At 33.5% G+C, this 144,179-nt stretch overlaps 9 protein-coding genes, 3 non-coding genes and 1 pseudogene across 20 annotated transcripts in view; 5 read left to right on the forward strand and 8 right to left on the reverse strand.

Annotated features, from left to right (window-relative positions):
- Nucleotides 1-683: 683 nt before the first annotated feature.
- AIR9 (Outer arm dynein light chain 1 protein) lies at nucleotides 684-19,460 on the forward strand. Of its 3 annotated transcripts, none has more exons than XM_078306573.1 (38): nucleotides 684-891; nucleotides 1,472-2,367; nucleotides 2,845-2,910; nucleotides 3,106-3,171; nucleotides 3,498-3,569; nucleotides 3,901-3,966; nucleotides 4,055-4,117; nucleotides 4,211-4,276; nucleotides 4,697-4,796; nucleotides 5,239-5,340; nucleotides 5,777-6,003; nucleotides 6,300-6,414; nucleotides 6,849-6,969; nucleotides 8,054-8,226; nucleotides 8,686-8,818; nucleotides 8,988-9,088; nucleotides 9,184-9,231; nucleotides 9,567-9,751; nucleotides 10,046-10,163; nucleotides 10,533-10,660; nucleotides 10,915-11,083; nucleotides 11,501-11,619; nucleotides 12,270-12,438; nucleotides 12,816-12,900; nucleotides 13,006-13,079; nucleotides 13,156-13,275; nucleotides 13,804-13,996; nucleotides 14,321-14,442; nucleotides 14,817-15,024; nucleotides 15,183-15,256; nucleotides 15,359-15,497; nucleotides 15,742-15,926; nucleotides 16,217-16,372; nucleotides 16,920-17,051; nucleotides 17,259-17,317; nucleotides 17,527-17,559; nucleotides 18,058-18,189; nucleotides 18,980-19,460. In XM_078306573.1, exons 2-38 carry the CDS (start codon nucleotides 1,675-1,677, stop codon nucleotides 19,154-19,156), a joined length of 4,989 nt encoding a protein of 1,662 aa, XP_078162699.1. In that variant the 5' UTR covers nucleotides 684-891; nucleotides 1,472-1,674; the 3' UTR covers nucleotides 19,157-19,460. The 3 variants fall into 3 exon arrangements, with proteins under 3 accessions (XP_078162699.1, XP_078162701.1, XP_078162700.1); XM_078306574.1 differs by having other exon boundaries at nucleotides 725-904; XM_078306575.1 differs by lacking the exons at nucleotides 17,259-17,317; nucleotides 18,980-19,460 and having other exon boundaries at nucleotides 18,058-18,173.
- Nucleotides 19,461-21,037: 1,577 nt separating this feature from the next.
- Nucleotides 21,038-21,985, reverse strand: PSAK (photosystem I subunit K). The gene is made up of 3 exons (XM_078306576.1): nucleotides 21,704-21,985; nucleotides 21,507-21,581; nucleotides 21,038-21,329 (listed from the first exon to the last, which is right to left on the reverse strand). Exons 1-3 carry the CDS (start codon nucleotides 21,782-21,784, stop codon nucleotides 21,099-21,101), a joined length of 387 nt encoding a protein of 128 aa, XP_078162702.1. The 5' UTR covers nucleotides 21,785-21,985; the 3' UTR covers nucleotides 21,038-21,098.
- Nucleotides 21,986-29,035: 7,050 nt separating this feature from the next.
- On the forward strand, nucleotides 29,036-32,916 carry LOC144558420 (uncharacterized). 3 transcript variants are annotated; one of them, XM_078307271.1, is made up of 5 exons: nucleotides 29,062-29,189; nucleotides 29,914-29,990; nucleotides 30,793-31,623; nucleotides 31,886-31,969; nucleotides 32,582-32,916. In XM_078307271.1, the coding sequence occupies exons 3-5, from the start codon at nucleotides 30,819-30,821 to the stop codon at nucleotides 32,698-32,700; spliced, it is 1,008 nt and encodes a 335-aa protein (XP_078163397.1). In that variant the 5' UTR covers nucleotides 29,062-29,189; nucleotides 29,914-29,990; nucleotides 30,793-30,818; the 3' UTR covers nucleotides 32,701-32,916. The 3 variants fall into 3 exon arrangements, with proteins under 3 accessions (XP_078163396.1, XP_078163397.1, XP_078163395.1); XM_078307270.1 differs by lacking the exon at nucleotides 29,914-29,990 and having other exon boundaries at nucleotides 29,036-29,189; XM_078307269.1 differs by lacking the exons at nucleotides 29,062-29,189; nucleotides 29,914-29,990 and adding an exon at nucleotides 29,197-29,389.
- Nucleotides 32,917-37,043: 4,127 nt separating this feature from the next.
- Nucleotides 37,044-37,183, reverse strand: LOC144558884 (small nucleolar RNA F1/F2/snoR5a). Its single transcript, XR_013513041.1, has one exon. It is a non-coding gene; the product is annotated as a small nucleolar RNA F1/F2/snoR5a (small nucleolar RNA).
- A 53-nt stretch (nucleotides 37,184-37,236) lies between these two features.
- On the reverse strand, nucleotides 37,237-37,324 carry LOC144558874 (small nucleolar RNA Z196/R39/R59 family). Its single transcript, XR_013513031.1, has one exon. It is a non-coding gene; the product is annotated as a small nucleolar RNA Z196/R39/R59 family (small nucleolar RNA).
- Nucleotides 37,325-37,395: 71 nt separating this feature from the next.
- LOC144558891 (small nucleolar RNA U31b) lies at nucleotides 37,396-37,486 on the reverse strand. Its single transcript, XR_013513047.1, has one exon. It is a non-coding gene; the product is annotated as a small nucleolar RNA U31b (small nucleolar RNA).
- Nucleotides 37,487-38,025: 539 nt separating this feature from the next.
- Nucleotides 38,026-39,941, reverse strand: LOC144558515 (major pollen allergen Ole e 10-like). Its single transcript, XM_078307356.1, has 4 exons — nucleotides 39,866-39,941; nucleotides 39,056-39,388; nucleotides 38,581-38,611; nucleotides 38,026-38,316 (listed from the first exon to the last, which is right to left on the reverse strand). Exons 1-4 carry the CDS (start codon nucleotides 39,936-39,938, stop codon nucleotides 38,217-38,219), a joined length of 537 nt encoding a protein of 178 aa, XP_078163482.1. The 5' UTR covers nucleotides 39,939-39,941; the 3' UTR covers nucleotides 38,026-38,216.
- Nucleotides 39,942-52,983: 13,042 nt separating this feature from the next.
- On the forward strand, nucleotides 52,984-56,965 carry LOC144558286 (uncharacterized). Of its 5 annotated transcripts, none has more exons than XR_013512878.1 (7): nucleotides 52,984-53,116; nucleotides 53,581-53,649; nucleotides 53,892-54,181; nucleotides 55,356-55,604; nucleotides 56,047-56,140; nucleotides 56,229-56,361; nucleotides 56,698-56,965. XR_013512878.1 is itself a non-coding variant. In XM_078307096.1 (6 exons), the coding sequence occupies exons 1-6, from the start codon at nucleotides 52,999-53,001 to the stop codon at nucleotides 56,709-56,711; spliced, it is 834 nt and encodes a 277-aa protein (XP_078163222.1). In that variant the 5' UTR covers nucleotides 52,984-52,998; the 3' UTR covers nucleotides 56,712-56,965. The 5 variants fall into 5 exon arrangements, 3 of the variants coding, with proteins under 3 accessions (XP_078163222.1, XP_078163224.1, XP_078163223.1); XR_013512879.1 differs by having other exon boundaries at nucleotides 53,027-53,172; XM_078307096.1 differs by lacking the exon at nucleotides 56,229-56,361.
- A 21,937-nt stretch (nucleotides 56,966-78,902) lies between these two features.
- Nucleotides 78,903-80,816, forward strand: AAS (Pyridoxal phosphate (PLP)-dependent transferases superfamily protein). The gene is made up of 2 exons (XM_078307056.1): nucleotides 78,903-80,256; nucleotides 80,511-80,816. The coding sequence occupies exons 1-2, from the start codon at nucleotides 79,004-79,006 to the stop codon at nucleotides 80,785-80,787; spliced, it is 1,530 nt and encodes a 509-aa protein (XP_078163182.1). The 5' UTR covers nucleotides 78,903-79,003; the 3' UTR covers nucleotides 80,788-80,816.
- A 32,036-nt stretch (nucleotides 80,817-112,852) lies between these two features.
- On the forward strand, nucleotides 112,853-114,642 carry DLAH (alpha/beta-Hydrolases superfamily protein). The gene has a single exon (XM_078306346.1). The coding sequence runs from the start codon at nucleotides 112,990-112,992 to the stop codon at nucleotides 114,553-114,555; it is 1,566 nt and encodes a 521-aa protein (XP_078162472.1). The 5' UTR covers nucleotides 112,853-112,989; the 3' UTR covers nucleotides 114,556-114,642.
- A 120-nt stretch (nucleotides 114,643-114,762) lies between these two features.
- Nucleotides 114,763-120,625, reverse strand: ERD4 (Early-responsive to dehydration stress protein (ERD4)). Its single transcript, XM_078306345.1, has 7 exons — nucleotides 120,039-120,625; nucleotides 118,290-118,441; nucleotides 117,466-117,741; nucleotides 116,503-117,347; nucleotides 116,083-116,338; nucleotides 115,340-115,721; nucleotides 114,763-115,072 (listed from the first exon to the last, which is right to left on the reverse strand). Exons 1-6 carry the CDS (start codon nucleotides 120,307-120,309, stop codon nucleotides 115,341-115,343), a joined length of 2,181 nt encoding a protein of 726 aa, XP_078162471.1. The 5' UTR covers nucleotides 120,310-120,625; the 3' UTR covers nucleotides 114,763-115,072; nucleotide 115,340.
- A 17,892-nt stretch (nucleotides 120,626-138,517) lies between these two features.
- On the reverse strand, nucleotides 138,518-138,829 carry LOC144558055 (non-specific lipid-transfer protein 1 pseudogene; annotated as a pseudogene).
- A 4,352-nt stretch (nucleotides 138,830-143,181) lies between these two features.
- Nucleotides 143,182-144,179, reverse strand: part of LOC144558585 (myosin heavy chain-like protein) — a 1,874-nt gene continuing 876 nt past the window's right edge. The window contains exon 2 of the mRNA XM_078307429.1: nucleotides 143,182-144,179. This exon is cut by the window's right edge and continues 10 nt beyond it. Within this exon, the coding sequence (XP_078163555.1) occupies nucleotides 143,216-144,179 (964 nt within the window). The 3' untranslated portion in view covers nucleotides 143,182-143,215.

Below are 144,179 nucleotides of genomic sequence, written 5' to 3' on the forward strand. Positions count from 1 at the left end.
ATATACTGTAAAAATTTTAAATCTAAATATACATCCATCATATGTTCAACAAAACCAATATTCTCCACACATAGCATATGTTCAACACAAACAATAATATTCACCACAAAATAGCAAATGCAGAGCAAATCTGATCGGATTTGGAAATTTGGGAAATGAAATTCAAAAAAGGAAGGTTACATCATCGGCCAACATGTTTAAATAGGAGGATACGAGACCGTTCGAAGGTGGGGACTGAAGGCAGTTAAAGTCAGTTGAACCGGGAGTCGAATAAGGCTGTGGACAGACAGTGGACAAAACAGGATGAACAATAACCTTTTCTCATATTTTTTTACTTGAAAATATTTATTTTTGCTGTAAATAAATACATACTTAAACTCATCAAGCACAATTCCATCACTTTGATTATAGACATATTTTGTATCCCCTGTAAAACTTAAAACAATATAAAAAACAATATTTTCAGCTCCTCTGGAGCGTTAGCTCCATTGACTCTGTCTGTGATGGAGACATGGAGTTATATTAAATTAAGTATTTCTATTATTTAATTATTAAACTAAAAACTCCGGGGTGATAATGATACGTTTTAGATGATCTATAATGTAAACAACGGGGAGATGCGAAACATTTCATTGAAATTAGTAACGTTCTTATAAAAATTAATTGTGCATAAGAAGAGATGCGAAACATTTCCACTAACGGAATTAGTAAAGCAAAAATAATATTGGAGCATTCTTTCACTGGTTGTCCCTTGGATGCTTCTTAGTTTTTTTTTTTCTTCGGGTGGTGGTCTCTCTTTCTTCCCCACCCTGCTGTGCATTATCTCGGAGAGAGAGAAAGAGATAAGGGTTTGATTTCCTCAACGAAGTTATCTCTCATTTTTTAAAACAAGTAAGGTCAAATTGTAGGTGATTGTCTTCTGATTTTCGTGTTTGGTTGCTGTTCTTACCTACATTCTGTCGAAATCACCAAAGAATATCTTTCCATTGTCGAGTTCTTTGTTTTTTTTTTCCTCACTCTGGTTTTTTTGATAACTTTCAAACAAGGGTTTTAGGTTTTTAGCAACATTTAATTTTTGTTGGCGCAAACATGTATACAGAAGCCTACGCTTAAATTGGGTTCTTATTTGAATTAAGTTACAAAATGGATTTTAGACGACCTTTTTATAGCTTTAAATTCCCTGTTTTTTCCAAAGCAAAGTTATCTGACCCTGTTTGTGTAGTATTAGTGTCTTTTTTGGTATGAACAATTCAAAAACAAATAAGCTTGAAGATGTTCAACTCTTTCATAAATTCTCTTTTGATCAGTCAATTCTGAAAATTCCCTTTTACATGCAACAATTTTTAGCTTTGTCAATTATGTTTGAATTTCCCACCTTTCCATTACCAGCTCAAGCTTTAATAACAAAGCATTTATCCGTACTAAATTTCAAAGTTAAATCCTGAAGCTGGCCTTTTCTACTTTTTTCCAGATTATTAGAGAAATCAAGGCCCTAGACCTCCTCACAACCTCCAATTCTCTCCACTATGAAGCTTATACAAAGATGGCCAAACAAGTTTAAATTGATGAATTAATTTGTAAGATCTCAATCAAACTCTCTTCTCCTTGTCAATGGAGACTCAAGTGGAAAGAAAACTATCTAGCGACAGCACCTAGCTTCTAACAAAGTCACGCATGTCTTCCGCAATTGCAAAGTCACCAGCCATGGCCTCACAGCCCACCACCACAAAAATGAAGGCCGGCAACACCTCTTCCCGTAATCTCGCTGGGTCAGGATCAAGCAGTGCTGGGTCGAAATCCAACCTGAGCTCCAACTCCACCTCACTGCCACGTAAAAGAGGCATCAATGGTAATGGTACTTCTTCAAGTGCATCCATTGAAAACCCTATTCTGGAGAATGAAACCCATGAAACAGGTGAAAAAGAAGTTACAGTAAAAGATGCTGCTACTTCAGCCAAGTCTACTTCTTCTCAGAGTAGATTACAGAAAAAACCGCTGTCTCCTTCTGTGTACCGACCAGCTTCATCCCCGTACCACTCTCCAAAAACTCCATCTGTCAGACCAGCTAGTTCCCTATCTTCCAAGAAGGGTTCTGTGTCCTCTACTTCTTCGCGAGATGGTTCTAGCCATACCAGTACAGCTGCCAGTAGCAGTACTAGATTGAAACGGAACTCTTCTACCATGTCTACTGCTTCTTCTTCTTCCACTGCTGCTAATTATGCAGTGAAGACAACTATGTTGCACATGGCTAGGAGACGAGTTGGGTCAGAATCTGATTTAGTTACTAAGAAGAAAAGCTCAACTTCAAATGTAAAGGATTTGCAGGCTTTAATGTTGCCGAAGGTGGAGAATGCAAGTGATGACCGGGTTGGTAATTTTAATGTTTTATCTCTGGGTTTTAATTTTGAATATTGGCCAATGAATTGGTATCCAATTCCAAACTGGTTTGTAGGTTAGTGTCCTTGCTCCTCAATTGTGGAAATGAGCCCCACCTGTAATCAATTAAGCTTCCAGTTGGGCACAGATGCCTCAAAATTTGTATCCAATTGAGTATTAGTTAATTATGAGATTTGACAATTCAGTCTCCATTTAACTTTAATGGTCCTGGATCTAACCTAAAATAGCTTTAGCATACATCACAGAATTAAAAATTTGGAAGTACAGAATTTAAAAAAAAACCTGGAAATGAGGGGAGGAGCAATTTAGTCAATTACTCATCAGGGCATTGCAAGTACCAGAAGCACTAAATAAGATGCACAAAACCTGAGGATTTCATCCTTGGTGATACCTAACTGTGCTCTTGCTAATTATCTTAACTAAAAAAACTTTTCTAATTTTTGGCAGAGGTTGGATAGGAGAGGCCACCGAGTTTCTAATCTAAGACAATTGAGTTTGTCACCAAATTTGGAGGTCAGATACTAATTACAGTATGAATTAATTTTTGACATGTCCTTTGGTTATTCTACATAAAGTTTATTTATTCCATTAGCAAACTTTATGCTTGTCCTACTTATGCCATACATTACAAGGCATAAGAACTTTTCTTTGTGTAATTTTGTTCTTTGTTTTTCTTGTATCTAATATATTCCTCAATTTTCCCTATAGTTTGTTTATCTCAGAGATAATCGCTTGTCATCAGTTGAGGGTATTGAGGCTTTGCAGCGTGTCAAGGTTCTTATATTTACTTCTTAAGTATTTTCTCCAAGGAATTGGTCAGTACATACCAGCTGAAGTTCCATTCATGATATCAGCTTCTCTCCTGTTGTATGGATCTTAATTGAGGATAATGTAACTAGGCGTTGAAACATTACAGAAAACCCCTAAATTATACTGTACCTTACTTGTACCCTAAACTGATTCTGCAAAATAGATGCCTTTAAAAAGCCCAATATGATATAGTACCATAGCAGTGAGGTCTGTGGTGTTGTATACCTGTGGAATCTCAAATCATCACTGATGTGAAAAACTAACTTCATAATTCTTTCTCCACCATATAGGTTCTGGATTTAAGCTTTAATGAGTTCAAGGCCGCAGTTTTTGATCCTCTTGGGAATTGCAAAGGCCTACAAGTGAGTACATTACATTTTGCTATTTTCATATATCCTGTAGGGGGAAGTTCCATATCTAGCTAGCCCTGTGAATTCCCAGAGTATCCAATATACCTTGGCTTCCAGATCCACCTTGAAAGGATCCCTAATATGCCCTCTTGATGAAGCACCTTTCTCTATGGGTTTTAGAGGAAGGACATGTAGTCTGGGCGTTTTTTGAAATGAGAGGTATATTGGGTATTATATTTCTTAGATGCTTGAGGTTATTCAGGTCAATTCTTGTTCTGCAATACTGATTAATTCCTCTTAGCTCTATTACTGATATATTTTTTTCTTTAACTTATTGCTTTAGCAACTTTACCTTGCTGGTAACCAAATTACATCACTTGCTAGCTTGCCTGAACTCCCCAACTTGGAGGTACTTAGCCTTATCAATCCATCATTCTTTTATCTTATTTTGTTGAAATCACTAATCTCTCTCTCTCTCTCTCTCTCTCTCTCTCTAGTTCCTCTCTGTGGCACAAAATAAACTAAGATCCCTATCTATGGGTAGCCAGCCAAAATTACAGGCAAGTTTGTTTTTCAATGCACTTTTATTTATTTTATTTTTTATTTTTCTTCATTGTTGTCTTGTGAACCTTTCCTATCCCTACCTCTGTCAGGTGCTAGCGGCTAGTAAGAATAAAATATCTACACTGAAGGGTTTCCCACATTTACCCTCTCTTGAGGTAATGCAAGCTTTTATATATTTTTTCTTTTGACACTTGTCACTTTGTCAATTTTTGTAGCTGCATTTATTGTGACAAAGGATTACTGATACCTGGTCGGTACCAGACGGGATTGGTGCTAGTCAGGAATGTCTTTGTCCAATACGTAGTTCGTCCCCAAATTACAATATTATCAAGTTCTTTCTGACAAAATTATATAGTTTCATCAAAAGAATTGAACAGGCATGAATTTAGTCATATAATCCATATGATGGTTTCTTGCTAAATGGGAAAAACCAGTAGATATTATTTTCCATATGTTACGAAAAAAGAAGCTTTTCTTTTGTAAAATCTCTATCAATCCACTTCCATTTTATATTATGTTTAATATGGTAAGAATTTAGTATTGTATTTAAAATATTCGTTCTAAAATAAATGCAGCATTTGCGCCTGGAAGAGAACCCAATTTTAGAGATTCCTCATGTAGAAGCGGCTTCTTTATTACTCGTGGGCCCAACCTTGAGAAAGTTCAACAACCGAGGTACTGTTTCAATGGTTGTAGTGGGTTAGGGGTAGGATTTAGAGAGGTCGTTTGAGGGATTAGTTGGTTTGTTGAATTATGAAATCGTGTATAAGTTGGTTGTTATATAAACCTTGTATAAGTAATGAGCCAGGTGGCTGGTAAAGCGGTGCTTATTTATTTATTTAAAAAAAGAAGTTTGCAGCACGGTAACAGCAAGTCTTAACCACAACTTCTATACATATAATCTCATTTATATCATAATTTCCTAATATGAAACTTGGTAGCTAGCGTCTGGCCTTGTTTTGGGCCATGCTGATGATAATTTCCTAATATTGAAACTCATTGCAGTTAGCATCTGGCCTTGTTTCAGGCTATGGTGATGACTGGTTGTGTAATAATTTGGAATTGACTATACTAAGACTGGATCAACTGCAGTATCCTGACCTAATTAAAATTGCAGATCTTGTACCAAGTGAAGTGGAGGTAGCCAAAAAGTATCCTCCGCATACAGCTTTATGTGTTAGAAATGGATGGGCCTTCTGTTTTCCCGAGGCAGCTGCTGGTAGGGCCTAAAGCACTTTTTTATCATTTTTGTACTGTTTTTATCTGGCTCTTGCCGGTTGAATAACAGTTGGTAAGGTTTGACTACTTATTCTTTGCTTGGATTTCCATGCCTTATTTTGAGGGTTTATGTGATCAAGGTACAATTGGGATGAATTAATATCCCGAAATGATAATATACAGCTAGAACAATACTAGTTAGGTACCATGAACTTTTATTGGAGACCACAAGGAGCGAAGAAAAGAAAGCATACACATAAAAATAGAGGCAAGATAAAACAGAAAATAAATAAGAAAATTGGTTTGTATAAGTTTTTTGGTTATGAATAACATGATATAAACATCATTTAATCGTTTATTATATATTTCATTAAGACAACGTAGAATATTTATGTTCTTCTTATTTGTAATTTGCCTGAAAATCTTAAATGAGGTAGAATCAACCTTTTCCTTTCTCACTGAGCAATGGAAGGCCCGGGTACCGCCAGGCTACACTGTTGGAGAAGCATCTGTCGATCAGCCATTTGAAGATGATGCTTGCAGTTGTCATTTCACCTTCAACTATGCAAATGGCGAAAACCATGATTTGGCCCTCAAGTATAAGTGGTATGTTGGTGGTAGAACCCCTACCAATTTTTCGCATAATCATGGAGCGATAGATAAGGTACTTAAATTTTTTTTTTTCTGAAGATAATATTAATATCAAGATCTCTGGGCTCAACTTGCTTGCCCTTTGCAAACGAATTATACAAAATTTTGTACACTTCTTTTGTAAAATTTGAGACAAAAGTTGGATACAGAAACAGTAACTGCAGTGAAAATGCTATTTCCTAATTTAGTTTTTATAGATAATTTTTTTTATTTTGTAAAGGACTCTGCCTCCATGCTGGAATGAGAAACAGTCGGCTAGTTCTAAAATCATTATTCTTCTTCTATTAAGATATCACTTGCTTTTAAAAGGTTTATTGGCCAAAAAGAGAAGAAGTGGGAAGATTTTTAAAGGTCGAGTGCGTTGCAGTGTTAGATGGTGAAGAGTTTGGCCCAATTTTTGCAATAAGTAAAGCTGTTCTGTCAGGTATTACTTCCTCTCTCTTTGTTGTGCATGTGATTAGGGATTGTTTCAAAAGATATCCAATAGTTTGTAGAATATAATGCACATTAACTGAGTTTTTAGAAAATAAGAATGACCACCTGCCCTTAGTTAAGTGATCTTATCATACTTCTACTTATCATCCAATCAAATATCTTGTCCAAGTACTTTCCATTTTTCTTTTATCTAATTGTGTAAACCTTAACACTGAAATTATCAGTGGCTTTGTTCAAATATAATGAAGGTGTGAATTTGTCAACAACTAAGTAATTTCTAGGACAAGAGACTGATTAATTAGATTTTCCATGTCAAATACATGTCTCTTTTCTGCAAATAAGGAAAATAATGGGGCCCTTCTGCAGGCACCACTTAATTATTAAATTGCTCACGACTGCATCTTATTTCTTTTCATGCATCAGGCACTGGAATACCAAAGGTGGTAGAACTGACAGTAGATGGTGAGCTTGTAGAAGGAAATGTACTGCGAGGCTCTGCTAAGGTTGCTTGGTGTGGTGGTACACCTGGTAAAGGTGTTTCAAGGTTAGTAGCTTATTTTATTTCTTCTTGTTAATTGTTGTCATCACATTTACGACTAAAAACATGGGAGGCACCTTTGTGCTGTCAGCATGGGCAATTTGATATCACCTCTCTTTTTGGTCTGCTATGGTTTACAATTCTTTGTTATCCAAATGTCAAAGCTGAAATTGAGAAGGGTTTGACGTAGTCGATTATCATTAAATAAATGCCTGCTGGGACTAGGGGTGGCAACGAGCTAGCTCATCAGGAGCTAGACCCAGCTCGTGATCGGCCTGCTACAACAACCGAGTGAGTTGAGATTAAGGGACCAAGCTAGAATCTTAGCTCATAATCGGACCGAGCCAGTAGCGAGCTGAACCGAGCTGGCTCGTTTAGCACGCTGGGCTTTGTTTGGGCTAGTATCTTACAAATTTAAAAAAAGAAAGAAAAAGATAATGAAGCCCATCAAACAATGCATCAAATATTCATTTTTAAGTGCAGTTAATAGAATGAAACAAGCCCATCAAACAAAGCATCAAACATAGTAATTGGTAGAATGACAAAAATGCATGAATATTGAATAAAAAACAACAAATTGTAAACCCTAACCTTTCATCCAACGGGTCAGATCAAATCGTAAAAATCTATCTAACAAGCGACCTAGCTCGTGAGCGAGCTAGGCCCAGCTCAAACTCGTTTAATCTGGACCGAGCCATTAACGAGCTAGCTCATTAACAGTTCAGGCCAGAAATAAACAAGCTGTTAGCGATCGAGTCACGGACTGGTCCCCTCGTTAACAGTTCGGGCCAGCAACGAATGAGCTGTTAGCGATCGAGTCACGGACTGATCCCAATCGATCCATGAGTCATGAGCTTTTTTGCTACCCCTAGCTGGGACAAGACCTGCTAGCTATTGTGCCAGTTGGGTTGACTGTCAGGTTGGTGCTGCCAAATAGTTAACATGGTTGGTTTTGGATAGGTACTCAATATGTTTTTTTACTGAAAGTCATTGGGATAATGGGAAGTTTTGCCCGGTACTTTAAAAAAATATATAATATATATTTTTTATGGAAGAATCTAATTGTTCATTTATTCTTTCTTTTTCGTAGCTGGTCAAGGGAAGGGTGGAATAGTTCAGAGATAATACAGGGAGCAGAAAAGGAGGAATATAAGCTTACTCTAAATGATGTGAGCTCTAGTTTAGTATATATGTACACACCGATAACACAAGAGGGCACTAAGGGAGAAAGGAAGCATTTCAACACTGGCGTTGTAGAAGCAGGTGTTTCTTTCTTTCTTTTTTTATGCAAACATTTTCAAGAATGCTCTCTATTTTGAGGTGGGTTGCTATTCAAAATCAAACTTCCAGAATAAATAATGTTGTGTATAATGCAGAAAGATTCATGTGCAAATTCAGTTACAAAGACACCCAATAAAGGCTCCAGTTAACTGCAATTCTGCAATACACAGAAAAATAGTTCCATTTGAGGAAAGTTTTTGTGAGGTCATTGCACGGTTGAGGTTTAATCAGGGCTAAGTTGGAATAGTTTGTGACTTGATTTCTGCATGTAAAGTTGGGTTGTATTAGCTATTTGCAAAATTCAAATGGTACCATATCTGTCTCCTTGTGTAACTAGCTGAAATTTGGGTGTATATGCAGAAAGTGAAATTGTTTACTTGCCTCTTTGCTTGCTTTTGGAGGAATGCCTGACTGATCACTTTGTTACTTTTTTTTTCTCAGCTGCTCCATCTGTCAGCAATTTACAAATAGAGGGAGATGCAACAGAAGACAATACATTAATTGCTGTTGGGACTTACTTTGGTGGCAAGGAGGGCCCCTCAAAATATAGATGGCTGAGAGAAAAAGAAAACGGGTATGCACCAAGTACCTTTTTTCATGGATCCTTTTACTTGCTATTACTCACCATTATAATCATAGCACATAAATTTGATCCAGTTGAGATTCCATTGCAAGCTTTTGGATTTTGTTGGGTTTAATTTTAGCTGTATCTTTATACTTTTTTTTTTCTTTTTTCTGAGCAGTGAATTTGTGCTGGTATCATCTGGGACAACTGAGTATACCTTGACCAAGCAGGATATTGGATCACGTCTAAAATTCATGTACATCCCTGTTAATCTTGAAGGTTCGTTATACTGAATTTACAAACTTGAGGTATGTTAGCATGTTTTCATGTCAGCAAGTTTAACTGGATAAATACAATTTGTTTGACTTGCACAGGTGAGGAGGGTGAACCGGGTTATGTCATGACAGAGATCGTTAAGAAAGGTACATTCTTTTCTTTTCTTTCTCTCTCTGGGAAAATGTAGCAAATTTATGCATCTCAATGCATGCATACGTTGGCATACCTGTACATACATACTGTTGGCAAATAAAAACAGAATGGTAATCAGATTACCTTTTCTCCAAGTGTAAGATACTTGGATCAGTTGGGTGCGCACTATAAGAATCGTGTTACTGGAAGCCTGTGATGTGCTCAATGCTATCCATCTTTTTCGTATAACAGTGTTGTGAGATGGCTACTAGAGTCCCTCGTTTAACGGCAAACTTTTCTTATGTATGCATGTATAATATATCTAATTGATTGTAAAACCATGTTTCAGCTCCACCAAAAGTGATAAATTTGAAAATCGTGGGTGAGATGAGGGAAGGGAGCAAGGTGACAGCCACCTCCACCATCACTGGTGGTACTGAGGGATGTAGTAGGGTTCAATGGTTCAAGTCAACTTCTTCAAAATTTGAGGATGAAAATGCTCTTGAAGCCCTCACCACTTCCAAAGTAGCTAAGGTTAGAACAGGGAAGAATAATGGAATCTTCTGTATATGCTACTGTCCTTGTACTTCTTGTAAGTTCTATTCAAAAGCAAATAGTGTAGACCATCGCTAGTTTGTGAGATGTAAAACGTTGATTGCTTTGAGTTGCTATTGAAAATTAAAAGATAAAATTGAGATTTGGCCAGTTAATTACAAGGATTAACTTAGTCAAGTATGAGAATCTGAGGACGGACTTCTTTTTTTATACAATCTATACTGTTACGTAATTAACCTACTTTTATTCACTATTATTTGTTAATGTTTTTAGATGTTTAGAGTTCCTCTGGCCGCTATTGGATATTATATTGTGGCTAAGCTAACTCCTATGGCCCCAGATGGTGAAATTGGTGAACCGGCTTATTTTGTATCAGAAAGCATTGTTGAAAGTAAGATCTTAAATCATATTCATGGTTCATATATAGTAAGTTGGATTTTAGATTAGGTCCTGTTCATGAGTGCAGTACTGTTGCCCTGCCCATGTGAGAGACTTTGTGGGCCTTTGGTTTATCGTTGTTTTTTTAGGAAGGTTTATTGTTGTTAATTCTCTGTCCTTTTACTACATTACATTCATTATACTTGTTAATTTTAACAAGGATGAACAGCATATATACATGGTCAACATATATATACATAAGAGCCAATCAGATGTTGTCCGATCATCATTCTTGAAAAAGGCATCTTATACTGCATGTAGTGGTTAATATTGTCATTTGATTAGTTTTATATCATTTGTTATTTTTTTTATTTTGTTGTAGCTCTGCCACCAAGCTTGAATTTTTTGACAATTACTGGTGAGTTATCAGAGGGCGAAGTTTTGACGGCATCATATGGTTATATAGGGGGCTACGAAGGGAAAAGCCAATGCCGTTGGTATCTGCATGAGGTACTAAGATTACAATTGCACTATACCATTACATATGTGTGTAAGCCTCTTATGAATTCTTGTCTGCAATTGAAGCTAAACTATCCAATAGGAAAATTGATAATTGGGTGCTCTGTTGCTTAGTTGCACAACATGATTGATTGAGGCACAATAATACAATTAAAGGTCCACGATGCTCATATTGTGCTTCTATGAGTGTCGGCTGTTTCTAGTTTGATCTTTATCTAATTGGCCAGTCTCTTGGCAATTGCCAGAATGAAGGTGATGAAGGTGAATTGTTACAAGAGGCAACTGGACTTCTTCAATACAGGATTGCAAAAGATGCCATTGGAAAATATATTTCTTTTGAATGCACACCTGTACGAGATGATGGTACCATTGGTGAGCCCAGAATTCACCTTAGCACAGAGCCAGTTAGGCCAGGTACTTGACATTTTCTGATTCAAATTCTTAGTAACTCTTATGCTAGAACAGGTGGAGCAAATTTATCATTTTGGATTGGTGCAATTGGAGTTGAGCATGAAAACTTTTGCTTGTTTCCTGTTCTGCAGCAATGAAAAGCTGGTTTGCAATTGTTGACCGACGTAAAATGCACAATAGTTTTTTTATTCCATTTTTGCATCCCTTAGGCACTTCATGTTTAGTCTAAAATTGGCAAGGTACACCAGTTGGAAATTAAGTTTCATGAAATTTGAAACAAAAAAAAAAAGGAAAAACTTCTTATAAAAGTCGATGCATAAAGCCATTTATGAAAAGTGATTTATGGTTTGATACAAGCCTTAGTACCAAAATGATGACATATGGTAGTTAATCTACTAAATCCTTTGATTTGCCTGACAGGTAGCCCTAGATTAATTTCTCTAGATGTAGTGGGTCAACCTGTTGAGGGGACCACGCTAGTTGCTAACAAACGGTACTGGGGAGGTGAAGAAGGCGACTCCATCTTCCAGTGGTTTCTGGTACCCTATTTTTATTATTGCCATTGTCATTGTCATCATCATCATTTTTATTCTGAAATAAATATACCCTTCTCTTAGATCTTTTTACCATAATTTTGGAATAATTTTATGCATGTCCCTCCAAAACTTCATGTATACATCCAAAATGGGAACCCTCTTATACACCCCCTCTTAAAGCCTGCAATATGCTACAGATATCTCTAGCAATTATTTTTGAAAGCATTCAATACTACCTTTTGTTTGTGTTGTAGAAATAGAATGTTAGGAAGGAGAGATACTTTGGAGATCCTTCTTGATTTATATGATATTTCATGTTCTCTACTCTGTATGGTTTATATGACATTCCTTTTTTTTGGAATGTACATGCAAAAGAAATTTGAAATTGAAAAGATGTTCGGTTTATAGAGGTCTAATTGATATTGAACATATCCATTTTAATTAACCCTCTCACTGGCCATTTTCTTATGTTATTTCAAATTTGAGGGTAACTGAGTTTAAAATTGACTTAGTGAGATAATTCAGGGGCTTATTTAGTAATATCTAGTTACGCGTGTACCTTAATCGATGCTCATACTGAGGGTTAATTGAACCTAATCCAGATTTGGGTACATGTTTAACTAAAATGAGGTATATGTTGTATTGTGCTCCAGACTGATTCAGATGGTATCAAAACTGAAGTTGAAGGTGCTACAAGTGCTTCTTACACTTTAACATTGGGTGATATAGGATCCCGCATTTCTGTTTCTTGTGAGCCAGTCAGAAACGATGGGGCCCGTGGTCCAGTTGTTATTTCTGAACATCTTGGTCCTATCCTACCAGGTACGCTGATTGTTTTTTTTTTTTAGCAAACCATTCATTAAAATGCCACTTGTTTGTTTTCGAGCAAATAGTATAATACAATATAGCCTAACTAACATCAGTGCTTGGTTTTAGATTTGTTTCAACTCCTTAAGATTATATAAGGTTACTAGAAAAAAAAAATCAAGGGCAATTAAGTTAATTTTTCTTGAGGTCTCTGGCTTTAGCATATTATTCAAAAATGTCCTCTGAAATAGGTTTTGTATGCAATATGGTAAGTATTGGGTGTAGTTGCTGAATTCCATTTTTATTTGTGGCTACAATTACAAGTGATATTTTGCTTTTAGCATTTGTCTTGCGACTTTTCATTTTTATTATTTTATAATTTTGTTATCCAGGGCCACCAACATGTCACTCACTAGAACTTGTTGGGGCACCGACTGAAGGAGCATGCTTGAGCTTTGTTGCTGGCTACATGGGAGGGTAAACTCTTCTTGTTTTTTTTTGTCCTTTTCAATTTTCAAACATACAATGATGGGGAGACCTGTTATTTATTCAACTTCCTATTGTACATAACAATTATTGTAGTGTGAGAGGAAGCTGCATGCAAGAATGGTTCCAGGTGAATAGTGCCGGGGTGAAAGAAAAACTAACCGAGAACGGTGGGAATCCTCAATATCTCAAAAGTCAGCTTATCCACTTGTTTTTTCTCCTCTAATAATTTCTTTTTTTGTATAGAATTTCTTGATTTAACACTTGACTATATCGGGTCACAAATCGAGCTCGTCTTTACACCGGTACGAAATGACGGTCAAAGGGGGTCTCCGGTGAGCGTTATTTCAGATGTCATCATCCCAGGTGAGTGCTTTCTAATTTTGATGCTTGCTATCTGTTCATATTAGCACCATGCAGAATTAGTTAATATTAAAATAGAGCCCCAACTCAAACATGAATCCAAATAATGCACAAAGGAAATTTGAATTTACAAAAAGAAAGATAAAAGAAGCCTACTACAGGGCCGGTGAAATGTGTTAACACACTGGTACAGTACATAAACAGGTTTCTAGAGTATTTAATAGAGTTAGTTAGAAGTCAGTTAGCCATGTTAGTTAGACGTGGTAGTTAGAACTGATATCAACAGATCAGTTAGTTAGTTAATGGCAAGACATGTAATTAGCAAAGAGATAACTGATCTGTGCTCTATAAAAGAGATGTAATACAGCTTTGTAAGAGATTAACAAAAGATGAAAACAAAGATTTCTTTCTAAAATTCTTCTGTCTCTCGTTCTTTAGTATTTCATGTACTGTATTAATTTAGCAATATTTAGTTTTGTTTTTACCTAAATCCTTTGACAAATATTTAGTTCCTATTTCTTTCTGATACAGGGGAACCAAGAGGTGTTGAGCTGATTTTACCAGATTGTTGTGAGGATGTTGAAATAGTACCACTTAAAAAATATTTTGGAGGGAACGAAGGCCCTGGTATATACACATGGTACCGAATAAGAGAGAAGCCTGCTGAGCAAGATTTGATTTCATTAACGTCTTTATCTGAAGCTCTTCTCGTCTCAGAAACCTTGTGAGTTACCGCAGCTTTATGTTGGAAATTCCCTTTTCCTTACCGGCCAATGAAATAACGTATTCCTTAAGAGAAGATAAATTTACTAACCAAAAGTAAACTCTCCCCAATGCATAACAAACTATCCCTAGTTGTCCCTAGCATATAATACATGGTGCAGTATACCTCATTAGATATTCGGTCATGCCTTTTGTTACCTGTCTGATGTTTTGCGGGTGCTATTTTAGCCAGTATCCTCATCTTAAAAGAAAGAACTTTCTGTTATTAAATTCTTTTTAAACTCTTCCACCTTTTGTACTTGTCTGTTTGTATTCTGAAAAACAGAACTTACAAATCTTTGCTTGAGGATGTGGGCTTTTACCTGGCCCTAAGGTGGGTTCCAACACGGGATGATGGAGCAATTGGTGGTGCTTTAGTTTCCATCAGCCCTAATCCAGTAATGCCTGGTTAGTTTAATTCACTAAAAATGCTCTTCCCTTTGATAAAAGTTGTTGTAATCTCCACTGAATTCTCAAAACTCCAGCCGCATGCTCCATAATAATGGGAGTTGGTCCCAATTTAAGTCAACTAGGACCAAATTAGTCAAGTTTCCTTGATTAAGTCAGCTGATACTTGATTTAAACCATTGCCTCAACTCATTTTTTTTCAACTGAAACGAAAAGAAATATCAAGAGTTCGCAAAATCTGATCAAAGACTGATACAGATGGATTAGATTCTAGTTGTACCCAATAGTATGTGGCAATCCATGGGTAGTACTATAAGAAGGCCGCTCAAATTTTATTTCTTATTTTAGACCCTGATGTTATTCTTATTTATCAGCAAACGCAGTTGTATCGGGAGTTTGTTTGAAGGAGATAGGTAGAGGTGTATACGCTGGTGAAGGAGTATACTATGGTGGATACGAAGGTACAAGCTTGTACAGCTGGCACAGGGAGACAAGTGAAGGAACCCTTACAAGAATCGATGGTGCCGATTCAACCACATATGAAGTCACTGATTCTGACTACACCTGCCGTATATTGTTTGGGTAGTTACTCATTGTCAATCTCATATCCTATAGTTCAGTCAGGCTAAGGCTATGCTTTATGCCTCAATTAATCCTCAGTTTTACAAATGTGATCCATTTTATTTTTCCCTCAGTTGTGCAATATGCCTCAATTAAGCATAAGTTTAATCTCTCTCTAGGTACACACCGGTGCGATCTGATGGAGTTGTGGGTGATATTGTATTATCTGAGCCATCTGATGTGCTATACCCTGGTATTGCCAATTTTTTTTTTCTAGTAAAGCCTACAGTAGAAGACAATGTGGAATAAATGACAACTTGTATGCCTGTCTACCTTTTCTTATGTTATTTCTCAGAGCTCCTGCAAATAGAAAGCCTTTCATTGAAAGGGAAGGCAATTGAAGGAGACATGCTAACGGCTGTAGAAATCACACCAGATAACGAGTTGCAGAGAAATGTTTGGAGCAAATACAAGAGAGAGATTACATACCAGTGGTATGTTCAAGTAATGCATATGATTGCTATACCACCTCATAAATCACATGCATCTTTGTTTTTTTTTGTGTAATTTCACAAATTAATTTGGTACGACTTGGGTTGGTACAGGCATGACTTTGTCAGTGGATTTTGTTTTGGTGTTCTTTTAGATGGGTTATATGAAAATTAGATTATAAAACTTCATCACAATTTTTTTTATCTTTATTAATTTTTATCTCCATTTACTTTTCTCGGGAAATAGGTATTACTCAATAAACTCGGGTGAGACACAATCATATGAGATACTCGCTCATGCTTATAACTCTCGATGGTACAAGCTTCGGTATGAGGATATAGGACGGTGCATTAAGTGTGAGTGCACAGTTGTTGATGCTTTTGGAAGATCAAGTGTCCCAGCCTCAGCAACAACTTCCTCTGTTGTTCCAGGTTGTCCCTCCCTCCCTATTTAACACATGCACACACCCCACCCCACAGCCACACATAAACTTGTTGTTCCCTTAGCAAGGGTTTCAATTTTGAAAGAAATCCTGCAAATTTTGGCACTACAATTGGTACCAAACCTCACTCGTGTCCCGCTGGTCAGGGGATTTGTCCATAATGTTAGTTGGGGGAAATTAATGTTTAAGCATATAGATGCCCTTGATTAAATGAAAAGTAATACAAGTACCTATGAGTATAACAAACATGTAAATGGCATATATATGTATTATTTCTAGGGATACCTAAAATAGAAAAGCTTGAGATAGAAGGGAGAGGTTTCCACACCAACTTATATGCTGTGAAGGGAGTCTATACAGGGGGCAAAGAGGGAAAAAGCCGAATTCAGTGGCTACGGTCTATGGTCGGGAGCCCAGACCTCATCTCAATTCCTGGTTAGTGTGCATTTTTTCCACCCAACCTTTACTAAGCTATTTTTTGGGTGGCAAATGAAATTCTACAAAATTTCAAATAAAACTTAGAAGTTCCTTGTACCACCTAGCACAGTTGGATGAGGCATTGCCCTCTGTGTGGGAGGTCACAGGTTCAGAACCCACTGCTCACAGTAGGGTTGATTTTAGGGCTTTGACCCTCATCTCATGCTAAAAATAAAATAAAAATCATTATTAGGTTATTATGATGGAAATGTTTGTTAGAATTTTGATGAACTGGATTTCCCTTTGCACTTCACCCTATTCTTTCTTGCTCTTAGATAAGCTGATCAAATCAAAGTTAATCAGTTCTGGCTCTCTTTACCAAATTTTCTTATGGTTCTTTTAGCTGTTATCGGGCTTAGTCTAGTATGATGAATATCACAACAAGTTGATCATTTCTAGTTGATCTGTTCGTTTTGGTCTGATGTACAAGTTTTTTAGTTAAATAGTTTGGATTTGTTTGATAAATAACTATCAGTTCTCACATTTTGCTTTAAAAATATTACAGGAGAGGTCGGGAGAATGTATGAGGCAAATGTAGATGATGTGGGGTATCGACTGGTTGCAATTTATACTCCTGTGCGGGAGGATGGGGTTGAGGGACAGCCTGTCTCTGTCTCAACTGAGCCTATTACAGTTGGTAGGGTTTCAAAATGCTCTTTGACTTGCTCCTAAAATTTTACGAGTATATTAGCCGATAGATTATGGATTTCCCATGTGAATACATAAGAGCATTTATGAAACAAAGGTTTTGAAAAAAATTACTAGCAGCAGCCAATACACTGCATGATCCTGATATTGTATGTCTTATGTATTGATCTTTTTATTATTATTTCTTTGCATTCAGAACCTGATATTCTTCAAGAAGTGAAGGAGAAGCTCACCCTTGGTTCCGTGAAGTTTGAGGTCATCACACTTTTGTTACATTCGTTAATTTATTTATTTGTCTATCATAAAGTGACTCTGGAAGGGAAATCCAGAGTTTTAGACTCTTCATATTAATCTACTTCACATGCATTGGGTTTTCAACCTCTTGATCTGACAAAAGTTGTGTTCAGAACTTCACATAACTCCTTTTATAAATGATAACATGTTTTGTTTAAAATTTGAAACAGGTATTGCGTGACAAAGACCACTCTGAGAGAAGGGTAATTAAATTTTTAACCCGCTAAATATTCATCGGAACCTTTTTATGTCATAGCACCAATCATTTCTTTTATTTGTACAAATCGTTCATGATTTATATCTATTGCTGAAAATCCCAAAGCTTAAAGATTACTCGGTGACTGTTTGAAAACCTGAGCTGCATTAGGCCTATCATTTACTTATTACATAAATTTGAAATTATTTAAATGTTTACGAATCCAGCTGATCTCCAAAATAAAATTGTTCACTATGACATCTTTTTTTTATTCAACTCTTTCACTGGGCCAATTTTCAAGAAAGCAGGACCACAGGGTAGAATGACATATCCCACTTATCATTACTTGTCCACTTAAAAGCGTGTAGTTTTGACAAGAACCAGAAATTTTGATGTCGTTCTCTGGATGTTGGGAAATTATGGGAATTAATTTTTGTTGCTTGTGAAAATAATCTTGCCGGAGTATCAATGGTTTGGGTTGGTAAGTGTTATTTTATTTTCACAGGCTCCAGGAGTTGCAAATTTAGAGAAGAGGATCTTAGAGCTTAGCAAGAAGCGAATGAAGGTTGTGAAGCCAGGCTCCAAGGCTTCGTTTCCCTCCACTGAAGCACGGGGCTCCTATTCCCCTCCTTTCCATGTACGCTTTTATTTATACCCCTTGCATAACTTTCAAAGTCACAATAGTCCCTGCATGTGTATATAATTCTGTATCAAAAATTGTAATTCTAGAAAGCCTCCCTTGTATTAGTTTATCTGAACACATGAATTTGTAGTTTTTTGTACGAAGAAAGTAAATCACTGTTTCCCAAACCAATTTGATGAAAAAATAAAAAGAACAATAGAACCTACCGTTTTGCCACGAATAATAAACATTTTATTGAATTTTCTCTTTCCAGTAGAGAAAGATAAAGTAGGTGAAGTCCAAAAGCATGTAGGATATGAAATTGGTTAGGTTAAATTTCAATCTAGGGTCGCGGATCATTTTTTTTATATTTTAACTGATGTTTTTTTTTTTGCTTCTATTGTTGGTGCTCAACCTGCCTGAGGCCTGAACTGACACATTATTACCTTTTTCTGATCTATTGAATATACATTTTATTTTCTCGATATATTATACCTGTTTTATGTGGAGTATGTTAGACAATCATTTGTATTCTTTGTTTGGTTGAACTTATTTGGTTAGCTTTTTATATTGTTGTGAAGTTTAGTTGATCCTCACTTCAGAATTAGTGGAACATAGAATTAGCCTAATATGAACAAAAGAGGAGCTTAAATAGATACCAACTGTTATCATACCTCAATAGTCTTGCAGGACACATGTTTACTACCACTGTTGGTTGAGTTACTTGCTACAACGCATCATAACTAGTATTATTCAAGGCTGATTAATGTTGACAAGAAAAGCAAAATGTTTTGGGCTTTTGTAGGTTGAGCTGTATAGGAATGACCAGCACCGGTTCAAAATTGTGGTGGATACTGAGACAGAAGTCGAATTGATGGTACAAACTCGTCATATGCGTGATTTGATTGTGCTTGTATTAAGGGGACTTGCGCAGAAGTTCAATAGCACCTCTCTAAATTCTCTCCTGAAGACAGAATCATGATACTCCTGCTGTGAAGTGGCAAGAAAGATTAAGATGACTTCCAGGACAGTATATAACGAGCTCCAAATTAGTGTGCTTTGAGTGTGTTTATTTCAATGTGTGATTTGATGATCAACTTGACTTGGATATGAGAAATAGAGTGAAAATGACCCGATCGAAAAAAGTGAGGTTAGCAAAATTTTTAATTCAGGTCTATACGACCTTTTACCTAGTTTGCTTGGTTTTGTGATGTAAATTCTGATCCTCTAATTGGATAGATGCTTGTATAGAATTGTATGTACAATTTGGAAAAAGATTTTCGAAAGTGCTTGTTTTGATCAATTCTGCATGTGCGTCTATTTTGCACGGGGCAATTGTTTAATGAAAAAAACAATTTACAACCTTCAAAAAAAAAAAAAAAAACTTATAATAGACGTTATTAAGGGCGAAGAAATTTTAACTTCATCCCATGCTTCGGAGCAAAAGCTAATTATATATTATTCTTCAATATGCAGATTAGCAAACAAGATATAATGCTGGAGCCAATTGACAAATCGTTAAATTAAACTCAAATGCTGCAATTGTGTTATTTACCGCGAGTTTAGCAGTAGATAGTTTAATAAAAATAAAGTTAAATTGAAAAATGACATCATCAGTTCTGTAGTATTGAACTTCTGCCGACCATTATCAACCAAAAATTCTCAATGATGTTGACCGTCTTGTACTAGAGAATTATCTGCCAGTTTACCAATCTTTTTCTCTTTGAAACTTTGTTTCTTTTGCCATTTTGTTTGGGAACCAATTCTAAAGCTATAATCATGTTTTAATTGCTTCATTCCCTCCGTTTCTAAATTTCAGTCAAGTTGGATAAACCATTGTAAAGTGATTTCTTCTCCATATGCATTAAACAAGCACATAAATGGTAAATAAAATAAACGGAATAATTATATGATGTTTTAAGAACTATAATTTAATATAGTGGCAAAGACAATGCTCTCCATGTGGGATGTCCAGGTGGGAGATCTCTTGTGAATTTACAAAATTTACTATAAAAATCATAGATAAAACCTTTTGCAAGGATTAATTTTACAAGAACCACTTGTACAACAGAAATTTTTTCCCATAGATTATAGGAAGTACATAAGGTTTTACAAGTACAAAATATTATTTTATGTGATTTTTTTTAAAAAGCTTGATTATATTTTTTAAATCCAGCTATTAGAAGTTTACTTCAATAATGATCACACCTAATGTGATATGTTCTTTTTATTATGTTCATTTATAAAAAAAAGGGTTTGTTTTTCTTATCTTCTTAACTATATGGCATCATTTGTACTTTTGGTCCATTTGATGTTCTTCTTCTTCACTAATTGTACAATATATTGGCTCGTACTTTTTTGTTGGATTATAATAAATCGTGTATTTAGTGTTACTGTTATCATCTTCTTCATTATTGTGTGGGTTCCCCCTAATTTATTGTATGAATTGAATTGTTATATTGTGTGATTTTCTATCGAAACTTTTGTGCATATTTTTATGTTGTGTTCAATTTTATAGTTTATCTCAATTCAAATTTTAACGTCTCTCCGACATATCGTTATATTTTTGGAGGAAAAAACGGAAAACAATCCTAGTTTATACAACCGTAGATTTTTTTTTCAGTAACAGTCATTAACTGATGACAAGTTATGATACGCTTATATTGGGTTTCAGCTAGACGCTGATATATATAATTTTTAGCAAGTCACTAAACTGATGACAAGTTGTGATACTTATTTGGGTTTCAGATGCTGATAGTCCCTTCATTTATTGTTCGCTTTAATTGTATTTAATTAGCCAAAATACCTTACGCGTGGGTGATTTAGAATTTTAGATCACCGGTGGAACTTAAAAAAAATGACATGATAAAAAAACCATGATATACATATTTTAGAAACCAATTCACAAACTTTGCACATAGCATTTATTCTATGATGCCCAAACTTTTGAAGCCCAGTACAATGCCAACTCCCAAGATATGACCCACAGATCCACATGCCAATGTGTCAGCCAGGGTGAACCCGGCAGGATCACCGGTCTGGAGCCCTGAATCGCGTGCCTCGAGTTTAAGACCGGCGGTGGATTTGCGGTTGGCAGATGGGGCGAGACCGAACCGACCAGCAAACAACATCAAGCTTGTTGTTGTGACCATTACCTAGACCCATAATTTAAATGACAAAATTAATGTCAAGTTGTATACTAAATAAGCACAGTTAATGTTAACTAGATCTTTAACTTCCCCAACCCACTCCAAAATAATTAATAATAATCATAACCATCGATCTTTTCAAATTCATTTATGAGTTATTATATATAGTAGTTAAGTACTTACAAGGTTAGTGGATGAGCCGATGAAGTCGCATCGCACGCCCATTCTTTTGCCGCTTCTCCTTACCGGTAGCATCACCTGAGATAAACAATAGATGAAACGCCCACAAGTTAAATTTTAAATATATTAGCATCATTTTATATTATTAATTAATGCTTAGTTCATATAATTAAATTTTGAGAATTTCAATTTGAACAGACCATGGAACGCTGTGCTGTGACGCCGTTGAACTGTGGGAGGGAAGCCATTACAGTTGTCGGAGAGGAGACTCTGCAAGCCATTTTTGTAATTTATCAGATTATTTTTTGAATAAGTTGGGCTCCTTTCTAGCAAGGAAAAATAGTAATGGAAGAAACAGAGGCTATAAAGCGGACAACCGATGCAGGGAAAAGTCTCAGCCAAATTAAAGATGTGTGGTTTGGAGCTTCTCTGGAGGATTGTCTTCGGATCCGTGGTGCTGATGTGGCATCCTCTGGTTAGACTTCCTGTCTCATGGGATAAGATGATATATTGTCAACTTGTCACGCTTTTACGTACGGTCACTCCACGCCAGCTCTACGTTACAGGGCCGAGACACCTTTTTTTTCTAGTATTTTATAACCAGCTCGGAGTATAAATTTTCACTTAAAGTAGATTTTCTATATTTTAGATAGGTCCGAATATTTTTATAATTCGACTGAAACTTCATTCCATTAACCTTTTTATTTTTTATTTTTGCTTAGCCATCATATCCGAGTGCGCCTCCCAAGTAGTTTAACGGAAATTTTTTTCAATGTTGTCTAACTTTCATTTTCAGCGTTAATATCAAAACATTTAAAACTATGTTTATAACATTTTACAATGCTACTCGCAAGCATATAAACCTCTGTATGAAAGCATTAAAATTCTAAATCTGTATAATTTTAACTCCTAACTATTTTTGTCTTCAAGCCAAAAACGAAAAGATTCATTTCACCCACTATTTTTTATTTTTTCTCTGATCATTATAATTTATTTTTTCGACGATCCGTGATGAATTTTACGAATCTAAAAATACGAACGTTTTCTATTTGATTTCATCTTTCAAATAAGATCCATGAATAAATACTTTTGAGTAATTTTAAAGTCATTTATTTTTTTTAAGTAAAACTTATGAGTACTTTAAATTTTCAAGTTTTCAAATCTGAGTCTACAACCATTAAAATTTTTAAGGCTTTGTACATGAGGTTTATATGCTTTGTAAATAAGCTTTGTAAATGCAGTGTTATTGTTGAGGTTTATATGCTTTGAAGTGTTATTGTTGAGATTTAAATTCTTTGTATATGAGATTTATATGTTTTATTCTAGAGATTTAAAGTGTTATTAATGAGGTTTATATGCTTGTACATGAGGTTTATATTCTTGTAAACAAAGGTTTAAATTATTTTGAATTAAAAAAAAAAATCTAAAAGTCACAAAGATTTAAAGTGGTAAAAATAAATTACGACACAAATATAACTCGAAAGTTATTCTTCATGGATCTCATTTGAAAGAGAAAATCGGGTAAAAAATGTTTATATTTTTAGATTCGCAAAATTTATTACGGATCGTCGAGAAAATAAATGAGAATAATCAAAGAAAAAGTAAAAAAAGTGGGTGAAAGAAATCTTTCCGTTTTTGGCTTGAAAACAAAAGTAGTTAGGAGTTAAAATTATACAGATTTAGAATTTTAATGCTTGCAGACAGAGGTTTAAATACTTGTGAGTAGCATTGTAAAATGTTATAAACATAGCTTTAAATGTTTTGATATTAGCACTGAAAATGTAAGTTTTTTTCTGTTAAATGATAAACCTAAATTATATATAGACATTCGATCTAATTTTTATCACAAAATAACACCAAATATCTTGTATTTTGAATATAAAGTGAATAGAATACACCTAGAATCAAGTTAATTAGTTTGTTTGGTTTTAATTTGCAGAAAATAAAGAAAAATAAAAAAAACCAAAGAAAAATGTCCACTGCGGATGCACGGTTTGCGATACAGTCGCACTAAGTACTTAGATGGATTTCTGGACGCGCGCCAATTTTAAAAAGGTATAATAAGCTATTCATCAAAATCCGTGTGGACGCACGGATTTCGATGCGGCCGAAATCGAAAAACCGAGTCCAGTGCGGGTGGCCTGACCGCACTGTAGCAGAACGCATAACTAGAGCCTGAACTTAAAATAGCCATAACTTTTGACTCGTAACTCCGATTTGGGCTTATAACCACTTTTTGGAAAGCTAACGAGAAGATTTACAACCTGAGAATCTAAAAAAGGAAACTCGGAGTCGGAGCATCCGCCTGGACCCACAGACAGCCATAAATACGCGTTTTTAACACGGTTTCTATTTCTGGCGCACCAAGGATGTGTTTTGACAGCCAAACGTTGACAAGGCAACATGAGAAACAATCCAAATATAGCACCCACTAACTCCACTTCCTAGCCTCTTAATTGGGCATAGCCCTTGGCTATAAAAGAGGGGGTTCATTTCAAAACACAACTCTCATCTATCACTCTCACCCCTTGGTGCATTTCTATTTTCAAGGAAATACACACTTAGCGTAAAATTCTGCAGCCAAGGAAAGCTTGTCTAGGAGGGAGAAGAAGGAGATTCGAGCAAGAAGTCGGCAAGATTGAGGGTTTTGATCCAATAAAGGGTGTAATCATTTCTTTATTTCATTTCTTCTTATTTTTGCCAAACTTTGTAATGGATCTCTCCAGGAGGGAGTAGATCTCTCTCTAGGGGTCTAGGTCAATGCATGAACTTGTTTAATTCTATTTTATTTGGATATTTGTTTTTGTTATGATTATTTTTATGGGATTTGATTGTTAATTTATGTGATTTATCATTTGTGTTAATTACATAATTAGTACTTGAATTGTAGTTATCCCGTTTTGAATTCAAAAGAACCAAAATTCACTAGGATCAATAGGATAGTACCAAATTATGAATGCAAATACTCTAGGTTTGGATTAGGATCTAACCAATTTATAATCTAAGCCGGAACTACAAAAATTAAGGTTAGGAACTTGGTGAAGGAGCTAACCGTGAAGCCAAACCCTAATTAGGACATCTCAAATCGAATCGAGTATTGGTATGATGGACTTAATCGTGAAGTACCAATATTTGAGGAGATGAGAGACTAACAAGAGCTTATGGTCTAGGTAGCTAGGGTGAAGGACCTAATCGTGAAGTCCGAATTACTTAGACACGTTATTAATTCACGAAACTAACCCTTAATGACATATTAGGTTAGAAACCTCATCAAATCATACATGAACTTAAACAAATACCGAATAGATAAAATTAGCAAGGAATTGTAGACCGAATACCCCTAGATCTCATTTACTTGAAAGCAAACCAATCTTTTTTTCTTTTATTTACTTTAATTGTTTTAAATTCCTCTCTCTCAGGTATTGAATCCAAAACTTAGGAATTGTTAGAACTAACCCCCTCAATTTACTTTTATTGCACTTTACTTTCTTTTATTTTCTGAAATTAATTGACAAAGTACAAAACCTAGCTTTTAACCATATTCCCTGTGGATCGATACCCGATAATATACTACGCGGTAGGATTGTATATTTGCAATCTGAACCAAAAGTGTATTTAGGGATAAAAGGTATAGTACTCAGTTTCAGTACAACAAGATGTACCTTTTATCCCTAAATACACTTTTGGTTCAGATTGCAAGTATACAATCCTACCGCGTAGTATATTATCGAGTATCGATCCACAGGGAATATGGTTAAAAGCTAGGTTTTGTACTTTGTCAATTAATTTCAGAAAATAAAAGAAAGTAAAGTGCAATAAAAGTAAATTGAGGGGGTTTGTTCTAACAATTCCTAAATTTTGGATTCAATACCTGAGAGAGAGGAATTTAAAACAATTAAAGTAAATAAAAGAAATAAAGATTGGTTTGCTTTCAAGTAAAGGAGATCTAGGGGTATTCGGTCTACAATTCCTTGCTAATTTTATCTATTCGGTATTTGTTTAAGTTCATGTATGATTTGATGAGGTTTCTAACCTAATATGTCATTAAGGGTTAGTTTCGTGAATTAATAACGTGTCTAAGTAATTCGGACTTCACGATTAGGTCCTTCACCCTAGCTACCTAGACCATAAGCTCTTGTTAGTCTCTCATCTCCTCAAATATTGGTACTTCACGATTAAGTCCATCATACCAATACTCGATTCGATTTGAGATGTCCTAATTAGGGTTTGGCTTCACGGTTAGCTCCTTCACCAAGTTCCTAACCTTAATTTTTGTAGTTCCGGCTTAGATTATAAATTGGTTAGATCCTAATCCAAACCTAGAGTATTTGCATTCATAATTTGGTACTATCCTATTGATCCTAGTGAATTTTGGTTCTTTTGAATTCAAAACGGGATAACTACAATTCAAGTACTAATTATGTAATTAACACAAATGATAAATCACATAAATTAACAATCAAATCCCATAAAAATAATCATAACAAAAACAAATATCCAAATAAAATAGAATTAAACAAGTTCATGCATTGACCTAGACCCCTAGAGAGAGATCTACTCCCTCCTGGAGAGATCCATTACAAAGTTTGGCAAAAATAAGAAGAAATGAAATAAAGAAATGATTACACCCTTTATTGGATCAAAACCCTCAATCTTGCCGACTTCTTGCTCGAATCTCCTTCTTCTCCCTCCTAGACAAGCTTTCCTTGGCTGCAGAATTTTACGCTAAGTGTGTATTTCCTTGAAAATAGAAATGCACCAAGGGGTGAGAGTGATAGATGAGAGTTGTGTTTTGAAATGAACCCCCTCTTTTATAGCCAAGGGCTATGCCCAATTAAGAGGCTAGGAAGTGGAGTTAGTGGGTGCTATATTTGGATTGTTTCTCATGTTGCCTTGTCAACGTTTGGCTGTCAAAACACATCCTTGGTGCGCCAGAAATAGAAACCGTGTTAAAAACGCGTATTTATGGCTGTCTGTGGGTCCAGGCGGATGCTCCGACTCCGAGTTTCCTTTTTTAGATTCTCAGGTTGTAAATCTTCTCGTTAGCTTTCCAAAAAGTGGTTATAAGCCCAAATCGGAGTTACGAGTCAAAAGTTATGGCTATTTTAAGTTCAGGCTCTAGTTATGCGTTCTGCTACAGTGCGGTCAGGCCACCCGCACTGGACTCGGTTTTTCGATTTCGGCCGCATCGAAATCCGTGCGTCCACACGGATTTTGATGAATAGCTTATTATACCTTTTTAAAATTGGCGCGCGTCCAGAAATCCATCTAAGTACTTAGTGCGACTGTATCGCAAACCGTGCATCCGCAGTGGACATTTTTCTTTGGTTTTTTTTATTTTTCTTTATTTTCTGCAAATTAAAACCAAACAAACTAATTAACTTGATTCTAGGTGTATTCTATTCACTTTATATTCAAAATACAAGATATTTGGTGTTATTTTGTGATAAAAATTAGATCGAATGTCTATATATAATTTAGGTTTATCATTAAACTACTTGAGGGACGCGCTCGGAGATTTTGTTTGAGGTACAATTATCAGGCTCCTTCCATTAATACCAAGGTCTTCATACAGCATACTATATCAAGTAGACCCTATTTCATTCCTATTAGAAAAATTAAAACTCACAACCAAAAATTGGGTAAGTAAAACGTGCCACAGACCAACCTTGCAACCTGCCTGTCGAAATTTTTAAATATACCATACTTTCAAAAAAAAAATAAACCAAACAACCACTATTTTTGAAAAATTCGATTTTTGACATGGCCGCATTTAGAGGATGCGGCCACCCTTTTTTTTTTTCCGTTTAGATTAAATTGCACGAAGAAGAAGGAAAAAAAAAAGTGATCGCATTTTGAGAATGCGGCCATGTCAAAATTCAAAATTTTGAGAGAAAATGATAGTTTGATTTATCTTTTTTGAGATAATGATATATTTAAAAATTTCGGACCTGCCTAACTTTGCTAAGCTATCAGCCAAATCGTTTTGGCATCTACTAACATGAATACAAACTCTGAAACTCACAAGACGAGAGCTATTTGTCAATGGTTCTGGCTAACTATGCAAGATTCTTTTCCTCGTCTCTCTCAGCACAGTATGTAAAACTAAGCTTGAAGCTAATTTTTCAAGAAAGACTTGCTGATATCTCTTGATATTAAATTTTTTAGCTGCATTTATGTCAGATTATATTATAAAAGAAAAATAAAATATTTTAGACCATCAAAAAATGAATTTTTTTTATAATAATAAATTAATTTGAATAGCCAATGATGATTATAAAACATCCAAAGACATTCATCTCATACACATAAAAGTGACATTTCAATCTCTCCATCATATATATAAAACACAATTAGATATTAAAACCGGACGGTCCAATTGTTGAAGAATATATAATTTATTTTAATTCAATTATCATAAAATAAATGTATGCTTACTCAATATTACATAACCACTTAATGCGTGCAAGTTAAAATAATGTAAATAATCAGTACAAAAACAAAGGAAAAGATAAGAAGTACAAATTATTAGAACTGGATAACAGAGATGTAATGTTTGTATGAGTTGTTCTTCAGGCATCTTCGTCATATAAAAAAAAAATTATAGAAGAAGGTAATTTTGTAAAATAAATTTTGCATTCAATAATATTTGGAAATAAATGAGAACCAGGCTTTGATCTAGTGGCAAAGATGATGCTTTCCGTGTGGGGATCGTAGGTTCAAAACTTGAAAGGAGCAATCATTTGTGAATATTAAATAGTTTGGGGCTTAACTTTCCAAACTTTACTTAAAAAAAATATTTAAAAACAAATTAGTTTTGAGAAAAAAATTTAGTGTGGCCGTAGAAGCTTTTGAAATAATCCTTCTCCATTAAAACACCATAATATCCAATATCTCCATAAAAATATCGCATTCTTTCTTTTATTCTCTTTCTATTATCTAACGCTATATTTAATTATTTTAAAAATTAAATTAACTAATTTATTCTTTAATTTTAAATAGAGGTGTATATGCTTCTAATGCCTCATTAAAGCTAACTCTTTTTTTTTTGGGCTGAACATAAAAAAAATCACATTCTTTAATTTTTAATATTCAACAATTATTGGATACAAATAAATTTCTTTTAGTATTGCTAAAGGAGTATATTGACGAACAATATATCAAATACAAAAAGATTCGTCTAAGAGTTATATTGTGGCTTAGATTTGTCAAACACATCCTTTTAAATGAGGAAAGAAAATCATGATACATGAATTATCCCATAAAAAAAACGAGGGAAGAGAAACAAATCAAATTGATAAATTATTATTTTTCATAAGATAATTTTTTTACTTTCTAATAAACAAGTTTATATCTTTACTATATCCCTCATACAGTCATACTTCTATTAAATGGAAAAAAATAGAAGGTAATAACCGACATATTAAAGGAGTTCACTGTTCAATTGCTTTACTGCGTAGCGGTTAGATTGATCAGATTTTATACAGATTCGTGTTAAGTTATTAAGATTCGCAATTTCGCATAGACAAAGCCTCGTGTGTCCGTCTTCTTTTAATTGGCGAAAACGTTCTTTACCGCCGACGCCCAAATCCCTCCTGCGCTGATCAATTACATCCCCCATCCAAGAGTCGGCAAAGAAGTTCAAATCCGGAAAATCAGTACGCCACTAACAAACTCGGTTTTAAGGTAAAGAGTCTCTTCCGATTCAAGCGTTCTTTCTCCCCCAAACCAAAACGCGGCTAGTGGCTGTCGATAGATTGATTTTCGATACCATGGCAGCAATGCAATAACGGGCTATTGCTTGCTAATGCTACGGTATAAGGTCCTAATAGAAGGGTCCTGCTCCCCGCTGGTCACCCCTCGCTCCGTCCATGTCCGGAACAATGGTTTTGTTTTGTTTTGCTTTTTTTTTTTTTTTTTTTTTTTTCTTTTTTTTTTTGGAAACGAAGGTAGCATTACGATACTCGTTATTTTTTAACGAAGTTAGATTTCAGCAATGCACTGTAGTCTCCCAACCAGACCCTTACTCCATAGGATACCAGGTTATTCCAGGTGTAGTATATTTCTTTTATGAAGTGGTACCACCAGTGGGAAGTGCCAAATGCTCAGCATTATACCCAGCAATCATAAGGCAATCCCCTTTTTAAACACAACCTACTGCTTGGTACCGGCACTGGTACATCTATTACAGTACCGACGAAAGGAACAACATATGCACAGTGAAAGTATCTGAGGATCAACACATACCTCACTCAAGCTTGACACTGACACCAGTTGTCAGTCAACACTGCCAGCACAAATTGCACAATGTGTTTTACTTTAAAGTTTTAGTCTTTTAATTGGGCTAAGATTATTTTTCTTGACTATATACACACATTGAAATGCATGTTTTCCTCTTAAAACAAAACAGTAGATAGTGCAACAACGTTGCATAAATCATAAACGCTAGCTTCTCCTCCAAAGACAAGGTCTCTGACAGGATAACTTGTAAGTTCAAAGATTCTTGTGGTTCATTTTGCATGTTTTTTAATTTAATGATCTTGTGTTTGACCGTAATTATAATAATACATAAGGCATGAACTAAATAACTTATCTCGAATTCCAGTTACATCAGCAGCTCTGTTGTTTAATACTCTTTTCTTTCTTTTTTCTAAGATATTTGCCTAAATAATTTAAGTAAGCAGATGGCTGTGTTGCTGGAGTTTTATTGCCACTTATGATATGGAGCTTGCAGTGTTCTATTCCTTTATAAAGATTTCTCGAAAAGCTGGCGATACTGATAAATATACCCCACATAACTATCAGTTTGAAAACAGCCCTTTTCTTTAACTTTTTTAAGAAATTGACACTCTTTCTTAGTAAAAATTTAGGTGTCATACTTGACTAACATTTATTCATATAAGGTTTTGACAAAACTGTTTTTTGTACGCATAACTAAATTATATTAAATGAAGGTCTGTTGGTGCAATTTTTCAAATTTCAAAGTGCCATCAAATGAAAATTCAAATTTGTGTATAGAAGATAAGATGTTTGTTGGAATGGTGGTTGATTAATGAATAGGTTTCAAAATTTCTTTTTTGTTAAAGGCTGACAATGCCTACCCCAATTTGTTTGGGACTAAAGGCTTGGTTGTTGGTTGTTGTTTTGTTGAGTTTATTTCTTGTTTGTTCTTTTGCAACTCGTGGATGGAGCTGGGCTCTTTCACAAATTCTATCTTTAATATAGTACTTCCTGCCTGTAATTTTTACAGTCCCATTTATAAAACTGAAGGATTTTGCATCTTTTGTAGGAGAGTCTTCCCTAAGCAGCATAGACATGGCTCAAAAGCCAGTCCAGGAGAACCGCAGTGCCAGCAGGACTGCCATATCAGCAGAGAGCAGAAGGCAACCCACTATACAAGAGAAAAAGGCTGCCTTAAGGGAGATATTAGATAATACGAAACCAACCGAAGCACCTCCTCTCACCAAGGACAAAATCAGCACATCAGATTCCTCAACAAATAAAATAGCAGGTACCAAGAGGTCAAACCCTAGCAGCCCAGCCAGTCCTTTGACCTACACGTATGTGAGGAGGAGGTTAGAAACTGAACAAGGGAAGACGAACAGTTCGTCTGTCATCAAGGAGGAGGCAACTAAGGAGCAAAATGTACGAAGTTCCCAAGAGCCACAAAATTTGCACAACTCGCAAAATGTGCAAATTTTGAAAGATTCACAAAATTTGCAAAATGTATATAAGGGGGAGATTAGTGAAGATGCAAAATTACAACATGGATCCAAGTTAGATGTGAGCGAGGCTACTAAGCTGCAAAATCGGTCCCCCGGAGAGGTGAATGAGGCTGTCAAACCGCAAAATGGGGCAGTGAGCGAGGCTACTAAACAGCAAAATGGATCCAAGGAAGAGACCAGTGAGGCTACTAAACCACAGATTGGAACCAAGGGTGAGGCAAGGGAAGCTACTAAACCACAAAATGGAACTAAGGGAGAGGTAACTCAGGCGAGTGAGGCTACTAAATCAGTTTCTTCATCTCTGACGGCTAGTCAGGATTGGAAAGAGAGGTTTATTCGATTGCAAGCTTACTTGAAGAATTGTGACCAGTCAAACCAGGAGGATTATATAAGGAGTAAGTAAAACTCATTTTTTTATTTTTGTATCTTTGGAATTTTTTTTTAACAAAAAGGGCTCCTCTGATAAATATTGTTTGCTCCCCTTCAAGTATACATGCAAATAATCAAAATGCCCTTGTAACATTTTTCTTTGTAGACACAGGGTTTGAATGGATAGACTAAGAATAAGTTGATGAGGAATGTCAAGTAATTAACTTCTTGATTTTGCATTGGATTCTTTGCATGCAAGTTGAGTATTGTCATTTTTGTATGTTTCAGTGCTGAGGTCATTATCAGCAGGTGGCAGAAGTAAGCATGCTGTCGACTTGGAGAAGAGGGCAATACATCTCTTACTGGAAGAAGGTAATTGTTGAACTGTTATTTTTTGTTTTATGCCTCCTCTTGTCTTCCCTCTTTTTATTTTTGGAAACCTTTTCTTTCTTCCAAGTTCATGACTGTGTCTGGGGATATTTAAACCTTTTTCTCAGTGTTGCCCCAGTTATGTTTGGTTTTGTGATGACCAAAAATTAAGCGTGATCAAAAGTATCTTCTGCATTGTTCATGGACCACCAACCTAAGTTGTGAAAATAAATAAACAAAAGAAAGAAACAGATTAAGCTACAGCAGCTCAGTAAACTGTTGTTTTATGGTAACATATTTATTAAAGAAAACGCCACTCTTGCTAAGTAACTCCAAGTAAATAGCAGACAGCAGATCTGAATGTTCAGAATCAGACGTCTTATAACCAGCTTGGATGCATAGAACATTAGTTCAAGAAGAAATTATTTTGTGGGGTGCTATGTGTGGCTAGGTCTTTTTTCTTAGAATTGATCACTGTGTCTTTATATAGAAAAAAAAATGAAATCTACCGTGTGGTATAGCACCTAAACCTTGTTTTTGCCTGGTACCAAAATGTTGATTTCTTGGCTCTTGGTCTAATTTTCTTTAAACTCATTTATTCTTTTCCATGGATAGGGAAAGAGTTGCATCGAATGAAAGTATTGAATGTTCTAGGCAAAGGGGCTCCATCTGATCCCTCTCTATATCCTTCCCAGCTATCTTCACCTCCAGCACGGCCACAACTACAGAGGTGAAGATGGACCCAACATGTAAGGTGTGACTGCGCCTTTAGTTTGACTGCCCCTATATTATCTTGTTGAATCCAATTATGCCAGAGGTTAAGCCTTTTAGTTATGGTGTACAATCGTCATGTAGAATTTCTGTATCTTTATTAGGTTAATTAGTTTATTTTGTAGTTGATCTAAATTTCTAACCATCGACTTTAGTGATGCTTTCTTTTTTGCTCTTCACGATTTAATATCTAGCGCATGCATTTTAAATACGAACTGTACTGGTGTTTGGGGTCATCTTCAAGCTTACTTATCAACAAAACACAAGGTGTTCACATGATCACATCCATCTGAAGATCATTTAGTTGTAGTTTTAACAGTTATGGTAAAGTTCTTTAGGTCTGGTGACTCTGGTCAGTATGTTTTGTGTACCTCAAGCCAACTTAAGTCAGATCTGTTAATTCTATTTCTGAATTAGTTGGTTTTAGATGCTCAAAGTGGTGGTTATGAATGACTAGGGGGGATCTTTCATCATTTGCATTCTATGATATCTCTTAACAGGTAGGCTAGAGTTTTGTGGTATTCCTTTTGAAAAAATATGGTTGACCAACTGTCAAGCCTTCATGGGATCATGATGTAAATAATATCACTGTTAACGTTTGATGTGATCATGATGTTATATGTCAACTCACCGCATATGTTGAGTAAGCCATGAAAGTAAGAAAATGTGAACTTGTACCATGTTCATGTCTGCTTAGTAGGGACAGGGACTTGAACAGGAGGAAACTGATTTATAAAGCTCATTTCATATGTATGTATGAGCAAGCCTATATTTTCTTAGCAAATGATCACTGTATTCTTTGATCTCTTTCTGATTTATGGATTGACTGCTATATGTTGGTTTTTGTTATTTTCTATTGCTACTACTTTGATTTGTGGTAGGGAAATTGTTATTTTAAAGAAGAATCAGTGGAGTGCTTTGTGCCGAATTTTTTATTAATAGAAAATAAATAAATAAAATATCGAAATACAGCATAGTTTTTTAATCTTGTCAAAAACTGAGTAGAACGGGCTGTGTAAACCCGTCCCATCGGACGGGTCTAATTATCCCATTTGGGTTATATCCTTAATTAACCGCAGTTAATCGGTTAAAACGGCTTTGCGGTTAAAAAAAAAAAAGAAAAATACCTGGACGGGTTGTGTAATCCCGTCCCAACGCAAAAAAAAAAAAGCAAAGGCCGGACGGGAAAATAAAACCGTCCGGATTTATATACATATAATATTATTATATTATATAATATAATATAATATTATTATTATATTATATAATATAATATAATATTATTATTATATTATATTATATTATATTATATTATATTATTATATTAATATACTTATAATATTATTATATTAATATATTAAAATTTTAAACGTTCGAATTAATTTAGTATAAAGTCAAGCGGTAAAAAAACGTTCAAAAAATAAATGCACTAAAATTAATTTATTAATCTTTTAATTTTGACCGATTGACTTTATACTAAATTAATTCAAATGTTTAAAATTTTCACATGTAGATGCATCACTCGTAAGGTAGGCGGGTTTCAACGGTTCGAATTCGTCATTTGAAACCAATTTGATAGATTTTGGAGTTAAGTTCACCAAACACTTTGGCGAGCTTAAGAACACCCTAGTTCTACTCTTATATGAGTTATTATATTATATTATATTATATTATATTATATTATATTATATACATATATATTTTTAATTATATTATTATATTATATTATATTATACTAGAGCAAATCTAGGGTGTGATGTGCTCACCAAGAAGGTTTGGTGAGCACAACTCCAAAAGTATATCATATTGACTTCAAACATCGAATCCAAACTGTTGAAATCCATATATTTCATGAGTGATACATGCACATGCAAAATTTTGAAAGTTTCGAGTTTCTTTGCTACAAGGTCAAGCGGTCAAAGAAAAGAACTTTTTATAAGTTAATTTATAAGTTGTTTTATATATTCAATTTTTATAATTTTTTTGACCATTTGACCTTGTAGCAAATAAACTCAAAATATTCAAAATTTTGTATGTACATGCATCACTCATGAACTCCATGGATTCCAACGGTACGGATTCGACGTTTGAACTCGATTCGATATACTTTTGAAGTTGTGCTCACTAAACCCTTTTGATGAGCATATCACACCCTAGCTTTGCTCATTATACTATAATTTTATATATATTATATTATATTATATTATCATTTTATATATATTATATTATTTTTGTTTTTTATATTATATTATTATGTTATATTATGAGTAGAACCAGGGTGTTCTTAAGCTCACCAAAGTGTTTGGTGAGCTTAACTCCAAAATCTATCAAATCAGTTTCAAATGACGAATTCGAACCGTTGAAACCTGCATACCTTACAAGTGATGCATCTACATGTGAAAATTTTAAACGTTCGAATTAATTTAGTATAAAGTCAAGCGGTCAAAATTAAAAAGTTAATAAATTAATTTTAGTGCATTTATTTTTTGAACGTTTTTTTACCGCTTGACTTTATACTAAATTAATTCGAACGTTTAAAATTTTAATATATTAATATAATAATATTATAAGTATATTAATATACTAATATAGTATTAAAAACAAAAAATAATATAATATAATAATAATATTATATGTATATAAATCCGGACGGGTTTTATTTTCCCGTCTGGCCTTATTTTTTTTTTTTAACCGCGAAGTCATTTTAACCGATTAATTGCGGTTAATTAAGGATATAACCCGGACGGGATAATTAGACCCGTCTGGTGGGACGGGTTTACACAACCCGTTCTACTCAGTTTTCGACAGAATCCAAATGTTATGCTGTATTTCAATATTTTATTTATTTATTTTCTATTAATAAAAAACTCGGGTGCTTTGTGTAATGAAGAATCAGTTTATGAAAACCAATTCGAGGGAGGTGGTTAAAAAATTGCAGAGATGTATCGACTAATTTATAATATGTTATAATTCATACATTGATTTTGATCGAAGCGTCAATCTTCATTTAATTTTTGAACAATAAATGTTTGGTCATCAATTTAATCTTCATTTAAAAATTCTTTACGAGCAAAATAAAAGTTTTCAGAGAACAAAAAAAATTCTAAAAAATTTCGACTTGCTCACCTTCTTTTTATCAGCTCGGTCCATAAGAACCTCAGCAACCTGCTGTGCATCAACATACACTATTCAGTTTGAAATATCTAAACATTAATCACTATCATTCTACTGTAAAATCCCCATGCTTCCTTTCTTTTATGCGAATATTTGAGAAGTTCTTGAATTTTGATGAGAAAATAAATAAATTATGACGAATTAACTCTTTTATTTACTGATGAAACATAATGAAAGCGAACAGAGAGAAATCTAAAAGTAGCCTTCTTCGGGCCAGTTCATCCTCGACCGTTTTTGGAGTTCAGTAAGGACCCGACTCCGACTAGGACTCGCTCGAGCTCAACTCCGACTCGTTTGCAATTACGTATTTCCCCTCAAAAACTTTAAAATTACGTATTTCTCCCCTCTAAACTTAAAAAAATCACAAATTTGCTCATGTTATTGTTTTTTTATAATAAAACTAATTTTAAATTTATAAAACACCCTTTTCATCCTTTATCCCATGTTATATATTTCCTGCAAAAATATTATATGTAATGGAATTCTAGTAAAAAAGAATTATAAATGTATTTCCTACAAACAAATTACACGTATTTCCAGTAAAATAATTATCTATAATGTATTTCCAAGTTTTTATTGAACAATATTACAAGTTAATTTTAATAATACGAGCAGTTTAGCAAAAGCTTGTGCTTTCAAGATATCCTCTGCATCATTTTCTAATAATCGCAAAAATTGTCTACAGATGTATAATATTCTTATTTTTATTTTAGATTAAATATTAGACTAAATTTATTAGTAAAATGTGAATTACCATGTTCATATTTTGACAATCAGTCTACTGCATTAAATAAGAGGATGACGATACCTTAGTTATTCCAATTCAATGTATCTAAAATTAACATGCTGTGATACATCTTCAAATAATATTAAAATCACATGAAATTTGATTGTTGGACTATCAATATGTCACAAATAACATATCTATAAATTTATTTTCAATTGCAATTGTGTTTAATTTTAAGAAAATTATTGTCAAGTTCATTAAAATTATTATTGTCAAAATAATATCGAGAATATCAAAAGAGCAATAATCGTGTGATCCCTCTCAATAAAATGGAGAAATATTAAATAAAGCATCTTAAAAAAGTACCAGCTAAAGATTCAAAATTGCAAAATTTAAAACTCTAAAACATGTAAACAGGTCAAAAGTAACTGCAAGCTCATAAAAGGAGCAACCAGTGTCGCAAGTACTGTAAATTTTTTTCTGCCAATCTTACGAGATACCTAGCTACTGAATTTAAGCAAGGTACCAGATACCTCATGGCATTTCCTATGCTATTGTTTCAAAATATCCTACTCAAAAACTCGAAAAAGCAACAGTGCGTAAGATCTCAGTCGAAAGATGGTGATAAATGTTTGCAATAATCACGGTGAATCAGCAATTGGACACAGTTTGCATCACAGAGAACGCACTATTGATTGAGCGAAAACAAATTTCACGAAGACTGAAAAATAACAAATAAATAAAGAGGAAAAAGGTGGAGTCAGATAGAAATAAGTCAATCACCATGGATCCGCCATCTTTCGATGCAGATCCTAAGACTGGGGCGACAATCAAATATCATCATTTTCCACAAAACAATCTCTTTTCATTCATCAGATCAATAATGAAAACAAAAATTTTGCGAGTGAAAAGAAACTAGGGTTTTACCAACATTTACCGAGAAGAAATTGTAGGCTCAGAGTCGCCGACGAGCGATAGAACGACGAAATAGAAATAGAGTTTATATAAAGAGAAGAAACTAAGGTTTGGCGGCTGAGCGGTTCTGTTCTCTAGAAAGGTATTGATCCTCTCGGACCGCTGCAAACATGGACTGGGCTCTATTGGCCCAAAATGTAAATTCTATTTAAAACCTATACTGTATGTATATTCTCAGTTACTGTCCGAAAATATATCAATTGCAATGAAGGTTTGACTAATTTTTTTTTTTTTTTCTTTTTGGGCTGTGTTACTTTGGTTCACATCATTTTTCCAACTACTATCAGTTCAGGTCAAATGTGATTGCAAATCACCTCTCGTTGAATTAGTTCAAAATTCTGGACAGAACATAATTAATTAAGTGAATCAATAAGACAATAAGGCAAAAAGAAAAAGAAAAATATATAATCAAATATATAACGGTGCCAACAATGGAATAATAATATGAACAATGAAACATTGGAGTTCCTAAAATAAAATTTAAGTATATTTCAAAATTCACATCATAACAGTACCAAATTGAGTTCCAACTTTACATGAACTTGTCAAAATCTTCAAGCAAGGTGATAATTTAACCATCCAACCATCACATTACCAAATCAGCTAGTAAATGCGCCCGTAACATTTGAAGTGCAAAACTATCGATATCGCTCCGATCATCCATGTGAACCTTCCAGGAATTGACAATGAAGCGGATGATGTCCTGAACACAACTCAATTAAAATTGTTTTGGTTCTTCAAATAATTTTAACAGGAACAAATATTACATGTGTCCCTCTTCAAAACCACAAAATTTATGTAAACTATTGACATGAATTTTATTATTTTAACAGGAACTAATTCGTTCTTTGAGAACTTATGCTTGTTGTATTAGAGGGAGCAGACATTAAATTTTGTGGTTTTCAAGAGGCACATGAATTTCATCATGTCCAACCCAATTGAAAATATAATTGTCAAGTACACTTACTCTGAGGCCAAATACTTGCAGGAGCCATAACCTGTATAAGAATAATTAAGAAAAAGATTAGCAGAGAATAATATGGAACCAATGTGATTATGTAATAAAAGGAACCAATACTAGGTGTGTACATCAATAAATAATAATGTCCTCATTGTACTGTCTCATTATTGTTACAGTCTTACAGATATTAATGTTTCAGGCTATCTTGAAACATAAAATGTTTCTCTACTGAGAGACATAGGTTAAATTCTTAGTGTATTGGTACGAGCCCTTGTCTCTCTACAAAGAAATGCAAGTTCAATTCTCGAGAATAGCATCTAAAATATGTTGGAGGGTACCTGAGCATTTTAAAAAAAAAAGGTTTCAAGCTATCTTCACCTTTGTTTTTGTTTCCAGTGAACTCAATCACATGGTTGATTCTCTTATATCTTTCAAAAGTTTTATGCATGTAAATCGTTAAAAAAAAAAAAAAAAAAATTACTTGGATCTCTCTTTGTAAGTGTTGCAGTTCCTCCAAAATTGCATGCGATATCTGAATTACCATTTTGCTGGTAATAGCTATTGAAAGCATATGATGCATGTGAAAGAAGCGTGTTAGGCTGGTAACATGGCCCGTCATTTTGAAGTGCAGAACAATCGGCCGCACCTAGACCGCATGCCCAATCCAGAGCAATTTGGAGATCAGATTGGGTAGCACTAGGGTGAGCCACACACCATGTGGCACCGTCTATGAATGTTGTGTTTCCTTCAGGCGGTGAGAATGTTGGTATTGGGGTCGTCGACTCATCTTTTTGTTGCAATGCAGCAGCGGTGCCTAGAGAATGAGATGCAAATAGAATTCGATAGAACTTAGAAATAATTGTGGTGCACGACCAGTTTGTACTGGTACCAAGTCTGTAGTAAAATTGTACGAATATTGAAATTCTCTTACAAATACCAGTACTGGAATTTGATAAATTGAATTTATACATGTTACCTGCCTTTTGGGATTCGGTAGAAGTGAAATGATTATAGAAATTGTTAATTCTTTAGTTTAAATAAATGCACATCAAAAGCATGTAAACTCCTCTGTTAAGAGACTAAACTTGTCCTGCATGGCTTAACTGATAGATGGTAATATCATTAATTAAAAAATGGAAAAGAAGGAAAATAGAAGCAAAAACCGAAAAACGACCCTAGTCAGAATACGGCTAGTTAAGATTTCATTTAGCAAATGTTCAGATTAGAAAACTAAGTTAGAATATGAAATGTTGCCGACATGCTGAGAGAGAGAGAGAATGGAAAAGAGTACCTAAGCAGAGCTCTAGGATCAGAATGCCATGAATAGTTGTGATCAAAGCTATACACTTCATCTCTTTCTCCATCTCTATCTCTATCAGTCTTTCTCTACCACTGAGGTGGAGTGCTTTACAAGTAGGAGAAAAGAAAGGGATCTTAATTAGCATGTAAGTAACAGCTGTTGAAAAAAGGGAGAAGAATTTACTTTTGTAGAACTACCAAAGTTATGTACAAAAAGAAGAATGTAATTGATTGTTGTATATATTTGGAATTGGATTTTATATTCAACCTTTTGTTTTTCTTAAAGCCGTCTTGAACTTGCTTGTACAGATTGCACAATTATAGACTTCCACAAATGTCAACAGAATTGTTACTGAAACAATGTTTCTTCATTAAAGATTTACTTTCAAGTACAAAATTAACAGTAGCATTATTTTCTGGTGAAAATTAATAACGGTGCTTAACAATTCACATTAAAAGTTGTTAGCGTTTCATAAACCATTTATTTAGATTTTGTTTCATTTCAGGCCCAACAAAGGAATTTTGGAAACTTCAAATCATTGTATATAAATGAAATCCGTATCGTCTTCGATACCTTACAGGATGATGTGGTAAATGGCGTGATTCGAACCGTTAGATTATGTGTACATACGATTTGTACGAAATAAATATATTTAATATTGACAAGGAGTAATTTGAATTTTTTATATTAAAACGAGGAATCTAATTAAAAAATAACACCACACAGGTGCATCAGTTGGTCGTACTACGGTCTGTTGTCCGTTCACAAAAACCTATATCTATATATGTTGATATGAACTGTAATATCTGTAACAATGAAACTCCCAGTCTTTAGGTCTGTTGGTCTTCAGATTTGTAGGGACCGAGTCTAAATTTATGAGGTACAGTCGTACAGATATATATCCCGTATAAAATACAGTCACTGACAGACAATTAGTTCTAAGGGATCGACTAAAATATTAATAATCTGGCTTAGATAACTACCGAAACCTCATCTCTAAAATGACTCCTTGATTGTTCGATTTTAAAATGTACATTTATAACAATGAACATAATTATCTAAAAAATATAGACCGAAATGTATACTTTCATAATTAAGTTCAAAATAACTACGTAGAGCTGTCCATGTATAAGATTTATTGTCCGGATTTTTTCAAAACATGCCAATCTAGTTTCATTCAATCAAAGTAAACACTTTCCTAGTCCATGCGGTCACTAGAAGCAGAGCCGGACTTTCAAACTATGAGTGTTAAATGTGAATAGAAGGTAAATCATATAAAATTTTAATGTTGAGAATGAGAACAAAAAAGAGTCAATTGACCTCGTGCGTGTGATTAACCGAAGAGTTATATTGTGAAATCGAGAAAAGAGAGGTAGCACAATTGGCTAGAAAAAAGTCTTAGAGGAGTTGTATCCAAAGGTCGAGAGTTCGATTCTCCCTCACAATTTTGCAGCTTTTGCGAAGGTTTTTTTAAGAAAAAGAGAGTTATATTGTGAAATCAATTTATTTTTTATTTATCTGTATCCATTTGTTATTCATTTAACTTAATTACATGATTTCACATTAATTTTATTTTTCTGTCTTTCCTTAATTCCATCCAATGCTATTTCCGTTCGATAATTATTACTGATAAGACTTAAAATTTTGTGAATCTAATACAGCATTTTTTTTTTTTTCCAAATACTTCTCTTTTCTGAATAGATTGATAAGACTTTATTGAAGTCCTACAAACGCATCTGCTGTTATAATAATAATTATTGTTTGATGGTAAAATTATATGAGTGTTCAATTGGCGCGTTAATCAAATACCAGTACATGCAGGGTTGCCTATGATTTTTTGTTTTTTTTTATGTGACAAACCATATTTGAGAACAGAGTAGGGCCGATGGGTTTCAGAACCATCCAAATTTGATTTAAAATCCGTGTGTACAAATATTATAGCGGGAGTGCACAGATCTTAAAGCGGATTGGGTGATCCTGGAGCTCATTGAATCTAAAGTATGTCCGATGTCCATCGGACCTACTTCGCAGTCGTCCAAATTTAGTAAGATGGGCAAGAAATAAATAGTGATAAACTAGTACTATCATAATCATGACTGTTGATCTGTAGTCCCGGATCATCATTCACCTATCAATATACAAGAATAACTTGAGACAAAGGCAAGGGATTCCTTCCAGTGTCTCATGGACCTGGAGATTCCAAAGCCATGTAAAGAATACTGTCCCTTTTTCTTTTTCTCTTCTTTTATTTTCCTTTCCTTTTTTTTTTTTTTAATATCAGTTTCTTTTCCTGTTGTTGATTTAGCTAGGTAGTCCGAGTCCAATGCACTTTCAAATATCATATCCGCTGTGTAATGTAATCAGCAATCTTTTTCCACACTGCAATAGCTGTGTGCCTGTGTGGACTCTGTACGGGTGCAAGTGCATTGAGTTTTTTGTCTCCCTTCAAAATGCATAATTAGTTAATTAGCTGCGCTTTGAGATTTGTGCCAGGTTAAATAGAACAATTTTGAACCGTCTGATTCAATTGTACTTAGTCCGGTAACGGGGTGTGAATTCAGCAAGTCCGCATTCTCTGCTAGCTTCGGACCGTCCAATCAGAATCCGACCCAATCTGGGTCTATGAAAGTAATGCACGTGGCCCTTTAATATTTATGTAGATTGCAATCGAACAATTCAGATTACATTCAAACGGTGCGTTAACTCAGATGATATTTATGTAGATTGTAATCGAACAATTCAGATTACATTCAAACGGTGCGTTAACGCAGATGATATGAATTCGGGGTCTGATTATGTGCACGAATTAAATTTTAGAAACTGGACAGTTTTGAGATTCATAACTTGCAGCCTGAATGCTCTCCATTTCGACGAGATACCTCAAGAGATGTGAAATCAGATATTGGTGTCGGACTGTCGGTTGATATGAGGGAAGATGCATAGTACATTAGCTTGGATCACGGCGATAGAAATTCAGACCAATCTGAACTAAAGTAGAATACATGTAACAATAAATAAGTACTAAACAGAAGAATAATAAATATGACCAACTAATTGATCATATAAATAAAAACGAAAGATTTGTAATAATTTGATCATCGCTAACGACTAATCGACCACTTTTTATAACACTGAGTGGAATGCACACATGACTGCTTTAGTTGTGTAGATTCTTATTGGACTGTCCAGATCCAAACAGAAATATTTTGTTACCTCAGGTGATACGAATTCCTTATTACACCACTGAATGTTCAACTATGTATGCATGCAAGGAGGTGCAGACAATTTCTAGAGAGCATTTCTTGTGGATTAAGGAAAGAATGTGATTATCTTTATTGTGAATAGCTCATTAAGTAAACTTTAATTGGAGGCTAATGGGAAAAGAGAGAACCGGAAAAGGATGTTTACAAAAAAAGGGTGCTGTAATAAAAAAATTCTTGCTATAAATTTATGAATTGTTTGTGCTTAGGAATCTGAAAATCATATTACTAAAATAAAATTCAGCTTAATTTGGTGCCTGGTAACTTGAGATCGTTGCATTAATGAATTTGGCCTCAAAAGATGGCTAAAAAGGATATCATTAAAATTATAATAAGAATTGAGATTTTTTTTTTCTCTTTCATTTTGGCATAAACTAATGAGAAGTGCTCACAAATGCCTCCAAGTTTAAGTGCCTTCACTATGTTTTTATTTATTAAAATTAGAACTTAAGTATTAAAAATTGTTAGATATAATATATGTTATCTACATATGTAAAATGAAAAATACAACATTCGGTTTTGTTTTATTAGCACCAAGAGCACAATTATTCACTGATTTGCACAATTATCGTCTGGATTCACTGATTAGCACAAAATTTCTAGGTTCTCGATTCCTATCAAAATAAGATCGATTGTTATAATTTTTATGTGTATATATCAATATATATTGTATATAATAATTTAAATTTTCTAGGTTCTTGATTCCTATCAAAATAAGATCGAATTGTTATATTTTTTGTGTATATATCAATATATATATATTGTATATAAATAATTTTAGTTTTTATTAATCTTTTCAAATTGTTTTTATAAGAAAATTTTAAAATAAAGGTATGGAATTAAGAAGTATTTGAACTCTTTAAATTAAGTAATTAACAGAGACATGTACTGAGATGACCCAGTGTCATGGTCCAAACTGTTCGTCATTGTTCTAAAACTTTATTATTTTAGGAAAGTTTAAAAATTGAATGTCATACAACATGATGAGCCCAAGCTCTTCATTTGGGCCAGAGCTTTTGTTTTCTTTCATTTTCATTTTCTTTCTATTTGGGCTTTATACTCTTTATTGTTGATAGCTCTAGTGTCCTCTCTCCAAGTAGATGAATATGAGGAGGGTTTAATGCCTCATTTTTTTCATACTTTATCATACCTCATTAGTGTGGGAAAAATGGCACAGCGGAGCCAGTTCAGTCATGGAACGGCACAACACGTATTACTGTTCTGTGCCGTGACTCGCGTGTCGCGTGCCGTGACCACCTCTTGACATTTTGATCACGGCACGACATGGTACGTAATCACACGAGTCACATGTAATTAGGGTCGTTAGGTCTTAATCAAATGGTGAATCTTGAAGAAACTAACTTAAATTATGAAAAAATAGTTAAACGTGAGAAATATGACCAGTTACGTTTGGACACGGCACGCGAGTCACGGCGTGACTCCCGTGCCGTGACCACCCCTTGACATTTTGATCACGACATGGCACTGCACGGGGTCACTGTTCACTTGGTCACGGCATGGCACGGCACGAGACCAAAGTCACGGCGTGTTAGTTACGGCACGACACGGCACGTATTTTCCACTCTATACCTCATATTTTATATATTCGTTTTGTAAGTCCAAATTGTCGATCCGAACCGTTCAACATAATATTTATACTAAAATATACATGGAGATGAAATTTTATATTTTTTAAAATTTTTTTACTATTTTTTAAGATAGGTACAAAATCACTGTTTTTGAACCGTTCAAAAAATAATGATTTTCTACCCATCTTAGAAAAATAGAAAAAAAATTCCAAAAATTATAAAATTTCATCCCAAACCATATTTTAGTATATTTATCATGTTGAACGGTTCGGATCGACAATTTGGATTTGGAAAACAAAAATATAAAATATGAGATATGATAATGTATGAAAGACACGAGGCATTGCAACCCTCCTCGATAAATATATGTATGTTCCATCTTCTTGTACAAAGGTTATGAATATAGAAATGAAATGAAGGAAATATTAGTTCCTTTTTAACTCTTCTTTTATCGTTGTATTTGACTTGAACTTGTTTTTTTTTTTATATTACTGTGCAATTTTAACCCAAATTTCCCTTTACAGCACTCAATTTCGTTTTGTTATCTTCCATAAAACCAATTTTTATCCAATTTCCAATTAAGTTCATGACACCCACACATGGAAAACACAAAATTTCATGGCCCAAAATTTATATATAATCCGATTGGTGACAAATTGACCCAAAACCAAACTAGCTCCTGCTGACCCATTCAGCCATTATCGGATTAAAAGGCTGACAAGGCTTTCTGGATCACAATTGGTGACATTTTGTTCTCAATTCTCATGCTGAAGAACACGAATCCAGATCAGGTACAATACTTTCCCAACTGGATCTAATCCATATATATTTTTCTCTCATTTATTTTGTTTACTTCTAATCAGTGTTCTAAATAGCGCACTATAACGACGCAATAGCGTTTTTGGATCTTGAAAGCTACACTATGGGATAAAAGTGTGCTATTTCAGCTACGACCGCTATAACGTTAATAGTGGTCCGCTATCTGTGCTACGAGCTACGCGCTAGCGCACGCTATGCTACATAGACTTTTATATAAAGGTCAAAACTAAAAAATAATTTTAAATATCAATTTTTTCAAAGTCCAGGTTGATTTGTTTTTAAATAGAAAAAAATAGATAGTTTATTCTATAATGTTTATGTTTTTTTAATAGGAAAAAAAATGTAATTTATGACATGATGCTTAGGTTATTTTGAATGAATAAAGATATATTGCTTATGATATTATTAGGGTTATTTTGAATAGCAATTTGGACTTTGTACTGGTTCAGTATGAATATGCTAATTTCTTAATCAATTTTGTGTTACTTACTGTTTTATGAGACTTTAGATAATGTTGATAATTAATAAAAATATAAAATGTATTTTTAAAAAAAAACATTATGTTGGATAGCTTTCGTTATTCGCAATAACTTTTTTATTTTTTATCTTTTCGTTATGACGCGATAATCGTTATTTAAAACCTTGCTTCTAATACACCACGTAGTAATTAAAAAAAATACAAACCAAAAAGATACAAAATCATAGAACGAACGCTCACGATTTCTTAGAAATATGTCGGCTGCAGAACGGTGATAATAAGAAGTTAGGTTAAAAACATTAAAAAACACAGAAGTCCAAACCAATTAACAAATGCAGAGGTGGCCAGCACGATAAAGGAATAAATATCGTTGCAAATATTAAGGAGTTTGACTAGTATATATAACATCAGTATTATTTCAGTCTATATAATATCAATTTTAAAATTTATCGAATCGATTTCAAACGGTGAATTCAAATTGTTCAAACCGATCTACTTCATTAGTTGTGCGTTTACATGTAAAATTTATAACTATTTGCATTTATTTGGTATAAGTCAAGCGATCAAATGTATGAGTTTTTAAGTTAATTTTAATACATTTATTTTTTAATATTTTTACCGCTTGATTTGATACTAAAATAACTTGAAAATAGAAAAAAATTACATGTAAACACATTACTCATAAAGTAAATTGGTTTGAATGTTTTGAATTAGTCGTTTAAAGTCTATTTAATCAATTTTAAAGTTAGTATTATGTGACACTGATATCATACTAGCCGGATTCAATATTAAGTAATACTTTATGACAAACTTAAATTTCAACAAAATAAATCGCGGTCTTACGACTACTCTAATGTGGTTGGTACTGTTTTGTTCATATCCACACTAATACTTGGTACGCTATATTAATTTTGACTACGAAACATTTTATTTTAATTAAAATTTAATTTGAAATTAATTTAAATATCAAGATGACATGAATTATAGGAAGCTATGGACCCAGATGAAAGAAAAAAAATAAAAAAATGAATTTGTGGGTGCTAATATTATGTTGATAGCCAGAAATAAGCTGCCAATAGCAAGTTCGGAGTATACGTGCTCAGATGAAATAAATAAAGTATCACTTGTCAGGTTGTCATTTTCCATAATCAGTTATGCACGCTATTGCAGGGGTGAATGCGGAGGGCAAAAAAATATCAAATTGAGTTTATAACTTAATCGGATTAAAATCTATTAACTAATTAGGTACTCGACACAAAAACAATGCTTTAACTTATATTTTTCAATGCCCTAACTTATAATTTCTGATGCTTTAACTTATAATTCTAATTACCAATTATAATTTAAGAAATTTATTTTGATTTTGATACTAAATTTAACCCGAATTACAAATTAAACATTCAGAGGGGTGGGTGGGGCAAAATTTTTTTTCAAAAAAAGACAAAGTCAATCGATATAAATAGATCACCACTAAAACTCAAAATAAAAAAAATGGGTTGCTCCCACTGTTCTACTTTGAATCCGCTCCTACGCTATTGGCATTCAGAAGGCCCATGTTTTCGTTCTTCTTTTTTGCCATGATAGGTGTTAGGAAATTTCATTTGAACATAAAAATTGAAAGTCCGTGCTTTTTTTACTATTCAAATTTCATCTAATATATTCTCAAGAATTAATTTCAGATAGTTCATAGTTGTTTTGGAAATTGCAGAGATCAAACAAGTATCTGCAATTGATTTTTGATTAAGATTATTTAAGTTGGAATACTTGATCTCCTTTTTGAAATTTTATGTTTTGCAGGAAGGTGCTTATATGCTTACTAATTTTTTTTTTGTTGCGAGGCAAAATCTGAATCATTTGCATGCAAAGTAATCTGATTTTAACTGAATTTGAGAAATGGTTCGGTTTAAGCTTGCCAAAGGAATTAGTTCGACTCACAAAAGTGGGTTCAACCAAACCTTGAAAAAAAAAACTACGCTTGCATTGGGATGTTTTGTTGGTTTTGCTAGCTTGGTTGAAAAAGTAGTAGTGGTCCTTTTTTAAAATATTACATACCAAATATTTTTGGAATGTATTACTACTTAGTGTGCAATATGGAACATAGTTATGTTGACTTGCTCGCTACATAGGCAGCCATTAACTCCATTACAAAAATCTAAAATAATTCGAAGAAATGGAGATGATGCCGTGGGAACCACTACAAATTGAGAATTAATGGGGGGAACTTCTAGCATAAACAACGTACTGAAATCTTTAGCGTACATTTTAGTAAAATATTTTATCAGGTCGACAGGTATAAGCAAATTCCTCATGTCCTTGGTTAGAAGACTCAAAATTAGGGGATGCAAATTCAATTCCAATTGAGAGATGAAGATTTTGGAAACCTGTTTGGATGAAGAAGTAAAACTTTCAAAGAAACAATGGAATTGAAGGAAAAAACAACTTGCCAATTGAAGGTCGTATCATCTGAAACAACACAGAGGATCAGGCGCAGGAAGTTTTGATCAAAACTGGTATGGTGCAGATGCCACTGGTACGGGTGGTTTCAGTCCCAAACTGGAGCAAACACTTACTGGTAAAGATGATTGAAGATGATGAAGACTAGTGGCGTAGCCAGAATTAGAGTTAGGCGTGGATAGAAAAATTCAACAAGTACAAATTTCAACAAAAAATTAAAAGGTCTAACAAGTGGTATTTTTCCATATAAAAAAGTACTCATACTTCCTAAAAAATAATACAAAAAGTACACAGTTCCTTTTTTGTCTCTCTTTTTTTCGCTTCTCTTTATTTACCGTTGTTTTTCTTTCTTTTTTTAATCGGAGATATAATAACATAGGGACAAAGCAATTTGAGAAGTAAATGAAGAGAAGCGATAAATAGAAATGAAATACATATATGGACTGTTTTATGGTTGTTTTCTGCAAAATTTAATCAGACGAAGCAAATGAAATACAAATATAGTTTGTGTAATTTAGTCAAGCCCGTCAAGGTTGGACAAATTTGAAATCAGAGTGAGGCACAATTAAGCAATGATACAGATTAAAAAAAAATGAAATCCAAGGGTGGGCAGCTGCCCACCCCTGCCAAACATTGGCTCCGCCACTGATGAAGACCAATATCAGAACACTAGCAAGGAAAGCTGGTAAGAATCCATAGCACTGCTGCAGTTTGTGCTTTTGGTTTGATATCATAACATTAGAATGTCAGTACTATTGGTTTGATGCGCCATCTCACCAAATAGGGAGACTTACAGAGCAATTTATGTTTTCTCAGAAACTTTAATGCATTTTTTTCACTTCTTTTTATCCTCTTTTCATTCTCTGTTTCTTCTGTTATTTCACTTCACATTTTTCTTACTTATTTGGTCAACTATGTTGTTCTCTTTTGTTTTTATTTCACTGTTACATAACTTATGTAATGAACCATATAATGAATAAAATGTGGGCTAGATCCATATTTTTTCTTCAAAAAGTTTACTATAACGCAAGTAGAGATATCACGATACTACGCTTAAAAATAAAAAGGGTATGATATGGAGCGTTCAAAACATTTCATTCGGTTTTCTACTTAAGTCAGTTGGTGGGACTTCAAAATTGGTGTTTTGGTCTCGGCTTGGCTTTGGAAAGATTGATGTCCCTCGTAAGAGAAAAAATAAAATATTGAAGACAAGTACCAACCTGTGATCAGAAAAACTCAAAAAGCATGGAAATAAATTTAACACATAAGATGAAGTCCTAGGTGTTGGGTTCTTTTCTTTTTTGCATTTTTGATTTAAGGCCGTCATCAAACGCAAGAAACTGATCAAGTCACTCAACTTTTAATATTTACAAAAAATCTCCATTTAGATTTCAAACTGCCTCCTAAATTTTTGAAGAGTTATTATTGAATTTACACTCAGCATGGTAATTTATAAACTTCAAAATCGACTTGACATGCTTATAACAACGAATTCAAAGTATTTAAATCAATTAATTTACAAGTGATACATTAAAAAATAATTAATTTTTAAATTTATTTAGCAGATAATCAAACGGAAAGAGAAATAAACATTGAAGTTCATTTTATTTGTCAGTTTTTTTTATTATGTTTATATTCATTTAACATCATTTAGTGTATGCCTACGGTCTTGATTAAAAAAAAATCATTTAGTATAGAGTCGAATGATAAAATATATCAGTTTGCATATTTTTAATTTGTTATTTTAGGCAGATCCTACAAATTTTTAATGTTATGCCTAAAATAGTCGAGCTCATGTTAGCTTTATTTTCTTTTTGTTAGCCAATTCACTCTGTGGTCTGAATCGACCAAAACGAAACAAAAAGAGAAAGTGATAGAAAAAAACAGTGTTGTAAATAACGGTATGTGCTTGTCGGATAGACATGTTATTGTCAAATGATTAATTGAGAATAATTGACAAATCTATAACAGTTTGATCACTGCTAACGACTAAACGGCCGATTAATCGGCCTAAACAACCCTTTTTCACAAGTGCTATATTGAGCGCATCAATTGATATTAGTGGTTTGCTAAACCCGTTAGGGGTTGAACCCGTTTTGCCCGGCCTGTACCCGTTGCCCGGGTACAAACGGGTAGACGGGTACGGATAATAAACGGACCGGACAACATAATTTTGAAAAAAACCCGTTGTACCCGTACCCGTCTACCCGCCAACCCGTACCCGCCTACCCGTACCCGTCTACCCGTACCTGACCCGTTACAAAATTTGAATTTCAAAATTTTTTTGGCGGCACCCTATAGAATTCAGATCCAGTGCAATACCTGACTGAGTAGAATGAGATCTGAGTCATCAATTTTAATTTGGCATGAATCTCAAAACGGACCCCTATATCTAAACTCCATCCGGGATGTCCTTTAACTTGGCACGAATCTCAAAGCATAAAAATTCAGAAAAAAACAGAAAAGAAAAAAAAAAAAAACCCGCCCGTACCCGTCAACCCGCAACGGGTACGGGTAATAAACGGGTAGGGTAGTGGTTTTGGGAAAACTACCCGTCTACCCGTTGCGGGTTGTACCCGTACCCGTCTACCCGCCCTACCCGTTACCCCTAACGGGTTACCCGGAACGGGTCACGGGTAACCCGTTAGCAAACCACTAATTGATATATTGAAAGCTGAGATAAACTTTTCTCTCTAAATACCAATTATACCCTTTTACTCTTTTCTTTATATGTATCAATTAAGTCTATTACAATTAATACAATAGTTAATAAAGAAAAAAGTTCAATAAAGAAAACAACTAGCAACTCTCTCTCTCCCTCCATCCTTTCTCTCTCCCATGGAGATGCAGGCACAAACAAAGGGATGGCTGGATGGTAGCGATCGAGAAGAAGAGGCACTGAGTCCTATGAAATTAAAATGTTAACAAAATATAAATTTAGAATCCATCAAAACATAAATTTCAGTTCAACCAATTTAGTTAGTTATTACTAATTGCGTAATTTTTTAAAATATTAAATTTGACTAAAATGAATTAAATGTTGTTTTAGAAAGGGCAGTGCTATTTTGAGGTCTCAAAACACTATATTCAGTGCTTAGGAATCTATTTTTATTTTAATACTAGTTTTACTCCCAATAATTATCTTCTATCTTTGCTTCGTGTTGTCAATAAAGGAAAGTTAATTATTCTGTAATAATGCATTAAATGAAATAGCATGAACAATACACAGTTCTTATCAAATATATCATTTCTTTCCATATTCACATATGATTCTAGTTCCATCTGTTTTAGAATCTATCTACGTAACATAATCAGATATTTGTTCCATTAGAAAACATGACAAGAGTTGCTTGATCTCAATATTAAAGCAAATAAACTATAATTTTTTGTTTTCTAGTTTGAGTAGATCAAAGATTTTTAATTGTTACTATTCATATAGAATAATATAATACATTAGGACAAATTAGGTGTTATATTTTAGGAGGTTGCTATCTTATACATCCAATTTGTAATATTTTAGGACGCTGATATTTAAATTTAAAATTTAAATCATTTTGATATTCGATTTGAAATCAATTAGTAATTTATCATAAAATCATTTAAATTACACTATTCAGAAATTTAAAACATTTGATAAAGAGGTAAATATCTTTGAAATCGGTCCTAATGTAAAAGATGTGGTTTTAAAAAAAATGAAAATACATCTACAAATTTAGTTTTCTCATTTGAATAGTGCTTGATATTTTGAAAATATCAAATAAATGTATTTTTGAAAAAAAAAAAAATATTACATAAGTACTAGTTAAGTAGGCTATGTTTAAATTTAGGTTCAGCTGTTGATTTGATTCAACTTAATTAGTTTTTAATTTGTTAACATGATGCATTACAATTTGTTTGCTATAAGTTTCTGATTTATACTTATTAACACCATATGAATGTACGTATGCCATGGAAGATAAAGTTTATCCATACTAATTTATTTATTTTCATAAATAGAGAGGCCTAAATCTGACAGCTTTCTTTCACCTTCCTTGTAAGAATAATTAAGTTCAGAACATAGAAAAAAAAATCATTAATTAGAGACAAAAGTGATATAACACTAGAAAAGATTCACCTCAATATTTGAAAATCAGCCCTCAAAATAGCGCTACCCTTTTCACAACACTGGAAAAAAAACAGTATTTAACCGAATCCGCATTCTCTGCATTAATCAGAATTCATCCGAACCACGCCTATAACGCACAGCACAAAGACCTTGACTATTAGTGCGTATGTTAATTGAACGGTCCAGATCTTAAATCAAAATTTGAGTTAATGCAGAGGATACTAAATTTATTTTAACCCAGATGACCCGGAACAACCGGCCCAAATAATCTATCGGCCCATAACTGGCCGAAATAAGCAGGAACATCCGACGACGACCAAACCCATTTTGAACAGAAGAAACCCGAATTAAGCAATGCGGTTCACTTATTGGCCCATAACCGACTCTATAGACGGTCGAGGCTCCGAAATATAATTACCATGCGACCGAGTCACCGACTTCCATCTTCTCTTGTGCGACAACAAAAATCGCAAAAGCAAGCACAGGTACCCTCCTCGCCTCCGTTTCGCAGTTTTGCTCCATCACCTCGCGCTCTCGGTCTCTCCATCTCTCTCTATCGCTCTTCGTGTGTTCTTGATCGGACGTCTATTCTTGTACGATACTCATAATCCCATTCCGCCTCCCCTTTCTCTCCTGCCTTACACAGTGCAGAAGAAAACCCTAGGTGTCCAACGCATTTTGTGGCACAATTATTTACATTTTAGTGGACTCTATTTTGTAGTTAGTAATGCTTTCCTTTTAGTTAAGAAAATGGTTGTAGTAGTTATGTCTGGTATGTATCATTGAGACTTGAGCTCCTCAACCCTTTTAATAGCAAAATTCTATGGTTGTATTCTGAGGAAGTTGCTATACTGGTTTCAACTTTTAAGGCTATCTTCTTAGGATATAATGTTTGACGGAATTGATTAAGAAACGACCATAACTGTTGTTTGATTGAGAAAATTGGTTTGACAGATGTAATCTGATAATCTGTATAATTACTTTTGTCCTTCCAATCTCAGGTTTTCGTAATATTACTCTGTGCTTCTTTCTAAATTTGATGGATCAGTTCGGATGGCACTTCGGAAGAGGTAATAGTGCGCATCTTAATCATTTTCTTTAGCCCTTTATTTTGTATAAAAGAGATTTAACATTGGTATCCATATCAATCGGTCTCACAGAACAAGACCACATTGTTGTAGTATTCTACTGTTAGTATAAGCATGGTATCATACCAACATCTGACTAGCCAAGTATAGCACCGGTTAAATTCTTGGTACTATCATCTAAATATGATTGCAGTCTTTGAAATTGACGGACATTTCAACTACAGGTCTAAGAGAGCTAACTGGTGCAATTGACTTGATAAACCAATACAAGCTACTTGCCCACCATAAATTCTTTTGCAAGAGAGCACTTCCGGCTTCGATAAGGGAGACACACTACCTGCGCAATGTGGTGGGGGAGAGGGACATCATGAGAGGTGAGGGAATGGAGTTCGACCAGCTGATTCAAAATGCACCATACCTGCCTGAAACGAAGGCGCGTATAAGTACGTTTGACCTGGAGACACTCGGCCAGGCATTCCAGTTGCGTGAGAATGGTACTGTCCATTTGCCTTCGGTAAGTTGTTTCCTTCTTGTAGTTTGGTGACTGGTATATACTGGTATGGACCTTTCATCTGTGCGATATTTGGTTATGTTGTTGTTATTGTTTGGTCATATCTGGTACTGCTTCCCTGATCTGTTCTTAAAATCTCAGTGAAGAGAGGAAGGTCTTGAAAACCTCACAATCCGCAGTAAAGTGTGGACTGTTTGCATACGTTGGTTTTGTAATGCTCCTAAAATAAAATCTCGATGTAAGATGAAAGGCTAGTGAGAGCTTGGACTTACCAAAATGATTAGTTTGAAATATCACTATCTTTGTATTTTTTGAAGGAATTAAGCACATTTCAAGGTTATTAGTCAAGTACTCAATTAGCCATGATTTCTGAATTGAGATTTTAGCTATAAAAAAAGGGGTTTGGATTTGAGATCAAATGAAGTGGGTGCACACTGTTTCTAAGGTTGCTGAAATGGAGCAATTAGTTTGTATAATTTTCCTTGCTCCAGTTTCTGTTGGCAGTTTTCTCAAGCATACCTGATGACGTGTACAATTCTAGTTAAATTCAAAGCCAATCCCAGTCTATAGAATGCAGTAGATAGGGTATGTACTCCATATTGGTAGAGGCATTTCGATGGTGACCTAATGGAATGGTAAATTAGCAATCTGAACTTACCAGAATACAGTACAGAGGGTCTGTACTCTGTATCTCGGTAGAGAAGTTCCACTGGTGACCTATTGGAATGACAAATTGGCAATATGAATTTACAAAAAAATCACTAACCTTAAGTATGAATACTTTCTCATTTTCTTTGACTATTTAATTCTATAATCGGATTCATTTTTCACATATTTGTGTATAACATGAAAATTATAAAATTACTTGGATTCTGGTTAAATGCACTTTTTTCCATCATAACATCATCAAATAATGAATGAACGCTCCAAGAAATTATATTTTGTTCCTAAGAATAATATTTGTTCCTACGCACTTGCTCCCAAATCTCACCGTCTTCTGTTCCTAATTCTTTGGGTTCAGGGGCAAGGGGTAGTGTTATGTGTTCTTGTTTCTGTTGCATATCATAATGTCCTTTAGCCCCTGCAAGAAATCAATGGGAAAGTGAGCAAGGAGAAAACTACATATCCTATCAGCATTGTTAAGTTGTATGACGGCAATGCGTATATATGTTTGCAGTCAGAAAAAGGGACACCTACCATATCTTGCAAAATAACAAGTGAGGAGGAGAAAGAGAAGAAGCATAAAAAGAAGAGAGATAGAGAAGGTGGTGACAAAGAACGGGAGCGCAAAAAACACAAGCACCATCACCACAAAGACAAAGACAGAGAAAAAGAGAAGGACAAGGAAAAAGGAAAAAGGAAACATGCGAATGGCCATTATCCACTGCCACCTATCGTTGACCCCTCAAAACGGCACCATGATAAGGTTTTTAGTTTTTCTTTTTCCTTCTTAATAGTGCTCTTATGTCATGCCTGGAATGTTTTGATTTGGAAAACTTTTATTTAAATAGCATATCGACGGTTATGGTTTGGCTGGAAGGTTTGATATATATACTGATAAAACATATTGCTCCAATTTTTCATATTTGGGGTTCAAAATTATTCTCAGATTAGAGAGGTAGGTAAGCAACTGATCTGAGCTTCAGGTTTAACATTGAACTAGGCATCTAAACAATTCTTTGCATTTTTAAAAGGTAGTATGAAATACTGTTTGTTTATAACTTCAGCCGGTAAGTTTTATGTTACTTCTTTCATATTGAGTACTTTTGGGACACTCAGTTATAGTTGTTTAGATAAGGTTATAGAAGGTGGTGCTTTTTTTTTTCTTAATCAAGATGCTTAAAAACTCCAGCATGTTTATGTGACAGCTTTCTCATGGTGCTGCCAATTTTTTGAGTTCACAGCAAAAGAGGAACCATGGCTTTAGTGAAGAACTGCTCTCCATTAACAGACACAAAAGGGGTAAGTCAGATTATTTTTGTTTGCTTTCAGTTTTCTTATATTTTGTTGTACCTCCCTAACCACTATCTGTTTGGTGCCAACTGTTTAGGATGAGTGGATGGAAAGATTTTGGTGGTGCCACAATTAAATGACCTTTTGTTTCAGTTTTCGTTATGTTGCTTTTCATATGCCTATTATGAATTCTATGCTGCCTCCTTTTTTCAGAGAGATAAAATAATAAGGTAATAAAGCATTTATTATTGATGTGATGTTAAATGTTCTCCAGCCCATTCCAGTTCTTTGGTTGATGCCAGCCTGTAACGTTATGATCATTGTCAGACTTCATCTGTTAGTCCAAAGAGAGTGGGGAAATACCAAGCTATGTTGTTGTAGCCAAACCATTCCCTACCATTGCTGTTACAATTAAGAAGAAATTCAATTTTTCAAAATGCTAATATCACTTGTATCATTCAGTTGGCGTTCTACATTTTCCTTTGGTTTTAGATCATATACCTAGGACCATTCAAGTACTAAGAGGCTGATTAGCTTATTCATTTTTCTGGCTCCTATAAATGCAGGATTGTTGGTGTAACTGCATTAGCGAACGCCAACATCATTTGAAGTAAATAGAGGTCAGGAACACAGTTGGGGGGTAAAAGAAAATAGATAAACTGCCTTTGAAAATAGTGGATAAATATGATCTTAAGATTTGGCAAATCTATGGCAGTTTCTTACTACCCTGGATATGTTGCGGGGCTCGGATCAAGGGGCCTTTTACTTCTCTTTGTGAACGTAGAAATTTTATCAGACTATTTTGACCCAAGCAGGTCAAAATCTGTTTTCTAATTTTTCTCTACTAAAAGTAGCCAGCTGCAAGTTAGGAGGTTTAAAATTTATCATGTAAATTTGACCTTAAAAACTACCATGGCGGGTCATGGTTGCATAAACTAGGGAATGAAAATTGGCACGTCGTGTCGGATTCTGCCATGAACGAATGGTGCAACATGTCAGGGGCATGTCACGACACGTGCCAATCATGTGCCTTTAACAGTCATGCTGGACCTTGTTGCATGCGAAGCGGTCTTGATGTGTCACGTGACGTATAGGCACACAATAAACATAACGTCAAGATACCACGAATAACTAACCATTATTATACAATAAAAATTTACAATTGTTGAGTATCAAAATGAGTTTGGCATTTTGTTTTTCTAAAAAAAATGATTTTGTTGCCCAAGAAAGATTTTATAGTTCTTTTGCGAAATATAATATGATAAAAAGACATTTCAATTTTTTTCTTCACTTCAAAATAATCCTCACTTTTAGGAAATTTTTCAACATTTTTTAGTTAACAACTTGAAACTTGGGCGATTAAATATTTTATAACATAGCAAATAAAATTTCAACATGTTTTCTTCGTTTATTGCTTTAGCGATGTAGCCCTCTGTTCATGTTCATGTATCTAAAACTGAAATTGCCTCAACATCACATGAGATGAGAGAAATCCCTTGTCCGCGGGGTTATTTGGAAAACTGCGGTATTGTGCTCGGCTGGATTTGAAACGAGAAATTTATTTAAGCTTTCCAAATTTCAGAAAGGAAAGGAAAATTAAAACTACGCTAGACTCCTTTTTGGGCTCTGTCCAGAAACTAAAAGGGAAAGGCTAGACTCTTTCTGTGTTGATCAGTAGGTGTAGATTTGGATTTCATTTATTTTGTCTTGGGCTGAAACTAGAAAATTTTAGAAGAAGAGATTTCTATTTTGTATATAGTGTTGTAGGTCCAGAATATTCCTAAGAATAGTATAAACAGAGATGACATATAACTTAAGATGTAGTCAATCAAAGAGGCAAATTTAGCAAGTTTAAGAACAATTTTGTCCTTTTTTTACTCTTAAGCACTACCTCAAACTTTACCAAAAAAGTAACGAAAATTAGTATTCAATTAACCAAGAATTTTCCCTAATTAACTTGTTAGTGCTAAAATTTTTCCAATATTCTTTTGTACAGGAATTTCCCATATAAGTGAAATATATTCAAACAAAGGGTCTTACGATAAATGCATCACATATACGCAGGATTCTTTATTCAAGCTGCTACTAGCGGTGGAAAATTAAAAACTTAGTTTCTTACTACTTTGACAATGATCCTCTTTTAACGAAAAAACAATCCAGATGTGAACAAATTAAAATTAGTCTAGACATAAGAACAAGGATATAAAACGATCGAAAATAATTCACTTCCGTCGTAATTGAATAATTCAAGCTCAAGTATAGATTGATTACACACAAAAATCCTAATAATAACATAAAAAAAAAAATGAAAATTACAAACAAAAGGAGATATGGAACCAATAGTTTACCATATTTATTCACCTAACGCTAAAAAATGCCACTATATCTATATGTCTAACCTCCCAGTAATTCAATGCTTACATCTTTACCAACTCCATACATCAGGAATATATAGCTTCATTATCAAAGCTTCAATTAGTCTCTGATATGTGACAGCAACACATTGGTATGGTGTTGCACCACCTTCCATGCATCGCGGACATGGAACTCCTCGGTCAAAGTAGCCCCCACTGCGAAGCGTATCACGTAAATTCCTCCTATCACAGCATGCGTCATGTAAATTTTCCCCGAAGCATTAATCATCTCTAGAAGCCTCTTGTTTATCTCGTTGTTGATACCATTTACTTCATCTCCACCATCTATCTCATGATCAGATGAATATACCAGGCGGAAGCATACTGTTGCGAAGTACCTGTAATGAACAAGTCAATTATTATATTCAAGTAAGATCAAGCACCAATTTACGTTTAAAATAAAAACCCAGTACTATACTACTATTAGCTATATATGCAACTTCTATATATACATTAATTTGTTATTTATTTTTATTCATTATTTCTTGTTGCATGCATACTAAAACCTATGCAGCTAGTTACGTACTACATTTTGTATATATACTAAAAAATGAAGTGAAAACTAGGAGAACATTAATTAACGGTATTTATTTAATAGTGTTAATTGAAAATACGATTGTTGTCACTATATATATTACCTTGGCACAACAACCTCAAATCTGGTGTCAAGTGAAATAAGCCCTTCAAAAACCTTGGCCATTATGACGTGCGAACGCAAGAAGTTTCTAAGGTTAGCCACACCATAGCTCCTCAAAACCATCCAGAGCTTGAGCGACCTGAATAGCCGGCTGAGCACAATCTGCCAGTCTTTGTAATCTACCACCTGTTTCGACTCAGTTGCCTTATTTCTCAGAGCAGCAGCAGTCCAATGTGGTGAAGAACCATATGTGTGCATTGAAGCTGAACGAATCTGCATCTTCTATGCCATCTATAAAATGCCTGAATTCTGGACAGATGCACGCACTTCCGGCATATGCTGCATCAACATGCACCCACATCCCATTCTTTGCTGCTACTTTGCACAGCCCCGGCAAGAGGTCTACTGCCTCCTTCTTGTTGTGAGAAACCTTTGGCTATGAGATGCGCTTTGTATCGAGCAATGGAGCCATCGGCATGACGCTTCACTTTATAAACCCATTTGCAGCCAACTACGTTCTGATCAGGTGCAGAAGGTACAAGGACCCATGTGCGGTTTTCAGCAAGAGCTGCAATTTCAGTAGCCATAGCGGTACGCCATTGAGGAAGCAAGTTCGCCTGTTGAAAGGAGGAGGGCTCAGTTTCAGTTGAGTTAGTGGAAAGCAAGGCGACATGGTCGGGAAAAAGTTTGGGTTTGCGAGTATGATCCTTTGTTCTAGTAACCATGGAGTGACTGGGTTGGTTGGAAGGAGCAGGATGAGTTTGGTCGGGGGTATTGTCTGGTGGAGGTGTAGATTGCGGCTGAGTGTGAGGTGAAGAATCGGGTGTGGTAGTGGGCTGAGTTGGAGAGTTTGTAGTGGCTTGAATGGGAGGTGAAAGCTCAGCCTCAGCCTGTGTAGGAGAAATTGTAGTGGGCTGTGGAGAATGATTTAGAGGAGAGGTGATTAATTATGGGCCGAGTAGGAGGATTGATGGGCTGTGAAGTAAGTGGTAAAGGGTTAGTGGAAGGTATTGTTTGTTGGAGAGGCAACAGAAATTGAGAGACTCTATATCGATAATTCAAGCATTGTATACATCATTAGTCCGATCCTTTGTAGGAACTACCCCTAATAACAAACTTGCAAAAATGATCTGTTTATCATAACGAGATTTGTTGTTCCTGACCCTGCTTCACTTTAATTGGTATTTGAACAAAAAGACCACAATCCACTTTTGATAAAAGTGATGTCTTGATCTGAGTGGGGATATCATTTCTCTTTTGCATGTCTCATGATTAGTGGAGGATGGTTTCTCCAATATGGTTCGAAAAGGGAATTCCTGCTCATCAAAGATGACGTGTCGAGATACAAAAACACGATTCGAGTCAACATGCAAGCACCTATAGCCTTTTTGAGACAAGGAATAACCAATAAACACACAAGGTAAGGCTTGCATATTCAATTTGTGATCATTGTAAGGTTGAACCAAAGGGAAACAAAGGCATCCCAAGGTACGAAGCAAGGTGTAATCAGGTATTTGTTGGAAGAGGGTTTCATATGGGGATGGCTGTGAAGATGTAGGTAATCAGTTTATGAGGTAAATAGCACTTGCAAAGATTTCATCCCAAAGAGAGAGAGGTAAAGAGGCATGATTTATTATGGCAAGTGAAAGTTCAACAATGTGACGGTGTTTTCGTTCCGCCACACCGTTTTGTTGTGGTGTATATGAGCAAGAGGTTTGATGTAAAATTTGGGGAAAAAGGCGAGTGATGGGTTTGAACTCCGTACCTCCATCGGTACGAAGTATCTTGAGAGTGGTGTTGAGTATATTTTCGGCTTGGGCTTTGAAAAGAGAGAAGACTTTTGTTACTTCATCTTTTGAGTGCAAAAAGTAAATCCATGAGAACTTTGTAAAATCATCCACAAATACCACATAATAGCGAAAATTAATTTTTGATAAAATTGGGGCCGGTCCCCAAACATCCGCATCCACAAGTTCAAGAGGTGAAAAAGAAGAAGAAGTACTAAGCTCAAAAGGTAAACGATGACACTTGGCCATAATACAATCATGACAAGTGTTCAATTTAGTTGAAGATAAAGGTAAACTATGAGAATTTAAGACTTTAAGAGTAATTGTAGAAGAAGGATGCCCTAAACGGGCGTGCCATAGGTCAGCTGAAACTCGAGCACCTAATAAAGATTGCGGTGGTGAAAGTGAAGGTGAAGGGAGGGTGAAGGAGTAGAAGCCACAAAGTAGCTTAGCTTGAAGGAGGGTTGTGGAAGTGTGACGGTCCTTTATAAGACAAGAATAAGAAGAAAACTCAATGAGAAATGAGTTAACAAGCAATAATTGTCAGAGACTAATGAGATTCTTTGTAAAAGATAGAACATGTAAGATATTTTTAAGGTGAATTAAGAAATGAGAGAGAGTAAAGGAAGAAGAACCAATGTGTTTAATGTCCATACCGGCACCATTGTCGATGTGAAACTTGTCGAGACCATCATATGAGATGAATGAGGACAAGTTATTGAGATCGCTTATCACGTGGTGTGTTGCGCCGGAATCGAGAAACCAATTGGCTGTTGAGGTCGGTTGTGCTACAAAGGCTTGAGGTGGTGCTGTGAAGACTTGAGAGTGTGCAAGACCACCTTGATTTGCCTCGGTTGATTGAGTCAGCAAGGCTTGAGGAGTAGAGACATCAGGATAGTTCACCAGATCACCTCGGTACTAGCATGCTCTAGCCGAATGTCCCTTTTTTGTAACAAATTTGACAAAATTCTGGTGGACCAGAATCAGGTCTGTTCTTGGGTCTAAAAGTACCAGGTCTGGACTGTGGATAAGAAGGTTTGTTGGTTAGAGTAGGAAGCAAAGGCCCATTTGGTCTAGGAGTATAGTTCCGAGGTGGATAAGAAGGTCTCTAACTGGGTCTGGGAGGGTAACGGGTATTACCCGAATAGGAAACAAAAACAGCAGGATTGGTAGAAGAATGATAAGCCAAAATTGTATCTATTGAAACCTAGGGTTAAGTATGTAAATTAAGCCAAGTTTTGATTAAATTAGGTTTAATTAGGTTAGAAATGTCCAAAAGTTCAAGTTACTGCCCTAGTTATGTTTATTTTACAGGTAATCAAGTGTTTGGAGCTTAATGAAGCAAAACGGGTGAGTTAGCGAGAAGATTGGAGCAACTGCAACATCCATTGCGGCCCGCAACCAATCCCATTGCGGCCCGCAATGACCTATCTTCATTCCAGCATACTCATTGCGGCCCGCAACCAATCCCATTACGGCCCGCAATGACATATCTTCATTTCTGCACTTTCATTGCGGCCCGCAACCAAATCCATTGCGGCCCGCAACGAGTTACAGTTTTCTGCGCGACAAATTCTTAACTGCCTCCATTCATTGCGGCCCGCAATGAATCCATTGCGGCCCGCAATTAGGTCGGTTCAGAGCTCGAATTTGCTATTTTTGGTTGGTTATTTCTAGGTTTTAGAGGGGGGGTATAAATAGGCACCTGTAGAATAGGTTGAACACGTTTTTTAGGCAGAATTTCTAGGGTTTTAAACAAGGAAAAGCAAGGAAAAGCAAGGAAGAGAGAAGGAGGAAGAAGAGAACACCATTGATCAACCGGTTTTATTGTTTTCTTTCCTTTGGAACTCTTTTATTCTTTTGATTTGATTTGTATCTTAGCCATGGCTGGCTAAGGGCTTTTCTAAGGTTGATTAGGGTTGTACTTGAAACTTTTGTTATGATTTAGTTGGTTTTATTTTATATATTCTTGTTCTTTGTTGTGATCTATTCTTTATTTTAATTGATTGTGAAGACTTAATCGAAATCACATGAAACCCTAGGATTTGGTATTTGCAATTGAGAAATTGAATATTAGGTCCAGACCATAAGGAATAGGGTATTTGATAGGCTAAGTATCGAGAGGTGACGCTTGTCTTATACGGGCTTTACCTAATAGTTTAGAGAATTGTGCCAAGTACCGAGAGGTGAAAGATAGTTTTCTAGATTTATTGGGATAATAAGAACTTAATGACTTTAGATTAGGGTAGCCAAGTACCGAGAGGTGACGTTTATTCTAATTTAAAGATGGTATTAATATAGAGATATCCCTTTGTACCTACAACACCCAACTGTGCCTTCATAACTAAAAGAACAAATTTAATAAACCAATTAGTCATAACACTAGTGGATAGGAACCCTAAGAAACCCTAATTTCTCATTCTTGTTAAAAACCTAATTTTTCTTTAAAGACTTAGTTTAATTCAACTTAATCACAATCAAACCAAACTTTGAACAAACAAATTCCTTTTTACTTTCTTTTACTAAATTAAATTGTTAGGTTAGAGTTAATATTCCAACTTGTCCCTGTGGAGACGATCCCTAAGTACTACTTGACAAGGTTGTACACTTGCAACCGAATTGAGTATCAACTAGGATTTATTACTTGTATTGTAATAATCTACATCAAAGAATGAAGAGGAGAAGAGTTAACCTGAGATTGGGATTGAAGAAGGTTCTCATAGGTGAACAAAGATCCCTGAAGCTCTTCGATTGACCACGGATCACGGCGAGCAGTGGTGACTGACAGGACAAAAGGGTTGAAATCGGGTCCAAGACCACCTAGGATGTGCATGGCCAAGTCATCATCAGAGAGGGAAAGCCAATAAAAGCCAACTCGTCGGCAATAGATCGCATGGTCTGAACATAGTCAAGACATGAAGAACCGGCCTTGGTGGTGGTTTGGAGTTTACGGCATAGCTTAGATAAGCGAGCACGAGAAGAGGTTGAAAAGGTAGATTGAAGAGAGCTCCAGAGGCGTGCAGAGGTTTTGCAAGAAAACATTTGTCCAAGTAAAGTCTCGGATAGAGAGGATCGAAGCCAACCAAGAACAAATTGATCTTGTTTGGTCCAAGGCAGAAAAGTTGAATTGGGGGAGGTGTGGCCAGTACTATCAGTGAGCAGTTCGAGAGGAGGAGGAGAGGGCTCAATAAATCTGTTGAGACCATAGCCATGGAGAATAGGGAGAATTTGAGATTGCCAAGCTAAGAAATTGGTTCTGGTAAGTTTTGTGGAAATGGGGTGATTGAGAAGAATAATTGGTTTTGTGGTTGGGGTGGAAGGAGGAGGCTGTAGAGGTTGAGAAAAAGGGTTTATGGGGATTTAAATCCTCCATGGCCTATAATGGCTCTGATACTATCAAAAATCTAGAGAAGAAGATAAGTTTAAGAGAAAAAAATCTGATTTGTATTGCTTGATTTGAATCGGTGTATAGTGCTGTTTATAAAGTAGAGAATGTACTGAAAACCAGTGTTGTAAAATGCGGTTTCTATGCGGTATGCGGAAGATCACTGCATACCGCATATACGGTATGCGGCCGCATATTCGGTTTTTAATGCGGACGTATATATGCGGATTTTAAAATGAAAACATACAACAGTAACAGTTTACTTAACAAATTATGCAGTCTTAAATAAATATTTAACATAGAAGTATGCATATTAAAAAAATTTAGTATAAAAGTCCAACGGCAAATCCATATTAAACGTCCTGCCTTCTAAAATAAAACCTTATTTCTGTACATACGACAGTCTTCAACTTATTAAATTCAGAAACTGGGTATGTATCTATGTATATTGGTAGTTTGTTACTAATGGGCCATATTAAAGCCCAACATCTATTCACGCCTATTCACGTGAAGGTTAACAATAAAATAATGCAAAAGCTGAAATGAATCTTTTGGAGTCCGTCCGGTTGAATGCTACTCTTTAGTTCCAAAGCTTAAAATGAAAAGAAAGCATGCTTTTTAGAGCCTATAAAAGAAGTGGCATGGCTAGCGAAAACATTTATTGACTGGACGTTCGTCCAGATGAGTATATTGAGTTCCGGGTGCTTTTGCATATTGGATCTTCTTTATATATTGAATTTTTAATTAATAAATATTAATATTTGAATGACTGTGTATGCAAAACTGCATATATGGCCGCATATTGATTTTCTATGCGGTTTGGAACCACATACGCATATGCGCTGATTTTTTTATTTATATCCAAACAAATATATAAATTTAAAAAACTAATCAAACCGCCTGTTAATTTTTAAATCTACCCAAATCAGAAAATTTTCTTCCGGTTTCAATATCAATTTCCGGAATTTTTTTTTCCGGAAATTGGATCCTAAATCCGGAATAATTTTTTCCGAATTTAGGATTTTTTTTTTCCTAAATCCGGAATAATTTTTTTCGGAATTAGGTTTTTTTTTTCCGAAAATTTTTTTTTTAGGAAATTTTTTTTTCATTTTTCAGTTTTTATTTATAATTTATATATTTATTGTATTGAAGTATTACAAATATTTAATATATTTTTTTAAAAATAGATGGAATACTATATAATTTGATTTATTCGAATGACTGCTACAAATAATCTGGATCAACATTTTTAATGCCGGATTTTTTACGGCCGTAAGAAAAAATAATATAATATAATATATGTATATGTATATGTATATGTATATGTATATATAATATAATATATGTATATATAATATAAGACGAGGATTCCAATGCCTCATTTTTTCATACCTCATATTTTATATTTTTGTTTTCAAAGTCCAAATTGTCGATCTGAACTGTTCAATAAAATATTTATACTAAAATATGCATGGAGATGAAATTTTATATTTTTTGGATTTTTTTTGCTATTTTAAAATATTTATACTAAAATATATATACAAAAATATGCACATTTTAAAATATACATATAATATAATATATGTATATGTATATATAATATAATATATTTTTTAAGATGGGTAGAAAATCACTGTTTTTTGAACGGTTAAAAAACAGTGATTTTGTATCTATCTTAAAAAATAGCAAAAAAAAATTCAAAAAATATAAAATTTCATCTCCATGCATATTTTAGTATAAATATTTTATTGAACGGTTCGGATCGACAATTTGGACTTTGAAAACGAAAATATAAAATATGAGGTATGATGAGGTATGAAAAAATGAGGCATTTGAACCCTCCTCTTATATTATATATACATATATTATATTATATATACATATACATATACATATACATATACATATACATATACATATATTATATTATATTATTTTTTCTTACGGCCGTAAAAAATCCGACATGAAAAATGTTGATCCGGATTATTTGTAGCAGTCGTTCGAATAAATCAAATTATATAGTATTCCATCTATTTTTTAAAAAATATATTAAATATTTATAATACTTCAATACAATAAATAAATAAATTATAAATAAAAACTGAAAAATGAAAAAAAAATTTCCTAAAAAAAAAAAAAATCCTAATTCCGGAAAAAAATATTCTGGATTTAGGAAAAAAAAAAAAGAAATCCTAAATCCGGAAAAAATTATTCCGGATTTAGGATCCAATTTCTGGAAATTTTTTTTCCGGTTTGAGTAGATTTGGAAATTAACAGGCGGTTTGGTTAGTTTTTCAAATTTATATATTTTTTTGCATATAAATAAAAAAATCGGTATATGCGGCTGCATAGACCGCATTTTGTTACACTGCTGAAAACCATAATTACATTACATTATTACTAGAGTGAAAGGGATTAATTTGAGACAGAAGGAATCTGCGCCAGTGTGCCAGAATTTTGCAACGGTTCTTGAGCTGAGAAGGTTCTTTAGTTTATGTTGAAATGGACACCTCCATTTGTTGTTTATCAGTGCTGAAAGGAGTAGGGGTGTTCATCGGTTCGGTTCGGTTGAAACCACAGTTATTAAAATCGGACCGGACCGGACTGGAAAAAACCGGAACCGGACCCATTTACGGTTTGGTTTATTTAGATGATCGGATCTGCAACTGAACCGTCAAATATCGGTTTAATTGACCGTTTTTTAGTAAAAATCAGTAACTTGTTGTTGAGAAAAACCGGGTTTTAAACGGGCTCAACTTTTGATACACCTTTTCGGCATTAATTAAGAGAGAGACAAAAAATGCACAGCTATTGCACTAGACTCTCATCCGTACCGTACACTACACACCATGTAAAGTTACAAATATAGGTACTAAGATGGGATTTATTTTATATTATAAAATTTACACAAAAGACCTTAAGATTTTAGATATATTAAACTACTTAATTATGTATGGTATAAAAAGTAAAACTATATTTTTTTGTATATATCTATTTCATTTCAAAATAACATATGTTATTATTCTTTATTTGTTGTTATTTTTGTTGAAGCACTATATGTCTTTTATTAAAGACATCATATATTATTATTACAAAAAACATTTAGTTATTTTTAATAAAATCACTATATTCATTTTAGTTAGATGTTAAAAATATATATGTGCAAACTTTTATGAATCCTATATAAAAATATTATTATTTTATAACAATTTTTACATTTCATACATATATAATTATTTAAAAAACCAGCAATTGAACCGGTTGATCCATCGGTCTGACCAGTAAACCGTTGAACCGAAAGTTTACCGGGTCGATATTCGGTCCGGTTCTGATAACATTGGTTGAAACCGAATCGAACTTGGCAAACCAAAGTTATAATTCGGTTTTAAAAATAGAACCGAATCAAACCGAATTAGCGTTGCAACCGAACCGAATCAAAGTTTTATTTCAGTTTGTTTGGTTCAAACTGAAATATATTAATTTTTTTATTTAAAACAATTGATTTATAATAAACTAGAGTATATTAAGAAATAAACCGGAGTATTAAGAAATAAACTAAGATATTTAGAAATAAACCGAACTATTTAAAGCAATTGATCAAGAAATAAATCGGGGCTGTTAAGATCAAATTCATATAATATAAAAGTTCGATTGGTTTGGTTATTTCGGTTTTGAAATTTTTCAAACCGAATCGAACTGAAGTTATAATTTGGTTTTAAAAAGCAAACCGAACTGAAGTTATAATTCAGTTTTAAAAAGCAAACCAAACCGAACCATTAAATTGAAAAAACCGAACCGTTTGAACCGAACTAATTCGGTTCGGTTCAAAACCGAATAAACCGGACCCAATGAACACCCCTAGAAAGGAGTATATATAGTGCTATTGGGACGCGGTTTTCAACTGGAGAGGAGTACTGGTGCAGCTGGTGATGCGATGACACAATGCATGTGTAGTTTTCATTGAAAAAAAAAAAAAAAAATGAAAACTCTTCTATTAATTTGTATTAAGGGGCACGCGATCCACGCGTATAAATGGAAAAGCAATAGAAACAATATATACATCTGAGTTTGCTTGCAAACTAAATGATAAGTAGCGAATACTAGCGATCGATCGTGATTCGTGAGGAGAGATCTTGGTTTGGTCCTGTTGGCAACTTGGCGACAATATATTAGATATGCCAATAGGCCCAATGGGAGATGGTTGTTGACACTTGAAGATTTTGTGCCCCCCCACTTCTTTTTCCTGGTATGAGGACTCGAGTGAGAAATATTTTATGTGATCCGTCACATATATCTAAAAAAGATAACAAGCATTATTTCGGAATTTTCAAAAGATTAAAACATTTTCTAGAACTGAATATATATATGCATTCAATTCGACGAAGTTTTTTCTCAAGTGCGAGATGACGTACGGATAGAACATATATATATATAGAGTAAAGCTAGCGTGTGACATGCTTACCAAGAAAGTTTGGTGAGCATAACTCCAAAAGTATATCGGATCGACGTCAAATGTCAAATCCAAACCGTTGAAATCCATGTACTTCATGAGTGATGCATATATATGCAAAATTTTGAAAGTTTCGAGTTTATTTGCTACATGGTCAAGTGGTCAAAGAAATAATAAAAATTGAATATATAAAATAACTTATAATAAAATGTTCATTCCTTTGACCACTTGACCGTGTAGCAAATAAACTCGAAACTTTCAAAATTTTGCATATATATGCATCACTCATGAAGTACATGGATTTCAACGGTTTGGATTTGACATTTGACGTCAATCCGATATACTTTTAGAGTTATGCTCACCAAACTTTCTTGGTGAGCATGTCACACGCTAGCTTTACTCTATATATATATATATATAAATGCATGCTCTCGTCTAGATTTGCACAAATACATGAATTTTTGAGTTTGGACTTCCGTCGTAAATGCATACGAGCAAGTATTTTTTATGCGTGTTTTGATTTGCTCCTCATTTGGTTCTTAACCTTTTTTAATGTTCTAAATAAAAACATTTAATCGGAACTTCTCATCATAAATGCTTTTTGAAAGTTGTAAATATCAATATCATTAAATATTCAAAATCAGATACATCAATTATTCTTTTAATAATGCAAAATAGTTATTTCCACTAACCCTAAAAATTAATGCAAAATAGGCAAATGCAAACTTGTGAAAAGATGACAACGGTGGTCTAACCAGAACCACAATTCGAAGTAGTCTTTATAATGAAATCCAAAACGTGAAACAGTCAGCCGTAAATAATTTGTTAATTAATGTTACAAATTAAATAATATATATACTCGGAAAGAATTTGACTTTCATCCATCTCCTTTAATATATATATATATGTGTGTGTGTGTGTGTGTGTTCAATTTTGCACCAGCTAATTAATTGTCCATCAAGCATCCACCGAATTAATTGCTACATGTATTTATCACGTTCTTTTACCTACCTTTACAACAGATCCAGATCTTCTTGTATTATTTTCCTTTAAATGCGTAAAAAGCCACCCATTGTTATGATCACGTTCGTCCAATTCAAAACAAATAACATGGATTCACACCACCATCCATGCTACGAGCGCAATAAAAAGATGTTGTATATGCCTCTTATCTCACTATTTATAATTATTTTATTTTTATAGGGTTATATTCGTAAGTTTCATTTTATACACATTTTGTACTCAAACTAATTAGTAGAAAGACAATACAGAAGAAAATATAAGCGAAAATAAGGAGAGAGAGAAACAATAAGAGAAAATATCACAAGGAAGAGGTTGTTGGTTTAATTATTGGTGAACCTTTTTTGCATCTATTTTTTTTTCAGAGAAAAACAATCGAATTCCATTTTGAATGGGTTATGAAAATATGAACGCATGTATTGAGAATTATTAATTGGCTGAATGCATGTGTTCGATACATAAATTCCATGGAAACACTACTACAAAAAATATTTTTACCATCGCCCCTTTATTATCGGATGTGTTTCTAACTACAACAAAATGGTTTTTCAGCGACCGGTATCAGCGACCGGTGCTGACGCCGGTCGCAGAAAGTCCCCCCGCCCGGAAAAAAAAAGAAAAACTAAAACCAATGGCGAGGATAACTTTCAGCGACAGTATCAGCGACCGGCGCCCTCGCCGGTCGCTGAAAATTTTTTTCTGCGAAAATTTCGCCCCAAAACCCATTCGCACCAGAGCCGTCGTCTTCGTCTCCATTTCTTCACCAGACCCAAAAACCCTAGCCTTGCGCCAGAGCCGTCGTCTCCATCGAAACTGCCGGTTCTCTCCTATATCCTCTTCTTCTCATCGACCAATTTAACCCCTCTTCTCTCGTCTTGATCTTCTCATCAACTAACTGTCCTCTTCTTATATATATATATATATATATATAGAGAGAGAGAGAGAGAGAGATGGCTGCTAATTTTGAATTTTTTTTACTATTTATTAAGTATTTTACAAAATTATTGATCCAACGGTGGCTGCTGATTTTACTGTTTTGTTAAGCCACCGTTGGATCAACAAATTTGTAAAATACTTAATAAATAGTAAAAAAATTCAGAAAAATATAAAATTTGGTCTCTAAGCACATATTAATATGGAGAACAAGATGAACGGTTCGGATTGACCGTTTGGATTTTAAAAAGTCGAATTTGGACCATATGTATTTCGACCCATATACATTCGAATGCACATTAGTCACACTCTCTCTCTCTCTCTCTATATATATAGGTTGAAAATATTTAATGTTCATGCATGCAACATATATTCATGCATGAATACACAAAATACAACATTGATCCATGTACAAATTAAATACATGTACATGCAACATGTGTAATTCATACAAAATATATTAATTAGATCCTGAACATATCTAGCTATCTAATATAATAGCAAGCTCTTCTTGACATGTACAGTGTCAAGTCCTGCACATTCGAACTGTACAACTCCCCAATCCCACGCACTATAATTTTCCTTTCCTCCGTCATACGTCTTATATGGATGATCCTAATAACCATTCGTTACATGATAGTTCCTAAATTTTTTCAATTCTCCTGTACCAAGCATCAGATGTTGCATCACTCGCCATATCATGGAATCAAACCTCCAGTACTTGACCTCAACCATCTCCATATTTGTTCTTGGAGATGCTTGAACTGTTGGGTTTTGGTGCTACCTTGTACTGGCTTAAGTGCGAAAAAGACCGAAAAATAAAATTGTTACGTCTAACTTAAAATGAGGATCTATCTCCATGATTAATTTTTAAAAATAAATTTATTTAATCAATTAAATAAATTAATATAACATTATACCTTGATTCCAAATTCGAATTGGAACTGCTGTTGGTCTTGCCTTGCTGTTGCTGCTGGTTGGACAAGAGCACCAGATGTCTAGTGCCTCTATCAGTAGTACACCAGGAATGATCAGAGAGCAAGTATTTCTTCTGCCAGAAATACTATATTCACAGCACTCAGCTAAACAAGTTGTCTCGCGCTTTGCAGATACTCTGATTCACAACTTATTTGTAAAAGCAGAGTTACCGCTGACTATGCAAGATTACAACCACTCACAACTCTTAGAAATATATACGTCTATACATATATATTTCTTTCCTAACATAAACACTATTTGAGAGGAAAAAGGATCGAAAGAAAGAAACCTGACTGTTAGACGATCGGACAGTCTTTCTGACTGTTAGACGATCAGACAGTTTTTCTGACTTTCGAATGGAATTGGTATACCTTGAACTCAACCCTCCACCATTATTTATAGGTGTTAAGGTCGGTTATGAACAGTATGGCAGTTTTGGTTAATTACCAAAATACCCCTCGGTCCCAAAAGGCCCAAAATGAATAGTACAAGGCCCAGATTGAATAGTAATGGACCTAGGCTTTTGGGCTTTCTTAATTATATTCTAAATGTAATTAAGGCCCAAATATACCAATCCATATATATAATTGTTCTGAACAATTATATTCCTTTTCGGTTGCGGTTGTGATAACTTTTACATAACGTGTCAAACACGCTTGTAATTTTAATCTGTTTAAGCCTATCATCTCTATGATATTTTTATATTGATTATAACATTTATAATTGATATTTTGCCATCTTATTTATTAATTATAACTGTTTATAATTAATAATAAGATTCTCTGATCCGGTTCCTATATGGTGTGACTCGATAGGATCTGTGTTATGTTGGTAATAGAATTAAAAGTTGTTTTAATTTCTATAGATTATAGTTGGTACTTGGCAGTGCACTATGACCCCCAATTACACAGATGATATTGTCCAGTACAATATACGATCCTGCAGTAAACTTATTAATTTACTTGTGTTAATTCTTTTGTCTCATAGCAACAGATCAGGTTTAGGGTAGGTATGTGTCATCCCTGCAAACCTAATCTTTTCTTGATCTTTGAGTAGATTATTTTATATGATTAATCTCTATTAATCATACCGTATACGTATAATCCTACTCCTATCAAGAGGCCCAGTGTTACTATCACTCGTATAATAATACGAGGGACGATAGTACTTTTGATGAGCATCTCTTCCTCCACACAAGTCATGTGTACTAATTAAAATGTCATCTTTATAACTACTTTTTACAGATAAACTTATTAAAATGAGCATCTCTTTCTATTTTAACGGTATATTTAACGGCTGAAAAACTAATATTTTCATCGGTCCCTAATTTATAACTGATCGCGTTGGAGCTTAACGCCATCGGCTCATACCGATGGTGCATGGGTACATATTTCCTATCTGGACAATAAGCATAAGTTCGGCACCAGATGGTGGAATGCGATTGCAACTGATAACAATTGGTTTTTTTGTAGTAGTGAAATGTCTGGAGTTTAGTGTTATTTTTTTGGCATATGAATGCATTACATCTCTAAATTCATGTATTACATTTTAGGTATAACATTGATATTCTTTTGAAAATAGAAACTACAGTTGTATTTTCTCCCCATTTTTTTATTAATACTCTAAATAATTATAATATATAATATCAAATATGCCCTCAATTTTAAAAAAAAAATGTCCTAACCATTTCAAGGGGGGCGGTCAGGGCATGCATTTAAAAAAAAAATCGAGGGCATATTTGATATTATTATTATTATTTAGGATACTAATAAAAAATAGGTATTTTCTAAAATTGTAGAATAAAAAAAATATTAGATTTGATATACAATAGACATCAATGGGAGCCCTATTCCGTCAGACCACAGCTTTATTAGAATTCAGACCACATATTTCAAACCATATTAATCATCAAAACAGAATAAACGTGGTTTTCCTCATGAAAAAAAAGAGATAGGAAAACAAAATTTCTAGATGGACTGATGTGACAATAGAAGCAACGAGCTTTATCCGGTACCTGAAATCCAGCCATCAATATTTTAGAATGCACTAATCTCAAAAGCTGTTGGTTTTTATATACGAATCTCGAAACAAATAAGTGGTTGGATTTGAAAAATCAGGTTCATACAATTCTTTAGAATCGTAGCAGATTTATTTCCACTTGTATACATGTGATGAACGCTTTGGTTGAGTTACGAGTTGGTGACATACACCAATCATGTCCAGACCGATCAAATAATGAATCGAGTTTTTTGTGGGGGCTCACTAGCTAGTAATTGAAGATACTGCTAGCCTACGGACATTTACAACCAAAAAAAATATTGAAGATACTGTTTCAAACATGCATTTTCCATGGAAAGCTTCATGATCATCACGTGCATGTGAAAGAATCTAGCTAGACACCATTATTGCTCCCTCCCACTCGAATCCATGGAATCCATATCCTCTCTGAGCTAACAGAATATTTATGTTTGGATCACGGCCGATCGATCGGAATCTGCACCAGTTCAGTTAGAAGTGAAATATACAGGTCCGCTATAATAATCGTGTGGATTCTAATTAATCGGTTCAGATTCAAATATAAATATTTTGTTACCTTAGGTGGAGTAGAACTAGGGTGTTCTTAAGTTCACTAAGTTCTTTGGTAAACTCAAGTCTAAAACCTGTCAAATTGACTTAAATGATGAATCCAAACGTTAAAATCTACCTACCTTACGAGTGATGCGTCTACATTTGAAAATTTTAAACATTAGAATTAATTTAGTATAAAGTCAAGCAAGCGGTCAAAAAACGTTCAAAAAATGAATGCATTAAAATTAATTTATTAACCTTCTAATTTTGACCGATTGACTTTATACTAAATTAATTTGAACGTTTAAAATTTTTACATGAAAACGCATCACTCGTAAGGTAAGCGTGTTTCAACAGTTCGGATTCTTCATTTAAAGTTAATTTGACAGGTTTTAGACTTGAGTTTACCAAGAAGTTTGATGCAAAAGAGCACCCTAGTTCTACTCACCTTACGTGATACAAATTCGAACAAATGAGGTGCGATGACATTATTTGTTATTTTAGTACATATATTTTCTGCTTTAGTCCAACTTTTAACTTAAAGAATTGTTTGTTACCGATCCAAATAAATCATAAATGGACTTGCACTATTGGAAGATGGCTTCTAAACAGTATTATGAATTTATAATATTTATTCTTGTCTAAATTATCTCGGCAAATTAATGCGGTCAGCTGATCGATGCATTAATTGGAAGTACTTATTGAATGCATGTAGCACCACGGAACAATAATTTTTGAGTAAAAATTCTAATTCAGTCCATTTTTTATTTCATTTTCTCGTAGTGTGTTAAGAAGCGTTGCTAATGATCTATTATGCTCAGCATTTCTATTAATATAACAATGGGAACAAGGGCCACATGCACTCTCAATTCTCAGAGTTTTGTAACACGTTAATCCCGGTCCACGTTTTGAAAATGTAAGTGTTAAAATAACTAAATTGTGTGTTCAAAAATCTGAATTTATTAGATTGTTGTCTGGTGTCTAATTCTTTAGTTAATGCTTTAATTAACATTCTCATATTCGTAACGATTAATAATGGCAAACTAAGTAACTAGCTATTTAATATTTATAAGAAAATTTTTTATTTAAATTTTGAACTTGCAACGTGTGAGGGAGAACATTATATTACCACTAAATAAAAAAAATAGTTTTCTATATATATGATAAAACTTTTGAATAGAGCACAATTTTGTCTTGATGTTTAAAACTTTATACATGCTTTTCGCATGTTGTAAAATTCTACTGACAAGAATTAATATTGGGTTGACCATAAAAAGAAATCATATTAGGTTTTTTGGTTGTTTCTTTCTCCTTCTTTAGCCCTCACAAATTTTACTCCTATATTTGGTCCTATCTCCGTTCCATTGTCATCTAATATTCTACTCTAACTAACTGTGGGAAATAAACAATAATTTTTGTGTTGTTGCAACATCGATCTTACTTTGAATTAATTAATAAAAACAATATTTGTCTTTTACACATCGATCTATCATTAGTACGGGTTCAAATATTACTTGCCAATTGAAATATACTGCTAAATAATTAATGTTGCCAACAGCTGGCAAAATAACAATTAATTATGTCAATAAATAGCAATAAATAGTGCTGGACAAACATTCATAATGACTCGTCAAGAATTGAATTTTATGGTTAAATCTCAAATTTTAATATATAAAGAGAAAAAAGATAGAGACCAATTGAATTTTATGGTTAAATCTCAACTTTTCTTGTTTATTTTTTATGGCGAATTATCATCATCAGCTTCAACTATGTGATATATAAGCGAGTTAATAGAGTAAAGCTAGCGTGTGACATGCTCACCAAGAAAGTTTGGTGAGCATAACTCCAAAAGTATATCGGATCGACGTTAAATGCCAAATCCAAACCGTTGAAATCCATGTACTTCATGAGTGATGCATATACATGCAAAATTTTGAAAGTTTCGAGTTTATTTGCTACACGGTCAAGTGGTCAAAGAAATAATAAAAATTGAATATATAAAATAACTTATAATAAAATGTTCATTTCTTTGACCACTTGACCGTGTAGCAAATAAACTCGAAACTTTCAAAATTTTGCATGTATATGCATCACTCATGAAGTACATGGATTTCAACGGTTTGGATTTGGCATTTAACGTCGATCCGATATACTTTTGGAGTTATGCTCACCAAACTTTCTTGGTGAGCATGTCACACGCTAGCTTTACTCCGAGTTAATATTTCGTCACACTTTAACAAGATGTTAATAACAATTGTCACGCACTAAATAGAAAGAATTTAATACAACTTTACAAATGTATGTTTTAGCATTAGAGATTTGGGGCATGTATTTTATTTTTGGGACCATCCAATTATGCAGTGCATGATCACCGTACCACCGAACAAAATAAAGTTTAATAACGACTTCCATTTTGGATTTCATTAAACAACTTTCATTTGTTGTTCTGCTGGTTAGAACACCGGTGTCAACTTTTCATAAGTTTTCATCTGCCTATTTTGCGTTATTAAAATAATAATACGATGTTTTCGATTTTGGATATCTGAAGAGATGGTTTTGGCATTTTTCGAAAAAAACATATATATTAGTAAATTAAATCTGATTGAATGCTTCTATGTAGAACATCAAAAAATCTCTAATAATTAATCTAGATGAGGAGCTAATCAAAACACATGCATCCAAAATGCTTTAGCGTATGCATTTAAGGAAGTTCAAACTCATATATAGCTTCATATATACGTTTAGAAATTAAATAAAAATACTTATATTCATGAAAATCGGATGCATATGCATTTATGTTCTATTCCTTTATCTCGTACTTAAAAATAACTTCGTCGAAAATTGAGTGGACATATTCAGTTCTAAATAATGGTATAATATTTTGAAAATTATGAAATATTAGTGTTGTCGATCTTTTTAAAAAAAAAAAATGTGACTGACATGCATGTATTAATTAATTCCTCTTTTGAGTCCTCCATACCAGGTACAGGAAAGTAGGGATCACTAGTGGAGAACTTGGAATTAGTGTCGGCTGTTTATGGGTATTAGTGTCGGACATTAGGCGACACTAATCGGACTGATACTAATACTTTGTAAAAAGCCGACACTAATACTTATTAGTGTCGGCCATTTAATAAATAGCCGACACTAATACTTATTAGTGTCGGCCATTTAATAAACATCCGACACTAATGTTTTTTTTTTAAAAAAAATAAATTTCAAAAATTCACTATAAATTATAGAAAATTCTAAAAATGAAATTTTTTGTTCTGGAATGCTCATATATTTTTGCTAAACTATATATAAAACAAAGATATCAAATAATTCATCATAATTTACAAATAACACTCACTAAATAAAATATCATCCAAATTGCTCATTTATTGTTATTATACAAACCCTAAAAACTCTGAAATTGTAAAGAAAATTCGAAAAATCTATATCCGACGGTCGGATCGGGCTGGAAAATAAGTTAGCTTGGATTTGGGGTTGTGGAGCTCATGTCAAAATTTCAGCCCGATCCGACGGACGGATCAAAAGTTACGCCCCTTTTCGCGAAGCATGCGCAGAAGAAGCGGCTGAGAAGATCAGATCGGAGAGAAGCGCTTTTCGTGAAGCTAGCGCAGAAGAAGCGGCTGAGAAGATCAGATCAGAGAGAAGCGTGAAGCGAAGTGAATGTTTAAACCCTATGCGTGCGTTTGAAAGAGGTGCGTGGGAGTTAAAATGAAATTTTTTTAGCTTTAGTGTCGGCTGTTTATAAATAGGCGACACTAATAACTGAGAATTAGTGTCGGCTGTTTATAAAAAGGCGACACTATTACATTAGTGTCGGCTGTTTATAAATAGCCGACACTAATTGTTAAGTATTAGTGTCGGTTGTTTATAAATAACCGACACTAATGTATTAGTATCGGCTATTTATAAACAACCGACACTAATGTATTAGTGTCGCCTTTTTATAAACAGCCGATACTAAAATATTAGTGTCGGTTTTTTAAGACGACACTAATTGTATGTTCTCCACTAGTGGATCCGTATCCTCCCAGGTATCTGACTCAACATAATTGAAACGGACGTACGGCTCATATTTATTCTCAGTCCGTCGGGGTTCAGGATGACAGAGGGGGCAGGATTATTTGTGCTTTGAGATGCGTGCTAATCAATTTTCGGACCGTCCGATTCAATTCTATTCAGTCAGGTAACCTGAGGAGATACGAATTCGAAAAGTAGTGGGGACACAAAATCGCAATCATTAACAACCATTTTCCAATTGGACCTATTAGAATTATTGATGCTGAATACAATACCAAAAAAAAAAAATGATTGATGCCAACAAGACAATCCTCACGAGTCACGATCCCCACATCTCATTATTTTTGCAAGTACAAGTCAGGTGCGTATGTAATGCTTCTATTGCTCTTTCCATGCGCGTGATTCGCGTGCCTTGCATACAATAGAAATTTATGCATTGTTTTTTTATTTTTTTTAGAGCTACATATGCACATGCATTGCTCCATCGCATCACCAGCTGCACCAGGGCAACTTCTTCAGTTGGAAAACGCGTCCCAGTAACACTATATATACTCCTTACAGCACCCTCATTTCTCCCATCACTGCATCTCCTCCAATACAAATCTTAAGTCTAAACACATCTTCAGTTAAGAAACCTTAAAACCTCCATTATTTATATTATTCAACCAATGGGCAGCCTATACACTGATGTTACAGAAAATAATCCTGCATTGCCCTTGAACCCGCTTGATCCTGAGGAGTTCCGGCGGCAAGGGCACATGATAATTGATTTTCTTGCTGACTATTACCATGAAGTCGACAAGTACCCAGTTCGTAGCCAGGTTGAACCTGGATACTTGCGCAAATGTGTACCTGAATCCGCCCCGAACCAACCTGAGTCCATTGAAACTATCCTAAAAGACATACAAAGCCACATTGTGCCAGGAATCACTCATTGGCAGAGTCCAAACTACTTTGCGTATTTCCCATCCAGTGGCAGCACTGCTGGGTTCCTCGGTGAGATGCTAAGCACTGGGTTCAACATTGTTGGTTTTAACTGGATGTCATCCCCTGCTGCAACCGAACTGGAGAGCATTGTCATGGATTGGCTGGGTAACATGCTAAAGTTGCCTCAATCCTTCCTCTTCGCTGGAGGTGGAGGTGGGGTGCTCCAAGGGACAACCTGTGAAGCCATTCTTTGCACCCTCACAGCTGCAAGAGACAAAATGTTGGACAAGATTGGTCGTGACAAGATCGGTAAGCTGGTAGTGTACGGCTCTGACCAGACACATTGCGCTCTCCAAAAGGCGGCACAGATTGCTGGTATCAACCCGGCAAACTTCCGTGCTGTACAGACATTCAAATCTGACTCCTTCGGTCTCTCTCCAGTGGAGTTAATGAAGCAGGTGGAAGCTGACATTGCAATAGGTTTGGTACCGCTGTTTCTCTGTGCCACAGTGGGGACCACTTCATCTACTGCAGTAGACCTCTTGCCGGGGCTGTGCAAAGTAGCAGCAAAGAATGGGATGTGGGTGCATGTTGATGCAGCATATGCTGGAAGTGCATGCATCTGTCCAGAATTCAGGCATTTTATAGATGGCGTAGAAGATGCAGATTCGTTCAGCTTCAATGCACACAAATGGTTCTTCACCACATTGGACTGCTGCTGCTTATGGGTGAAGAACCCGGACTCACTTGTCCGGGCACTCTCAACAAACCCTGAGTATCTGAGAAATAAGGCAACTGAGTCGAAACAGGTGGTTGATTACAAAGACTGGCAGATTGCGCTCAGCCGGCGATTCAGGTCACTCAAGCTGTGGATGGTTTTGAGGAGCTATGGTGTGGCTAACCTCAGGAACTTCTTGCGGTCACACGTTAGAATGGCCAAGGTTTTCGAAGGGCTCATTTCACTTGACACCAGATTTGAGGTCGTTGTGCCAAGGTAACATATATAGTGACAAATATCATATTTACAACTATTAAATCCTGTTAATGTGCTCCAATAAGGTTTCTCCTCATTTAGAATACCTAATATAGTACGTAACTGCATGCATAGTGTGCAATAGGAAACAATGAATAAAAGAACAAATTTATGTTGAGACTTTAGAAGTTGCATAGTAGCACTTGTAATATAATATTATTTTTAAACCTAGTTTGGTACGTAATCTTACATGAACTGGCCGTTGTTCAATACAGGTACTTCGCCACAGTATGCTTCCGCCTGGTATATTCATCTACTGATGAGATAGATGGTGGTAATGAAGCAAATGGTATTAACAACGAGATAAACAAGAGGCTTCTAGAGATGATTAATGCTTCGGGCAAAATTTACATGACGCACGCTGTAATAGGAGGAATTTACGTGATCCGCTTCGCAGTGGGGGCTACTCTGACCGAGGAATTCCATGTCCGGGATGCATGGAAGGTGGTGCAACACCATGCCAATTTGTTGCTCCCACATATCAGAGACTAATTAATTAAATCTGTGATTATGAAGCTATTCCTTATGCACGGAGTTGGTAAACATTGAACTGGGATGGATGTCATACATATAGAATTAATTAATGGCATTTTTTCTAGTACGTACGTGGGTGAATAAATATGGTAAACTATATATTGCTTCGATTTCTTTTGTTTGTATTTTTCATTTTCTTTTGCTCGTATTAATTTTTTGTGTAATCAATGTCCTTGTTGAGCTTAATTATTCATAAATAATATTCGTTTTTAATTTTAGACCAATTTTCTTTCTTTTGGAATACAAATTAAGTTACCAAGTCCGTAGGCAAGCACAGTAAAATAAATAATAAATAATAAACATTTTTCACCAGTTCAAAATAGTGTGGCCAACATGAGATATATATCTCGCCTAATTGCTACATTATATAGGATCCTGATAACAATTTCGACAACTTTATTCCCGTAAAAAATCTCGCATAAACTGCCAAAAAAATCACGGGGGACCGCTCAATCATAAAATAAGCGTTTCTTAAATTGTTAGTATTTAACTTGAAACATCAAAATATTTATCTTAAATTTCCAAAGTATTAATCCCCATGCAATGATCTCTATTTATGAAATAATAAATCAATCCATTAATTGTCCCTGTACAAAATTTCTGTTTTTTTAATCGTTCCCACACAACTGGGGACTATTAAATAAACAATCCCCTCATAAATACTTGTCAGTTATCCCTCCACAAAATTTCCTTTTTTTTGGATTGTCCCCGCACAATTGGGGACTATTAAATAAACAATCCCCTCACCCAATGATAAATACTTCTCAAACATAATGATAAATACTTTATGTTACATGAATAAATAATTTATACTACATGGATAAATACTTTTCAAACATAATTGCAACTTTCAGTAAAATATCAATAATAAACACTTCTCAGACATAATGATAAATATTTTATATTACATGGATAAATACTTTATGTTACATGAATAAATACTTCTCAGACATAACTGCAACTTTTAGTAAAACATCAATGATAAATACTTCTCGAGCATAATTATAAATATTTTATGTTACATGGATAAATATTTCTCAGACATAATTGTAATTTTCTTATGTATAAATATTTTTTTATAATTTTAGACGAAAATTTTAACTGAGAATTTTTATTCTCTATTATGTATGTATGCATGCACATTATAATTTTCTTATGTATGTATGTATGCACATATATGTTGATCATTGTATTTTTTTCATTGGAGATGCAATTTTGTTGGAGACCTTTAATCAAGAGGTATTGTGTCATGAATCACATGGACACTCATTTTTTGATATGTTGAATCTAATACAACTAAGTATGTATGAAATTTCGATCCAAACTAGATCATAACCAAGCGTTTTGGCAACATGAGCCAAAACTTGATCATATGACTAATAAGTGATAAGGACATAATTTTTATACAAATATTGTATTGGATCTTGAGGAGTATATGTTATGTGTTGGATCACATGGGATTGCATATACAAAAGCCTATGTATATATATATGTTGCACGAATTGTAATTGTTAGTATTTTTTATGGTTTTATATGAATTCATATATAATAATCGACCCAACGAAAGTTTATTGTATATTTTTCATATAAATAGTATAAACCATATAATGTTAATTTTTTTAATAATTGGTTGTTATCAATTTTTATCAGCTTTAAATTATAATTTTCAGTAAAATATATGTATGTCAAAGACAACGATAAATACTTCTCAGAAGCAATGATAAATACTTTATGTTACATGGATAAATACTTCTCAGACATAATTGCAATTTTCAGTAAAACATATGTACGTCAAAGACAATAATAAATACTTCTAAGATATAATGATAAATACTTGTCAGAACAATGATAAATACTTTCTTGACTTGTCAATAAGTAATGTTTAATTAAATTAAAGTATTATCATGTCAGGAACAATGATAAATACTTCAAAGACATAATGATAAATACTTGTCAGAACAATGGTAAATATTTTCTTGAACATCAATAAACAAATAAAAAATTGTTAGTGGGGATTGTTATTAAAGAACAGTATAATTAATGCGGGGATTGTTATTATAAGACAGTATAATTAATGTGATGATTGTTATTAAAATGACAGTATAATTAATGCAGTGATTATTATTAAATAACAGTAATTAATGCGGGGATAAATGAAAATTCTTTGTGGAATTAATGAGGGGATAAAAGACAATTAAGAAAGTTAATTTGAAGAGAGAGAGTGAGAGGATAAATGGAGAGACAGGAGTGAGGGAGAATGATATAATTATTCTTAATAATTACATATAAGTCGTAACCCTCTTAATTTAAAATTAATCCACTTATATGGGAACCTCTTGTAGTATATATGTATTACAGAAGCAAAAATATATTATTTTAATTTATGTTCTGAAAAACATCAAATCATCTAATTTTAATTTAATCTTTGCTTTACAGCGAATTTATCCTTTTTTTCTTATGGATATACATTCTTAAAAAGTTATAGAAATGTAGTGAACGGTAAACGATTGTTGTTTGAATTCATGGAATAAATAATTGTAAACTAATATTTAAGTAAGTTTTAAATTAATCAATAGAAAGCTAATATTTAGAATATGAAAAATAGAAGCACTTTTTTCAATGATATTGCATCATCATACTAAAAAATTACAACATATATGTTTTTCATGATTTAGATCTAGTGTTCTAAACGCTATAGTGTTTTTGGACTCTAAACGCTAAGCTGTGGCATAATAACGCATTATTTGAGCTACGGATGCTATAGCGGTAATAGTGGTCCGCTATAGCGCATAGTCAGGTATTGCGCTAAGACGTAATAAAATCGGAATACGAATCTGCTACTATTCTAAGAAAATAACAGTTTAATTTCTACTCTTCATTTTTTTCTCTATCTCTCTCTTCGTAAAAGAAGGAGAGAGAGAGGAGAGTGAAGATAGAGAGATAAAGAGAAGAGAGATAGAGAGGATAGTAAGAATTTTGGAGAACAGAGAATTTCATTCCATAAAACCAAGACATATCTTTTTTTACTCTATCAATAATAACAAGATGTATCTTTTGAAATCCTACTATTGGCCGAAATTTTTATTAATAGAAAATTAATTAAAGAATGAATTTGAATTTTTTTGAGATATAGGGAAAACGTGATAAATTATCACGTCCCGTTGGACGTTATAAACTATCACGTCCAGGATTAACCGTAACTCTACGCTAATTAACTAAAAAAGCAAAAAAAAAAAAAAAATACTGGAGCAATGCAAATTCAAATGGAGCAATGCATTTGTCTGGATGTGATTAACAATCACATCCATTAATTTCTTTTTTTAGTTAATTAATAAGTGCGGTAATTAGTTTATCACTAATTAAGTCGTGAATGTCTATAACATCCAGCGGACGTGATAATATATCACGTTTTTTTTATATCTCGAAAAAACTCAGATTGGTTCTTCATTATCAATATTTATTTAATTAATTTTCTATTAATAAAAATTTCGGTAATATTGGTGGAGCAGGATATATCGACAAAATCATAGCGGAGAAACCCACTAAGAGAAAACAAGAAAAAAGAAATAATTACCACAAGATACATTAGACTAAGAATGGAGATTTAGCATAAAATAGGAAATGAAGAAATATCTTATCACATCAACTGGAGGTGGGCCCAACATGTAACCAGTACTTAAATTGTCCAAACTCTAATAGTTCCATGTGTTTCAGTCATTCAGTGATTATTATCAATGTTATTGTGGTCCTTATCTATTAGTGCTCATCGCGTCAAGTGATTAGGCGAAGACTCATGATAAGTAAATGGGGATGCAATCTAATTAATGATGTACTATATCTCAATTGGATTTGCTTTGGAAAAAAAGAAGCTAGATATATTGTTTAATAAGAATAGCAAAATGGCTACTACGAAAGTAATGCATTAATTGCAAAAGAATCTTTTATATTTATCCACTTTTGTTAATAATGTGTTGGAAGTTGGCACTGTCAAAGATCGTGGAAGAGTAGATAGAGGTATTAAGTTCGGGTTGGGTAACACTAGATCCCAATAAGCCATCAAAAAAAAAAAAGCCATCAAAAACACTAGATCCCAATAAATATCAAGCCTCAGTTCATTCAGATCAGTTATTTTTTTGAGTGAGTCTATGGTACTATGCATATTACGGGTTGTTACCGTGCTACGGCTCTATATTCGAGTTTTCAAATCCTAATGGTCGATCCGAACCGTTCATCTTGTTCTCCATATTAATATGTGTTTGGAGACCAAATTTTACATTGTTTGAAAAATTTTTACTATTTTTTTAGATATTTAGAAAATCACTTGATCTGAAAATTCTGGACCATCCAAAAACAGTGATTTTCAATAAATCTAAAAAAATAGTAAAAAAATTTCAAAAAATGTAAAATTTGGTCTCCAAATACATATTAATATGGAGAACAAGATGAATGGTTCAGATAGACCGTTAGGATTTAAAAACTCAAATATAGAGCCGTAGCACAGTAACAAATCGTAATATGCATAGTACCATAGACTCACTCTATTTTTTTTATATAATTTCGTTCACATTCGAAGAAAATCGTTCAATACACGATTCATTTTTATTTTTTTTGCTCAAAAGAGAACGAACTTTATACATATAATAAGTGAATCATTTTTTATAATAAAGCGAAAAAAATAATCTTATACTAGACAAAAAGAATAGATGAAATTTGTTTAACGATAGTTAGTATCGGATCTATATAAAAGATCTCCGGATATTTTTTTACTTTGATACTAAAAAATATCGGACATATTTTTTTTTTATAATGCAAACGTCTACAAACTTACAATTAAAAAAAAAAAAAAATCACTTATCTACAAGAATGAGAAAGTATCTGTGAGAGTAAAAAGTGACTATTCGTGAGGGAATACCAACAAAAAGGTGCTTTTTCTATTAGCAAGAGTAGCATCTGCGATGGTATATACCGACAATATCCCTTGCGGTTACTCTCTCATTCTTATATATACTAGCAGGGAATTAACACTGATATTGACATCTAACTTTTCTACAATTGTTGGAAATTATATATATAATTCGCATCATAAAATGAAGATAATGTTATATCTTGCAGTAGAAGTTTTCAAATCGAAACGTTTTGCTTTTATATTTGTTGAATATGCATGTCCACTAACTCAAAACGTATCTCTCCTATCGATCATTGTCTAGAGATAGACTACGGTTTATTGAGCCGTTCACTCTATTCCATAATCTAGATGTCAAACATTTTAAGTTTCTCAATTATGTGAACTTACTTTTTTGGAGTGAAAAAAATTAAGTTTTAATAAGTACAAATTATAATATTAAATTTATAACATACAATAATCTCTCGATCTCTAATGATACAAAAAATGAAATTTACATATTCACATAATTCAAACATTCTATAGTATAGGCAACACAGACATAATAATAGAAAACTATACATGAAGGCATGAAGCATTTAAGATCATATATAATCCCATCCATCTATGTGCGTGGTGGGAATCCAGAACATGACCACTTTGCTCACATTCTTCAATCCATAGTGACAAGGTACCCGAATTATACCCGTTTAATTCTTTTTTGGGGTGATACCGAACCGAACACCGAATTATTCGGTTGACCGAACTTTGACCGAATTAAACCCGAATAATTTCCGAATTTTACGAACTTTTCCCGAATTTTACGAATTATTCACGAATTTTTCTTGAATTTTTCCAAGAACAATTATTTTTTTGCTCCCTTGCAGGACTGAGATTTCTGGTCCGGATAATTCCGAATTATTCCCGAATTATACCCGAATTATACCCGAATCACGAATTTTTGATCTCGCCGAACCGAACCCGAATAATTCATTTGTCACTATGCTTCAATCCACCGAGGCCCGTTTTATCTCAGAGGATATGTACTCGCCCAAAACGGAGTGCGTATCCTCTGAGATATCTCATATTTTGCGTGACCGACTTGTCCGGTGTTTATTCGGGGGTGACGTAAGCAGCCAGTATTATTTTAGCTTTGAGATTCGAGTCGAACGTATTGGAACGGTTGAGATTTTCCAAAAAGTTACGCAAAATATGAGATTTCTCAGAGGATGCAAACTCCCCAAAATGTGGGTGGTTTGGGATCTGCTACTACTTAGAAGGACGTTGACAGTTCATCTCCTGTTCTGCCTCCGCAATTCTTAAAAAAAATCATATATTGTTTGTTTTGAATCCGATGTCACATAATCAAAATACATTACATTACTCGAAAAAATCATTTCCACACATTTATTTTAATCTAACGTACAACAATCTAGCACACGTTAGTTTTGTGTTATTGTTAACTACTTGTTGTTATTATTATTATTACATGCACATTAAAATTATTTTTCTTGCATATTTACCGCTGATCAGATCATTATCGGGTCGCTTCCGTACGAACGGTTCAGATCGATGCTGCACACACATGGAGACTTGTCTCGTGTTAATAGTTGAGTATTACTGTAAATTGAGAAGCAGGACTCTTTCGGTACAAGGATTCAGATCTAGTGCAATGCCTGGCGGAGTAGAATGAGATATGAGTCGTTAGTTTTGATAATTCATGAATTTTAAAATGAAATATATATTCCTACATCTAAATAAACAATAAATTTCAATTGCTCGGCTAGAAGTCTCAATATTAAAATTTTAAACTGTACCTGGGAGTATATACAAGCTACGTACGATGCGCGCGGACAAATGTGATTTCTGATCTCTAACTTTTGTGGCTGTTACATTATTTGGGACTTAAACAGCAGGGAGAGTTGATGTGCATACCAAATTTTATTCTTTTAATTCAAAATTTTAAGCAATATGCATACCATATTAAAAAAATAAAAAATGAAATTCCATTAGTTGTATCAATCATAGTAATAAAATCCGTCAATAATTGATGAATTGTTCGTTTTCAGTACACTTTTGAAAAGAAATGACAAATTGAACTGATCTACAAATTAATCATGAATAATTTACAAATTTTATGAATGTCACGGATTATACACAGTTTATTCCGAATTATGATAAAAAAAATTGTATTTTCTTTCTTAAAACTTCAATTTTATGAATGTGACGGATTTACATTTTTTTTTTTACTATTTATTAAGTATTTTACAAAATCGTTGTTTTCATACCATTAAATTTTTGTATCCATCTTAATAAATTATAAAAAAATTCAAAAAAAAATGTAAAATTTGATCTTCAATCACATTTTAATATATTTATCATGTTCAATGATTTGGATTGACTATTTGAACTTTGAAAATGTAAGATGTAATCCGGTATTCCCTCCTCATATATTAAAATATTATTAAACTTTATACAGTATTATACTTAAATTATAAATTTTATTTAATTTTATAAAATTCCGACTTCTGTACGTATGTGTTCTATATATGCCTTAAAGCCACACGACCATTTTCTCTGTATCTGCGAGACTGCGAGTCATCTCGCTTATTCCACTTATTGCGTTTAAACTGCGAGTCATTTTATAAAATTGTTGGTTCCCGGCGCATTCCCAGTTTCCCACTCAATTCCCACTTATTCCGTTTTGACCCGTGATGTTAAGGACCTTCCAGATCAGATCTTGGAAGAGGAAGAGGAGTCCACCCAAGCTCTTGGAGCCGGCAACCCCCCAGATCATATGTCTAGAGACGAGATGTCGGATGAGGATTTATTGGATTACTAGTCTCCTAGGATATGAGCGTTTTTTTTAGACTTTTACTTTTCTTAGTTATCATTTTGTTTCCATTTTATATTTTGATGTAGTACTATCTCTACTTGTATTCTTTTATATTTGTTAGTGGTGACTTGATGTATGACTTTTCATATTTGATTTTGGTACCATATCAGGTATGCTTGATTTCTATGAAATCGGTGGTACTACCACTATTTTTCAAAAAAAAAAAAAATCCGTTTAGACCCTACATATTCCGCAATTATTCGCCAACACAGAGAGGACCCTCTTTTTCTTCCTTGACCGAGAGTAAACGGTCGATTCTCAATGCTTTTTTTGTCCTGCTCTTTCTTTTCGTCTTCGTGTTTGTCTGGTCGTTGGAACTTCGAAAGTGCATTGAATTTATTATCAGTAGTGTTCTATACTTTTATATGTTATGTCGCGATTTAAACTCGTTGAATGATATGTATAATAAAAGTGTTTTTTCGCGTAACATAATATAATATGTAGAAAATAATAGAAGAAAAAACACTGTTTAGTCATGTTGTGTCAATAAGGTGACATGTAATATTGAACTTTTTTATGAAATTTAATTGTTCATTAAAAAATATTAAGAAAACACGAAGGTTTTCTATTTTTCTTTTTCTGCGCGTCCAACATGTCTAAAATAGAGGCAGAGAAGGAAGAGATAAAGAGAGGCAAATTAATAAGAGAGAAGTATGAAAAGTTACAGTGAAAGGTATGAGATGAATGAGAACATGTATTTGCTCAAGGAATAAAACAATGTTCATGAGTTATTTTATTTTATTTTATTTTATATCACATTCATAGAATATGGTTGTTCATGAGTTATTCAAATGGCAAAACAAGAAGTCAGAAAGGAACAAATTGACCTATAATTATTTTTCTATTTACGATTTCAGCTTATATTTTTCGTGTCAAGGACTCCAATGAAATTAATTTTGGTATAATTAGAACTCTTTAAATTAAGTTTAGTAGAATTAGTTAAGCTTATGGTACATGTTACAAAAGAAAGGCACTTTTTGCGAGGGTAAAAAATGACTTTTCGTGACGGAGTACCGTCATAAACGTATTTTTTTTATTCACGACGGTACTTTTTGCAACGGGGTCCCGTCATAAATATGTTTTTTCTCTCGCGAAAAGTATCTACTTTGTTGTTGTTGCCTCTTTTACAGGGTTCCCCCATCCTGCCGTCAGCATTTCGTTACCTAACCTTGAGATCGATCGATGCTCTAGCAGTACAATGTAATATATGCTTACAATGTCATATATGCTTCATTGTCTAGTCAAGGGGTCAACTGCTCCTACCTGAATTTTGAAGTTTTATACAAATTTATTAGTTTAGTTCGACTTTACCTTCTTCGGAAATTTTATTTGCCCCCCTTTGGAGTTTTGATTTATAATTAATGTTAAATTTAGAGTTAAAATTATGATAATTTTTTTGAATTCTAATTGGTAATTAAGATTAGAAGTCAAGAGTATTGAAAATTAGAAGTCAGAACATTAAAAATTATAAATTAGAGTATTATTTTTTTATCTAATACTTGATTAACTATTCAAATCTAATTCGTTATTTTATTGCCTCTCCCTCACAAAAATCCTGGATCCGCCCCTGCATGTAAGTAATTACTTGTAATTAATCAAATGATAATTCTAGCATACATTCAATTTTTATTATAGACACTTAATAGTTAAAAAAATATTATCTAAATTAAATAATTAAAATTATAGATGTGGTTTATCTTGTTCGGTTTCGGAGATGCCAAAACCCGTTTAGGCTTAAGCTGTAGAAAGACCGTAAAACAAAAAATTTTACTTCTAACTCAAGCCGTGGATTAAAAGGATATACCGGAAAAACCACCGAGAGTGTCCCTCTCCAGTCTTTCATTGCAAGGACATTTTAATCCTTTACAGATCTACTCCATAATTGATTTCTAAAAATTAAATCTATTTAACAATTAAATAAATATATAACATTTATACCTCGTTTCCAAATTCCAATTGGAATGTAAACCGACTCGCCTCGGAGCACCAGATGTCTGATGCCTCTATCAATTATCCATCAGGACTAACTGGATAGCGGTTTATTTCTTTTGTCAGAAGTACCGTAAACTGCGGGATTTAGCAAACACACTATTCACTGGGAAAAGATGAAAACATGTAAACACAAACTTGCAGTTATTCAGATTCACTAATAAGCAAAAACTAAAATACCAGGAAATTTGGGAAAACACTATTCACCAATCCTGTAAATAAACTTCTTAATAACCCAAAATATTATACGTGGATTATGTATAACTTTCGTTTCTAACTGAAACACTGTTCGCGGAAGAAAACCGAGAAAAAGAGAAAATAGATTACCGAATCGATTCAGTATCAAGTGAATTAGTAATTTTCTCTCTACCCTCACCCCTCTATTTATAGCCATTTGTGGAGGTTGTGAAATGACCAAAATACCCCTAGCTGTGGCGGTTTCAAGAGGAAGAAGAAAAATTATATTTTTGCACTTTGGCCCAAATTCAATTTTAATTCTTTTGGGCTTTCAATTTTGGGTTTTAATTTTAATTAAGGCTTTGATTACTAATGGGCTTTCAGCCCAAAATTCAAATCCACAATTAACATTTAAAATCCAAATCATATATATATAATTGTTGTAAACAATTATATTTCTTTCAGTTGTTGTTTCGGTAACTTTTATACAACGTACCGAGTACGTTTATAAATTAACATTTTATTTTTGTTTTGCCATTTTTACATGACATTTATAATTTAATTATATCAACTATAATTTATTATAATCATCTTATTACTAATCATAATCAATTTATAATTAATCCACAAGATTCTCCAAATAGCTCCTATACGGTGTAACCCGATAAGATCTGTGTTATGTTGGTAAATAGAATTAAAATTGTTTTAACTTCTATAATCATGATAGGCATATGGTAGAACGCATCATGACCATCCAATTACACAGATGATGTTGTAATGTACAATATCACGATCCAGTAAACTATTTTACTTGTGTTAATTCTTTCGTCTCATAGTTATCAGATCAGTTTCATGGTAGGTGTGTGTCATCCTTGCAAACTTAATCTTTTCTTGATCTTGAGCAGATTATCAAATATGATTACTCTTGTAATCATACCGCTAGCAAATAATCTTACTCTACCAAGGGGCACAGTGATACTATAACTCGTATAATAAATACGAGGGACAATAGTACTTTTGGTAGACCATCATTTCCTCAGCATAAGTTATGTATACCGAAGAGCTACCGCTATAGCTATTTTTTACGGATAGCGTTAGGTAACAATAACATATATACATATCTTAGTAGGAAAAATAAATAACTCATACTGTAGAACTTAACACTGAATGAAAGCATTAATGACACGAACACAATTCTATTTAATGTTTCATTTGGGGTCTGTCAAATATCTTGTTCCTGGAACAAGTATCTATGTGATTAAAATGACGTTCTTGTCTATGGTCTGTAAAACTTGACCATCTTTTAATCCACATACTAATCTCATAGCGGTCAATTAGTGTTCCTGCTAATTACCTCGGTTAGAGACTTTTAAGAGTATATATCATCTATATTATGAAGTTTCACAATTCCAATCATTAACTCGAAATTATTCATAAATGCAATAATACTCAAGGCAACAAAATGATTAAACATCCAATTCATGAATAAAATATATATGATAAAATTATCGTATTATTGATTTCTAGATTATTACAAACTAACATATATCTATTATTCAAAAAAAAATTTTATCAAATTTGAGTGAACTTGAAATTTAGTTAGTCATTAATTCGTCTAAAAATAAGTTTTATTTCGCCATACACTATTTACTTTAATATGATGATGAAATCTGAAAAATAATCAAAGACCATTTCATATTAAAAATCTAATAATTTAACAGAATGCTAAACATCTTTTTTATTATTGATTAAATTTGATATACATGTTATTTAAAAAAAAGTAATACATGTAACAATTTTAGTTTCTCATTAAACAATATTTTTCAAGATGTCAAATGAATGTATAAAAAAAATTGAATACAAGTTAAAACTACCTTAAACGAAACCCACCATCTCTATCTATGCCTAAAAATTGAGAGACATATTAGAAACACCAAATAATCAAGGACGAAAATAATAAACAAAGAAAAAAACAGAATGAAAAATGTTAGGCAATGGGAGAACTATATAGAAGAGAAAGGAAATTTCTTATATGTAGAAATTATTAAATTTAGTAGTATGCAAATAGAAAGAGTGTCTCGTTTTCAACAAATATAGAAAGATCGGATTCATTGAGTCTGATCCAATGTTATGGATATAACTCAATGATTCCTATCCAATTTTAACACGATCAAATGTGATAACCATTTTAAGTCCAATCCAAAAAATCAATAGAAAAACATTTTTATTTTCGTATTCGATTGTGTTAAAATTGGATAAGAACCATTGAGTTCTATTTATAATATTGGATCGGACTCAATAAATCTGATTTTACTATATTTGTTGAAAATCAAACACTCTTTTTATTTATTATAGGGTTAAAATGCGCCCTCCCTTTTGTGCTCCTAACGTGCACCCTCTTCTCATATTTTCATTTTTAAAGTTCAAAAAGTTGATTCAACCCTTCCAACGTGTTCTTCATATTAAAATGTGCTTGGAGACCAAATTTTACATTTTTTGGAAATTTTTTACTATTATTTCAGAATTTTTTTAAATCATCACTTTGCTGAATTTTTTATTATTGTTTAGTTTAATCAAAAAATTTGAAAAAAATAGTAAAAAATTTCCAAAAAATATAAAATTTGGGCTCCAAGCACATTTTAATATGAAGAACACGTTGCAAGGTTCGAATCGACTATTTAAACATTGAAAATGAAGATATGAGGAGATAGTGTACATTAGAAATACAAAAAGATGGTGCATTTTAATCCTCCTCTTATATATATATATATATATAAATTCTATCGATAAAATATTCTCCAAGAGAAAAGAAGAATTTGTTCTTTTATTTTGTCCTGAACTCCTGATAAGCCTTGCTACTTTAATATTGTGTGTGTTTTTTTTTTAAATAAATAAAAAAATAGGTGCTACCTACCTTGATATTGTTGTATGGTGCCATTAACGACCGCCTATTTCTTAAAAACAAATTAGAAAATTAACGACCCCACATTAAATATCTATAAGATGTAGTCAATCTATTGGAAGAGATCAACGTGAGTCACGCGCCTGACGCAATTTAGGACAATTCTGGCTGTACTATACTACTAGCTATCAGATAATTAATCACATGCTTCAAACTTAACAATCGTACCTTTGTCGACGCGGTGGAACATGCACAACCGTACCTGCAAGTTTTAATAATGCAATATAGGATCTTGGAGTAAGGCTACGGTGGGTACTAATTTTAACAACTATCTTTTTAATTCTCACAGATATGAGGTTAGAGAAAAAAACAATTTTGGACCAAATTGTCCATTCTTCAATAAGGAAACAATAAAGCTGGATTTATACAGTCGGTGATCATTAAAATATTGGACAGTGATAACAATCTCCGCATTTATCCCCGCAGATACTGCTAAAAAAAACATGGGGGACCGCTCAATCATTAATGAGCATTTAAAAAACTGCGGGTATTTAACTTGAAGCGTTAAAGTATTTACCTTGAATTTGTCAGGTATTAAACCCTATGCAATGATCTCTATTTATGAAAGAATAAATCAATCCATTAATTGTCCCCGCACAAAATTTCTTTTTTTTTTGAATCGTCCCCGCACAACTGGGGACTATTAAATATGGGGGGACCGCTCAATCATTAATGAGCGTTTAAAAAACTGTTAGTATTTAACTTGAAGCATCAAAGTATTTAACTTGAATTTATCAGGTATTAAACCATATGCAATGATCTCTATTTATGAAATAATAAATCAATCCATTAATTGTTCCCGCGCAAAATTTTTTTTTTTTTTGAATTATCCCCGCACAACTGGAGACCATTAAATAAACAATCCTCTCACCCAATGATAAATACTCTGAGACATAATGATAAATAATTTATGTTACATGGGTAAATACTTTACATTATATGGATAAATACTTTATGTTACATGGATAAATACTTCTCAGGCATACTTGTAACTTTCAGTAAAACATCAATGATAAATACTCTCATGCATAATGATAAATATTTTATGTTACATGGATAAATACTTTGTATTGCATAGATAAATACTTTTCAGACATAATTGCAACTTACAGTAAAACATCAATGATAAATACTTTCAGACATAATGATAAATACTCTATGTTACATGGATAAAAACTATATGTTACAAGGGTAAATACTTCTCAGAAATAATGATAAATACTTTTTTTAACATCAATTAACAGATAAGCATTTATTAACAGTGATTGTTATTAGATAATAGTATAATTAATGCGCAGATTGTTTTTAAAGCAATAATTAACGCGAGAATTGTTATTAGAGGAATGCATAATTAATGCGGGGATGGGAGTGGGGGGTTTCTTATAATTAGTGGGGGGGTAAAAGGAAACTTTTAGGAAAATTAGTGGGGGGATATATGGCAGTTAAGGAAGAGAGAGAGTGCGGGGAAAATGGGGGGATGGGAGTGGGGGGTTTGTTATAATTATTCTAAAATATTTATGCTGCTCGATTTTAAATCTCTTAAATTATAAGGCTATCATGATGTGGATCCACCAACATTTATTTCCTAAAAGAAAATTTATAGAGGTTGTTTGCTATTACAGTTGAGCAAAAACAAAGTTAAATTATTAATTGCGCTTCAATAATTTCAGAGACGGTCAGATTATAAATTTCTCAAGTTTCAACTCAACAACTCAACAACTCAGCAACGGTAATTCAATATTTTTAATTATTTTTTTAAACAGTTTTAAATTATTTTACTAAAAATACAAAATTACATAATATAAGTATAACTGTAATTTTTAACAATAAAATTACAGGTTTAAATGAAAAAAGCTAATTTTTTTTTACTATATGGATATTGATGAGTCGGCGATTTCATTCGAACATGAGGCCGAAAAACTTGAATTACTCAATTTCAAGTATGAAACTCATGAAGATTTACTTAATGGTGTTAGAGCATTTTACTCAGCTAAAGGATACGTATTATCGATTTGTAGTTCAAAGTCAGAGAGATATATGATTTTACAATGTGATAGAGGTGGTCAATATCGTGATACACGCGATGTGCCATTAGATGAAAGAGAAAAGAAATCCGGAACACGTCGGATTAATTGTCCTTTTAAAATTAGGGGTAGAAGAACAGATGATGGAATTTGGATAATTAAAATACATAACTTATCACACAACCATGAAGCATCTGCCGATATCTCTGGCCATCCTTCTCTTCGACAACTATCACAAGAAGATATCGAGAGTGTTGACCACATGACTCAATCTGAAATACCACCCAAACAAATTCTCTCTTCTTTACGCCAAAAGAACCCGAAGCTTAAAGCTTTCTCCACAACAGTATATAATGTGAAGTTAGGTGGTCGAACAATGATTCAAGCTTTATTTAAAGAACTAGGAGAAGGTGGGTTTGAGTATAATGTTTTACATGATGAAGATGATACTCTTACACGTCTTATTTTTATCCATCCTATGTCAATCGCTCTAGTTAAGAATTTCTCGAGTGTTTTCATTATGGATTGTACCTACAAAACAAATAGATATAAAATGCCACTTCTTGATATTGTTGGGGTCTCATGCTTTAACACATCTTTTTATGCTGGTTGTGCATTTCTAAAGAATGAAAAAGAAAAAGATTTCATATGGGCACTGAACATGTTTAAAAAAGTTCTTCCAAAAGATACTCAACCTTCGGTTATAATGTCAGATAGGCAACAAGCATTTATAAATGCAGTAAATGTGGTATTTCCAGCTACTACACATCTTCTCTGTGTGTGGCATATTGAAAAGAACTTGATGACAAATTGTCGAAAATATTTCGACAACAAAGAGGAGTATGATATTTTTCTATCTATATGGAATAAGGTAGTTTATTCTTCAACTGAAGCAAAATTTGATCAAAGTTGGTTGGAACTTCAATCACTTTATAAAGATAAAAAAGCTGCACTGGATTACATAATAAAGGTACTGTATAGTATTTTAATCTATTTATATGAACATTATTATTTTATTTATGTAGTTTTTTTTAAGATTAGTGAGAAAAAATATCACTAAGGATTTATATTAAACTAAGAATCATTTACAACTCCTTTATGCTGAAAATTAAATTATATTATAATTAGAAATTGAAACTTATAAAGTGAATAGCATTGCTAAGAGGTAGTAGTATATTTTGGCTTGATCCATCTATCAAAACTATTGAAAAACTAGTATATTTTTGGCTTGATAAGAATGACCGACAATGGAATAATTAGGCACATATAAATAAGAATAAGGTTTCTTCTTGATAACAACAAGGAATGCATGATTTGATCTTCTTGGATTAAAATATAATGTCAACATGTGTGATTTAATTTATGTAGTTTCATGATTTCAAATTTAATATTTTAATTCGATAATATTACAATATAATTGGAATTTATTTTGTAGGGTTTACTACCATTGAAAAAAAAAATTATTGGAGCATGGACGGATAAGTGCTTGCATCTAGACAATTGTGCATCTTCAAGAGCTGAAGGAGCGCATGCAAAATTAAAAATGTATTTGCAAGTTTCAACAAGTGATTTTTAACAGGTAAAAGATAAATTATGTCTTGCAATCAAGCATGAATTCAATGACATAAATGTGAAACTCTCAAGCGAAAAAATTCGTGTTTTGCATAATTGTGATATTCGGTTGTTCAAGAAACTAATATCGAATGTCTCAATTTTTGCTTTGCAAGAATTGTACAAGCAATATGAAAAGACCAAAAATATAGCAATCAATCCCGTTTGCATGGGAAATTTTGAAGCGACAATGGGTCTTCCATGTGCTCATAACATTATGAACTTCATAAATTCAATGTTGCCCCTAGATTTGATTCATCCGCAATGGAGAATTGATAGAACACTCTTGAACACTTCACCAATCAATGTGACTAATGATATTGATAATGAAATCATGAGTTTACTTAATGAGTTTCAATCCAAGTATCAACAATGGCCTATTCACAAAAAGGAAGCTGCTAAAGAACTTATTGCCAACTTTATCTCCAATTCCGAGTTGATACTCGAACCAAAAGTCTCACCCAACAAGTGCATGCTACAACAACAAAGAAAACAAAGAGCATTAAGTTCTACCAAGCGAGATCCTTCTAAATTTAAATTTGTGGAAGCATCGACAAAACACAAGTCACATGCCAACAATCAAGCCCCTCAAGTCAATGAACCAGTGAATGAAAATGAAGACCTTACTATGACCTTTGAGAATAATGTTACTACTATGCTTAATTTAAATAATTTTCCTACTTTTTGAAGTTGTAGTTTTATTGTTAGAATGATAATAAATTGTCCATCAGACACATTTGAATTTATGTTGTAAGAGTAATAATTTTTATTTTAGGTCGTATGCTTCTCAACTTTTTGTTATGTTTTGTTTTTTAATTTGTTAATTTTATAGTTTGAATTTGTATGGATCTTAATGAATATCAATTGGTCATATTATAGTTGAAGAAATATTCTATGTTATAAAACGGATAATATACTTTTATATATTATAGTTCAATTCTTTTTTTAATTTGGATTACATTGGATCATTATTATTATTTTATATGTTTAAATATTCATTTTGTGTCTGCATAATATGGTTTAGAAAATAATTTATTGAATAAAATAATGTTTTATAGAAATATCACTCCTGCTTGCGTAAGATCAAATAATCAACTATTACTATAGTTAATGCCGACAGATTCTCTTCCTAATTTAAAAGATTTAAAATTTAGTTACATTATTTCCTTATTGGAGAATGGATAGTTTGGTCCACAAATTATTTTTTCTCTTACCTCAGATCTGTAAGAATTAAAAAGTTAGCTGTTAAAATTGGTACTCGGCTACGGTGCTATGGGTTGCATAGAGGACTACGATGCTACAGCTTAATATTTGAGTTTTCAAAATCCTAACGGTCAATCCACACTGTTCATCTTGTTCTTCATATTAATATGTGTTTCGAGACCAAATTTTACATTTTTTGAAAATTATTTACTATTTTTTTAGATAAGTAGAAAATCACTTGATCTAAAAAAATTGTACCATTCAGATATTAGATTTTCTACCTATCTAAAAAAATAGTAAAATTTTTCCAAAACATGTAAAATTTGGTCTCCAAACACATATTAATATGGAGAACAAGATGAACGGTTCGAATCAACCGTTAGAATTTTAAAAACTCGAATATTGAGCCGTAGCACCGTAGCCTTACTCTAGGATCTTGATTCATAAGTACTTCACGTTAGTAATATACTTTTAGAAATAATCTAAATAAAAAACAAATTTAGAGACATCTTTCGTTCGAAATTCTGGATATATATCTTAGAAATTTAAATTTTATGTTAATTAAATATCCATTGATAATTTACTATAATCCATAGGCACTTTTGATTGTATCAAATCACTTGATGACCAGTAAAATTAGTATTTAACCTCATCATTTATTTATAAACTATTTTAAAATATTTTTATCAGAAATGTTTGATATTTAATTGAAGTACTTAAAGATTGTCAAACGATATAGATAATTATATTGCATCAAAAAAGCTTGATCATGGTGAATTATTTGAAAATGCCTACTTGATTCCAATTGGAAGTTAACGTTAATTAACTCTGCAAAAGTAAAAAAAAAAAAATCCAGAAACTTAGCTCCTACAAAGTATTAATATGAAAGTGAGGGTAATTGAGCGTATAGGATAAGCTAACCAAAGAGGCTACAGTAGTTGACCTAAGAAAATAATTAGATTAATAGATATTAATTGAACCGTTGAATTTAATAAACACTCCATGAAACTTTTTTACTTCTAATTTTCAACTTGATCTTATACCCAAAAAAAAAAAATCTAAAATTCACAAATTCGTCAATCAAAATCCGCTTTCAAAATATTTTGAGAATATTAATATCATGGAAAATTCCGCGGAATTAATGCGTTCAGTCCTGTCCAAACCACTTGTCTTATTACAAAGAATTCTATAAAAAAATTGTTTAAGTCTTCACAAAAAAATTATAATTATATATGTCTTCTGCTGCCCACCAACCCCCCATTTAGTAGAAGTGTTATTGGAATGAGAGGATTTGACTATTAATAGGATTTTTTTTAGTTCGAACTTTGTAGAAATATGTTGATAATTATGGACAATATCAGAACTTATTTGTAAAAGAAATTCATCAACACATGTTTGAAATGACTATTATTTCATCAAGACATGTTTATCATCTGTCTATTCGAAAACGTGCTGAATAAAAATAAGAGTGAGTCTATGGTACTATGCATATCACGGGTTGTTACCGTGCTACGGCTCTATATTCAAGTTTTCAAATCCTAATGGTCGATCCGAACCGTTCATCTTGTTCTCCATATTAATATGTCTTTGGAGACCAAATTTTATATTTTTTTAAACAAATTTACTATTTTTTTAGATATTTAGAAAATCACTTGATCTGAAAATTCTGGACCATCCAAAAACAGTGATTTTCAATAAATCTAAAAAAATAGTAAAAAAATTTCAAAAAATGTAAAATTTGGTCTCCAAAGACATATTAATATGGAGAACAAGATGTGAACGGTTCGGATCGACCGTTAGGATTTGAAAACTCAAATATAGAGCCGTAGCACGGTAACAAATCGTAATATGCATAGTACCATAGACTCACTCTAAAAATAATACAAATATAATTCAGGTATTATTTTAAAAAAATGCTAGATAGTATGTTATAATTGACATTTCTCCATTCATGATAGGCATTTAAAATGATCGTATGGAAAACAATTTTAATAAATAAAAAAATTGTACTTATATCGACATAAAAAGAATTCCCTATTAATACTTCTTATTCCTTTTTTTTTTGAAAACCTTGGTAACGCTACCAAGTTGTACAATACTTCTTATTCCTTGATCCCGTTGAATTTAGGGGTGAAAACGGAGAGGATACGAAGTGGATAGTGGTAAAACGATATCTATACCTCTTTTTTTCATTTTTCGAACACAGATACGGAGCGGATATCAAACAAATACAGATACGGGTCCGGATCAAATTGGATATTTATGAAAATAATATTAAAAAATATTAAAGTTTGTAATATTTATTTAATTATAATGGTGAATAACATAATTTATTCATAGTATATATTAAAATACTAGTATCGTGCCCGTGCATTGCAACGAAGACATATTATAAGATTGAATAAAATATTAAGAGACTTTTTTATTTGAAATTCACACAAAATTAAAAAATAAATAAATGAAAATAAAAGACAAATTGAAAAAAAGGAAATCCAAATAATAAATAACAATAAAAGAAACAACAACAAATGAAAAAAAAAGGATCAAATATAACATGAATTTTTTTTTTTTGAAATATCATTGCAATTCAATATCTAATTTTCTCCACAAGCGAGACATGTCATTAAACGATTTAGAGGAGATGATATGTACAAAACAAATTTGAAAAATATATAATTAAATAATTCAAATAAGAATTTTCTCTACATATATATTATTGATGAAATTATTTTAACAATAGAAATTTCTCTACACGAAAGTTCTAGATATTCTTCATTTTCTCTTCAGATTAGAAAGATTTATTGCTTTTGTCAGCACAAGATCTGCTATTCATCTATTTACAAAAATACAATAATCCTAAACAAAACACAGAAATATATGATTGTTTTCATTTTCATTGTCAAAACTATAGAGGAAGAGAAGAAATGAAGGAATCAAATCTTCTATCCACCGGTGGACAGATGGGCAGAATTTTTTTGCCATCTATGAAAACTAACCAATCCTGGTCTGCCTCGTTTTGGACCTCTCAATGATGGTTTTCACAATAATTAAATACTTGATCCGTCATTAATATTTCTAAGCATAGAAATATTGACTCACGTGGTCAACAAAAATACAGTTTGTCTTTATGAAATATTCATTCTTATATTATGATACCACAAGTAAAATAAATTTATAACAAATTATCACAAGATATTTTTTTTTTATGAAAAAAAAGTATGTTGTATTGAGGAGAGTTCCAATACAATAAATTTTATGTGCAATTTGAGTTATAAATTTTCAAATATAAATGAAAAAGTAAACTTTGAACATTTTATAGCACAAAAAATTTGCCAGAGAATTTTGAATTTTAAAAGTTATTATTAAATAATATAAGAAAATAAATTGAGTACATTAGATTTTCAATGGTCTAGAAGGCTCTGAGTTAGTGGTTTTAATTAAAACTTTCGAACCAAGTTAGTAGTTCAGATTCAAACTTTGAAGCCGAATTAGTGGTTCAGACTTAAACTTTGGACTAAGACTACTAACTCAATTCCAAAATTTAAATCCGAGTTACCCACTCAGCGCCTTCTAAGCCATAAAAAAATTAACGTATTGAATCTATATACTTATATTATTAATAAATTCTAAAAATAAAAAATTCTCTATAATGCTACGACATTTTGTAGCAAATTTTTTTTTTTATATTTGAAAATTTATAACCCAAATTGTACATTTTAAATTTGTTATGTTGAAACTCTCATCTGAATAACTTCGTATAAAGAATACCTTGTGATATTCTTATTATTATTTTTTTATATTTATTTATATTCATTATAATGATTATTCTCTAGATAACTTGTGGTATTATTAATTATTTCATAAAATACATTGGATTGTATTTTTCTATCTTTGTTCATTATGTGAGTTAATTTTTCGGTATTTAAAAAACTTTCTATATAAGTTAGTCTAGACATATTAATGACAATTGATTATTATAAAAACCTTCATTGAGAGTTAACAAAACATGGCATGCGTAGATTAATTAGTTTTTATAGATGGTAGGGAAATGAAATGGAGGAAACAGAGAAATAAGGAAATAATTTAATTGCAAAAATAGAAGATAGTTATAAGGAGAAATAAGGAAACGAATTGCTAAGAATTTATTTAGTTTTAATGTGATAAACTATATAGCAGTCTGTGTGGCAAACATGTTTTTAACTAAATTTAAACTTCTACACATAAAATATATGTATTTAAACAAAAGAAGACAGATTATGTAATTGAAGGGTTGATATTCAATTCAAAAATTCATCTTTCAATTTCAGCTGTTGGCGGATCAGGACAACTACATGCATAATATAAGAATAGAGATATGATATATATCTACTATTCGGATATGGATAATGAAACGTAAAACCATATCAGTATCCTTATCTACACGGATATTCGAATATCAGATATCTACATCTAAGTTTTCAAATACGGATTAAATACAGATCAGATATTATCCATACCGATTGCACCCCTACCATTGATGCATGAATCACACCTTTAGATCAATTATTTCTTTAATACGGCATATGCAACACGTGTCACATTGCAAAAATCCCTTCTGTATCAAGCGTACGCAACGGTGACTTGTGCAATTGTATTAGATACCATCATAACATTCTGCATATGCCGCATTAAACACTAAATTGCCAACAATATTAGTTCTCTTTCTGAAAATATTGATGAAAACATCCAGAGATGGGAGCCAAATTATTCATACATATTACTAATTTATTAATTAGACAGTAGCTACGATGGCAAAATATTTCGAAACTTCCGTTAATTTTTGGCACACCGTTATTGTTCTCATGTCAATCTGAATTTGGTTCGATGCGAGTAATTAATCTTATTCTTTATGTAGCAAAAATTACTGAGGAGCTCTGAGTTGCTCATAGTTTTGGGCCCCAGATAAGTTTTAGTTCTCTCCTCTTGTCTTTAGTAAGATTCAATCGGAAATATAATGCAATCCTTTATAAGCCCAATTCACTAAAAAGATCAATTATAGGCGACCTTGCTTCATCCAGGCCAGAAATATAAACTGGGAGTGGGGCTCTTTAAAATTGTGGTTCATATTGATAATTTTTCTTTTCCTTTTTATTTTCTAGCTGGATTGCCAAATGCCAATGGTTCAACAATAAATTGCAACCTCGGAAAGACCCCAAAAAATAAAACTAAAAGGAAAAACAAATTGCAAGTCCTCGTCTGACTCAACCTCATTTCTTCAACAACAAAAAATATACACATATTGAAGAGCAAATTTCTTATTTAGCAATTAAATAGTCTATCTGAATTATTATTGAAAAGAAAGAAACACGGCAACTACATTTGAACTTTCAATATGAATTAATTATTTGACATATTCGTTATTGCTGGAAAGAAAGAAAAGAAAATAAGAAAGGAAAAAAAAAATGGAGCAACTCTTTTTGTACAGATTCTTTTAAATCTGAACCGTCCGACAAAAGGAACTGTTGAGATACTAAACTCAAAAATTAAATTACTTTAGGGATCCGAACGCCTATCCATTCATAGTCGAATCTAAGAGAATTTTAAGGAAATTTATGACGTTTTCATAGTTTATGTTTAATTAAAACTTAAGTGAAAGAATAATAGGTTCATTATTGATCTGAGTTGTTAAATAAATATAGTTTCAAGTGACTTAAGATAATGTTAATACTAAGTTACGGCCTAATAAACTAAATAATATCATATTTATCCTTCTAAATTTTAAAAACTAATAAATTTATCCATTATATTGTCTTTTCTATTAAATTCATTTTAGTTTACAAAGTACCTGTTTTTACCTTTTATTAAAATAAATAAACATATGTAGCACGTTTCAGAAAAAATATTAATCATCTAGTTGATCAGTTTTCATAATATCTATATCATCTCAAATATTTATATGCTGAACTTGTTATAGTGCATTTTGGTAGTATCCATAAAATATACATAAAGATAATAAGCTTCTTTCACATTGAAATATGTACATTGTTAAGTCACACAATCTGAATACGCGTATCTGCTCATTTTAGCTTATCTTTAATTTTATTTTTTATAAAAAAAAAAATTGTTACATCTTGCGACCTTTCTTTTAAAGAAATCTACTCTCCAACTCTTTAATTTTCGGTTAACGTTTGTAGGACAGGCCCACGACGCTTTTTCAAGCACGCTCATGCTTTTTTTTTTGAGCAAGAACAGGAGTCATGCTTCTATTTGATTAACCGCAATTTGTTACATTGTTTAGGAGTTTAAAGATTAAACCCCTTGGTGTATTTACAAAAAAAAAAAAAAAAAAAAAAAACCTAGTACAAAACGTCTCTGATAAAGCAAAACAGAAAAAACCAACAAAACAAAAAGATACATAAGCCTTGCTTATTAAGATATATATCTTCTATTCATCCAAATCCCACTGGATCTCAATCTCATCTAGCAGTTCTTCAATCGTCTTTGATTTCTCTCTAAAAGTTCTTGTGCATCTCTCTCTCCACAAGACGAATATAGCGATTAGCACGCTCATGCTTTGTGATGCAAGAAACTATTCAAGTAAATAAAATTTTGGCATAGAAATTAATTTTGTAGTTCGGTTAAATAACAAAATAAACTAAACTAACGTTATTCATTTCTGTGTTTGTTTTCTGTTAATTTTCTAAAAGAATATTTAATTCTGATACTACCTTTTTTCTGAAAAAAAGTTAGCCCGTGAAATCAGCTTTCATTACTTGACAAAAAGCAAAGGTCGCAAAAAAAATAGTATAAACAAACTTACGAGTGTTAATCAAAATAGCAGCCCAGACATTTTTATCTATAGCATATGGCTCGAACTCAATTAAAAAAATTAAAAAGATATGCTCATTTTTGCAGAAATTTCAAATATGCCCGGCCTACTAAATAATTTCACAGGTCCAGGACCCGTTGGATAATCCAGCCTCCCAATTTGCAGACTTTGTAGAGAACTGAGTATGTAAATGACTATAACCAGCGGGCCCGCATATAGTTAAATTTCATGCATTTTGGCATGTATCCTTTTAATTGAGTTTGAGCCATAGCATATGATAAACATTTCGGCTCGAAACCTCTAATGCCAGACCCTAAAGTTCATTACCAAGTTCAGCAAAGTACTAAAAAATGCAACAGAGCAAAACGCAACATACCAAACAGGTACTATATTAAAAACAGCAAATACTAAACATCATGAGAGAGGCCGAGTACTGTCCAGCAAGTGTTCATCTTCATCAGCTTCCCTTTTTTAAATAAAAAAGAGGTGCTTTGAAATAAATAATTGTTCCGATGGAACCTTCTACTTATAATCTCATCAACCGTTAATTAACATGTCATTTCTATACATACCTTCTAATTTGGTTAGAGAATCAAGTCTTTGATTAAATGCCTAAAAGCTCCTTTGTGTAAGAGGTTGTAAGTTAATTTGAAATTCGTCATGAGTCTGTTATAAATAGGGGTGCACAAAAAATTCGAGATTCGTGATTCGATTCGAGTTCGATTTGAAAAAGTTCAAAAAAAATTTGATTCGAAAGCAATTCGGTTCGAAATTAATTCAAACCAGTTCGATTCGAAATTAATTCAATTTCGAATTCGAATCTGGCCCAATTCGATTCGTGTGGTTCACGAACTAGGCCCAATTAGAAATAAAAAGTGCCAAGCCCAATTCGAATAAAATGTCAGTTCGCGAACCTTTTGATATTGTTAGGTTGTGCCAAGCCCAATTAAAAAGTACCAAGCCTAATCTGTGAGAATTTTTCTTGTTTCACCAAATTTTACTCTATTGCCTTAATTCGCGAACCCTTCTCTCTCTCTCTGCCTGTCCTCTCCAGCTCAATTTGCAAAAACGAAAACCCTCCGCCTCCTCCGCCAAAACTCTAGCTCCACCTCCTGGCGAAAACGAAAACAAAAACCCTCCGCCTCCTCTCGCTGTACTCCGCCTCCTCCGCCATTTCTTCTCCTCTAGCTCAATTTCGAACTAATTTCGAATCAAATCGAACTAGTTCGAATTATACCGAACCAAATTCGAATTGACCTTTTAGGTTCGAAATCTATTTCAATTTCGAATTGGGTTCGGTTCGAAATAATTTCGAATTCGAATTCGAAGACCCAATTCGATTTGGTTCGGTTCGTTTGCAGCCCTAGTTATAAATATTAATTTATTTTTTTCAGATAGAAAAGTAAAAATTTAACCTACCAACACGAAGGGTCATGTCCTTTGTTACTAGATCAAAAGCTAATCTTTTCCTTTATAAATACTTTTGAAGTTGAAAATATTTCTTTTTTTTCTTTATCTTAAAAGAATTGAATGATTATGCATAAATCTTTATCTTAAAAATGAATGCTTCACACCTACAATTAAAAAAAAATAATCAAAAAACACTTTGACGCATGGCAAAAAAACAATCTTTATCTTTAACCCTCCACCCGACAAAAAATTGAAAGTTATATAAAAATATAACAGTAAATATCCCATTAATTTTCAACCACAAAATAACATTATCAGAATCCGGTCTAAAAGTATTACTATTTATAACAATGTCTTTTTTTCAAAGAAATGTTTTTTTTTTCTTTTTTTATTTATTATTTTTTGGTAAACTGCCCGTCAGCCCGTAGGCTTTCTTCTATGCGTAGAGTTTGATCAGTTCTTACTTGGTAGCAGCTACCAAGGCTTTCAAGAAAAAGAGTTTGATCAGTTCTTACAAGTTACAAGCAACCCATTATATATTACATATTTATAAAAAGAGGGTAGGTAAAACCGATTTAATGAAACTGTTTACATCTTCCCAAATTTGCTAATTGGTGGGTGCATTGTCTTCTTTTTTTCTGCTTGAAGAACATAACACTGCTAGGCTGCTAGCTTCTCTTCTCTGAAAAAAATATTATTATTATTTTAATACAAACAGTTGTCATAGTAACTACAGTTTTAGCAAATAATAATTAGAATTTTATAAATAAACTACAGTTCTCATATCATGTGCCATGTTAGGGCTATAAATGAGCCGAGTTTGAGCGAGTTACCTCCAACTCAAACTCAGCTCATTTAATAAACGAGCGAGTCAACTTGAGTTGGGATGGTAATAACGAACTGTAGAACTAACTCGAACTCAGCTCATTATCAAATCGAGATGACTCGCAACTCGTTTAACCAGTCAAGTTCTTAGGTATTGTTATACACTAATATGTGTTTATTTATACACAAACAATTGAAATGGCCTAGTAATAGTTTATCTAAATACAAACAATCTAATACAGAGATAATAGGTCAATTCAAAGCAAACAACAACCTAGAATCTAACAATTTTTCATACAACTTAGCACACAAAGTTGAGTTATAAATGAGCGAGTTATGTAACTCGAGTTATAAATGAGCGAGTTGGGCTCAAGTCAAACTCAGCTCATTTATTAAATGAGTCAGCCAACTCGAGTTGTAAATGAGCAAGTTAAAGCGAGCCATTAACGAGCGAGTTATGAGCGAGTTGCGAGTTCGAGCAATTTTGTACAGCCCTAGCCATGTATGTCAAAAATTAATAGTAGAACTAGCACCATCAACTCTCATTGTTGGTGAGCAGCAATTTTTGCTCTTCTCCCAAGCGACAAAAAGGGGAAAAGAAAACCCTAGCCGCCATCGTCCTCCTTCAATCTTCTACACCTCTTCATTTCGTCTCCTTCACCTTTTCTAGTTCCCACCTCTAATATAGTGATACCTTCTCCTCTCTCTCGTCTTTATCTCCTTGAATGGAGAGAAGAATGAGGGAGAGGGGAGGGATCCAACTAGGGGTGGCAACGAGCTGTTAAAGAGCGAGCTAGGCTACACTCGTACTCGACTTGTTAGTGTATCAAGCTGAGCGAGCAAGTTTAGATTTTAGGTCCCAAGCTAAAACTATTGCTCAAGACCAACTCGTGGCTTGTCCGAGCGAGCCGAGTTAGCTCGTTATTTAGCTTGGCAGATTTATAAATTTGTATATTTTCTTTCATGTTATATCTTAAATTTTCATAACACATCTTGTCAATTATGGCTAAAATAAAATAATATTTATATGACTAATTACTGAGGAAGGCTATTAATTCAATTGTAATTAAGCAAATCAACTACTATAAATTAAGTTTACAACTAAATTCATACATACAAATATATCAAAATCCTAAATTGATACAAATATATTCACAAAATAAATTCATGCATACCAAATCAAACAAATTCATACAGATTAACTTAATTGCTTATAATTAATTCACACATATTCCATATAAAATTACCAATCAATTTAAACACAGTCCAAAGTGCAATTGCTATAACACTGGCTATAACATCCATAGACCATAATATCCCCAATCTGAAGTGAACGGATCCGATTAAACAATTAAACTATGTATATTAAATAGCTCGTTAATGACTGAGTTGGCTCGTGCTGAGCCAGGCCAAACTCTGTAGGATTTCATGTGTATGCCTATGTTGTGAGAATTTAAAATTTTTCCTATCACCACTTGGCTCAATACACAAAGGACGTTATTTATATGACAATAGCAAACAAGAAACTTCATAATAGTTTCATTAAGCACCTAATGTGTACTAAATAAAAATAAATAAATTTATTCATTTCTTACACAAGAGGAGATAATAATTTATACCTAAAGAGATTGTCAAATCTCTTGTTAGAGGGAAGTCGATTTCCCTTCTAGATCTCTTGGAACCGCCGTTCTCTTGAAAGCACCTCTTGGTTCACCTTGAACCTAAACAACGAACTACCACACCTCTTAGATAGATGGATGTGGAGTTCAAGGCTTAGATACAACCACCTCTTGATCTTTAAATCAACAAACTATTTGATTTCTTGGTGGCTAAACCTAACAAGAGAAGATGAGAGAGCAAGCTTCTCAACTTTCGGTCAAGGAGAAAGGAAAAAACGTGGCTGCTCAAAGGGGCTGATTTTGGCAAGGGTTATAGGCAGAAAATTAGCATGTTTTTCTCCCAAATGAGCCCCCTTAAATAGGCAAGGGTTAGGGCAACCCTTTGTGTAAAGTTTGAATCAATTACACAAATGACACTAGCCTTGTTTAGCCATCTCATGCTCTCTTTAATCTCATCTTATGGTTGGTTCAATAAATTAATTTATGAACAAATAATATTATTTATATTATTCTATTATACAATATTTATATTATTCTTATAATGTATTCAAACATTATACCAAATAATATTTGCATAACTTCATAAATTTATTTATGGTCTAAGCATGTCATATTATGACATTTTATTTTAGCATTTCATCACATGTATTTTATCTTATACATCATTATGAAATGTAAAATACTTGTTGTTTCTCTTCAGTTGGTGTGACTGTATAGAGGATCTATGTCATCTTGGCAATAATATACAACTTTATATTATTGACTATAAGAGATTCTATCATTACATTATAGTTATCCAAACGACATAGTAATCATTTACTTAATCCACTAATTTTGTGTCTATCATTGTCACATGATATTATGAATAATATGCAAAATAGGATCGTGTCATTTTTGCATTATATTTGTTTTCTTGGTCTCTCAAGTGAATTATAATTATAACTACATCAATTATATTGCATGCGATATAATTTCACTTTACCAAGGGGCCCAGTAATATCATAACTCAAATTGAGGGACAATGATAATATTAACATATAGATTTCTTCCGCACAAGTTGTACACAACGAACTGCTATTTTATTCCTATCATAAGATAGTATTTAAATAGCAATCACATTATATGCTACTCATGTGAAAAACCTACACATCTCATATCTAAGATTCTAAAGACACAATGAAAATATTAATGACACAAAACACAATCCATATAATGTTCCATTCATTTAGGTCATGTTCAATATATAAAATACACATTTTATATATTCATGTAATTAAATTATAATCCTTTATCAACATCTATAGAACTTCAATGTACTTTAATCTACATGACAATCTTCCTCGGTAATTAATGTTCCTCCTTAATTACCACGATTGTGAACTTATTTAGTGATTAAATATTTCTCATCTTAGGAGTTCTATGATTCAAGACCAAGAGCATCTTCTTGAATACTTCCAAAGATATAACATATAAATCTCAAGGAACAAGAATAATAATATTCGTAATAAAATCATGAACAACACATAAATTATTATTAAAAGATAACTTTCAAAACACACATCCTTCAAACTCAAACTCATTAATTCTGGTTCGAGTATGTAGCGAGCGAGCTAATTTTAACTCGATCCACTAACGAACGAGTTGTTACCGATCGAGTCACGGGCGAATACCAAGCGGGCCACGAGCCACGAGCTTTTTTGCCAGTCCTAGATCCAAGTGGAGCCAACCGGAGCCAATAGCGCAGTATCGTTGGACCTTGAAGCGTAGATCTTTTATTACCTCCATCTCGATCAGAGCACGACAGTGAGCAAATCCAACCATCAGAGTGCGGCGGCAATTGGACGAAAACAGATCCGGTTGTGGAAAGAGATTGAGAAAGAGGTAATATAGTGTTTAAGAGTATATATTAGGATTAAGTTATTAGAGTAAATTTACGAGATTTCATGAGAATAAATAAGTTTAGATCTAAGAAGGAGAGTCATTTGACTCGTTGTAAGTCCGTTAATTTTTTTTATCAATAAAATTATTAGTAGGTATTTAAAGTCATTAACCTTAAAAGAAAAAAAAAACTCTCACTGCTGGTCTTCTTTAGCTAGCCATGTTATGATTTTGTTGTTTTAATTTGTATGATTAGTTGTACTGGAGGATCAAATCGAAAAGGAAGATATTCAAATTTTTGTAATCAGTGTCGAATCTAGGTTAATTAGTGTCAAAAGGGCGGCTCGTATGTAAATTAGTATTTTTATTATTTATAATTTTTTAAAGTATTTATATAATTCAATTCTCTTTATAAAATCCTAACAGCTCACTCTAAATTTTCTAATTTCGGCCGTCTGTAATCACATCTCCGATTTGTACTTAGAGGTACTTTGTACTTGTGACACTTCTTTTGATCCAAACCGTGTCGTTTGACTTTGAAAGCCCGGTTCTAATCCCACATCCTTTTGACTTTTTTATGGCAAAAAATATCGGTCGTTGTTTTAGCATGAGAGTTGGACCAGGACCAAATGAAATCTGGGCAATTACAAATTTCGCTACTAAACAAAGGAACAGTGTACTCTCACCAAATTAAATACAATCCAGCAAGTCATCAATTATGCACTTAAAGAGTCTTCTGTAGCGATTTCTTTAAAAGTCTCCATGGAGCAAGCCATTGATCATGTGCTACTGCGTACACCTTCGCGTACTGGAAATCAGTGCCTATTATGTCTCAAGCCCAGTTTCCAGTTTCTCGAGTCTAAAAGCAGGTATATTCAAAGTAACAAAATGGCGTCTTATAATTACATCAAAAATATGAGTAGAACTAGGGTGCTCTTAAGCTCACCAAAGTGTTTAGAGAACTTGACTCTAAAACTCATTAAATCGATTTCAAATGATGAATCCGAACCGTTAAAACCCACCTACCTTACGTGTGATGCGTCTACATGTGAAATTTTTAAACATTCAAATTAATTTAGTATAAAGTCAAGCGGTCAAAAAACGTTCAAAAAATGAATGCACTAAAATTAATTTATTAACCTTCTAATTTTGACCGATTAACTTTATACTAAACTAATTCAAATATTTAAAAATTTCACATGTAGATGCATCACACGTAAGGTAAGCGGATTTCAACGGTTCGGATTCGTCATTTAAAATCAATTTGATGGGTTTTAGAGTTAAGCTCACCAAACACTTTGGTCAGCTTAAGAGCACCCTAGTTCTACTCCAAAAACATATATGAGAGTAAGTGAATAAGTGAAAATGGTAAAAGTAACAAAAAATTGCAGTTTGTTATAGAAATTCTTGCAGCTGGAAATAAGTTTCACTTGATTGATTTTATATGGAACACATATATATCCAGTTGGTGCCAACTTGGGACTCGATCCAGGGGACTACCACATATTTTGGCACTAAATTTCGTCACTTATAATTTGGGGTTTAGCTAGTTGATTGAATCATTCAACAGCATGCTTTTTGAATTCTATCCTTTTGAGTTTGTGAAATGTGAATAGCATCTCAGTCAACAGACGATGCCATTGGATAATGAATAAATAAATGTAAGTAGGTAACTAGGAAAGCGCTCTTGCCATTCGAAAATGAATAAATAAATGCAACTATGCAAGTAGGAAAGGAGCTCTCTCTTTATATAAAGCAAACCCTTCTCCGTCTTTTCCCCTCAATACAACCACTCAAACAATCAATTCAATTAACAACAACAAAGAAAGACAATTAACACTTTCTGACCTCTCTTTTGGAAATAAAATCTGCAGAAATGGCATTGTCATCTTATTCAACAATCAACCATCATCATCTCCCAGCGGCTGCCCACTCCCGGCTTGCTCCTCGAGCTACATACCGCAACGCAGCAACTGTTGAAGAGCCGGCAATAAAATTGCACAATCGATCGAGCTCGGCAATAAACATTCCTGCCACTCTCTCCAATCTTTTACACCTGAACACAAACCACAATACAAATTCTGGAACCACCACTGCCAGCGTTAATAACAACCCCACTTTAACCCTAGAAAACTTTGATCGTCGCACCCCGACATATTCTCCAAAGGAAGATATCTCCTCCCTGTGTACCGAGATACACGGGTCTGCAGATTGGTCTCACCTCCTATCCCCTCTCCACCCATGGCTACGCAGGGAGATCCTTAAGTATGGTGAATTTTCACAATCAACCTACGATGCCTTTGATTCGAACCCGTTCTCCCAATATGGGGGTAGCTGCCTGTATGGCCATCATCGCCTTTTTGAAAAGCTAGGGTTATTAAGGCATGGCTATGATGTAACAAAGTATCTATACGCAATGTCTCATGTGGATCTACCCAGATGGCTTGAACGCTCTCTTCATGCTGAGGCATGGAGTAGAGATTCCAATTGGATGGGTTACGTAGCAGTCAGTGGAGATGAGGAATCGCGCCGTATTGGTTGCCGTGACATAGTGGTTGCTTGGCGTGGCACCGTTAGGCCCGCAGAATGGTTGGAGGACATCCAAGGGAAACTTGAGTCAATTGAATCAAACTATGACTCCGACATAAAGGTCGAGCATGGTTTCCATTCCTTGTACACCTCAAAAGGTGAGACCACTAGGTACAACAAGTTAAGCGCATCAGAGCAAGTCATGAGCGAGATTAAGCGTCTGGTCAGATTCTACCAAGAAAAAGGAGAGAAGGTGAGCATAACCATCACAGGTCACAGTCTTGGTGGGGCCCTTGCATTACTAAATGCCTATGAAGCAGCATCAGCATTGCCTAGTGTACCGGTCAGTGTAATATCCTTCGGTGCACCAAGGGTCGGTAACGAGGCCTTCGGCAATAGGCTGAAAGAGCTCGGGGTAAAGGCTCTTCGTATGGTTATAAAACAGGATGTGGTGCCTAAGATGCCAGGAATTCTCTTCAATGAGGGGATTAAGATGGTAGAGAAAGTAACTGGCACGCTGGAATGGGTGTACACGCATGTCGGTGTAGAGCTTGGACTCAATGTACACACATCTCCTTATTTGAAGAACTGCATTGATTTTGCAGGATTCCACAACTTGGAAATATATCTACATCTAGTAGACGGGTATATGAGCTCAAAATCAGGGTTTAGATGTGAGGCAAAAAGGGATGTAGCATTGATAAACAAGGCATCGGGTATGTTGCGGGAGGAAATCGGGATACCACCATGTTGGCACCAAACAGCAAACAGCGGATTAATGTGTAATTCTTATGGGAGGTGGGTGATGCCAAATAGAATGCCTGAAGATATACCTTCTCCGTATAGAGAAGGTTATACGAGAATGCCTGAAGATATACCTTCTCCGTATAGAGAAGGTTATATGCAAGTATAAAATTGAGGTTTCCACAAGATCGTTTTTATGTATATTGTAGATCACAATGTACAGATACTGAGTATATAAATTAATTCGCTCCTTGTATTAATGGATCTGATTCAAGTCATTCTGACTGATGTCTAAAATTGAAACTCAATTTGCACTGATAGCATGTATGAACCCAGAAAGTGGGAAGATACCCAAGATTTTAAGGGGAAAAATGGATGATGAGCAACAAGCAGACAATGCACCTTCCAACTTAATTTAATCAGAAGCTTACAATTTAATATTTAGCATGAAAAAAAAATTATATATTAGCAATAAACAAACTACCTAAGAAATAAGGTACAAACCAGCACATGGCTTTTGATTAACTATCATCTATCTATATGGCAAATTGACACAACTGAGAAACACCACAAACTTTGGAGACGAGCACTCACTTCTATATGTACACCAATTCCCAATAACATCAAGTGCAAACCATAGCAAATCACTATCTGGATGTTGATATGACGCAGACAGTAAGTAACACCTGATAAATATATCAACATATAACTGTTAGCAATGCAAGGCATCAAACATACCTATGCAAAACCATAAAGCATATGACACAGTACCACACCAAATGTAAAGAGGAGAGTATTTTTTTTTCCCTATTCTCTATAGGTCACAATACAATTTAGCATAAACCAAAACTCCTTTCAATTGTTGCCCAATGCATAATAATTGGAGAACAATGGATGGTCTCAGCATTTTCAAAGATTGTTGCAGTAAAAGCAATTACCAGGTATTAACTTACCTTAAAAGGAGGTGGCTCGAGATGTGGCATGTGATTGTGCATCCTCGAACGACTCAACATCCTCGAGCTTCTCAGGTTTCAAGCATTTAGGAATGTATGCTGCATAAATTGCCTCCATGTTTGGCATTTCCTTGAGCTCCCCTACTGCCACCTCAAGGGGAGTCACTGCAAATGCCTTGTAGAAGCGGTTCTTGGTGACGAAGGCAAAGATCAAGCTGATTGGTACCAGAAGTATCAGGATAGGTGCGTAATAAAACTCCTTAAGGAGCATGAAGCCAAACATTGTAATTTGGTAGATGATCAAAGCTGCAATGATACGGGTGTGCATGTGTGGCCACATCCTGCCATTGCTCTCATAATTTGGGATGTATACTCTCAGCGCCTGTGGAGAGAGAATGAAAGTCCCTAATTAAGTCAATTTAGCTATTAATTTGTTTTAGGTGTTGTGTGATTGTATACTAGGGCACAAGTTTTTGGTGCTTGATTGAGAAGTAAGAGCTAAATTCAAGTTGCTTTCTTGAAGTACAAATTCTTCTGTTTTTTTTTTTTTGATGATATTCTGCTCATTTGATTAGCAAATCAGTAGAAGAAGAGCTTCCTGAAGCTATATTACAGACAGAACTGAGAGTTTATTGCCGCCATTTTAGTCTAAACCAGGAACAATAGAAGTCTGCTTGGGTAATAATTGGGTTAACTTGGGGTAAATTGAACATTCTATATTAATAGATCATGCATTATCTTACCTGGTTTTTTGCAACAAGCCAACCAAGGCCGAAATAGATGGCACCAAAGGGGATGATAAGGGGCGCAATCACAGAGTAGCATAGCACAATTGTTACGATAAGCATATCATTGGGAACTTTAGTTGCAAACGCAAAACCTCCTGGGGCCCACGCTTCCCTTATCTCCTCTTCGGTCTTGCAGAGGAACCTCTTCTTCAGGCGAAATATAATCAAAGGCACCAAGCGGGATAGTTCAAGTCCATAGCCCACGAAGAATCTGTCAAAAGAACAAAAAGCAGCTATCACACCCAGATGCACCAATAAATACAAGCTTCTTTAGGCCAAGATGTTCCTTTACTGCCCAAAAGAACTATTGATATTTTACAGGAAACAAAGCAGGGAGAGAGCCAAAACAAGAATATAAATTATAAAGAAAATTACTTGAGAGCAACGAAGGTGAGAAAGAAGGTGGCATTTCCTGGAAGGCTCTTAGCAAGCAAGCTAACAATATCGCCAGGGTGGTTTAGGATATTCTTTATCGAAACCCAAAGTGTCCCCCCAATTGTTACCCCAATAAAAACATTGAAAACAATGAAGTAGAAATACTTCCCAGCCGCAGCTCGCGTAGCATGGGACTCCGATGCTATCCCCTCTGACTTCGACAAGAACATAAGCAAAGCCGGTAATAGTGCCAAAAAGACAATAAGAATGATCTGGGGCAAATATGCTTGCAAGATTGTCCTTATCTCAGGCTGCTCAACAACCTTCTTCAAAAATGGTGCCAACTTCACTAAATTGGGCAGGGTTGTAAAAGCTGATATGAAGGCAATCGGGATCATGTAGAAGACAACAGTTAGAAAAACGACAGTGTACACAATCGCCTGTCTGATCTTGCGCATATAAACCTGCATGGAGAGGTTAGGCCATATCACAGCCCGCGGATCAGGGGCTTCTAAGACTGTCCACGTGTCAATCATCTGAGCATGGATGGTCTGGGCAGCAGTAGCGGCAGCAACACGGCTGTTGAAGAAGATTAATGCAGCTCGCTGCTGTTTGTCCTGTAAAGAGATCTTTTGTTCGGCATCAAGCTTGGGGACAAGTTCTTTGATCTTCTCATTGCAGTGGTCAATCGTGTCAACCTTTGATCCCACCAGCCCAAGGAACCCAGTTCGCATTGTAGGCCGGGCACCTTCGGGTTTTCCGGCCGCTTTGGATTCAGCAAAGACAGCCTCTGCGTGTGCCAACTTCTTTTTGTAGCCTTCAAGGCTTTTGTATATTTTGTTTGCCTGATAATAAAGAGAGTGATAGATATAATTAGGCAACTGATATAATCAACCAAACTGGACCAGTACATTCGGTGATAGTGCCATAATGGTACAATATAGTAAGCGAAGAAACAAGTACCTCTTTTTGGTCAGTGACGACCATCGATCGGTAAAAGGTGTCAGGATGAAGGCGCCGGAAGTACGAGTCCACTCTGTCCTTTATTGATTGGTCAGAAGGGCGAGATGGTACATCTCTTACCAGTATGGTAAAATCTTCCGGTTTTGGTTCAGAGATGGATTTTGCAGTAGCCCTCAGATTAGACACGTGCTTGTATGATTTCCAAAGGATGTAGTATGTGACAATTGAGACCCAATACACGCCTAACATAAATGCCCATAATCTTTTACTTTTCCCCTGAAAACCGCTCAGGAAAAAAAAATTACGCAATCAATTAACTGATTGTAAAAATTCTAGTGGTGCAAATGCTTACTGTACTTATGTAACATCAATTCTAGAAAAGGAAACAAGAAGAGTAGAACTGCGCCAGTCAATGTTTTCCAGGTATATTAGATGATAGATGCAGAGATAATCACCATTTCAGTTAGTGTGAAAAAAAGCTGAAGTCCACCAAGGGTCAGTGATCTAACTTCTAAAAGACCATTAGATTGGCTCAAATGGTTAATTCAAAATACTGATCTACATTTGTTATATTTAATTTTTTGAGTCTGTTTTGTATATAATCAAGAGGTTTATAAAAATGAATTAATTTGGTGTATTAATTTTTCAACAAAATTTTCAACCAATTGACCATATAAAAAACAAATTAAAAAAAACAAAGCTAGTATGAGTTTAAGCTCACCATGAATTTGTGAGCTTAAGCTCGACATTAATTATGAGTCTTTCTAAGATTTGTATACAATTTATCATTATCATAATGAATTCCGGAGGACAAAATAAATTACCTGAACATTGCCCATAGCGAGTATCTCTAATTCAGAATAATTGCTAGCTGTTTTGTTGTTCCTATTTAATAATTTCAAGGCATTATCAGTTCCGGCTATTGGAAGCAGAGCAGGTAACAACAGCACACCAGAGAACACCAATATTCCTAAAACTGTAGCAAATAGAACATAAAACAAGTGTTTCTTTGCATTAGTTTGTTTGAAACTTTCTTTTTTCTAATAAGCATCGATGAAGCAACTAAACATTAAGGAGCAAAATAGTTTTGTTAAAATCAACAGTTCTATTCACCTCCATTTTTTTTAATGTGTTCGTGACAGTAACTGTTTGGTACTTTCGTGAATCCTGATCATTGAACTCAACAGGTAATTTATATCCAATGTCAATCTTATTAGAACATATAGTGTTATAATGGTTAACCAAGAGGCATTAAGTCTAGAATGTACCATTAATTATTGCTTGGTACTGTTCAACCCAATTTATTTTAAGTACTGAACAACTTTTAAAAGGGTAAAGAGAATTGTATGTGCTTGGCATACTTAATGAAAAAATCTCATCAATTGGACTTTTCAAAGAAAATGGACCCCATGACAAGGATGTTGGAAGATACTTCCATTAAATTAAACAAACGAGGTCTTCATAATTATAATAGAAATTTGTTTTTGAAATTCTAAGTAATCAATCAAATCATTTCCAAGTTAAATTAATGGCATCAATTAAATAAATTTGTGCGAGCCAAGGCTATGTTAATGAGCACAATTTTCCCAACAGAAATTAATTAATTAAATCTACAAATGTTGTGATAAATGTTTACTTTAAAGGGTTAGTTAATCGGCCAAATCTTGGAACTTATAGTATAACAATGGAATCATTTTGTACCCATAAAATCAATCTATCATTAAAAGTAACCAAATTTAAAAATATTTGATACATAATTAAGAAAAAAAAATCCTTTCTATGATGACCTACAAACAACTGAAAAATCATTGTGCCAAATGTTACTGTAGTAACTTCACGCAACAAAAGCCCGCTTAATCTGAAACTCAAACAAAGATTCAAATTCTAGTTCCAACTACTTTAAGTGTTATATTTAAATAAAATATAAACAATTTCCAGCTAAAAAATTATAGTTGGATGTTCTGAATTTAAATAAAATATAAACAATTTCCAGCTATTTTTTCTGTTTAAATCAATAAACGGTCAATTAGGGCCGTCAAACTCAAACCCGAAAACAAGTAGGCAAAAGCATTAAAAGCACAAATGAGGTCTTTGAGACTCTTCTTTTTTACATTACTGTAAGCACCTCACAATAACTGCTGATATTTCTGATTCCATTTTTTCTTTAAAATTACAAGTACAACACGTGTATTTAATTACCATCCTCCCTGGATTTTACTTTTCCAAATATTAGAATTAATGTTCTTTTCGCCCTCACTAATGTACAGAAACTGTGAAATATCAAATATGAGATACACATCGGCTGGCATCATTCAAAGAAAATGGAGCAATAAATCCTATCGAAAAGTGAAATTTTCAGTTCTGTTGGAGCATATCATATCTTTCATTTGCGAGGAGTTCGCAACAGCTGTTTCAAATATTGCCCCACCCGGCCACCCCCCAACACCAACCACCACCACAAACACACAATTTTCTTAACTTTTTACAAAAAAAGATTCAAACTTACGATATGTATAATATTCAGAAAATTGGCAAAACTTTCATAAAATCCAAAGGAGAGTTATTTCACTTACCGGTGGAAAGAAAAACTAGATAAACAGCAGCGTCGACCCCACCGACAGCAATCACATCCGCTTCAGAAGCACTGAATGCTTCACGGATCCAACCTATCGGACTCTTGGTCCGCTTCCCGCCCTCAAAGGGGTCCAACCCTCTAGATATCGGGTTCGGGTAGTACACCAGTGCATTACTCGGTTTGCGCGAAAGCGCTGTGAATATCAAAACCAAAACAACGAAAATTACAAACGAGGTCCCGAAGGAAGTGATAAACGAGGTCAAATCCATATCTTATTGGTGGTCAGGAATGGAGTTTCGGAGAGATATTGAACTCTCTGCTGCGTGCCAAATAAAAGGAATAGGTTAAGGCGTTGAGTGATAGGGTTTTAAGGTCTACAAAGAGGCATTAGGTGGTGAGCTGGGGACGCTGTTTGTGTATTTAAGTGAGAAAAAACGGCATTGGAGCAATAAAGTGAGAATAGGATGCTTTGTCTGGGCGTTTCAAATGGAAACCTGAAAGCAGAAAGCATAGAGGATAGACGCAAAGGAGATGCAATGCAAGAGGATATATTTTCAAAAGACGAGAGTACCCTTTTTGAGTAACAGGTCTTCTCAGGTTTTTCCCATGTGGAATGACAATAGTGCCCTCCTTTCTTCTTTTGCCCTCCTATCTTTTTTAAGGACCTGTTCGGCAGAAAAACGGAGGTACTTTTCACGTGGAAAAAAAAATTTATTTGGAGCCTGTTCGGAAATTACTGTTCACGTAGGAAAAAAAAAATTCACTCACACTGAATTTTTTTTATCCACGTGAACAGTAAAAATCAGTTCAAAAATTCTGCATTCCTATTCCTACGTTAACGCCGAACACGTCTTTAGACTGAATTTTTTTTTTCCACGTAAACAGTAATTTTCAGTTCAAAAATTTTTTATTTTTATTCCTATTCTCATTCCCACTGTGCAGCTGAACAGGGCCTTATTGTTTCCATTATGAATTCAGGAGTTTCTGGTTCATAACCGCCGGCCATTTTTGGCAACAGCGGAAACAAATCTGCTGTGATTATTGAGAATCACAGAACTCTGCTTTTTCAGATTTATCCATTCATTTGTTTTGAGATTTGTGCATATCAAATAACAGATTTAGAGATTTTATGCATTTAGAAAAATAGAGGGGTGAATTTGAAAAGGCAGGTCCTGTGATTCTTTTGAGAATCACAGCAGATTTATTTCCCATGCAGCATAGTTAGTTGATTTTGAATCGAGAGTTGTCCGATTGATCCTATGAAGTATGAACTGATGGTTTTTCATAAATTAATTTTTTATTCGCTGCTTATAAATTTTCAAATGATTTTTATTGATGTGACTAAAATTTTGATTTTTCTGATCGAAATCGGATAGAAATAGTTTAAAGAATCTAAAAAAAATCCACAACTTTATTTAACTTACTCTTCATTAGAATTATCAATTTACGACTCAATTCAATTCAAATGTATCCAATAGTTAAATGGGTTAGGTGTCGAAATCAAATAAAAATAATTTAAAGAATCTAAAAAAATCCACAACTCTATTTAATTTACTCTTCATTAAAATTATCAAATTTCCGACCCAATTCAATTCAAATGTATTCAATAGTTAAATGGGTCAGGTATCGATCTAGATTTTTAACTCATTTCAGGTTGATTTAATTACTTGTTGTTCAATTCAATTCAAAATCTAGTACTAACTAAAATTTATTACACATTTGTTAAGAATAATTATATATTAGTTAAAAATTAAGTTGTATAAATAAATTTAAAAGAATTAATAAATAAGAAATTCAATTCAAATCAAAATGTATGAATATTTCACATTTCAGCAATACACAAATTTTCATATTTATAAAATGCAGTACACGAATTCCCAACATATTTCTCAAACTCCAACTTTACATTTTCCAGCTTACACGACTACTGGACAAAATAAGCAAATAAGCTTTTCACTGTTAATTAGAGTTGTCAAAATTTCCTCATATATTATGATGTTTTCATTAAAATTCAAAAATTTGTAGGCATCCAAGAGATCAGGTCAAACTGGTGATTTTTTTTTGTACATAAGCTCATGGGTGGATGCGTGATTTTTGTCAGAGAGGGGCAGAAATTGGATTCAAATAGTTTATCGGATTCAAACTCATTAGCTTCACGGCCCGTCCTAGTGAGAGACATTTGTTGAATTCTAAAAATTTGAGAATTCATTTAAGAAATTTATCCAATTAATTTCTTTGAAAATTGGTCGATTCAATACCTTAAAACTTTTTTTTTTTAAATTCACAAAAATGAGATTTGGATATGAACCACAAGAAAATCCTCCAAACGATTGATTTTTATGAACTTTACAATATTTAACTCACATTTGTGTGCAACTTAGAGCATCTACATCCCTAAAACTCAATTGAGTTTCTAAATAACTGTTAACTACTTTTTAGAAATTATGGTCTCTAAAGTTTTTAACTTCCACATCCCTAAAACTCATTTTAGAGTTTCTATTAAGCCACGTCAGTAACAAATTAAAAAGGAGAAACAATTTGAACCAATCATTTGATCAACATAGAGTTTATAAACAGTTTCTTAATAAGAAACTTTCATGCATAGTTTCTAAATAAGAAATTCTCTCACATTCCTGAAACTAAATTAGAAACTGCCACATCAGCTTAGAAACTCTAATAGTTTCAGGGATGTAGATGCTCTTAGGTGTGGTTGATGGTCATCCGGCCAGTGGGGCCCATTGTCATAAAGATATCATTTGAATTAATTTGAAATCCTCATTTAACGTGACCCCTTCATTTTGAATACATCCATATCACATATATCAAAGCATGAGAAGATATGGGACTCATCATAAACCAAGACTACCCGAAAATTAAAATAAAACAATGAGCATTCTATTATATCAATGACATGTGGGACTATTTTGTAAGACTCATCTCCCTCCTTTACTATCTGAAAATTGGTTTAAAAAAAAAATTAGAGTTACAAAATTTAAGAAAAAGATAGCAACTCGTGGTTTATTCTTAACAGTAATAAAAAGAGAAAGAACCATATATGTTTTTCTCCAGAAAGAGCAACCTAATTTTTTAGAGGAGGCAAAATAGAACCAAATTTGTTTTTCTCTATTAAATTTCAAAATTCAAGTAGATAAGGCAAAATAGAACCAAATTTGTTTTTCTCTATTAAATTTCAAAATTCAAGTAGATAAGGCAAAATAGAACCAAATTTGTTTTTCTCTATTAAATTTCAAAATTAAAGTAGATAATTGTTCTCTGGACCAATGTGAATCCGTCCCTACATAAGCTAATCAACATTTAGAAATTTAATGCATAAAATTATGCTAGGATATATTTACAGTACATTACTGTGTCAATTAAAATTTTAATCGGTTTATATCATATCTAAGATTTGAAAATCACCCGAGTCCCTGCCGTTCATCGGCTGTTGCGGATCACTAGCGCGTGCACCTCGAACACGGTGTGCCGACCCACGTTGTCTGAGGGTGTTTTCGTCATTGTTAAAAGATCAGCGATAGTGGCATTCTCGTCCTAACATCTACGATTTGCCTTTTGGCCCAATACAGGGTGCAACGAGCTGTCCTGGGGACCACATCAAGCGACGTTTCAGTTATCCTCTCCGGTAAGTCATGTGAAATCCTTACATGTAGTGAACGAAGCGATAGATACAAAATGACTCGCTCCAAGTTTAGACTACGGTAATAATGTAAGAGTCTGCGCCCTTCTCAATTTTAAGTCCGGATCAAGTCGAATTTTGAGGTTAGATTCAAACCGTTCGATCATAATCCGGGAATGTACGGGGCCCTTCAATATTTGTGATATACAGATCGGAGTGTTCGGATCTAAACTTAAAATTTGAGTTAACTCAGGTGATATGATTTCTCATTTTGGTACACGTGGCATAAGTCTACTCTGCCGACAACAGCCAGCTTGTGACTCGACCGTTTTACATCGCCTTAGCCGTTGTGATCGCAACGGTTTCCACTATATTTGCTTTTCTTTCTTATTCTTATTCTTGCTTGCTATATCAAGCAGGATTAAAATAATTAACTTGAACTTGAAGACTTGGGCCCACAACCTCCCTGTCCGCCGATTTTTTTAAAAATACCCAAAAAAATAAATAAATTATTAATAATAACCAGTTTTTTGAAAAAATTTTAAAAATGCCCAAACCGCCTCAAAATTTGGCGGTCCTGAACTTTTATTCCGAACTGCGGTCAGTCCGATTGTTTTTTTTTTTTGTTCGAAACTGCCGAATTTATGGGCGGTCCGAGAATTTTTTTCTTTTTTTTTTTTGCATTTTTTTACATTTTTTTTCATTTTTTTGCAAATCAAATTTGCAACTCTAGTTAATATAGCAAAACATCTTCAAAAATCGTGAAAATTGACCGACAGGCAGTCTTGACATCGTAGAAGAGGACTGTGAAGTTTCATAGAAAATCTCCGAACAGGTCGTGAGATATCAGCTCTCAAAAATTGCCCGAACTGCTGAATATTTCATTATGAGCCCAACTTTGCACATCTGCTTAACATAGCAAAACACCTTCAAAATTCGTGAAAATTGATCGACATGCATTCTTGACATCGTAGAATAGGACTGTGAAGTTTCGTACAAAATATCCAAACAGATCGCGAGATATCGTCTCTCAAAAATTGCTCGAACTGCTGAATATTTCATTATGAGCCCAACTTTGCACATCTGCTTAACATAGCAAAACACCTTCAAAAATCGTGAAAATTGACCGACATACAGTCTTGACATCATAGAACAGGACTGTGAAGTTTTATACAAAATCTCAGAACAAGTCGTGAGATATCGGCTCTCAATAATTGCCCGAACTGCTGAATATTTCATTCTGATCCCAAATTTGGGATCAGAATGAAATATTCAGCATGAAACTTGGGATCATAATGAAATATTGAGAGCCGATATCTCACGAATTGAGAGCCGATATTGAGAGCCCAAATTTTAACCAGATGTGGAAATTTGGGATCAGAATCAAATATTCAGCAGTTCGGGCAATTATTGAGAGCAGATATCTCACGACCTGTTAGGAGATTGTGTATGAAACTTCACAGTCCTGTTCTATGATGTGAAGACTGCATGTCGGTCAATTTTCACGATTTTTGAAGATGTTTTGCTATGTTAACCAGAGTTGCAAATTTGATTTGCAAAAAAATGAAAAAAATGGAAAAAAAATGGAAGAAAAAAAAAAAAAAATTCTCGGACCGCCCATAAATTCGGCGGTTTCGAACAAAAAAAAAAAAAAAAATCGGACTGACCGCGGTTCGGAATAAAAGTTCAGGACCGCCGAATTTTGAGGCGGTTTGGGCATTTTTAAATTTTTTTTCAAAAAACTGGTTATTATTAATAATTTATTTATTTTTTTGGGTATTTTTAAAAAAATCGGCCCTGTCCGCAAAGCTGGCAAGAAAACATGCATCATTGTATGCCACCATACATACTTTTCTTACTAGAGAAATATTATGAACTTCTAAATATAGAACTTCTGCATGCATTTCCCAATTTATTATTTGAATATTTTATAAATAGAGAAAGCTTACAGTATCTCCATGTATAGCTTTTTTTGTCTATAAATGTCGGAGTGTCCTGTGCAATTTAAAAATAATTCTAATACCTCACAATTACAACTATTTAGTCATCTGTCTAGGAATTAAAAAAAAAACGCAATAATTTTATCAATCATTAATAATTGATCAAATAATTTGGAACTACACTAAATTTCGCTATTTTTATTTTTTAAAAATAGAATTCATTTTAATTATTTTAATAGAATAATCACCATGGAGTTGTTTTTTACTTATTCCTACCTCACTAATCCCTAGTGGAGTTGTTTTTTATATAAAAAAAAAAAATCAATGATACTTGTTCTATTAAAGATATTAAAATAGGTTCTATTTCTAAAAACAAATCAAATTTCGCAGTCAAGCTATTTGTTTATAGAGTTGTAATTATTTTTATTTTGCTTTTGATTGTGACTTTACTGTTACGACATAAGATATAAAAAACGTACTTGTCAGTATGTCTTTTTTCTAAAAAACAATGTCAATGAATTCTTCATAAATAGAAGGCGACTGTTTTTTTGTTTATTGGAAACGGGCAAGGACAGAGATCGGCCACGTAGTCGAGTTATTGGAATTCGCATCCTCTGAGATATCTCATATATTGCGTGACTTTTTGGAAAATCTTAACCGTTACAATACGTTCTGCGCGAATCTCAAAGCTCAAATAATACTGGCCCCTACGTCACCCCCGAATAGGCACCGGACACGTCAGTCACGCAAAATATGAATTGAGATATCTCCGAGGATACGCACTCGAGTTATTCTCTAAGGCTTAATAAAGTAGAGGAGGGTTCAAATGCCTCCATGTTTTTGTGCCTCCATCTCTCTCTATCATTTTCAAAGTTCAAACAGTCGATTCGAACTGCTGAACCTAACCTCCATACTAAAATAAGTTTGGAGACCAAATTTTATATTTTTAGGAATTTTTTTACTATTTTATTAGATAGGTAAAAAAATACTGTTTTTAGATGGTTCAGATTTACTTATTTTGTACCTATCTAAGAAAATAGTAAAAAAATTTCTAAAAATATAAAATTTGGTCTCCAAACATATTTTAGTATGGAGGTTAGGTTGAACGGTTCGGATTGACTGTTTGAACTTTGAAAATAATGGAGAGAGATGGAGGCATGATAGAGGCATTTGAACGCTCCTCAATAAAGTATTATTGGTTGCTCTGTCTTTGTTGGTCATTGAATAACGCGTCTAAAAAAATTGAGTACTGATTAAAAATAAATGAAATATATCGTAGTTTTGTTGCAACTAGACGAGAAAAATGTATCATCATAGAATCTTTTTTGTTCGAAAGTAATTTATAATGCTTTAAAAAAAGGAGGCAATATTTATTCGAACAAATGAGCATCATCAGAACCCAGGTGGCAGGTAGTGCAAGTGTGCAACAAAGCAATTTCAGAAGCACACAGGAAACCCACCAAAATTTCATTTACAGAGAATCCATACTGTTATTAAAAGCTAGCCAGCGAGCTAGGCGTTAAAAAAAAAAAAAAAAAAAAAAGCGAGCTAGGCGTTTGCTAGCTATGTAACGCCACGCGTACTTTGGTCACCTGAACCTGAACAGTAAATTTCATTATTTAAGCCACGTGTACCTCCTCAGTCCTCTGTGTCATATAGTATTTTTTTTTTTTTTGGGCGTTTATACCCGGTGTTGTTGGAGTGCGTATCCTCTGAGATATCTCAATTTTTGCGTGACCGACGTGTACGGTTCCTATTCGGGGATAGCGTAGGGGACCAGTATTATTTGTGCTTTGATATTCGTGCGAACTATTTAAACGGTTGAGAGATTCTAAAAAGTCGCGCAAAGTTTGAGATATCTCAGAGGATGCGAATTCGGGTTGTTGCGCAGCACATTCCCATCGCATTCGACTGCTTTAAAATCCGTGTTAGCTTCAATTTTCAAATTTTCATCACAGAATTTTATCCGTTCGATCACTTTAAACTTTTGCTTGCCTACTATTTCTGAAGTTTTGCGAAAATTTATCTGCCCGGACGTCGTGCGATACGCGTAGTGGCCACTGACCAGCAATTAATTATACGGGTCATTAATCGTTGCAACAGCTAATCAAAGATAACATTGGATAAGGTTATTACTTATTAGGAACGCAGTACCAATTAATGCATTTATTAGGGGCTTGAAAAGGATTAATTATCCACGCGAATGATTGAAGATATTAAATATCTTGCGGATTACAAACGACAAGATATTTCTTAAAGAATAATTATACTAATTTTCATTTATCCCCGCATTAATTACTGTGAATTAATAACAATCTCCGCATTAATTATATTGTCATTTTATTAACAATCCATGCATTAATTACACCGTCATTTAATAACAATCCCCGCATTAATTATACTTTCATTTAATAATAATTCCCGCTAACAATTATTTATTTGTTTATTGATGTTCATGAAAGTATTTATCCTTGTTCTGACAAGTATTTATCCTTATATCTGAGAAGTATTTATCATTGTCCCTGATATGTTAATACTTTGATTTGATTAAACATTACTTATTGACAAATTCAAGAACAAAGTTCAATAAAGTATTTATCATTGTTCTAACAAGTATTTACCATTATATCTGAGAAGTATTTATTATTGTCACATACGTTTTATTGTAAGTTGCAATTATGTCTGAGACGTATTTATCCATGTAACATAAAGTACTTATCCATGTAACATAAAGTATTTATCATTATGCCTGAGAAGTATTTTACTGTAAATTGCAATTATGTCTGAGAAGTATTTATCCATGTAACATAAATTATTTATCATTATGACTGAAAAGTATTTATTATTGATGTTTTACTGAAAGTTGCAATTATGTCTGAAAAGTTTTTATCTATGTAACATAAAGTATTTATCCATGTAGCATAAAGTATTTATCATTATGTCTGAGAAGTATTTATCATTGGGTGAGAGATTGTTTATTTAATGGTCCTAGTTGTGCGGGGGCAATCCAAGAGAAAAAAAAAAAATTTTGTGCAGGGATAATTGATAAGTATTTATGAGGGGATTGTTTATTTAATGGTCCCCAGTTGTGCGGGGACAATTCAAAAAAAAAAAAAATTGTGCGGGGACAATTGATGGATCGATTTGTTCAGTCATAAATAAAGATCATTGCATAGGGATTAATATTTTGCAAATTCAGGATAAAATACTTTGATGCTTCAAGTTAAATACTAACAGTTTATGCGGAGTATTAATGATTGAGCGGTCCCCCCATGACTTTTTTGGCAATTAGTGCGAGGTTGAGACTATGGGAATTGTTATCAGGATTCTTTCTTAAAATAATGCTTTTGATCACCCAATTTGTCCACAAGAGAAGAGGTTTCTTAGGTTTTGTCCAATATCTTCCTACAGTTTAGTAATACTAATACGGAATATATAAATAGCATCAATCCTTTTAACAGGTTGTAATGGGTGGAGTTTGTCCAAAGAACTTTGAATAAAATATCATTCAAAATTAGTTGTAAATCATCCGATCCATGTTTAAATTTGCACGGACGGTTTAGATTTACCGAGTCACTTAAAGTTATTAAGTTTTAAATTTATTGGCACGAATCTTTAAGCTAATCAGATGATAATTTCCAGCTTTGGATGAGATTTTGTCCAAAGCTCTTTGAACAAAATCTAATTCCGGTTGTAATAGCGTAGATCCTTACTATAAATGGTCTCTGTGTGATTGTGAGTTGTATAAATAATTTTGACATGCCCAAACATTTAGATAATTATTTTTCAAAGGGTACATCACAGTAATTACAAATAACCGTAAATAGTTACTAAATAAATGTTAACTAGTTCCGTTATGACCTAACAACTATATTTTTGTTTACCAAAAACACGACACTGAATGTTTTTTAAAAAAAACATAGCATAGAACATAAATAAATACCAGTTTAACCATAAACAAATGAAATACAAAGTCGAGCGCAAAGCTATGGTGTGATATGCTCACCAAAAAAATTTAGTAAGCACAACTCTAAAAAGTCTACTAGATTGGTTTCAAACAACAAATTCAAATTTAAAAATTTATCTACTTAACAAGTGATACATACAAACTTTCAAAATTTTAAAATTAATTTAGTATAAAATCAAACATTAAAAAAATTATAAAAAATAAATACATAAAACAACTTATTAAATAATTGTAATGTTGATATAGTACAAAGGCTATCTATTAGCACACAACCAATGAGAGGTACGCTGCCAATTTTTCAAACTATATTTTAAAATATAAAGAAGTGCAATGGTGGGGAACCCTTGTTAAATTTTTGCGCGTGTAAAGAGCCCCCAATCTTCTATTTTCGACAATCAATCTCCCTAAACTTTACAATTTGTCACAAATTAACCCTCGAGTCATAATCTTACTTAACATTATTAATTTCAAGTTTAAATGACTACGATGCCTCCAATATTTTATTTTATTTAAACCTCTTTATGAAATTTATCAGTGTAAGTATTCAATAGTGTTTTCAAATCGAAAACATCCACTTATTTAATATTACTAGTATCATACCCGTGCGTTGCAATGGGATATATTATAAGAAACAAATATATCAATGAAAATAATAATTATCTAAAAATTAAGACACATGTTAATAGAAAATTTATATAATTTTGTATTTTTAATTAACTTTAATCTGATCTCTAATAACAATTTGATGATGTGATGATTCTTTATTTTTAAGTACCAATAATATCAAATAATAGCTCGATTCGAATATAATATCAAATATCATACAACAATTCAATATCGACATATAATATGATATAAAAAAAACATAAATAAAAAGTGTTATCATGTGTCTGTATAGGATATACACACACACACATATTATAAAATAAATATCTACTTACACACATTCCAATTTGTATTTTTCTTCTTATTTGTTTCTAATTTAGAACACACACACACACACACATTGATATATTATATATTGAAAATATATTTTAAATTGTCCACACCAATATGTATAGAAACAAAAAAAGAGAAATAAGGAAATAAAAAAAATTGATTTCCATTATGATCCGTATAGAAATGAAGAAGAAGTAAGGAAACGAAGAAATAAGAAAATGAAAGGTGTTGTCTTCTCAATTGAAGAGGAGAAATATAGAAACAAAAAAAATAAGGAAATGAAGAAAGATATCGCTAAATTTCAGAATTTATTCAATTTTAATTGTAACATATCGTGTGGCGGCACATGTGATGAGTATACTTTTAACTAAATTTAGACTTATATATATAAAATAGATGTATTTAATCAAAAGAAGACAAATTATGTAATTAGAGGGCTGAGATTAAATTCAAAGTTTCATCTTTCAATCGTAGCCGTTGGCGGATCGGACACCCAACGTGCTTAATAATAGAATGGAGATTCTCCGTACGGTTATTTTTCAGCTTTCCTTATGGAGTGAGCAATATCTATTTATAAGAAAAAAAAAAAATTTTAATATAAAACAACTTGTATAAAAAATATCTAATACTCTGTAAATTTGAATACAAATAAATTTATATTTTTTTGAAAAAAGTAATATTATTTACGTGTAATTAAAATCCTTCAAATATCAACCATCTTTACGTATATATGATTATTATTTATGTGTAATTTGCATGACATTTTGGCTGTGTAAAATAGATTTTTTTTATGAAAATAAATTAAAGCTTACAAAGTGAAATATTAAAATATTAAAATAAAAAATAATTATTTGATGTTTATTGGGTATATTATTCAATTTGTATAATTTAAAATAGTCTATTTTGTGCAAAACTAGATAAATATTATTTTTTAAATATTAACTAAACAAAAATTTGAAGACAGTTTGGTCATTTATCGTCCAAATTCAACAATTACCAGCAAAAAAATTAGATAGTTGATTGAATTTTTTTTGCCATGAAAGAAATTTATATTTAACAATTTTTGGGCACAAATAAGTTTTTTTTTTTCAAAAATACTAAAAAGGGATATGATATAAATAACACGATTAGCCATGCGATAATTCATACTGAAAAAGCATAAAAAATATGTATTGTTTTAAAAATTATATTGCATTGTAGATATACTACATATATTTCATTTTAGATGAGGAGATAGAAGCGCCGATGAACATAAAGGAGAAAAAAATAAAAATCAGACGGTTAAAAATATATGATATGACGTAATATGAAAATTTAAAGGCACACTCTCTTTTTTATCATATTGAATGAGATCACAGTTTAATGATAAATTGTCTTGGACTGAAAAGTTCAAAAATATAGATTAGAATGATTTTATGGTACTACTCTCATAAGTAATTACTTTGTTTTACTATAAACGATCATATTTGTCTGTGAAGTAAAGTTACCTCAAATTTAAATTAAGATAAATTAAATTAATTATATTTAATTAGAATTTAGTAGAGTAAACTAATTAAAAGAGAAGATTGTAAAATAGATATTATCCTAAATACAGAATTCATAGATGAAGTAAACTATTTCACTCGAAGAAGTGAAGTAATTTATTCGTAATTAATTTAAATTTTACTAACTTACTCTCTTCAAATGAAGTAAATTATTTGAAATTAATTCAAATGTTACCCCCTTGCCCTTGCTCCTTCAAATTTATTTTTGATTTAGCTAGGTTAAGAATTTGTGGTTAGTGTAAACCGTCTAGCCGCCATAAGAGATAAGACCAACTGGGAGTCTGGGAGGGACCCACACTTCACAGACACTGGATGACCGCGCTTCGCACCATTCAAATTTAGTGCACCGAATCAAGACCTCGGAATAAATAAATAAAAGATCAATTTGTTGGAGCGATTCTCTTGTAAATATCTCCTCAAGGCCCCTGCGGATCCCATGCCTCTCTCTTGTCTTTTCCCCCCTTACTTTGGAAAAGAAGATTTCCTGGTATCACGACCCTATGGGAGCACGCATAGCGAGTTGTGATTCAATCCAAGCATCACGACTTGCTCGCATTTATTAGCAAGCATAAGGTTCCAAAATCATATACATACAGATATCTACAAGAGAATCGCTTTCAAACCTCAATTTTATAACGTGTATAGTATTTTACCTTTGTTGATGTTTCTTTGTTTTTTATTCAAGGATCTCTATGATAGTGATATTCATAAATTGAAATACTGTAGACATCATCAGTTACTTTATTTAGTATCTCTAGTTTTGATCTACTCTCGGAAAATTGTTTTGAGCAGCAACTAATCTATTATTTTCAAAATTCTGTTTGGTGAATTTTTAATTAGAGATGGTCAGATGGCAATTGAATAATTGATCGAGTTGCGTTCGAAGCGGGTCGATTCAGACCTGATTAGTTTGACTTAAGAAAATAATAGAGTCACGGGTCGGATCGGGGCTAGATTTTGGATTGTCCAGCTTTGAGTCATTTCCTAATATCGGAACAATCGGATCGGATTTGGATCAATTAATTTTCCATAAAATTCAGATTATGTCAGATTCGTCCAGTTTTGAGTGAGATTTATTACTTTTAAAGTCACATCAGACTATGGGTTATTAATGAGCGAGTTGGAGCGTGTAAGAGTATGTTTGTGTTCGATTTATTAGTTTAATGAACGAGTTGATTTGAGTTGAGAAGATAATATCGAGTTGATAACTGTGTTCGTGCTCGGTTCGTTAAATGCTCGAGTTGACTCGTGCTCATTAATCGACTCGTTAAGAAATTAAGCTTGTAGGTAATTTGAATTTTGTTTTGAGTTTTGAGTGTTGGGTTGGGTACATGGCAATGCCAACAGATGTGGTGGCTACGTTGGGTCTGTTGGGTTAGAGACTTAGAATTAGCGAGAGTGAGTGAAGTCAGGACTGTGAGTTTGTGAATATGATAATAGAGTATAGATGGAGAAGGAACTTCGGATCCGCTGAGTTAGGATCGTTGGGTGGCTAAATCTGAGTGTAACTAAGTTAGATTTAGGCTTAATCTGATTGAGATTGGATGTGATATGATTTTATATAACTTAGTTATTAATAAGCGAGTTATGAGTGAGTTGGATATACTTATGCTCAATTCATTAAGTTAACGAATAAATTCATAATAAGTAAATTATTAACGAGTTAATAATGAAGAAATTATTAGTGAACTTTTAGTGAATGAATTAGAAACAAGTCACGAACTATGAACAATGTACTCATTTCTACATCGGACAGACCAGATCATGTTTGAGTCGAATTGAGTCAGGTCCGTTTGATTTTCGAGAATTATTGGATCATCAATCGGGTCGGGGTCGTGGTCGGATTTTGGATTTTTTAACTTTGGATTACGTTGGGATCTCATTATCATACATCGAATTTGACTTTCTAAAAAAGTTGGAGCAGGTTCGTTTTTTAATTAATGTATCTTATTGGTCTCGTGTACAAGGGGAATTTCATACACACTTCAAAGATCTGAAAATTAAGTATTATTCTCCTGTAAAATGGAATAATATTATTTTCATCTTTTTAGACGGCTCGGACCTAGTTGACACTATTGATGCTGTTGCGGGTCTACTACCTAGTGCTTCATCCGCTAGCTCCTCCTCTAGTGTTATATTTCTTAGTGATACCGTTTAGTATTTCATATGCTGTTATATTTTGATGTTGTAGCGATATTGTACAGGTTTTCATGTTGGTTGTACATGTTAGCCTATGACTGTTAGATTTTCCTTTAGCACTATATTTGAATGTTTTGCATGAACTCAATGGTTTCGTAATGAAACAGGTGGATATTATCATTTTTTCAAAAAAAAAAAAAATTAAATACTTATAAATTTATTCATCTTAGAATTTTTTCCATTAAAATTTATTTCAAATGTAGAAAGTATTCATTTTATTCTTTATTAAAAAAAATAAAAAATAATATGTTTAAAAAAATTTGTCAGTTTTTGAGAAGTATACGTGAAATTTCCTCTATATATCATTTTTTTTTAAAATAAAAAGATAGAAGATCTAATCTTTCATTTAATTTTTTTTCTATTAAAGACATTAAGCCCATTTTATTGATAAAAAATAACCGTTTAACATAAATAGTCCTTACTATTTAAGTTAATTGGCTTAAGAACGAAAGTATATAGTATAAGAACGAAAGTATATTGGCTTTTATTTTTTTCAAATTTTTTATTTGCAACTTATTTTCTATGTAATTTATAGTATAATGTTATGGGTAGTATAAAACGATCACATTTGCTGCAAATTTTTTTTATATCACTAATCTTGATAAAAAAATCCGGCTCCACTTCTATTAGTACCAGTGTGTAGAGATGGGCTACGGTGAGTTGCGAAGTAAAACAACTATTTTACTTTACGCTTATATTTTGCGATTTTAAAGTTCAAAACGTCAATCCGAACCGTTCATCTTATTCTCCATATTGAAATGTGCTTGGAGACCAAATTTTACATTTTTTTGAATTTTTTTACTATTTATTAAGCAATTTTGAAAGTCGCTGATCTGATGGTCCAGAAAATTTTATTGTTTTTTTACTGTTCACAGCAAAACAGCAATTTTCAAAAATGCTTAATAAATAGTAAAAAAATTCCAAAAAATGTAAAATTAGGTCTCCAAGCACATTTCAATATGGATTAAACATCTAACGGTTCAGATCGGTCGTTTGGACTTTCAAAATAAAAATACAGTGTGAAGTAGAAACGCATTTTACTTCGCAACTCACCGTAGCTCATCTCCAGTGTGTAATATCATCTTTTATTTGATGTCTATAAAAAATATTTTATCTAAATTTCAAACTCATAATCTTTTATAAATAAAATATCACTCTTTGTCATCATATCAAATAGTAATTATTATTTTTAAATAACACTTGTACCTATTGCACGAGGACTTTTGGTGACCATTAGATGCTGACGTCTCTTTCAAATTGAGATAGGTTCATAAGAAGGAGAAATCCAGTACAAAAAAAAATCTTAGAAGCTGTTTACTGCAGCAGCTTAGCATGTGTCGGTTTGACATTAATCTGCAATCAGGCTGGAATAGGCCCTGCCTGTCCTCACGAATGCGTATCCTCTGCTGCTCTGCATTAACTCAAAAGGAAATATTTTGAGTTAATGAATTTTAACCGTCTGATTTTAAACGAAGCCAATCCGGTTCCTATCTATATTATAGAGAGCTTTCAATATTAATACGGATCTAGTCTGCACGAATCTTAAAGAAAATTGGATGATCAAAATTCAATAACTCAAAATATTCTCTTTTGAGTTAATGCTGAGGATACGAATTCTGTCCTCACTACTTTGGAAATTCCTTTTTCTTTTTCTTCTTTTTTCCTTTTTCTTTTTGTGTGTGGTTAGCTAAATCCAACTTTTGATGCAAACACGTATCTCATTTTGGAAATTGCTAAGGTTCAATTATATAGTTTTTCTTAAATGTTTTTTGGCTGTTTTCAATGTGTATTTTGTCCTCGAAGTTTTCAATCCTTATTTCTGCCGATTCTTCGCTCTGCGTGGAAATGGCTAGTTATGGCTAATTATAGTTGAACAATATTACTATGATTTTGATACTTTTAATGCAAAAAAGTACGCTGACCAAAATTATTAAGTGTTTTGCATATACTGATTATGATTGAGTTTTTAATTAGCTTACGGTTCAACATATCCTCAAAAAAGGGTCATTAAATTTCATAATTGGACAGAATTTTACAATGGCTCAACCTGTGAAACTTTCTTAATTATATCCTAAAACTCGATAACTACAATAGGGCAGAACTTTTTATGCAACAATCATGACGCATTCTCTTTTTCTCTGGAAAGAAAGAGAAAATGTAGTGAGAAACAGAGAGAAAAAGAAAGAGAAAGCAAAGGCACATGGCAATGAGAATGGAGAGAGAGGAAAGCCTCGGCAGCCACTGTCAATTAAAAAAATTTAATAATAATAATAATAATAATAAAGAGAGTGGGGATAGGAAGGAGGGGTCAGGTGTGAGGAATGATTGGGGACTAAACCTATGAAATTAGACAGCTCAACTAATTAGCAACATGTATTCATTCAATATGCCCCGGGTATAGTTCCGATTTGATTTCTTCATTTTATACGCCATTGATGGATAGTGATATTAATCATATCTGTATCTCCGATTAATAGGCAGTGGTGCCCAACTCATCAACACATTATTATGACAAGCATTAGCGAGTACAAGCTAATTGCAGAACTTGAGACTATGGGCCTTTTACAGCCCAACATATTACAGGCCCAATGGTACCATCCATGTTTTTGCTTCCAGTGCATGGCGTCTCCACCCCTTCCATGTCATGCACATGCACATTTTAGGGTTATGGTTGATTTCTTATGAATAAACAAATTTCACAATTGAATGATAAATGATTAAATGATTAAATGATTAATAGTCTATTTGAATTAATTTTTTTATTTCTGATTTGGTGACGTTGTTTGGTGGTTCTCAAAAGTGGCAAATGATTGTACTCATAAATGGCGACCCTTTTTATTTTACTAAAACTACCTTCTATTGTAACAATCACATATCTTCTCACGCTACGTATCAGCATTCATGCATGGCACAGAGACCACCTACTGATGTGGATTGGAAAGCACACAAGGAAATATATGAAGTTTGGAAGAAGATGAAAAGCAATTTGGGGTTCAATTGTTGCCATGTGGCTAGAACTCAAAATGGCCTTGCTGACATACTGGCAAAGAGAGGAACCAAATCAGGAGAATCTTATATGGGGTTCACGTATCCCATTTTTGCTGAATAGTTTTTTTGTCTTATATATGGTAGTGCAAGAATTTTTGTTTTTTTTTAAAGAAAGGAAAAGGACACTGTTAATCCTAACTGAAGAATAGACAGAGAAATAGAGTAGTCAGTTTTAGTGAAAATGTAATTAGAGGCCTAAGGGCATGAATTAATAAATAAATAAAAAGTATCAGCATTCTTGGCGTAATTTGAGAATTACACATAACTAATAAACGTCCTTTGTAAAAAGTAATTAAGAGTTGTAAGTATATATATATCTAAATCTTTAGAAATTAGATCCGTGGCTTAGAAAAATAAATTTACCATACACACACACATTACAAAACACGTGCATAATCTCTCTTATATATTGATGTGAATGCTACAAAAACAGAAACCAGATTCTCCATCTATCCATTTTTCATTTTTTTTTTCCTTTCGTCCTCTCACTCCGTAATCTCTGACTCTATTATTTTACATGTACCTCAGTCGTCCTATATGTCACAGCACATGTACACACATACTCTGCATTTGTTTTACATGTCATATTAAACAAAACAAAACAAAACCTCGTAAAAGCTTGTTTTACCCTATTACTGCGTCTCTTCGACACGCGCGATCAAGGCATCACCTTGCAGGTAAACAGAAAAACAAAATTATAAGCAACTGACAATAATGAAGACTATCATGTCCAAGGACCTCCAGTAGGATGTTAAAACTTGAGATATCTGTTTCAACAATGACATGTTTCTACAATACATATATTTACACAGTTGTCAATTGCCAAATTTTAGTTCAATTTGGATTGCTAGTGAACATATTGACAACAAATTAGTATTCCATTAATTAAAATGACCACAATTTTCTTTTTGTTTCAATATGTAGGACTTCAACGGCTCATCATCAGTCTAACATTATAATTGGTTCATTTGTTTTATATACACTAAATTTCAGAATTACAACTTGAAATCTTGGGCATATGTTTAATATGGAGATTATATGTTGAACAGTTCGGATTGTCTGTTTGAATTTTAAAATTGCAAAAATAACTTGTACAAATATGGTGTCAAGATGTGTCACCATAAAATAGTGTAATTGGATCCCTCCTCTATATATATATCAATTAAAAAGACATAATAATACCAGGATGTACAAACAAAGCAAAACTTACCCATCACAGTGATCAAGATACTTAACATAGGGCAGATTTGCGCCGCATTTACTGGGGAGGGAGTCTACAAGACTATTTCTGATACCGTGCAAGTGCTGCACTCTCTCCCTCAAGCAGTCACATGCCACGCGCCTGTCACTGGAGCTGGCTGCAAGCTTCTCCAGGTGACGAACGCCATTACAACATGCGCGAGACGGAGCCGCATGGCGCCCTGCCAAGTACCAGATGCAGTCGCTCAGGTTCAAATCGATGTCACCACATGACATAGCACCTGTTGTCTTGAATGTCATCATGCAAACAATGGCCATACCCAAGAGTAAGGTGAAAAACCCAACTACACGTTTCATTTTTTTTTTAGTTTATTTCTTAAGTGGATGTTTTTTTAAGTGAAACATTGTACAAGGATTGTTGACAGTATATATAGGGCTTTTCTTTTTGTGCTTTACAGCCCATAGCCATTAGGAGTTTGTTAGCAGGGAAGAAAACATATTAGTCTTTTGTTGGGATTTGTAGAAAAGACGAGGTGGGTTGTGGAAAGTTCAGACGTGGCTTTGAAGAGAGGTGCCACAGGGTGTTTTGGGCTATAAGATGAAGTGGGCTGATGGCACAACAGATTTGTTGTTATATATGCTCAGCTGTGTTTTGTTTCAAACAGTTGCTCATGTCATGGGTTGTGTACTTGTGTGGAAAAAAAACGTGCCGTGCTGTGACTAAGTGAACAGTGATCTGTGCTGTGACTAAAATGTCAAGGAATGGTTATGACACGCGAGTCACGGCGTGACTCGCGTGCCGTTACTATTCACGTGCCGTGTTCAAACGTGTCTGATTACGTTTCTCACGTTTAACTATTTTTCATAATTTAAGCTAGTTTATTCATGATTCACCATTTGATGGTCCTAATTATACGTGACTCACATGATTACGTGCCGTGCCTGGATCTTTTGCGTGCCGTGCCGTAACCAAAATGTCAAGAGGTGATCACGGCACGCGACATGCGAGTCACGGCGGGGGTCCATAGGTTTGGTGTTACGCTGAGCTGCTGGTTTTTGTTAAATTAAATTTTGTGTGCTCATGGGAGTCCGTATCTCTCAGCTGAAAACACCTGTATGCACATTTTGATTGTCCATATGCATTTCTAGCCAGTTGATCAAACTTTCACTTTATTTCCCTGATCAGTCGATTAAACAATTATTTGTAGATCAAATTTTACATTTTTATATTTTTTATTATCTTTTTCAAATAAGTAAAAAACCATTACTTTAAATTTATCTAAAATCTTTAGATCAAGTAATTGTCATATCAAATCTTAATTTGTTCTCAGTACCATGGCCTCACTTAATATCAAATTATTCTGTACATGTTGTTCTGTAATAAATATATAGTTATGAAAGTTAATTATGCTGCACTTAGTTTAAATATAATTATGGTAATTTTGATTAAGTTTATTTTATTAAGTTAATAAAATCTGTATTTACCGCATAAAAGAAATTTTAATAAGAAATGTAGGAATAAAAAAATCTAGCAAAGTTTCCAACATGCCATTGTCAGAACTCAGAAGTGATATATATTATAGTTGTAGAATTTACAGACACACCTTAGTACTTTACACATGCTAAGAAATTACTTTTAACCCTCAATAAATTACAACGGAAGTGTGAAAGAAGGTCTATTGGTCTAACCAAAAAAGAAGATAAAAAAGTGGAGAACTGAGAAGGCTTTCCCTGCGAAAAAGAATCTAGCTTCATCGAACAACTATAAAGAGAGCATAAGGCCAACAAAATTTACCAGCCCAGTACTGCAAACTCCTAATTTTAATTTTATTGTTGTTGATGTTGAAAAACCTCCAAATTTTAATGCACTAGCAAGAAATTTTGAGCTCACAGCTTATATATGAAGTTGTACTAACAATACAAACTGATATGCTTCTCCAGATTAGCCATTAATGTTGGTACAACTTCATATATATTAACCTACGCGTAGGTTTCAATCTTGGCAGATGGATGTCTGGGCCGGGCCAAATCTTATGTATTTTTTTTCAATTTTATTTTAAGAACGTCCGACTGGACTTCTCAAATTCTAAATTTTTGGGTCATATGAAGCACACAAAACACAATTTATGAAGAGAGGATTCAAATGCCTCTATTTTTTGTGCCTTCATCTTGTTTCTATTTTTTAAAATTTTAATAACTCAAAATTGAAACGATACAGTTAATAACTCAAAATTTAAAATTTAATAGTCAAAATGAAATCGTTTGATGTGATATATGTTATTTTATCATAAATTTATTTTTTACATTTTAATTTTATGCTTATGTGAATCAATAAGTTAAAAAATTAACGTTTAGAAATTATTCACATTAGTATGTTTTTTACAAGCTCTTGATGAGAACCAAAATAAAATTGAAATGTCATAATTTTTTATACGTGCATAGATAAAATGATGTAGATCATATCCAACAATTTTATTTTGACTTTTAAGTTTTAAAATTTTGAATTATTAAAGTTTTTAAAAATGAAGACATGGTGAAGGTACAAAAAATAGAGGCATTTGAACCCTTCTCATTTATGATTTAGGCTTTCCTCTAACCAGTGATGACATATGTTCTCGAATTGGAAGAAAGCCGAAGCCACATATTGTGGTTTTTTGTGCTATATTTGAGCAGCAGTTTTAAATCCAATGGTCCTCGTTTTTCTGTTTTAAAAGAATAATTAAAAAAAATATGGAAATAAGAAAAAAACTTAGAAAATCGTAAACTGAGTTGGAGATTTATATAATATTAAAAAGATTTGGAGTCATGCTAAGATTTAGCTTGTCTCATAAGACATAAATCACTAAATGATAATTTTCTATCTATTTAAAAAAATTTAAAATTTAAAATTCCGTCTTCAAATATATTTTCAATGAATATTATATTGAGAAGTTCAGATAAACTATTTGAACTTTAAAAACAAAAAATAAATTCACCGATTTACAAATGCTTTTTTTTTTGGTTCTTACATGGCCCGTAGGCCTTACAAATGCATTACAAACCACCATAGCCTAACTAAAATATAAAATTATACTTTTAGCATGTTAATTTGTGCATATTTTTTTTATGATTGGCGGCAAAACAGATATATTGATAAGAAAATTAATAATTACACAAATGAGAGTTTAGAATTTTAAACTACCAAAACCGGCTCCCACATAACTATACAATGGAGCCGCCTCAGTTTTATACTGTGTATGTTTCTTTGTGCATGCTTAATTATTATCTTTTCTAACCTGTGTAAGTTTGCCATTGGTAAATTAAATACATTGCAGCGATATCTATTTTCATGCAAACTGACTTATTTACTTGAATTAACACAAATAATATAATTGTATTTGACTATTTGTAACTGATAATTAATGTTAAGGCAATATTAATTAATAAGCCACATCATAGGGTAAGCATTGCATGCGACTGCAATTTTACATATATTAGCTAGCTAAATCTAGTGTATTAATGGCCGGGCGGGTACGGGTACCCCGGGTATACCTGGGCACGGGTACTAGGGTATACGGGTACAGGTATGTCGGGTATTTTTTTCAAAAACCATACCCCACCCGTCCTATACCCGTACCCGTGTACCCTTGACGGGTAGGGCAGTCCGGGTACGGGTAGGGCGGGTACGGGTATTTTTTTTTTTTTTGCTGTTTTTTTCTGGTTTTTTTGTTTTCGTTTTTTTTTTCCGTTTTTTTTCCTGTTATTTTTTTTTCTGTTATTTTTTTTTACTTTAAAACAATAAAATATAAATATAAATAAAAAAATAGAAATTAGAAAACAGAAATTAAAAAACAGAAATTAAAACAGAATTTTAAAAACAGAAATTACAAAACAGAAATTAAAAACAGAATTTTAAAAACAGAAATAAAAACAGAATTTTAAAAACAGAAATTAAAAAACAGAAATTAAAACACAGAAATTAAAAAACAGAAATAAAAACAGAATTTTAAAAACAGAAATTAAAAAACAGAAATAAAAACAGAATTTTAAAAACAGAAATTAAAAAACAGAATTTTAAAAACAGAAATTAAATTGAATTTGGGGGGAAATTTTGAATTTGGGGTTTGAATTATTGGGTCGGGTATAAGGGTACGGGTACGGGTAAGGGTAGACGGGTATCCGGGTAGGGTAAAGTCGGGTACGGGTAAGGTCGGGTACGGGTATGGTCGGGTAGGGTATGGTCGGGTATTTGTCCAAAAAAACCGATCCGGTCCTTTTTTTGCCCGTACCCGCGTACCCGAGTACCCGACCCATACCGGGCTCGGGCACGGGCGGGTAGGGTATACCCTTGTCTGGTATAATTAATACTCTAGCTAAATCTTATATACTGCAGTACTGTCAACAAATTAATAAACGTGAATATAAAAATCAAAATGAGGTTAAACTATTAATCCTCCCGACGAACTTTTCGCCATTCAAATACATATATATGAATTATGGAAATAAAATCAATCTTTTGAGTTCATATATATATATAAATATATATATATGATCCGATCATTTACTTCAGGCCAAAACAAAAAATTTCCTTCGACAGAATACCCTTCCAAGGAGAAAAATATATATATGCATCTTGCCTCCATTACCATTAATTAGCAACATTTTGCTTCATCAAGAGTTGGCCTGTTGGTTCATGCATGCATATATGCACTTGTAATTCCTTCCTCAATCAATGTTCTTCAGGGGACTGTCTCTGAGCCTGACCTGCCAACTAGTAAGATATCGCTCCACCTTTGCCAATATTTTCTTTAACTTCGCCAATTGAGGTATTTCTAATTCCTTTCCCCTCTCGGTGCGCACCTTACTCAGCATATCATTACATGTTTCCATCTCCAGTGCCAATCTTTTGTTAAGATCCAATCCCTCCTTCAGAGTCCCTAAGATAGCGCCGTACTCCTCCCTCGCCTTCTCTATTCTTTGCATCAATTCCTTGTTCCTCTGCACTAATTCCTCCGTCAGACCCTCCACTGTACCCTGACCTGATAGCTTGTTATAGAGCCGCTGATTCAGCGCTGACAGATACTTAACCGACTCATTCGCCTCCTCCAGCTGGCCTACTCTCCAACGGAGCTCTCTGGCAACTGATTCAGTGTCTTTGTAGATAGTCTTGCACACCTTCTCCGCACTGTCCCGTGCCACCACAGCAGCTGCTAGCTTGCGTTTCAGCAGGCTATTCTCTTGCACAATGGCATCATAGTTGTTAGAGATCATTTCTTGAAGTGGTGGCTTCACCGGCAATGATAAAGGAGGAGGAGCCCGTCGTGGTTTTGGGGAAATAGGAGGAGTCATGATTTTGTGTGGCTGTGAGGAGGGTGAACTTGGGGGAGTGATCAAGGAGAGACCATGTGGCTTTGCGGTTTGCTCTTTTGTAGAAGAAGGGTTTAGGGGTATTGGTTTTGTAACAGCAGCAGCTGAGGTATCAGAGGAGGCAGTTGCTAAGCTCGATGAGCAGCGACGTAGCTCGCCAGTCTGAGAATCTTTCTTGTCTGTAACATTGGATTCAAGGAGGCGAGATTTGATATCATCTACGATGTTTAGCATGGCCTCCAAACGTGCATCCCGCAAGTGCTCGTCGGCCTTGGTTACGTTTGCTTGTTCATGGACGAACTTGTATAGGAGCTTGATGTTT

The sequence above is a fragment of the Carex rostrata genome, chromosome 8 (assembly GCF_964058835.1).
Source record: "Carex rostrata chromosome 8, lpCarRost1.2, whole genome shotgun sequence".
In the NCBI taxonomy this organism is placed as follows: Eukaryota; Viridiplantae; Streptophyta; class Magnoliopsida; order Poales; family Cyperaceae; genus Carex; species Carex rostrata.

Bases quoted from the DNA above. Each gene is read 5' to 3' on its own strand.
- AIR9 (XM_078306573.1), top strand. From the start codon at position 1,675: ATGTCTTCCGCAATTGCAAAGTCACCAGCCATGGCCTCACAGCCCACC. The intron at 2,368-2,844 runs GTTGGTAATTTT...AATTTTTGGCAG, and splicing joins AGAATGCAAGTGATGACCGG to AGGTTGGATAGGAGAGGCCA. The intron at 15,257-15,358 runs GTATTGCCAATT...GTTATTTCTCAG, and splicing joins ATCTGATGTGCTATACCCTG to AGCTCCTGCAAATAGAAAGC.
- PSAK (XM_078306576.1), bottom strand. From the start codon at position 21,784: ATGGCTTGCAGAGTCTCCTCTCCGACAACTGTAATGGCTTCCCTCCCA. The intron at 21,582-21,703 runs GTCTGTTCAAAT...TGTTTATCTCAG, and splicing joins TCACAGCACAGCGTTCCATG to GTGATGCTACCGGTAAGGAG. The intron at 21,330-21,506 runs GTAAGTACTTAA...TTATGGGTCTAG, and splicing joins TCGGCTCATCCACTAACCTT to GTAATGGTCACAACAACAAG.
- LOC144558420 (XM_078307269.1), top strand. From the start codon at position 29,311: ATGCTACGGTATAAGGTCCTAATAGAAGGGTCCTGCTCCCCGCTGGTC. The intron at 29,390-30,792 runs GTTTTGTTTTGT...CATCTTTTGTAG, and splicing joins CGTCCATGTCCGGAACAATG to GAGAGTCTTCCCTAAGCAGC. The intron at 31,970-32,581 runs GTAATTGTTGAA...TTCCATGGATAG, and splicing joins ACATCTCTTACTGGAAGAAG to GGAAAGAGTTGCATCGAATG.
- LOC144558515 (XM_078307356.1), bottom strand. From the start codon at position 39,938: ATGGAGAAAGAGATGAAGTGTATAGCTTTGATCACAACTATTCATGGC. The intron at 38,612-39,055 runs GTAATTTTTTTT...ATTCTTATACAG, and splicing joins ACTTACAAAGAGAGATCCAA to GTTATGGCTCCTGCAAGTAT. The intron at 38,317-38,580 runs GTAAGTGTACTT...AGTTGTGTTCAG, and splicing joins TGCAAGTATTTGGCCTCAGA to GACATCATCCGCTTCATTGT.
- LOC144558286 (XM_078307096.1), top strand. From the start codon at position 52,999: ATGCGACCGAGTCACCGACTTCCATCTTCTCTTGTGCGACAACAAAAA. The intron at 53,117-53,580 runs GTCTCTCCATCT...TTCCAATCTCAG, and splicing joins TCCATCACCTCGCGCTCTCG to GTTTTCGTAATATTACTCTG. The intron at 53,650-53,891 runs GTAATAGTGCGC...TTTCAACTACAG, and splicing joins CGGATGGCACTTCGGAAGAG to GTCTAAGAGAGCTAACTGGT.
- AAS (XM_078307056.1), top strand. From the start codon at position 79,004: ATGGGCAGCCTATACACTGATGTTACAGAAAATAATCCTGCATTGCCC. The intron at 80,257-80,510 runs GTAACATATATA...TGTTCAATACAG, and splicing joins TTTGAGGTCGTTGTGCCAAG to GTACTTCGCCACAGTATGCT.
- DLAH (XM_078306346.1), top strand. From the start codon at position 112,990: ATGGCATTGTCATCTTATTCAACAATCAACCATCATCATCTCCCAGCG.
- ERD4 (XM_078306345.1), bottom strand. From the start codon at position 120,309: ATGGATTTGACCTCGTTTATCACTTCCTTCGGGACCTCGTTTGTAATT. The intron at 117,742-118,289 runs GTAATTTATTTT...AGCGGTTTTCAG, and splicing joins TCGCTATGGGCAATGTTCAG to GGGAAAAGTAAAAGATTATG. The intron at 117,348-117,465 runs GTACTTGTTTCT...CTTTATTATCAG, and splicing joins TCGTCACTGACCAAAAAGAG to GCAAACAAAATATACAAAAG.